At 50.2% G+C, this 140701-nt stretch overlaps 20 protein-coding genes across 20 annotated transcripts in view; 13 read left to right on the top strand and 7 right to left on the bottom strand.

Moving 5' to 3' along the window:
- Positions 1 to 2235, bottom strand: part of ALTATR162_LOCUS5006 (uncharacterized protein) — a gene marked incomplete at both ends in the record, with an annotated part of 2503 nt that extends 268 nt beyond the window's left edge. Inside the window, 3 exons of the mRNA XM_043312622.1 lie at positions 1 to 462; positions 511 to 2062; positions 2112 to 2235. The exon at positions 1 to 462 is cut by the window's left edge and continues 268 nt beyond it. Coding sequence (XP_043168557.1) covers positions 1 to 462; positions 511 to 2062; positions 2112 to 2235 — 2138 coding nt within the window. The remainder of the gene's footprint in view (positions 463 to 510; positions 2063 to 2111) is intronic.
- A 5758-nt stretch (positions 2236 to 7993) lies between these two features.
- On the top strand, positions 7994 to 9505 carry ALTATR162_LOCUS5005 (uncharacterized protein; the record flags this gene model as incomplete). Its single annotated transcript, XM_043312621.1, has 3 exons — positions 7994 to 8636; positions 8807 to 9092; positions 9175 to 9505. The coding sequence occupies 3 exons, from the start codon at positions 7994 to 7996 to the stop codon at positions 9503 to 9505; spliced, it is 1260 nt and encodes a 419-aa protein (XP_043168556.1).
- Positions 9506 to 10331: 826 nt separating this feature from the next.
- ALTATR162_LOCUS5004 (uncharacterized protein) lies at positions 10332 to 11159 on the top strand (the record flags this gene model as incomplete). Its single annotated transcript, XM_043312620.1, has 1 exon — positions 10332 to 11159. One exon carries the CDS (start codon positions 10332 to 10334, stop codon positions 11157 to 11159), a length of 828 nt encoding a protein of 275 aa, XP_043168555.1.
- An 11058-nt stretch (positions 11160 to 22217) lies between these two features.
- ALTATR162_LOCUS5003 (uncharacterized protein) lies at positions 22218 to 23733 on the bottom strand (the record flags this gene model as incomplete). The annotated part of the gene is made up of 2 exons (XM_043312619.1): positions 22218 to 23286; positions 23339 to 23733. The coding sequence occupies 2 exons, from the start codon at positions 23731 to 23733 to the stop codon at positions 22218 to 22220; spliced, it is 1464 nt and encodes a 487-aa protein (XP_043168554.1).
- Positions 23734 to 38657: 14924 nt separating this feature from the next.
- ALTATR162_LOCUS5002 (uncharacterized protein) lies at positions 38658 to 39962 on the bottom strand (the record flags this gene model as incomplete). The annotated part of the gene is made up of 1 exon (XM_043312618.1): positions 38658 to 39962. The coding sequence occupies one exon, from the start codon at positions 39960 to 39962 to the stop codon at positions 38658 to 38660; it is 1305 nt and encodes a 434-aa protein (XP_043168553.1).
- A 13508-nt stretch (positions 39963 to 53470) lies between these two features.
- On the top strand, positions 53471 to 54175 carry ALTATR162_LOCUS5001 (uncharacterized protein; the record flags this gene model as incomplete). The annotated part of the gene is made up of 1 exon (XM_043312617.1): positions 53471 to 54175. One exon carries the CDS (start codon positions 53471 to 53473, stop codon positions 54173 to 54175), a length of 705 nt encoding a protein of 234 aa, XP_043168552.1.
- Positions 54176 to 60269: 6094 nt separating this feature from the next.
- ALTATR162_LOCUS5000 (uncharacterized protein) lies at positions 60270 to 60759 on the top strand (the record flags this gene model as incomplete). The annotated part of the gene is made up of 3 exons (XM_043312616.1): positions 60270 to 60452; positions 60510 to 60611; positions 60667 to 60759. 3 exons carry the CDS (start codon positions 60270 to 60272, stop codon positions 60757 to 60759), a joined length of 378 nt encoding a protein of 125 aa, XP_043168551.1.
- A 1471-nt stretch (positions 60760 to 62230) lies between these two features.
- Positions 62231 to 64589, top strand: ALTATR162_LOCUS4999 (uncharacterized protein; the record flags this gene model as incomplete). Its single annotated transcript, XM_043312615.1, has 3 exons — positions 62231 to 62533; positions 62581 to 62828; positions 62876 to 64589. 3 exons carry the CDS (start codon positions 62231 to 62233, stop codon positions 64587 to 64589), a joined length of 2265 nt encoding a protein of 754 aa, XP_043168550.1.
- A 2040-nt stretch (positions 64590 to 66629) lies between these two features.
- On the top strand, positions 66630 to 68591 carry ALTATR162_LOCUS4998 (uncharacterized protein; the record flags this gene model as incomplete). The annotated part of the gene is made up of 5 exons (XM_043312614.1): positions 66630 to 66749; positions 66835 to 67347; positions 67390 to 67670; positions 67721 to 67976; positions 68031 to 68591. 5 exons carry the CDS (start codon positions 66630 to 66632, stop codon positions 68589 to 68591), a joined length of 1731 nt encoding a protein of 576 aa, XP_043168549.1.
- Positions 68592 to 71295: 2704 nt separating this feature from the next.
- ALTATR162_LOCUS4997 (uncharacterized protein) lies at positions 71296 to 72578 on the top strand (the record flags this gene model as incomplete). The annotated part of the gene is made up of 5 exons (XM_043312613.1): positions 71296 to 71300; positions 71358 to 71374; positions 71459 to 71729; positions 71780 to 72483; positions 72547 to 72578. The coding sequence occupies 5 exons, from the start codon at positions 71296 to 71298 to the stop codon at positions 72576 to 72578; spliced, it is 1029 nt and encodes a 342-aa protein (XP_043168548.1).
- Positions 72579 to 77766: 5188 nt separating this feature from the next.
- On the top strand, positions 77767 to 78777 carry ALTATR162_LOCUS4996 (uncharacterized protein; the record flags this gene model as incomplete). The annotated part of the gene is made up of 1 exon (XM_043312612.1): positions 77767 to 78777. The coding sequence occupies one exon, from the start codon at positions 77767 to 77769 to the stop codon at positions 78775 to 78777; it is 1011 nt and encodes a 336-aa protein (XP_043168547.1).
- A 2678-nt stretch (positions 78778 to 81455) lies between these two features.
- On the top strand, positions 81456 to 81947 carry ALTATR162_LOCUS4995 (uncharacterized protein; the record flags this gene model as incomplete). The annotated part of the gene is made up of 1 exon (XM_043312611.1): positions 81456 to 81947. The coding sequence occupies one exon, from the start codon at positions 81456 to 81458 to the stop codon at positions 81945 to 81947; it is 492 nt and encodes a 163-aa protein (XP_043168546.1).
- A 5696-nt stretch (positions 81948 to 87643) lies between these two features.
- ALTATR162_LOCUS4994 (uncharacterized protein) lies at positions 87644 to 88077 on the top strand (the record flags this gene model as incomplete). The annotated part of the gene is made up of 3 exons (XM_043312610.1): positions 87644 to 87748; positions 87810 to 88013; positions 88069 to 88077. The coding sequence occupies 3 exons, from the start codon at positions 87644 to 87646 to the stop codon at positions 88075 to 88077; spliced, it is 318 nt and encodes a 105-aa protein (XP_043168545.1).
- A 6235-nt stretch (positions 88078 to 94312) lies between these two features.
- ALTATR162_LOCUS4993 (uncharacterized protein) lies at positions 94313 to 97578 on the bottom strand (the record flags this gene model as incomplete). The annotated part of the gene is made up of 4 exons (XM_043312609.1): positions 94313 to 95282; positions 95353 to 96187; positions 96238 to 96893; positions 97166 to 97578. 4 exons carry the CDS (start codon positions 97576 to 97578, stop codon positions 94313 to 94315), a joined length of 2874 nt encoding a protein of 957 aa, XP_043168544.1.
- A 368-nt stretch (positions 97579 to 97946) lies between these two features.
- Positions 97947 to 99230, top strand: ALTATR162_LOCUS4992 (uncharacterized protein; the record flags this gene model as incomplete). The annotated part of the gene is made up of 1 exon (XM_043312608.1): positions 97947 to 99230. One exon carries the CDS (start codon positions 97947 to 97949, stop codon positions 99228 to 99230), a length of 1284 nt encoding a protein of 427 aa, XP_043168543.1.
- A 928-nt stretch (positions 99231 to 100158) lies between these two features.
- ALTATR162_LOCUS4991 (uncharacterized protein) lies at positions 100159 to 100598 on the top strand (the record flags this gene model as incomplete). Its single annotated transcript, XM_043312607.1, has 3 exons — positions 100159 to 100201; positions 100257 to 100332; positions 100388 to 100598. The coding sequence occupies 3 exons, from the start codon at positions 100159 to 100161 to the stop codon at positions 100596 to 100598; spliced, it is 330 nt and encodes a 109-aa protein (XP_043168542.1).
- Positions 100599 to 113866: 13268 nt separating this feature from the next.
- On the bottom strand, positions 113867 to 115348 carry ALTATR162_LOCUS4990 (uncharacterized protein; the record flags this gene model as incomplete). Its single annotated transcript, XM_043312606.1, has 4 exons — positions 113867 to 114255; positions 114302 to 114707; positions 114758 to 114906; positions 115144 to 115348. 4 exons carry the CDS (start codon positions 115346 to 115348, stop codon positions 113867 to 113869), a joined length of 1149 nt encoding a protein of 382 aa, XP_043168541.1.
- A 2111-nt stretch (positions 115349 to 117459) lies between these two features.
- ALTATR162_LOCUS4989 (uncharacterized protein) lies at positions 117460 to 134194 on the bottom strand (the record flags this gene model as incomplete). Its single annotated transcript, XM_043312605.1, has 9 exons — positions 117460 to 118119; positions 118168 to 118310; positions 132318 to 132493; positions 132548 to 132965; positions 133009 to 133177; positions 133234 to 133643; positions 133700 to 133825; positions 133885 to 134016; positions 134074 to 134194. 9 exons carry the CDS (start codon positions 134192 to 134194, stop codon positions 117460 to 117462), a joined length of 2355 nt encoding a protein of 784 aa, XP_043168540.1.
- A 528-nt stretch (positions 134195 to 134722) lies between these two features.
- ALTATR162_LOCUS4988 (uncharacterized protein) lies at positions 134723 to 135522 on the top strand (the record flags this gene model as incomplete). Its single annotated transcript, XM_043312604.1, has 2 exons — positions 134723 to 135177; positions 135231 to 135522. The coding sequence occupies 2 exons, from the start codon at positions 134723 to 134725 to the stop codon at positions 135520 to 135522; spliced, it is 747 nt and encodes a 248-aa protein (XP_043168539.1).
- A 993-nt stretch (positions 135523 to 136515) lies between these two features.
- Positions 136516 to 139395, bottom strand: ALTATR162_LOCUS4987 (uncharacterized protein; the record flags this gene model as incomplete). The annotated part of the gene is made up of 6 exons (XM_043312603.1): positions 136516 to 137610; positions 137663 to 137736; positions 137962 to 138044; positions 138099 to 138421; positions 138585 to 139246; positions 139302 to 139395. 6 exons carry the CDS (start codon positions 139393 to 139395, stop codon positions 136516 to 136518), a joined length of 2331 nt encoding a protein of 776 aa, XP_043168538.1.
- Positions 139396 to 140701: the final 1306 nt, after the last annotated feature.

Raw genomic sequence — 140701 nt, 5'->3', positions numbered from 1 at the left:
CCCAAAGCGCCGTGCTTCTTCGCGTCTTCATAAGGTCGTACAAAAAGATCTGAGAGACCGCCGGATATGCCAAACGCGAAGTTCTTTCCGGCTTTGGAAAAGCCGGTCTTGATGTTTGTTGCGTCACCGTAGTCCTGAACTTCCTCTCCATATAGCTTCGGCACGGCGCGAAACCCTTCAGCTACTGCTAGTGGTAAGTCCACGATGGAGCCTTTCAAGAGAGCCACGTTGAACTTGCCGAACCCTTTTGCGCTTGCTGCCATCATTTTACCTGCAGTTGCGGCATTGTGGACTGCATCGCTTGTGCCCTCCGCCTTGGGCCGATCCAGCTCTTTGAACGGATCGTAAACCATGCCTGTGATGCCTCTGCGCAGGCTATTTACCATAGAAACCCCCGCTGAGCCTGTACCCGTGATCGGGTCCCAGCGATTGTTGGTGATGCGTATCGTCCGCGTCTCGTAACTGGCATTCTCAGTGTCTGTCCGCATCCTGTTGCGAGGAATGGATTACCTGGTTAAGTCGTTTGGTGAGGTGACACCATTGTCGATGAGGATCTGCGCTACGAGTTTCGATAGCCGTATGGGAGTCTTCTTGTAGCTCCATGCAGCTGGCAGGTCATGCATAATGTTGCAGGCCATGGCCTTGTATGGCAAGTTGGCGTGGAAAGAGAGTACAGCTGCTTTGACACCTTGTTCGTGAGCCATCTTTCTAGAGAGATCTCGAGCTGCAGACTTTGCCTCAGGTGTCAGCAGGAACCGGATTGCATGTGCTAGGTTCTCGGCCGAAAGCAGTTTATGCCGAATCGGTCTCGGTCCAGCACCAGCTTGGGCGATCATATCACCCCAGAATGGCTGGTCGCCAAAAAAAGGTACTACCAGAGTAGGACATGCATTCTTCAGCCCACAAGCGGCCGTGCCCGCACCGCCATGATGAATTACTGCCGCGACGTGCTGGAACAGCCACTCGTGATCACAGTCGCCGACGAAGAGAACGTCGCCAACTTGGTCGGGCATCCCTTTTCCTAGATTGCTCCAACCTCTTGAAACAACAGCGCGAACGCCACACAGCTGCACAGCTCCTAAAATCAAGGAGGTCATCTTCACCGGATCTTCAAGGACGATACTGCCGAAGCCTATATAGACGGGAAGCGGACCGGCCTGGAGGAACTTGAGGATCGCTGCTGGGGGCTCGTATGGCGGTGGGTCGCGAAAGAAGAAGCCGCACACATCGATGTGTGAAGGCCAATCCGCAGGCTTGGGAACTAGTGCTGGAGACCAACAGTATGTGAACGGTACTTCCAGTGCCTCCGCCAGCGTGACCCCGACAGTTGTAGGCACAGGTTGCAGTCCTAACGTAGCTCTGAACGCGTTGATCATGTCCCCCAAACCTTGCCACGTAAGGAACTCCACGACACCGTACGATGCGTAGTTTATGAGCGCCGGATCAATCTCTCCGACTTTGAAATTCGCCAAAGGGTGCGGGAATGCCCTCGTGCTCGTCCATGGCATGGTGAACATCAGGTGAAGCGGGACTCCGAGGGTTTGTGCGCAGTGCACGTGGGCAAAACTGGGCGGGTTCGCGATTATGGCATCGGCAACGAATGGCTCTTGTAGATCGCGATCCGCATCAACGCATGATTTCCAGCATCCGTCAAGAATCTCTTCGATCATCTTGCGCTTTTTCCTCACGTCTCCATCTCGTAGACTCTTCATGGACGGGATCAAACCAGGATTCTTCACCATGTAAGCCATGAGCTCGTTTGGGTCCCCTCCTATTGGGTAGAACTCCAATTTTGACTTCTTAACGAATTCCTCGAAAGCATTATGAGTTGCTAGTCGGACGCGGTGACCGTGTTTCTGTAGTTCTTGACCCAGCGCGACGAAGGGCTGTACGTCACCACGACTACCCACAACCTGTATAACAATGTTCATGCGTATGTTCCAGCCTCGGTGTACAGTAAGGCAGCGACTGCGCTGGAAGGAGTTTTCGCTCGTCTCAGGAACAAGCTTTATGAGCGTCTTAGCGAGCTGGGATTTGAGGTCAATGTTGACGCGGCCATCATCTGGGAACATTAGATATCCAGAGACGATCAATCGTGACAGCATACATACTTGTGACGCGAGTATCGCCTGGAGGTAATGAGCTCTCCACGGTATCCAGCTGGGAGTGAGAACGGGATGCGCTCGCACCACCAGGGTTACCACATGAACCTGATGGTTCTTTCGCCGATGGCATGTTCTGGCCGTATTTTTGGATGCGAGTCTGATCTGCTTGGTGTGGTGTATGTATCAAATGGCAACAAGTGCGTTCGGAGAAGGTGCTGTACTCGACTGCGCGCTATCGGAACCTGACGCAATCGGAAAAAAGTGCTTAATAGTTCTTCTGCCGTGAGTTGGATGTGACATGACTCGCCACTTGCCTTTGCACCGCGCTAGTGCGAAAACGGAAGACGCGCTGCGGGAATGCCATGCCGTAGAGAAAACAAAATAGGGACGGAACATCTGGGAACTGCTGCTGGTCCACACTGTAGTGCATCCCCTCGGTTGTTACATCGTGCTGCTGAACAACTTTGATGCTACGTAAGCCGGCGAACGCGCTTGTACTGATTAGGCTCATTGTGCGCGCCTGCTCCGTGGTTCTCTTGGCGCTCGGACGCCCGGCGCGCGCCACTGGCGCTGCGTTCGGCATCGGGCTTGCCAAACTCCTTTCCCGTGGTTGCCGCAAGCTTAGACCAATCCTTTCTTCCTGTAACCCGGATCGCGGGTCGGGCATCCGCAGATCTTCAGGGTCGTCATGGTAACGTCAAGAGCCTACACGCGGCTCACTGGGTCTGATCACGCAGCGCCAAATTACAAGCCCACGGGTTCCTAAAACGGAGGCAGTCACAGCGACATCAAGAAGCACTCAAAACCCATTTGAGATGAACGCTCACGCGGCCGCTTGGTCTCTAGATCAGATAGCAAAGTTCTACTTGACACCAAGCTTGTGAAGTCCGGGACGCCAATGGTCATTACATGCAAATCATCGACAGGCGCTATAACAGTGGAGTCGAGTTTCTTAGTGGAATTAACAAGGCTGCACTTCGGCGAGGAAGGGTTGCTGCTCTTATCGCACTCAGTCTCTCAGAGTACCTCTTGATGTACCTAGTACTCAACTTCTGCGTCACCGATGATCACTAGTAGAGACACCAGGTCTAGCACAGCGAGCGTGGAGGCCTTCATTCAGTAACTATCGTAGCTTTCATGCACGCATTTGCACATCTTGCATACGTTCACTTCCATGATTCTCGGCATGTTGAGGGGATATGCTTTTGCCTCATGCGGTCTGTGGTTGCCTTGTCGGTTGACTGGCGAGTCTATTTACCAGATGTCGGTCCCAATGACAACAATATCCTGACTACATCTTCTGTGACCCCAGTAGCATGATGCTAGAGCTCCTTCCTGCGCGTATGGAAGAGCCCGGATGAATGAGAGATTGTACGCTAGGTTCATCCAAGGTACCAGGCTTCCGCGGTCACGCATCTCGAGCAAAGCTTCCAGGTAGCGTGACGTCCATTGGTAACCTTGACAAGCTCTGTGAGGACTTGATCGTGTTGAGGCAATGCAATGTTTTGAGGCATCTTCAACTTCTCAAACACTGTAAACAAAAGCAGTGTCTTCCCACCGTTCACATCTTCTTGATGCTTCCAAGGAACATCGCCACAGGCACCAAATCCGGTGGCGAACAAAGACCCCACCAACCACATCAGACGAATTTGGCCACCTGAACTTCATCCCGGCGCAGTGCACATGGGCACATTATAGCGACATGACAACCACGCTAAGGATCAGCATATAAAAGCCGCCTGCGGCCTCCGTCAAGACGAACCAGTAGGCAGCGTGGAGTTCATTTCTTACGTCCTCTAAGTCCCCACTCCCAGAGCGTCATCAGTCGTGAGCTGAGAGTGCGAACAGATTGAAATCATCAGAGCGCCTTGACTCACGCTTGTCGGGGTCCGATGTTACGCTGCTAACACTGCCTCCACTTATCTTGCAGCGAAATATATAGTTCGACCCCTCGGCGATGTGTACGATCTCCGCCAGTTACCGCCCTTCTGGTACAATGACCTCGACAGGTGGCACGAAACCCTGAGTTTCATTAGTCCTGAGACTGGCCGGCGCCTATCTGGCCATCAGAACAATGATGACATCAACATCAAGCACATTCACACCCTATTCATCACGACCAAGGCCAAGTCAGACACAGCAGCGCTAGAATGAAAGTTTCTCTATCGCTCCAAGTCCCCTGCTGTCGGACGTGAACATTGCTATTTGCACATGTGTGTTGCGCGTGATCGGATCAACCAAGATATCTCACTCACCATTAATAGCGACTCCAATCGCCTTGCATATGAGCACCGGCTTACAGAGGATTCCCATGACCATGGATACGCCCGCAGTAGAAACGCCCGAGCTCACCAGGCGCGCTGAGGACGACAACACTAACGACGACGTGGCCGACTAGTACCAACCAAAGTTGGTGAGGCTTCTATATCCTGCCCGAACTGTCCGCCAGGACGTCGGTTGGATAGTTGGAATTCCCTCGCTCACTCCTTGAAACCGCGCAGGTGAACAAAGAACCCTTACCTAGCACGTTGTCGTCTGTTGTGGCGGTTAAAAGAACCGACCTTCTTGACCCTGAAGCCAGAAGGCTATGTATACCGATGCGCCTACTGCAAGTCTAGATCTACGCTAGGTATCGTCTACAAGTACAACATCGACGTCCATAAACAAGAGACTCTCGGCCTTAAGTTCTGCGCAGACGCCGAATGCGCGGCCAAGTTGGGTCGTAAGCCGTCCACAAGTTACTTCGTCCATTCACTCGCAGCACCCAGCCACCATCAAGGTTTATCAACAGCAGATCATCAGGTCCTTCTCAACCGAAGCTGAGCTTGTTACCTTCACCCAAGGCCAGAGTCGTTTCACCAACTTCTACAACACGCCTGCTCTCGTGACGTCGACGCCATGTCAACCAACCTAGCCTTTGAAGAATCTCCTCGCCGTACAGCTCGTTGAGAGTCCTAGCCACAATTAGCGAGCAAAGCTCATTGATGTTGTGATCCTGGAGAGGAATGGCAGAATGGTCATCGTTGAGCTGGATCTGTCGAGGCGTCTAGAGAGAGGGTAAGAGCTGTAGGGGAGACTGTCCATTGGATTGAAATAAAATCACGCCCCTACTTCCCAGGCACGACCGAAGAGTAGGCCAACCGATTTTGAGCTCAGATCACACGCATACAAGCAAGCCAGACCTGCAGAACAAAATTTCAGCATGAGACCTCAGATCGGGCAACTTGGCATATACACACTACACAGCCTCCACATATAGAGAGTCCCGACTTTGAAGGTTGGGTACAAAAGTCAATGCTAAGTGATACATGTGCCAGAAGTATAGCTAGACTCCCGCAGCTGCATCCGAACGATCTAAGAAAGTTGTGTCCAAAATTGTTCGAGACGACGCCTAAACCAACCGAGCGCTCGACTAAGCTTGACACCACACACGCACGACATGCAACTTGCAGTCCTCGCTCGCCTGCTCGTACTCTGCAGCACAAAGTGTGCGCACTAGAGAAGTATGTTCGTCCTTCCTCGTATAGTGAGTGTTGTAAATTGACTTGTACAGGCCAAAAGAGCTGTACCCTACCAGGCCCGATATACCTGTCCTGCGGTTAGCGGTACTCGTCCGACGTCGTACGGATACTGACCTGCCGCAGGCTTCACCACCCCGTTACTGAGACCCTTCACGAGCCCCACACCAAAACCTGCAAGACCGCCTCGTTGCGCTCCATCAATCGGCATTGCCACGACATCCCGAAATCCATCGCCGAGCCCATGACCAAAGCTCTGCGACCGGTCAGTACAGATTCGACGGTGCGGGGATTCTGCATACCTTAGCACTAACTCTGAGCCCGCTTCTAAGTCCTGTAACGTCTTCATACTGTCTAGTCTCCTCACCATACAGTTTAGGTAGGTTGTGGAATCCTCTTGTCAACCCCCGCGTGACCCGCATAGGGAGCTTCAAACTTGCTATTACAACACGGCGTAGGCTCGTCCCAGCCTCAATAGCAACTCTCGCTCCTGCGTGCGGCCGGCCTTCTATATGACCTGTGGCCGCTTGCGCCATGTCGCCATTCCAATCTGCCTGCAGACCTGACTTACTACACGTCAGCATTGGAGCGGTGTGCCGACCGAGCTCCGTACGGCCAGCGACGAATCCAAGCATGACTTCTCCAACGTACTCAGACACACCAAGGAGCACACCGGAGATTGGATCCGTAGGGTCGCACCTTGCGCCCGAGTTAGGGTATATGCTAGAACAATGTCAGTGCCAACAAAATTCGAGCGCAATCAGGTCTCTAACAATTGTAAATTTCTGGCTCGGACAAGCCCTTCTTGGATCAGCACGGCAGCCGCTAGCAAAGATAGCGCCATGGTAGTCCCCTTTACCGACCAGACTGCTGGAAGATCATGTAGAATACTACATTTTCGTGCTCCAACGAGGTCGGCAGCTGTGTCCGGTGCTGTAAAGTAGTGACTAAGTAAGCGCGATGCTGCCGTTTTGGCCGCCAGGTGCGTCTTCGAAAACCACCGTTGTGTAAAGTCGTCTTGCTCAGCTTCTTGCAATTGCTTGCTTGTTACGACTAGACTCTCTGTAGCGGCGGGCACGTAACGTTGGAGTGAGTCGTGGGAGGGTGCGTGGCATTGTGGCGATGGAACAGACAGCTCTGGCTTCCCTTCGGCAGCCACATCCGCATACACAGCCGTGTCGCGCTCAGTGATCCGCCGGGTGCCCATTGACGGCGTAGGTACGGAAGAACCTGTGTTGTAAGCGACAGAGTGGCTTTGTGCCTGCAACAGGCTCTCGTCACCTGCAGCGCATCTATCAATACCAGCGAAATAACAATAGAGCTTCTGGTCCTACCTGTATTGCCTCTAGCTTCCATACGCACAGTTCTGTTGTATCTAGTGGCACCCGCCATGGTGTCCAAAAAGACCAGATCCGGCCAGGAGGAGTTGTCGCAAGTCAAAAGGCAACATGGCAACTGAGTATCACTGGGAAACATTACAATGTGCTTTGCCTGTAGCGTGCAATATGGCACTAAACCTGAAAATGGATGTCTTGCGAAGGCGCAGCTAATTGGTAAATCTGGTGTCGCAAATTCGGCTCGATAGAGGTTAGCGTACTAAAGATGGCTTTGGACTGCGCTAGTCCCACACAATACCGACCGTTCAGCGGCGGGGTGCATTGTCAAAGTCAACTCTAGACGCTCCACGCTAATATCGATCAATCTCATCCTGGAGAAAAGCTAATTTCAGTCTACGTACCTTACTGCCTTGTGGGTTCCGTAATAACATTGTTTGACCCGATCCAAGACTGGCAATCAAACACGCGAATCTGCAACAAGAGAAATGCTGTTGCTGCATCGTGAGACCTCGCTGTGCTGGACCTGTACGCGTCATTTACCACAACTGCGTCACTTTTTTCAGACTCTCTGGCTCACTTTGGCACCACTTAAATCAGTACTTGGCTGGGTGACCATATGCCGACGAAATTCCCAATGCACTTCTGGCAACGTAATTTTACAAGCGGGCGAGAACTTACGCAATACGCTACGCAATCTAGGTTTGTGTGTTGCCGGTAAAGTAACTTCTTATAGTCATGCAGTGCCCGCTCTTGATGATTGTCATCCTTTGAACTTTCAATCATTATGGTTCCTTTTTGTGGAACTCGAACGGCGTCTTGCCTTACGCTTTTTTCTTTGTTACTCCAGGCAAGCGCAGGCCTTGGACATCGAAACGTGAAAGATCATGCTGGTCTCTCGTCGATCTTGCAAGCAGCTTACGCCTATCCTCTCAGAGTTGACCCCGTTATATACAACCTTCCTGAGGATGGCACGGCAAACACGACTGGTCTTCGTCCGACGCAGATAAAAGGAGAGGTGTACATGCCTTCGAAGATGCCTCGGGATAACTCGACAGTGGTTGTTGTTCTCTTCCCTGGGAAGCATCCAGATTGCCGACAATACATCGATATACCCGATTTCGGACCGTTTCCTCTGGATACCGGCGTTGTCGATGATCAAGGGAAGTGCCCAGGAAACTCCTCAGTTGTCGAAAGCTACCGCGGATTCGATTACCTTGGTCAGGCCCTGGCTGCGGAGGGCTACATCGCCCTTTCCATCGATCCGCTCATGCTCAACAATGCACAAGCAGTCGCAGATGATCCCAACCTAAACAGAGCCCGCGCTCGGCTGCTGTTGCGCACTCTAGAGAAGCTTGAGCTGTGGAACACAAACCCAGTTGAGAGCCCCAGAGCCCTCGGCCGGGATATTTCTGGATCCATTGACACAACGGCCATAGGACTTATGGGGCACTCTCGAGGCGGCGCTGCAGCACGGATTGCTGCCAACTTGCTGATGACACCTGAGAGACTGGCGTTCAGAGACTGCAATGATTGGTCTTCGCGACTAAAGTCGAGGATTGCGGCGGTGTGGGAAGTCGCTCCCTTCGTTAGTCCCGAGGGCGGCAAAGATGTTGCAGTCGTCGGATCGGCCTGGGGCCTACTCGCAGCTGGTTGCGAGGACGATGAAGTTGATTTTGGTGAGTATCCCGAGGCAGAGTATAGAGTATGAGAGTGGAGTACAGCCGTGCCCTATTACAGTCTGCTGCCCTTGCGTTCATGACACGCTCCTTAATCTTCTCATGCTGATCATTCTTCGCAATTCAAGCATATCTCAGCCTGTACGAACGACAGTCACGTCTCAATCCAGCTCCAAACTACTACATAACTGCCTACGGCGCTGGCCACAACTTCTTCAATTCGGAGTGGAGCACTACCTTTGACCTGTGCTTGGGCAGTCAGTCGGTCACCTACGATCCTTCCACACCTACATTTCCATACTCTCTTGGGAACGGACAGAGCGTTGATGTTCCGCTCGTCGAGCAATCGAGTTTCCAGCAAGGGGTGCTGAAATGGGCACTTACCGCCTTCATCAAAGCACACGTCGGTAGCAAGGCCAATCCCCAGCTTGCGGCTGAGCTGGTGTCAACAACCAGGTAAGCATGTGTCCTCTTCCGAATGGATCGTCACCGTTCTTGCCCAAACCATTAAGATATGATCTTTGCTAACGTTGGGCAGGTCTTCGCCACACGACGTAATCACAAAGGTGGAAATTGGTCGTGCGAATCCGAACCTAGCGTCGTCAAAAGTTCTTCAGTACTTCGAACGGACCGAAGGCATTGTTGTCACGCCCTCCAGTAATCGCTACGTGCGTACTTTCGCCGAACACGCCGAACGTCAGTTTCCTTCATTTAAAGCTGATGTGGAGAAATTTGGTCTTCCACGCAATCTTCTCTTCACGCCAGTGCAAGGGCCGCTTAGGCTTGTAGCTGACGCCAAATACGACAAAGGCGTAGTAATAGGCTTGCCAGCAGCGAACGCTACGTCAATATTCGTTCCCTATCATTAATGGGTGAAGGGATCGTTGGCAATAGCCAACAATCCTCCGAGAAACCCTATCCCAGGGCGCTAATGACATTCAGCCCTAGAGCTACATGGCCATATCAATTCAACCCTCACTCGATTTTCTCGAGAGCTGATTCGCTCGCTTGCTTCACTTGGACCGTGCTTGCGCTAACATCTCGCCTCACCAAAAAGTCTACGCTGCGACCGCAGGCCTACATGGTCCTGCCTTGCGTACATTACAGCACCAGCTACCACTATTGAATTGTGATAATATGAGACGTTGCTACCATTGCAATCAGCCTGGATCTTACCCTTAACGGCAGTTGCAGCTCAAATGGTTGCTCATTGCAATACCTCTCAATATCAGTAGTAATTAGTGAGCTGCTGGACGGGATAGGGGGAAATTACTGCCCAGCCACGTCTTTTGTTTCTAGCATGGAACACTCTATTTATGCCTGCACCGCTCAGGTGCTCTGTGGTTGCCATGTCTTCCATTGGGGTCAGCTATCGAATGCTCACGTACCGCCATGGACCTTTTCTCCTATCTTGCGGATATTCAAACGTGGATATATATCCCATGCGGCATAGGGGTCAAACAAAAACACTACCTGGGCCACCTCACACGCTGGCACGCTGACCATCCAGAGCTAGGCTCTTCAAGGAAATCTCGGATGCTACTAGTTGAAGAGCTCATGCTCAAGTCTCCGGTGGACCCTGACTCACTATGCTTTCAACTCCCGCCCGCAGGGCGACCTGCTCTACCGCACCTTCCCATATACGACGGGCTGTCGTGCCTACAGTGCAAATATACTTGCGCGACAGAAAAAACTATGGAAAGACACTTTCAGACGCAGCACACTGAGCAGAAACGCACCAGAGGACGCCCATCGAAGGCTACTGTAGCAACTGCGCCCCAGTGGAAGAAAGTGTCGTGCCAGCGTCTCTTCATAGGAGGCTCTAAAAGTCAGTACTTTGCAGTTATCTCGCCCGCTGAAGTCAAGGAGGGAGAAGAGGCGCAGAGACGCCAAGAAATGGCAACCAAATTACCCGAGGCAGAATACATACGCGTACAAATCGACGAGGCACTAGAGCAAGGCAACCAGGTGATGAGCGCGCTTGAGAACGTGATTCTGGACAACGCTGCGCCGACTGAAGTCTCACCATGGCTCGAGATGACGCGATGGCCGAAATATCTCCAAGGCCATTCATTCGATGAGGTAGCTTTGTTGGCAAGCCCTGCTGACCAAGCATCAGAGCCACTTCTAGTTGAGTCCTCTGATAGCTTGGATCGCATAGTAGAAGAAGCGCACAGCTCGATACGGAACGACAAAGTCAACGTCTTTGATCAGGCGCGCATTAACAGCTTCATCCAGCGGAGACGAGCTTTTGACCGGCCACTGATGACTAAACTCCGCGATTCGACATATCGGAACTACAAGCAGGTATTCAAAAGACTCATATGTTTTGCATACCGTACCATCCAACCAGAAAATCGCGTCGCGCTCGCCTATCGTTTGACTACTTGCCAGCTTGGACACCTCGATCAGATGATAGGTGTTGGCGAGGAGCTCGCTGAGTTCAAGCAAAGCCAAAGGCAAGGGAACGGCGTCGATCAAGGGCCAAGAACTATTCATAGAACCAACGACTGGACAGCTTAGAAAATCTTGGAAGTCACTTTTTTGGCCTTTTATCTCCCTACTGCCCATATTTTCCAATCGTATTTTTCGCTAGACATACGCTCTACGTAGAAATCATGCAACACGCACTACTTTTTTACGTATTATAATAAATCCATCTTCATCCCGCTATGAAAAAACCGATTGCCTCGAGGACGTGCTTGACGTTTGATATATCTTTTCCACAATCTAGATAAACTGCTCCCACCAGTGCTTCAACCGTTGATGCAGCAGTCTCCTGATGTACCTGACCTTGTTGGCATGGGTTTTGAGTAATACAGTTCAATATTCCGCTTCTCTCAGCTATTTGGTTTAGCTTCGTGTTTCTGCACAACTTCTTTACTCTGTTATGACCCTCCTCTGTAAAGATCAGTCTCTCAACAAACCTTCATCTATGTGCGCACTTACCAGTACTTTCTTCAGAGTTATACCATCGCTCTAGAACAGCTTCTTGTATAATAGAATCTCCTAAGAGAGCGAGGCGCTTATTACCTTGCGGTTTCCCTTGTATATCTTTGCTGGAAACTGACGCCCCTGCAGCGAGCAATGCTTCTTCAAGCAGTTCGCGGTTGGAGAAATGATACTTAAGGATGTTCTCTATGGAACAATCTTTCATTTTCACATTTATAAAAGAGATGAGTTGGATAGCTGTAGGTCCTAGAAGACTTACGCCATAGATAGTTAATACGTATCTAAAGAATAATCTGGTGCAAATACACCCTACTTTATATGCGCCGGTAATAGCGAAGAGTATCAGGAAGTTTCGCCATCTTGTTGTTGCTTTTTCTGAAAATTTTCTCAACTTGCCACTTTCATGTTAGATCTTCAATTGTAGCCAACATTATGACGCACGCGTACCACACTTGTAGAACCCCGTATTATGCTTGTTGACCATAGCAAATAGGACGACTACTCATAGTATGACTAGAAGATGACGTACTAGACGTTGATTAGACCGACTTTGCATCTACGTCATGCCTGCTGTATAGCGTGAGCGTGCATCGCGCAGCGCTGAGCGATCCCTCATCGACGCGGCATCTCACAGCCCCAGGCTGCCTGGCAGAAATCTGCTGAGCAACAACAAACTACACGGCGTTCAACTACATATCTAGCCCCTTTACTCTATCTTACATGCACGTGCGTATCCATATGCGTACGCGTAACACATCATCCTTTCTCCTATATTCTCAGTAGTGCTAAGGGATACGGATTATGGTGCACATGACTGTGGCGTAGTTGGAAGGGTTATGGCGCAGCGTTTCAAGCTACGTCCTTGGTGCTTGCTTACTGCCCATAAGCGCAATCAAAAGCGTAAGCATTCTGTAATCATGACACAGCAGTATAACGCCGCAAAAGGGTAGCGAAGGTGAAGGAGGGGAAACATCCACTTGCTCCATGTGATCCAGCATGTTGGAGAAGCTGCAGACATGCCCAACATGGCTTTGCATCCACATCTTGGGCTAGGACGGTTAGTAGTTATAAGGAAACCTAAATAGGGAGATATGTGACGGTAGTGGCATTAGATCGACGATGAGGGTATCTTGTCATTAAGTTCACGCTATCTTTTATTCGGTCCTAATGCATGTACTTCATTCCATTGAACAGCTTTTGCTAAAGATAACATGTGAATGCAGCCTAACACAAATGCGATCTAAGACAGTGTGCAGCTTTCAAGTCTCTACCATAGTGCTGCGAGCGAGCTTAGTCCACCTTATCAAGACATGGTAGACTAACTTACTCGATGCCGAAAACGGGCGAGGACCAGCGCAGCTACATCACTCGGCTCAGCTGAAGCTTGGACTGGTGGGTGGTCTGTTTCTGTCACAAGATCCTGAGTTGCTAGAAGTCATGGGGCTTACTAACCCGCGCGCAGTGTGGTCAATAAACCGACCGACTCAAACCGTGGCTGGTGAAAACCCCTGTTTTGGGTCTGACGTAAGCAGAACATCAAAACCTTTGTAGCTAACGTGTTTTATAAGCGAGTCGTCCTTACAAGCGAGTCGTCCACCCCACCAACTTTGATCACCTTCAAAGCTACGCAACGCAACAACGTAATAAGGTAGAATAAAGCGATTAATATAGTAGATTAAATAGTATCTACAGCATCCTTTTTGCACGTTCGTGAGTTGTGCCCAGTCTCCCTGCACCTCCTGCAGCGCGCAATAGCCTGGCGGCTAAGGCCTGATCGCTCACCACCTTGACGCTGTTCACGCTCAATCTGCTGGTCAGCCTCCTTTTGAGCTAGTATATCCTCTCCCTCTCCCTTTGTTAAGGTCCCACGCTTCTGTATCCGCTTCTTTTTGCGCTGCCTACGCTTGGTTGCTGCCTCGTTGGCTCTCTCAAGGCAGGTAATCTGGTCGCGCATAAGCTCGGCTGAGAGCATCATCACCTCAGCCCCTTTTTTAAGCTGGTTAATCGCCTCAATAATCGAGGCTGGTGATGAGCTCTTATGCTGCCGCACGCGATCACGTATTAACGTTGATTGAGCCTCAAGCTCACGTACGTTGCTTGGTGTACGAGCCTCCCAGGGAGGCTCTGCGAGAGCAGCTGGTGGAGTAAGCGTACGCAGCTGCACGTTGAGCTTTGATAGAACAGCGTCTGGCTGGAGAGGGGCCAGGCCTGCGCCTCGAAAAGCTGAGCAGATATTGGCTGAGGTGAACGATCGATTAAAGGCTGCCTTAAAGGCTGGCAGGAATTCGAGCTTAGTGATATGGTTGATATTGTAGCGCATCAGAGCCTCAATCTCACGGCTGTACGCGCGCTTCATAGGCGAGAAGCAGCCTACGTCAAGAGGCTGCAGTAGGTGAGATAAGTGAGCTGGCATGCAGAGCGTGTAGATATTGCTCTCCTTGCAGAGCTCCTGAAACTCAAGAGACTGGTGGCTCTCGTGGTCGTCAAGGATAAGCAGGCGGCGTGCTCCAACTACCTTGCCCTCAGTATGCTTAATAAAGTGCTTTAGCCACTCAACTCCTATCTCGTTGGTTGTCCAGCCGTTGTCGCTAACTGCAATAGCCCAGTCGCGAGGGATATCCTCCTCGTACCAGGCTGACAGGTGATACTTGCCAGCAAAGATGAGGAACGGTGGGATTGTCCAGCCAGCAGCGTTGATTGCAGCAATTACCGTCACCCACTCGCGGTTGCCAGGCTGGATAGTCTTTGGCCTGCCTCTCCTCTCTGACCCTGTGATAACTAGCTGAGTCTGGATCTTGCCCATCATAAAGCCAGCCTCGTCAAAGTTGTAGACGTCCTCATCACAGATGCCGTACTTGGCCTTTGTCTCCTCTACTAGCTTGAATCAGCGGCTAATTAGCACAGGATCCTCCCATAGAGCTCTCTGCCTATCGTACGATCGATTAAAACGCGTCATAAGACTGTCTGTACGCCTGACAAAGTTGCGCGGCCAGTGGACGCCAACGCGACCTGCGCCACGCGCAGCAAGCAGCTTATTAGCCATATCGCGCGCAGCTGTATACGTAGGCCCAAATCCTCGCTGATCAAGGTCGAGTATATGTCTAATAATCACCTCCTCCTCTAGCTGGGTAAGCTTCTTTGAGTTGGGCTGGCAATCGCGTCGTGCAGGCCTGCCAGCGCGTCGGTCGCGTAGCGTCATTCGAGGGACGTTAAACGCGCGAGCAGCAGCTCTCTCAGTCTTGATCTGGTGGCTATTAAGAGATGATAAAGTAAGCTGCATATCAGCTTCAGATGAGCCCAATAGAGCTTGTTGGCGTTGAGGCATAACTGATTTGATTTTCAAAGGTGATCAAAGTTGGTGGGGTGGACGACTCGCTTGTAAGGACGACTCGCTTATAAAACACGTTAGGTCTATATTATAGAAGGTAACAAACATGTAAGGGGCTACGCTCAGGGAGCTATCGCACAGGTATACTGGAGTTGTATTCGATAGAGAAGAGAACTACGGGTAGCTAGGGTTCTGAAGGTCGTTCAGGGGGCGGCGGCTCGGGATAACCTTCTGCCGGGCTCGCTTGCACAGAATCCGGGTGCTCAGGGGGGCACCCGGAATCTGTGGACAGTGCGCCTCGCGCACGTGACCGAGATATCATCGAGGACTCACCAACTGGGCTCCAGCCCATCACAAAACACTTAACTACGTTCTACACCCGCTTTAGGTTATATAAGCAGCTTATCTACCGATTTAAACTCTCTATCGCATTTATAATTTTTTGACAGTATATTGTCTACGCTTTATATAGAACTGTCAGATGAAAATGCTGAAAATGAGCTCAGGAGAAGTTTATGATTGCGATGATGGATTATGTCTTGATCATTGTTCTTTTTCGTTGGTCTGTTCTCTCTCCTTTTTGAACATAAACCTGATACGTCGGTGATACCTAGGTGATACATAGGTGATACCGTCCACGATGCAGTATCGCTTACTTCATCTGACAAGAACGCTTAGCATATTTTTCATAGTATACCTTGATAATACTTTAGTTTACATAGATAGCTTTAAAGTAGACTATTTTCTAAAAGTGCGCTGTGTACTTACTCTCCCACGCAACGCTAGCCTAATTCTTGACTTAAACAAATACGTCTTTATAATTAAAACAGTAACGTGAGAGGCAAGCGAGCTGCGCACTAAATGCAGCCATCCACCCCAACACATCAACAACTCACTACTACAACATCGTACTATGGTGTACAGTACGTTAAATTAATCCTCCACTTCTGCTGCATCTCTCTTGCATGTGCGCTTGTTATGACCTGCTTCGCCACAGTTCTTGCAGCGTCGAATACCCCCTGCACTACTACCTGTGCGCACTCTCTCCTGACGCCTCTCCGCCTCTAACTGAGCCTCAACATCCCTTTGCCCAACTATATCCTCTGCCTCTGCCTGCGATAGGGTTCCTCCCTTCTGGATCCGCTTTTTCTTGCGCTTTCTGCGTTCAGACGCTGCCTGGTTTGCCTCCTCAAGGCTAGCTATTCTAGCCTCAAGCAGCGTGTGTGAGTGCACCTTCAAAGTTGATCCCTTTTTGACCTGCAGCACCATCTCAATGATAGAGTCAGGTGATGAGCTCTTGTGGTCTCTTATTCTCTTCATAATAAGCGTTGTTTGAGCTTCTATCTCCCAGGCGTTGCTTGGTGTTGTAGGTTGCCAGTGGGTAGGCCCTAGTGTAGGTGGCGTTGGCGTACGAGGCTTTACTTCAAGCTTAGATAACACCACCTCTGGGTTGTGTGGGACTAAGCCAGTTGCTCTAAAGCTTGATAAGATATTATCCTTCGAAAACGCCTTATCAAACACTGGCCCAAAGGTGGCTAGAAAGGCCTTTTTGTCGATGTGGTGGATGTGGCTGTCTGCCAAGCCCCTGAGTTCCTTCTTGTACGCCTGCTTCAGCGGGGCAAAACAACCCACATCAAGCGACTGTAGGATGTGCGACGAGTGTGGAGGCATATAGAGGGTAATAATCTTGCTTTGCTCGCAGAGATCTTGGAATACAAGTGACTGGTGGCTCTCGTGGCCATCGATAATAAGCAGGCAGTAACTACCTACTATGCGAGCCTTTGTGTGCTAGATAAAGTGCTGTAACTAGGCAAGACTAAGCTCGTTCGTTGTCCAGCCGTTATCGCTAAGGCCTATCCTCTAATCCTTTAGGTTGTTGTGATACTAGGCCTAGTCGTGGTGCTTTGCTTTAAGGATAAGGAAGGGCAGGGCTCGCAACGGATCAAAATCAAATCAAAGCTTGATTGATTTGATTTGAATAGCTTGATTTGTTTTTGATTTGAGATAAACTTGAATAACTTGCTTTGAATTGAATAACTTGATTTGATTTGAGAATTTCATGGTATAGCCTTGTCAGCCACTAAACGTGAAACCTAAAGTGCGGCGGACAGATAACCGGGCAACTCTATTGGCCAAACTAATGATCTGACTTCCATCACTCCTGCTTCATGTCTTATGCCTCATGCCTCACTCATGATACCTCTAGAAATATACTCAATCTACCTCTACTGCACACTGCAGTGGTGCGCACGATCTTCTTTTAAAATATGTTCTATCCCTTAGCATGACATCAATATCTTCTGACTCGCTTGCGAGCTTATCCAACCTGCCTTTGTCTCTAACATGCGAACGTGAGTATGCTATTCCACATAGCTTCGATATCAATACTCGATTTTGCGGCGGCTATCTGCTCCGACGTCAGCTTGCACATAAGCACTCTCGACAACGCCGAAGTTGGATCTACAATCACGGCGCCCTCGTCTATCACCCATCAAACCCAAGCAAAGACCGTTGGATTTGTACCCACTGTAATAGTGCTGGTTATGAGACTACCTTTGATCCAGTGTCCTCAACAGCAGCAGCAGGGCATCTACTCCGAAAGCATAACATCGGCCAAGTAGAGCGAAACAATTCACCCGACACACATGGCCTGTTCGACCTTGACAGCTGTGTTGAAGACAACAGAATAAGCACCTTGAATGCTCAACTCAGGGCTATGGATGAGCGCCTCCGCACGTTCACGAACATCGACTTCCTTGAATTCCAGCGGAGGCTAGTTGATTAGGTAGTTCTTAACAACCAAAACTATGACGGAGCGTCCTCATTACAAGCGAGAGAGCTTTTCAAGGCCCTCAACCCAGAGATTGATAACAGGTTTCTATACTAAAGTGGCAACTCTATTAAGCGACTAATTAAGGCTCACTATAGCTATGGTAAGCGTGCTCTCCTATTCTCTCTTTCTCTTGACTTTATAGACTGACTAGGTCCTGAAGCTATTGGTGTACTTCATTGCTCTATTCAAGCCGCACGATCGAAGATCTCGATTAGCTTTGATATCTGGTCATCGTACAATCACCTCTCCTTCCTTGGCGTTGAAGCCCACTACCTGAATACCGATTACGAGCGGGTCGACGTCCTTGTTGCCTCCGACAGATCCACGGCCGTCACACTGAGAGGCTATCTGCGACCTTATACGCACAATCTGCAATGAGCACGAAATTCATAGCAGTAGCATTGGCTATATTGTTAGTGACAATGCCTACAATAACGACGCTGCCTGCCAGCTCCTTGGAGATGTGTTCTCCTTCGACTGGCGACATCGTCGTTTACGATGCGGAGGCTATATTATCAACCTTGCAGCTCAATCAGCCTTGGCCTACAAGCCTAGCGCGTCTATAAAGAGGAAGTTGAATGAGGATGCCCTTAATGACGAGCGAGTTGAGGATGTTGCCAGGCAGAACGACCGGGACACTCAGTTGCTTGCCACCGCTTTTAACCTAGTTGACCCACAAGACGAAGGGTCTCTTTAGGTACAGCAGGCTGAGTGGAGGAAAAGAAGCAAATGGCAAGGCCCATAACATCGTCAACTACATCTGTGCTTCAGACCAGCGGAGAGAACTTTAGAAAGGCTCAGAAGGAGGTTGAAGGTCAGGCAGAGGTTAAGAAGATCTTCTCGCTAGTCTGTGACGGCGGTGTGCGTTGGAACTCATCATATTGTATGATACACAGGCGTAAGTTTTGTGTTGGAGAAACACTAAGGCTACTGCATTAAGTACTAATTCTGATACAGTACTTAAGCTTCGAAAGTCAGTTGACTTCTACCTCTTTGAACTCGAACAAGCTGGCGACGAGCTTGTAAGCAATGACCGGCTTACGGCCGCTGACTGGGACACGCTTACCGCGATCGAAGCACTGCTTAAGCCACTTTACCTAGCAACAAAAGACTAGAAGGCCAGAAGGTGAATATCTCGACATGGCTTGATGAGATTGAGAAGCTCCTCGAATACTATGAACAGTGGACTGAGCGAAGCAAGAGACAGCCCCAGCCAAGTAAGGAGGTAAAGCAATTTGCAGCTTTAATCTGGGCAAAGCTCGACTTCTACTACAGGGTTTCAGACCAAACACCAGCCTACACTGCGGCCCGGATCCTTAACCCCAACATCAATTGGCGAGGTCTTCAGAAACGATGGGAGGGTCAGTCTAGATGGCTTAGTGGCGCTCAAAAGCGTTTTGAAACGCTGTGCAAGTCCTACGATACTAGATCTATCGGTCCTGACGTTGCTGTAGAGCCGTCAACTGTTACTAGAGCTACTCAAGCTGCTCAATCGCAGGCCAATGTCCTTATCCCAGAGACTCAATTCGATGACGACCTCCTCTTCTCCGACGACTACGTTCCTTCTGAGCCTGACACGGAGACGCTCGCACAAGAGCTTGACCGTTACTACACAACACCAAAGGTACCACGGCGTGATGGCATCGTAATAGATAAAGTCACTGGCAAACGCAAGGTTGTGAAGGAACCAATAGATCTTATCACTTGGTGGCGCAATAACAAGGAGCGCTTTCCTACACTGCATAAGGTAGCGCTTGATATCTTTGCTGCACCAGCAATGAGTTCAGACCTAGAGCGTCGATTCAGTGAGGCTTCAAAAACGTGTACACCGAATAGGAGCTCACTATTAGGGTCTACGTTAGAGAGGAATCAGGTCCTTAGGTCTCTCATACAGGAGGGTGTGGTACGAGAGCGTCGGGTAGCAAACATTGCTGAAACTGAATACTCTGACATTGATTCTGAGGACTCTGATTAACTGCTTCTGTATATAAAATCTCATCGTAATGTATCACTGTAGAGGCTGTGAGTCACTGGCGTACGATTAGTATATCTATTGTTCATAAATGCGTTTTGTTTAATTCAACAAGTATCGTAGCAAGTTCGCTAGCTAGGAGATGACTTACTAGTACAAGAAATCGGGGTCTATCTACCCCGCAGCGGGGTATCAATTCAAATCAAGTTATCCAAATCAAATCAAATCAAAATCAAATCAAATCAAATGCTTATGTAATCAAATCAAATCAATCAAATCAAGTATTGCTTTGATTTGATCCGTTGCGAGCCCTGAGGAAGGGTGGAATCGACCACCCCATCGCGTTGATGCTAGCAATAAGCGTTATCTACTCACGGTCGCCAGGTTGAACTCTAAGCGGCTTAGTACGCCTCTTAGACGCTGTCACCACCTTAACAGACCCTCTAACGCCTATCTAAAAGCTAGTCTCGTTAAAGTTGTAGGTGCAGTGTGTCCAATAACCAAGTAACTTGGCTTGGTTGGTTGACTTTGGTTGATTACGTAACAAGCAACCACGAGTAAACGTCTATCCGAGCAACCACAAGTAAGGGTTTTCGCATTACTCCAGTCAACTCGGAGTTGGTTGACGACCTTACCGCATTAGGCATATTTGTAGAGGAGGTGGGCGACCGGAGTTTTTTTGGGCATCGGGACAGGAAGAACTATTAGCCTGGATGTTCTGATTGGCTGGAAATTGCCGCTCTTGAGATTTGCTGTCGAAAACTCTCACGCCTGCAGCCTCTATGTACGAAACCGCCAGATTCTAGGTTAAACATGCCTACCCACCCATTTTTTCTGCCTCGTAGAGGATCCACGTGTTCCCCCCTACCTAGGACTCCCTTTAAATCCCTTAGCTATAACCTAGAAAACATAGAGACCCCAAGTTCCGTTTCCACCAATACTGCTGCCACCTTCGAAAGAGAGCTGCCGACATCTACTCAATGCCCTTTCCCTATTGACTGGGACAAAATTCGCTATGAAAGGAAGGTGTTGCCGTCGATTCAATATCGTCAGCCTCATAAGCGGGCCCTCAACTCTAAAAACCAGCCCTCGCCAATTTACAAACACGGTGCGCAGCTCACAACCGATGGAGAAAACAAGTTCTGGCTCTGCAAATACTGCCATATTAGTGGCCAGCATGATTCTGCGCTGTACAGTAATGAGAGTACTACTAGTATCATGTATCACCTAAAGAATCAACACAAACTTGAAGAATTCAGTTACAAAATGATGGCATTAAACCCGTTCGATATGGCCAAGGGAGCAACGAACTCCATACCATACCTTGGAGGCCGGCGCTTGATGTTTAACGACTCTCAGTTCAAGACCGAGTTTATTGACTGGGTTATTGATCTTGACTTCACCTTTCGACAAGCGACACATCAACGCACTCGTTGAACGAAATCGGCTCGATTTAGAGACTGTAGCGGCAATTGAGTGTTAAAAGCACCTTCTTCGAACTGGTATGCTCCTGTAGATGAGTATAGATATCAAATCGGGAAATTCTATCGAGTAATGTCAACCAACCAAGCAAAGTAAGGGCTTCTCGTCAACCAACCAAGCAAGGTAAAGGATTCTCGTCAGCCAAGTCAAGTAAGAGGGTCGATTTTTGGTTTACTTGGTTGATGGACACACTGTGTAGGTGTCTTCGTCCTGAATACTATACTTAGCTTTGACATTGCGTACAAGGTTAAACTAGGGACTAATTATCGCTGGATTGCTGCATAGAACTCTCTAGTGATCGCGCTGCCTAGTGATTTGAGATTTAATCTTAGGCTTTCGGCGTACGAGGTTCCTGGCCCATTTCTCTCCAACCTGGCCACCGCCACGAGCAGCTAGCAGCTAGTTAGCCATTTCTCGTACATAGCTAAGCGTAGGGGCAAAGCCTCGTTCATCGAGCTTCCTTATGTACTGTACAATCATCTGCTCTTCGTGCATTTGAAGCTTCGATAAGTTAGGATGAGAATCACGTCGTGAGGTGGTTTTGGCGCGTCGCGTCTGAAGGGTGCTTTTAGACACATTGTAGATGATAGCAGCACGTCGCTGGCTTAATGACGCGTTGGATTTAATAGACTAGATAGCAAGGATGATCCTGTCTTCACGAGGAAGCAGCTCAAGATTAGGTTGTTGAGACATGAGGATAGAAGGTGGATAAGACGTAGTCTTGGCACGGGTGCGCAGCTCGCTTGCCTGCGCAGCTCGATTGCCGCTCACGTTATAACTTATTCCACTGTACCCTCAGTGGAATTCTCAGCCAATAAGCAGCGTCGGAGCACGACATCCCTGGCTAGCGCCCCGCCTCATCAAAACCACTCGGCTACTCCCGCCTTACCTCCCCAAACTATGATCTAGAGCTACAGTAAGCTAGCATTACACGGCAAATATAACAGGCTTGTAGTAAACATCTCGAAAGCCTAAATGCCCAGCACATTGTACATCGATTGCCCACTGGTTCGACTACTCACTACAGCGGATGGTATCATACAAGGGCCGATTAACAGCTCTCAACCGATCCACCAGATCCTTGAATGGAAAAGGCATGTAAGTATCGCCCAACAGACCTTCGAAAAACAGGGCAAGGGAAATGGTCCATCCTTCAAAAGGGAAGTCTATGTGTGATCTCGGTCCCAAATCATGAAGCATAGCTACACGATCTTCAAAGGTCCCTTGGGCCGCTAACTCTTGAAGGGGATCCTCACGAGGCGACGGTGTGACACCAGAGGAAGCCGTGCGCGTTTTGATAAGACTTTCCCAATGGTCCAATGCCCGGTTGAAGTTTCTGAACTCAACCTCCAAGTCACTGTACGGTTTGCGATGGGGACTCATCGCATAAAGCTTCCTTGTAAGCGGTATAACCTTGTGCAGTATGCCAGTGAAATCTGGCTCATTATTCAGGTAACGACTGAGGTCAAGTTGCAGCTTCCGCTTCATTTGATCGGCTCCAGATAGGCCGTCTTCATGGACGTCAACGTTGTTTTCGTTGTTGTCGACCACGTCTGGTGCTGTGGTATCGGTGGTGGTGACGGTCGGCAGATTGATACCCGCGGTTGACATGGATTCGGGACTCTGTTGAGGAGACCGAGTGTGCGATCGACCCTGTGGAATGTCTATCCTTCGGCGTTTGAATCCGTTGCTTGTCGACTGAGGGAAGTCTGCTTCCGAGCCTGTATGTATGTAGCTCGTAAAAGAGAAGGTGTCGACTGAATCGTTTGAGTCGTCTGAGCGTGCTCTACTCCTGGATCGGTTGCTGGCTGCTTTTGTTTCTGCCTCCACCATCGCTGCAGAACGATTTCCTCGGCGTTTTATGCGGGACGGCGCGAGACCGGATGTATCTTGAGAGTCTTTTCGCTGAGCGAGCTCAGACTGGTGCGAGCGTGGTTGTGATGCAGGTACTGCTGTGGACACTGATGATAGCTGTTTTTCTTGCTCCACCGCCACCGAAGGAACGCGTCCTTTCTCTTTACAAGGGGCGTTGATCTTAGTTTGTATAAGAGCAGCCATCCAGTATCGAAGATTCAACCGGATACTGTTGAGATCAGTATTCTATTCGTAGACACCTATGGGCTATCAAGGTTTACCTGTCTTCGTCATTGATCTCATATCCAGAGTCTGTCTTAACGCCCCACTGAGGGCGTGAACCGGGAAGATTGCTCTGTAGTCGTATCTCGGCCCCGTTATCTTTGCTCCATATGCGCCACCCGAAGCCTAGGTAGTCGAGTATATATGAAGCGTCCTCCTCGAGAAAGGCGCCGCCACACACCTTCTCAGCGGGCAGACCCTCGTGCTTGGCGAATTTATTGACCACCTTGTCCATACACTTTTTGAGTTCGATAACATCTTTGTCCAGAAATTTGGGAAATGGTTTGCGATCATCCTCCGCGACCAGCCACAGCCTCCGGATGTACAATTTGGGATCTTCCGCCTCAACACCTGGGAATCCAAGCAAATCATGTTTTTCTGGTTCGGTCGGCATTTTGTCTGTGCTTTGGTTGTATGTGTAGTTCTTCGTCCAAGTATGAAGAATGTAGTTCGAATCGAGCGGCATCCCTCGCAAGGGATTGGAAGTTCCTAGCGTCAGGTTCAGTAGGCGGTCTGACTGCTGCGCTGTTACTACGCGGCGTTCGCGGCAATTTAGTGGCACTACGAGGCAAGGCGCTTGTGAGAGGACATCTTTGTGGAACAAAACCGCTTAGAATGGGGTGTTTGCCGCGATTGCCACGGCCGAGCGCGCTTTATGTGGGACAAACAATCCCAAGCCAGGATGCCCGTTCGGCTTGGCACTCGGTCGAGCTTTGGCCACTGTGTCCGTGCGCATGATGCACAAATCGAAAAACACGACAACAGCGAGAATTTCACTTTTTGGAATTAACGTAGCACAACGCGCGCAAAACGTCCGCTAGAGACGGCTTTCGACTAGCCAGCACTCAGAAGTAGCGCCCACTGCTGCTGAGGCGCCATGGCGACACCGTGGCCCCGAAGGTCGACCTGGCCGATCCCAATAGACGAGCATGCTACCAACCTCAGCGCTTTCCTTCGCGAGGTGCTATCCTTGATCGAGCGCAACGGAGGCCAGCAGCCTCTGCCGGCAGACATCGTTGGCGACATCATTCGCGGCGCATTGACGTTCGTACTGAAGACGCAGCACTCCCCTGACCTCGGTGGTCTCAGCGACGCGCTCAACGTCGCGCGGACCGAGGCAAGAGCGACAGCAGAAAGCACGGCGCGAACCCTCGACCAGATCAAGCAAGAGCTTAAGTCCACCGTAGAACTCGTACAACAGTCCGCAACAAAGATACAACAAAATGGCAACATGGCAGAAGAGGCGAGGGCGGCAGCCAAGGACGCCACAGAGGTGGGTAAAGCGACGCTGGAGATTGCGCGAGAGATCAGGAACAAGAGACCACAAGAGCAGGCGAACGGACCAATGAGCTACGCTGCGGCGGCAGCCAGGGGAGTCCCGTTAGCAGGTACATACAATGCACAAAGTGTCAAACAGCCATCTGCGCAGACGCAGCGTGAGGTCATCATGAATATTAGAGATCCCCTTACCGTACAGAGCCTGAGGACTATGAATCCTAGCAACCTCAAAATGCATGTCCAGCGTGCCATCGAGCAAAGTGGCAATGAAAACATAGTCGACGTGAAGATCGTCTCATCTAACCAGCTGAAGAGCGGAGACCTGAGCATCAAGACAGCAAGCAGCAGGGAAGTCGAGGCGCTACGACAGTTCGCGGACGACTGGGCCCACCGCATAGGCAGTGGGACTACAGTGCAGATCCCGACGTTTGGCGTCCTCGCACACGGCATACGCACGAGCACGATGGACATGAGCAAGCTCGACGAGATCAGAGCGCAGATACTGCAGGACAACCGACCGTTCATACCCCGGGCCGAGATAAGACACATAGGCTGGCTTACTAGAGATGCTACCACCAAGACGGCGACAACTATCACCATCGAGTTCACCAAACCAGAGGACGCCAACAAGATCATCGACGAGGGTCTGATCTGGCAAGGTGAGGTTTTCCAGTGCGAGCGATACGAGCGACAGTGCCGAGTGAAGCAGTGCTTCAAGTGCCAAAGATACGGCCACATAGGAACCCAGTGCAAGGCAGCAACAGCATGTGGCCACTGTGCGCAGGAGCACGACACCCGAGACTGCCCATCGAGGGCCGGACAAGCCGTGACTAGGAAATGTGCCGCCTGCCGCGGCGAGCACGAAGCGTGGAGCCGCCAGTGCCCGACCAGGAAAGACGAGATAGCCAAGGCAAGGACCGCGTACGAGATGCGACCGCGCTACCACCACGTTTCGCAAACAGCCGGACAAAACGTGCAGATTGATATCCCGACGTCTACGATTCAAAGGAGAAGGACTAGTCAACAAGTGGCAGCTACGCAGCCGATGCAGCTTACCAGGAACCGATCGCAAACAGGAAGAGGACAGAAGAGAACCAATGCAGGAACCAATGTCGACTCGATGGGTCAGGAGATCTCATCAACACAGGGCAGCGCAGAGCCAAAGACCGCATCGACAGATCATACCTAGCAGGAGAGCTCTGGAATCGACTGGACTCAACACCCGGGCGATACAGAACAGCAGTCACCACATGGAGATCGACTCCGACGATGATACATGAATAAGCACAACACACTAAGCATACTACAGTACAACGTGCACAAATCAAGAAACATGGTGATGGCGAGCATGCTGCGGGACCCCAGGATCCATGAGTACGACATTCTGGCCATCCAGGAGCCATGGAGAAACCCCTTCGCGGCGACGACACACCATCCAGCGAAACTCGTCTTCCACCTTTGCTGCCCAGCAGGAAACGAGGCAGGACCCGCCCGGGTATGCTTTTTTATCAACAAGAGATTAGACCACAAGAAGTGGCAGTTTAAGGAGCACAGCAGAGACATTTGCTCGCTCACAGTAGAGTTTGGCGACGATCAACAGGAGGAGCAAAACGTAATCATACACAACATCTATAACCCAGCGAGGCGCAGCGAGAGTGACAGTACCGTACTGGTGGACGTCCGCACAATACTGCACAACAACCAATCCAGCGAGCAGATCCTGCTCGGCGACTTTAACCTGCACCACCCCATGTGGGGAGGCACAGACGTGAGGCACATCGACCCTGAGTCTGCAGACCTACTGGCGATCATGGAGGACTTCAACCTGGGTAGCACACTACCACCTGGAACCATCACGTACGAAGAGAGAACCTCAAGCACAACCATTGATCTTTGTCTAGTGACCGTGGGGCTGGTCGACCGGGTGGTTCGAAGCCAGGTCGACCGGGACCTCGATCACGACTCCGACCACCTGCCTATTAGCACTGTGATAGATATGAGGATACAGCAACTCGATGCAACACCAAAGCGAGACTGGAAACGATTAGATGAGGCCGTCTATAACAAAGCGCTAAAACAAGTCCTGCCGCCACTTCGCAGACCCGCAAATAAGACAGCGCTTGATACGTATGTCCAAGAGATCGTTGGGGCAATTCAAGGGGCCATTGACAAAGCAATACCATACTCACGGCCGTCAGACCGCATCAGGGAAGGTTGGTCAGAAGAGTGCAGGGCAGTGCTCGCAGAAGCAAAGAGACTCAAGAGAGTACACAGCCAGCGTCACACAGGCGAGTCGTAGGAGGCCTATCGTGTGGCAAGAAACCACAAAGCAAGAACGATCAAGAAAGCACTAAGAAACGCTCACAGAGAACAGGTAGAGCAGGCCGCGAAGTCGCCAGAAGCACTGTGGAGACTCGTCAAATGGGCGAAGACGAGAGAGAATCCGGCCCCGGTGGTCACACCTGCCATCCAACACCCAGAGACGCAGCAGGAGGTAACAGATCCGGCCAAGAAAGCAGACATCTTCCGAGACACCTTCTTTCCAGTACCACCGGAGGCAGATCTGGAGGACATAAGAAACGCACACTACGACAATCAAGTGGACATGCCGCCAATGACAGAGAAAGAGGTCGGAGATGCCATACGGGCAGCGTCACCACTCAAAGCACCAGGTCCGGATGGCATCATCAACAAAGCCCTGCAGGCGGGATCAGCCCAGCTTGCATCTCACCTGACGAGGATCTTCAACCAGAGCCTACACCTAGGATACTGCCCGGCCCACTTTCGCGAGTCGACTACAGTAGTCTTACGCAAGCCAGACAAAGACGACTACACGGCACCGAAGTCGTACAGGCCCATCGCATTGATGAACACCACAGGCAAAATCATGGACGCAGTCATAGCACGGCGACTCAGCTACCTAGCCGAGACCTATCACGTCCTACCGCCGACACACATGGGCGGCAGGAAGATGCGCTCGACTGAGCACGCTCTTCACGCCGTGACCCATAAGATATACGAAGCATGGAGCCACAACACTGGACGGGTGGCGAGTCTCTTGCTGCTCGATGTCTCCGGAGCCTTCGATAACGTCTCACACACACGCCTGCTTCACGATCTGCGGAAGAGACGAGTAGACGAGAAAACAGTAAAGTGGATCGCAAGCTTCCTCAGCAACAGACACACCAGCATCGCAATCGACGGCTTCCGGTCGATAGCATACCAGATCAACACGGGTATACCCCAGGGCTCGCCGCTATCGCCTATCCTCTACCTCTTCTACAACGCCGATCTGATAGATGAATGCAACCAAGCGCCAGACGCCATGTCCACAGGCTACATTGACGACGTCGGCATCCTTGCGTGGGGCCAGACGACAGAGCAGACGTGTGAGACACTGGGCAAAATCCTTGAGAAAGCACAACGATGGGCACACACACGCATCGGTCTTCGCCCCAAACAAGTTCCAACTCACCCACTTTACAAGATCACGCAAGCGCATTAACACAGAGGCCTTAATTCATACCGCGTGGGGCGAGATACGGCCCGAAGCAACATGCAAATACCTGGGCTTAACGATGGACGCGAAACTGCACTGGAAGCAACACACCGAGGAGATCAGGCGGAAAACGACGAAGACAGTGAATGCGCTCAGCTGTCTGGGAGGATCCAACTGGGGCGCTAGCCTCCACGACCTGCGGCGAATATACGAAGGCACAGTGCTCCCGCAGATGATGTATGCATGCTCAGTGTGGTCAAACGCTAGCATAAAGGAAAACTCTACACTAAGAGGATGCTCAACACACTGCAGAGCATACAAGCAAGAGCAGCCAGGGTCATCAGCGGGGCATACAAAGCTACATCAAGAGCGGCACTAGACGTAGAGACATTTCTCCTCCCCATCGAGCAGCAAATATGGAAGCACAACTCATACACTATCGTCCGCCTACTCTCGAGCAAGAACATCGCAGCCACCTCAGGATTTCAGACAAACACAGCACAGCCGACAGTCCCAGACAAGACTCGCAGAACACCAGCTCCTGGCAGAAGGTCTACAACGACATAACGAGCATGCGAGACCCAAGACTTCGACAGGCAAGAGCAGATTCCGTGCTTCCTCACGCCGCCCTGGAGACAGGGCCCAACCACTTACATTGATGCGACCGCTGAGGAAGCACGGGCGCGACACGACAAAGAACACGTAAAGGAAGACAGCCTTAGCATCTACACAGATGGCAGCGGCATCGAAGGCGAAATAGGCTCTGCGGCACTGTGTCCGCTCACACAACAGGCGCGATCCGTACACATGGGTTCAGACATAGAGTCGACGGTATATGCAGCAGAACTACAAGGCATCAGCTTAGCACTGCAGATCGCTCAAGAGTATGCGAGCCGAAACGGTGCGCGACGAGACGTCGCCATATACACAGACAACCAGGCCGCCGTCTGGTCCATCGCTAAGGCGGAGGGACGATCAGGCGCCTACATCCTCGCGGACATCGCGCGACAGGTCCGGAGCTCAGGACAACGGACGGACAGTGACCGTCCGATGGATACCGGCCCACGTCGGCATACCCGGGAACGAGGCCGTCGATAAAGCGGCCAAGGAAGCCACCGGATGGAGAGAAGACGGCCGCAGAAGCTTGCCGGCAGACGCGCCTCCCCAGCTGTTCACTATAAAGTCGACTGTAAAAAGATGGTGCAGCATACAAGCCGAACGGGCATGGATAGCAAAGTGGCGCAAGGACACCAAGGGCCGAGCAACCTACAGACACACTCCAACGCCCACCAAGAAAGTACTCCGGCTCCACGAGGGCTCACTAAGCGGGAGAGCGCGCTGCTGGTGCAGCTGCGGACAGAGAAGATCGGACTTAACGACTTTCTCTTCGCCCGAAGAGTGCCAGACGTCACCAGCCCGCGCTGCGACTGCGGAGCGAGACGACAGACCGTCGCACATATCCTTCTCCACTGCAGCAAGCACAGTCATCTCCGGGACTGTATCTTCGCCAACCTGTCCGGACGAGACAACATCCGGACCATCCTAGGCACGCCACAGCTAGCCACCAAAGCCATCGAGTATGTAGAGCAGACGCAGATCCTTGGGCAAATGGGGATCGCAGGCGCGAAGACGATAGCTGAGCGCTGGGGGGAGACTGAAGGTATTGCAGACGCAGAACACGAGGCAACCGTGCCTCTACGAGCCTAGAAGTACAGTGTTCAGTTAGTAGAGCCATTATCTAGATGAGCGGACAGGCAAATGTAGATAGTGGTGGGAGGGAAACGGCAGGCCTCTGGGGACAGATGGTTCTTTGGAATGAAGTGGGGCGGCGCGGATCAACGTCCGCACCGCGTCGGCTGTCTGCCAAGCCTGTCAGCCGGGCATAGCTGCTTTTCGCGGCTGCAACCGTGTAGGATCTAATCAAATCAAATCAAATAGGATCTAATCAAATCAAATCAAATCATAGCGTTAGGGATTCTTTTTAGTTAGAGACGAAACATCCTAGCCCCAGCGGATTTCTAGGTACATAGGCTTCATCGTGATACATTCAAGAGTCAGTATTACTGTACTAAGCCATAAATCTGTTCGCGCTACACTAAAAGTGCGCGTGACGAGCCAGGTCGCGTAACGAGCCACCCCACCAAGATCGGACGATCAAAAAGATGAGGTTATTGAGCCACACACAAAAGCTATTATCGTGAGATTTTTTGGTGTATTGATATATAGACGCTACTAAAGCGTTTGCACTACTTGTATCTCGCTGGCGTCTTAATTTGGCGGGTGTGCAGGCCAAATTTGGGTGGGGGAGACGCCTCAGGCGGACCAGCAACCACACCACTTGATAGAGCAACAACACGACGACGCTTTGTCGATTTTTTCGCTAGTTTAGGTGAGGCTTTTCGCTTACGCTTATTTGCTGTATCGCGACTTTTTTGAGCGGTTGCAGCTTGTTGTTGCTGCTTTTTGAGCTCCCGCGCGGCGGCTTTCTCCTCACGCTGCCGTAAATCCTCCGCGTCCTTCTCTATTTTGGCTTGCCGACGAGCCAACTTTGCAGCTTCTTGAGAGCGCTTTTTCTCAGCTGCTTCTGCCGCTTTGATCTCTCTATCGCGAGCTTTTTGGAGTTGTAGTTCCGCGACTTCGTCCAGTTCTGCGGCCTTGCGCGCGCGCTCGCTGGCAAGCTTCCTGGGACTGTAGAATACAGCTCCGCCGTGCCACTCATCACCTTCTCGTGTAGTCAGTTTTGTAGACTTGATCGGGCGCTTTCGAATGAGGTTGAGTTCAGCGCGTAGCTCCTCGTTTTCGGCGTGGAGAATCGCGTTGTTGACCTGCAGCGAGTGCAGGCCTTGGGATAGCCGTTTGGCTTCAATTTTGGCCTTGTCAGCCACCGCAGCGTCAAAAATTTTGCGCAGCTGAGGCCAGCTATCGCCGTCGCCTTGCTCCCCAATTCCTGGGTCGTCATCTTGTTGTTGTGGGTTGTTGTTGAAGCGTTGAAGTACCCGGCTTGCGTCCATCGGCCATACGCCTGTAGCTTCAAAACTCTTTAATATGAGATCGTGAGTCATTGTAGAGCTCCACGCCGGCCAAAAGTGACGATAGAAGTCCTGTTTGGTGATCTTTGAGAGGCCTTGGGTTCGCTGGAGGTGTTGAGTTAGCTCCTCAGTGTAGTGCTTCGAAAGCGGCCCAAAAAGTACCACATCCAATGGCTGTAAGCTGTGGGTTGAATGGGGAGGATACACCATAACTATAATACGTTTGGCTTCACAAAACTCCAAAAATTCGGGCGTAACGTGGCTGCCATGCCCGTCAAGGATGAGAAGGCGCCATTGACGGCGAGCTTTGGCTGCTGTATGACGTTCAAACACCTGTTGAAGCCAGGCAAGACCCAAGTCGTTGTTGGACCATCCCGAAGCTGAGTGGGATATAAATATTTGGTGTTGTTGGGTCTCCAAAGGTCGTGAACCCAGCTTGATTGAACCCCAGAGGTGCCCTGGTAGATGAGAGCGGGCGGCAATGCATCTCCAGAAGCACATACGCAAGCTATCAGCGTAATCCATTCTCTATTACCATCTCTCATCGCCTGGGTACGCTCTCCCGCCTCCCAAACTGCCTTGGAGAAGATCCTCTTCCTGCGGTTGGCGATACCGACAAAGAAGCCCTTCTCATCCATATTGTACGTATTGCGCTCGTCAATCCTGTATTCCACCATCTTGGAGTGCAGCAAGTTGAAGTACAACTCGTACTTATACTTGCTGTCAGCCACGTGACGCTCACGATCGATACCGGTGTCCCATTTGGTGATGAGCTTGTCGGGATGACGACGGCGAAACCGCTTAACCCAGCTATCGGAGACCTCTTGCTGCGCAACAGCGCTTCCGAAATTCTTCAAAATACCACCTGTAGGCGGTAGACCATCTCTTGTAGCTCTCTCTATGTGACTGACAACCTCCTCCTCTTGTTGTGGGTTGAGTCGTTGTTGATTTGCTATTTTGGCTTCACGGGTGCCCTGCGAACCCTTGTGCCGCCGCGACAGCGTTGTTCGATCAACTCCGAATATTTTTGAAACTTGGCGGTACGAGAAACTATCTCCAGCCTCACGCGATTCGATATATTCAATCGCTTCTTGAATCGGGTCCATGGTTGTGGAGTTATGACGCGTTGAAGATGGGACGACGCGCAATGTTGGGATGGTGGGGTGGCTCGTTACGCGACCTGGCTCGTCACGCGCACTTTTAGTGTACCGTGTCCGTGCATCGAACGCCCGGAGTCACTGAACGCCCGGAGCGCAACATCTACACCATATTTTAACGCGTAATAGCTCAACACCATGTCAGGATTAAATGATGCACTAGCAGCAATAGATGCACTAAAGCCAGGAGAGAAACTTGTATGTACTCATATTGCAGAAAATCATGGTGTGTCGCGCACGACGTTGTCGCGCGCGCACCGAGGCGTGCAGGTCCCCCGACACGTCGATGTCTTCAGCAACCGCAAGCTCAACGACCAGCAAGAAGATGATCTAGTTAAATATATAGAAAAACTCACCGCGCGTCACTTGCCACCTACAAGGAGTATGGTGCAGAATTTCGCATCTACAGTTGCGCAGGGACGCGTTTCTGAGAGCTGGGTTACGCGCTTCCTCCACCGTCACCACGATCAACTCACATCTCAATGGACCACGGGCATGGACTCTAATCGCCACAACGCCGAATCAGAGTACAAGTACAAGTTGTACTTCGAGCTTCTGCAGCAGAAAATCACTCAGTATAGTCTTGAGCCTGAGCACACGTACAATATGGATGAGAAGGACTTCGCTATCGGGGTGCTGGGCAGGTCAAAGCGCATCTTTAGCAGGCGTCAGTATGAGAAGAAGGAGGTTAGGCAGGCTCGTCAAGATGGCTCACGTGAGTGGGTGAGCCTGTTGGCAGCGATTTGTGCGGATGGTACTGCTCTTCCCCCTAGCATCATCTTCGCGTCGAAAAACTCTACTATCCAGAGCCACTGGGTGGCGGATATTGAGGCCGGAAAACACACTATCCACGTGGCTTCTTCACCCTCTGGATGGACAAACAACGACATTGGACTGGCCTGGTTAGAGCAGGTGTTTGACCGTTATACCAAGCCTAAGGCGAGGTTGGAGTACCGCCTCTTGATTGTGGATGGCCACGGGAGTCACCTGACGCAGGACTTCCTCGAATACTGTCACCAGAATCGGATTATATTGGCAGTGTTACCCCCTCACAGTACCCAGACTCTGCAGCCGTTGGATGTAGTCTGCTTCAAGCCTCTCTCTTCAAACTACAGCAGCGAACTCGATGACCACCTCCAGCAATCTCAAGGTCTATCCCCACTGTCAAAACGTGACTTCTTCAACCTATTCTGGCCTGTCTGGGTCAACACGTTCGAAGAAAACCTCGTAAAGAAGGCCTTCACAGCCACCGGCATATCCCCGGTAAACGCCGACGTTATCCTCGATAGATTCCGCCACACTACTCCTGAGACTTTAGCATCAGTCTCCTCTGCTTCTACGGCCTATTCTGCAGAGGATTGGCTCAAAGCTTGCAACACATTGCGTGCAGAGGTGAAGGATCCGCGCAGTGCAGGTGCTCGGAAGCTTGGTCAAACTATCCATCACCTATCAACCCAGGTAGAGCTCCTTCACAACGAACTTGATGGCTTGCGCAAGAATCTATACCAAAAGAGGAAGCGTCAGAAAGTACCTAGTAAGCAATTGGACTTGCAGCAGCATCAGGAGTATCATGGTGGAGCGATGATGTGGTCACCCAGAGCCTTCCGAGAGGCGCGCGCTCGCGCAGTGGTTGCAGAGCGTGAGAAGGAGGAGGAGGGGCTAAAAAAAGCTGAGATGAAGGAGTTGGCACATGCTAATAAGTTATATAAGGAGAAGATTGCAGAAGAAAAGCGTGTGGCGCGGGTAAAGGAGAAGGAGGAGCGAGATCAGGTTAAAGCCAAGAAAGCAGAAGAAGTAGCAGAACGCAAGGCTGAAAGAGAGCGTCAAAAGCAAGCTCGCGACGCTGAGAAAGCTGTACAATTATCCCAAAGAGGCAAGCGCAAGGTTCCACAGGTTGCAGCACCTAGAAAGAAGCAGAAGTGTGGTGGTGCGGCTGCTCGTAGTCAACCTGTTGTTCATGAGCGTTCCCCAACTCCCAAGACAAAAACGAGCAGCCGTGGCCGCAAAATTAAACCAAAAAAGGTGTGGCAGGCATCAACATAATCGCATAGGTCCATAGTCTATTACTACAAAGATTCTCGTAATAATAGCTATTGAATGTGGCTCTATAACCTCGTTTCTGTGGTGGGCATGAAGGTGCCGGAGCGGGCGTTCGGTGACTCCGGGCGTTCGGTGCACGGACACGGTACAGTGTCCGTGCACCCAACGCCCGGAGTCACGACGCCCGCTCCGAGCCTTGAAGCCCATCACAGAGATGAGGCTACAGAGCCACGTACAATAGTTATTACTACGAAAGTCTTTGGTGGAGTACTCTATAGACATATGCGATCAAGTTCCTCTATATATATTATTTATATAAGGTGGCGGTGCGGCCGCTACGTGTAGTGTGGGTTCGCACGGGCGGAGGAGGCGTCGCAGGCTTCGGGCGACTACGAGCACCTACAGCACGACGCGCAGGCTTTGGTTTGACTACAGAAGCTTTTGAGGTTGTAGATTTGCCTCTTTGGGACTGTTGTATACCTTTGCAGAGTCGCGAGCCTGTTTAGCAGCGGCTCTGGCAGCCTTCCGCGCGTCTATTGCTCGGCGTTCCTCTGCCTTAACCTTTGCACGCTCTTCCTTCTCCCTCGCCCGCTTTTGACGCTTCTCTTCCTCAATCTTCTCCTTGTATAGCTTATTAGCAGCTGCTAACTCCTTCATCTCTGCCTTTCTTAGCTCTTCTTCCTCCTTCTCTTGCTCAGTAACTGCCATGCGGACGCGCGCCTCTTGAATAGCTCGAGGAGACCACACTATCGCCCCGCCGTGATACTCCTGGTGCTGTTGCAAGTCTAATTGCCTGCTAGGTTGCTTCTGACGCTTCTGTTTTAGGTATAGCTTCTGCCGCAAGCCTTCTAGTTCGTTGTGAAGGAGCTCTACCTGTGTCGATAGGTGGTGGATAGTTTGGCTAAGCTTCCGTGCACCTGCACTGCGAGGATCCTTCACCTCTGCATGCAGTGTAGTGCAAGCTCTAAGCTAATCCTCTGCAGAATAGGCTGTAGAACTAGAAGAAACTGAGCCTGAGTCGCTAGGTGTTGCGTGGCGGAATCTATCCAGTATAACGTCAGGGTTCATCGGGCTTATCCCTGTGGCAGTGAAGGCGTTTTGTATAAGCTCTTCCTTAAATGTGTGCACCTAGGCAGGCCAGAATAGGTGGAAGAAGTCACCTTTCGTCAATGGCGATAGGCCTTGAGACTTCTGGAGGTAGTCATCGAGCTCGGAGGCGTAGGCGGAGGAGAGTGGCTTGAAGCAGACTACATCCAACGGCTGCAGCGTCTGTGTACTATGAGGTGGCAACACAGCGAGTATAATTCGATTTTGATCGCAGTAGTCAATGAAGTCCTGCGTTAGGTGACTCCCGTGGCCATCTACTATCAAAAGCCTGTAACTTCTGCGCGCCTTTGGCTTTGTATAGCGGTTAAATACCTGTTCAAGCCAAGCCAATCCAATATTATTATTTGTCCAGCTAGTAGGCGAAGAAGCCACGTGAATTGGGTGTGTTCCTGCCTCAATATCGGCCACCTAATAGCTCTGGATTGTGGAGTTTTTTAATGCGAATATGATGCTAGGAGGCAGAGCAGTACTATCTGCGCAGATTGTAGCCAATAAGCTCACCCACTCACGTGAGCCATCTTGACGAGCCTGCCTAACCTCCTTCTTCTCATATTAACGCCTACTGAAGATGCGCTTCGACCTTCCAAGTACCCCAATTGCGAAGCCCTTCTCATCCATATTGTACGTATTCTCTGGCTTAACGTCATACTTAGTGATCTTCTGCTGCAGTAGGTCAACGTAAAGCTTATACTTATATCCAGACTTAGCGTTATGGCGATTGGAGTCTATACCCGTCGCCTAGTGGCAGGTGAGTCGGTCGCGGTGACGGTGCAGGAAGCGTGTAACCCAGCTATCAGAGCAAGGATCCTAGGCTACTTTAGACGCGAAATTTTGTACTATAGCTCTCGTAGGTGGCAAGTGACGCGCTAACAGTGTTTCTATATACTGCACAAGGTCTGCTTCTTGTTGTGGGGTGAGCTTTCGTTGGTTTGGGTCAGCGACGCCCTGAGGGACCTGCACACCGCGGTGCGCGCGGGACAACGTTGTGCGCGAAACACCGTGTTTTTGAGCAATATTTGTATAGACAAGTTTATCGCCTGGGTCTAAATTACGAATCTCTGCAAGCGCATCTTGCAGGCCTGGCATGGTTGTTGAGTTGTTACGCGTTGAAATACTGTGTAGATGTTGCGTGCCGGGCGTTCAGTGACTCCGGGCGTTGGGTGCACGGACACTGTAAACGCACGGGCCCAACAACAACATGAGATCACAAGATAGGTATCTTCTGCAACACCACACAACTCCATCAATATGAGGTCATTTAGCGCCAAAATTTCGGGAAATCGAATGCCAGGTGGTGAATTATCAGAACGCCAATGCGATTTTATCTTAGCGCAGGCAGAGGCTGGTGCAGCAACTAAAGAAATCGCCAACGCGCTCCGCTGCACACAACGCGCTGTACAGAAAACGATAGCTCGATGGGAGGCCACCTCTAGCACCACCACGCGCGATCGTACAGGCCGTCCACCTATTTTAACTAGTAGAGACCGTCGTCGGCTGCTTCGAATCGCTAAAAAAAAGCCCCTGGTATAGAGTACCATGAGCTCCTCAAGGAGGCTGGCCTGTGGGATGGCCAGGAGGCCTACCCTAACGTTTCAAAGCGTACAGTGCAACCCGCCCTTGAAGAGGAGGGCTACCGCAAGTTTCGAGCAAAGCGCAGACCAAAAATCAATAGATCTACCGCCAAACAACGTCTTAAGTTTGCTCAGGATTGGCGTAGCTTCGACTGGCACAGGGAGACTCTCAAATTTAGTGACGAGTGTAGCCTCGCCTAAGGCTCTGGCCACAACACTCAATGGGTATGGCGTTACCAGTGGATAAATGGTCACACAAGATGATAGAGGAGGTCTCTACTGCTAGGCAGCCTGCGCGTATGATCTGGGGCGCGATATGGATGACACCAGGAGGTCGAGTTGGCAGTAGTCCTCTAGTAATCATGACCCGCGATACACCATCAACGCGCAACGGATATACGGCCTCTAGCTACGTTAAAGCCCTCGATGAGGGTCTCACCGATCAGTACAGACCTGGCGAGTGGTTTATGCAGGACAACGCACCTATTCACACTGCTGCACTCTCAAGAGGCTGGCTCGAGGAGCATGGTGTTGCAACGATTGATTGGCCCCCTATTCTCCTGACCTCAACCCTATTGAACACTTATGGTGGACACTCGAAAGGAAGGTCCATGAGCTCTATCCTGAGTTTGATACGATAGGAGACTCGCCAGAGGAGTGGGTGAGGTTTGAAGCTGGTTTGAAGGAGGCGTGGGTGGCTATACCTAACACTCTGATCAAAAAGCTTATCACGTCAATGCCGCACCGCCTCCACGCTGTTGAACAAGTAAATGGGTATCAAACAAAGTATTAAGATTAATGCGATTAATTTGCTGCCCTCAATTGAATATTTGAATGTGGTTCTATAGAGTTGCATAGCTTTGAAGTTTGCAATAATAGTGGTGTTGGTGGCCCGAGCGCATAGCGCGAACAGACTTCTGGCACCCGATTGTATCTCTAGGGGGTTGGCTCAAGCGGCGATCGTAATTTCTCGAAAGGGTTTAGTTTTGGAATAGGGGGTATTCCGTGCCACCATACCTGAGTAGGGCTGTCCCGCCGTATCATATCGGTTAGGTCCCTGTCACGGTAACCACCGTGTTTCCCTTGACACCTACACGATATCACAAACGCTGGGCGCGTATTGAGCACCCAACACCTGTTGATTAGCTGAGAGCAGCTGAGGCCCGCGCTTTGCGCACGGGCCCTACCTATATTTCCTCGCCGCCTCTGTATTCTGCTTCTGCTTCCTCACGCAACGTCTTGTATTCCACTAGATATCGTACGTAGCCACAAGTAACGCTCCTAGTAAGCTATCAAACACGTGCTCGTAGCATCTTGTGACACCCCCGCTTGGGTCATCCTCTAGGGCTCCATCTTGCTGATCTTCGACGCCTATCTCAACTACTTGACGGACACTTACCTCAATTACCCTGTGAGAGCTTTGGCAGCAAACACCGTCATCCTTTTTGCAGCTAGGGTTGCCGCCCTTGCTCACTCAGTATGTGTTTGATGCTCTTGGTGTGAGTTGTGGTAGTTTGATTGTCGGCGATAGTGTCTGCCTGCTAGCACCGGCTCCATTCATTTACTTCAAGTTCGGCCGCCTAACCCGCGAAAGATACAGATGTGCACTCACTTAAACCAATACTCTTATATCAAAATTATACGAATACAACTTTCTGTGTCCGTCCACTGAATTCAGTGCCAGTGTGGGAAACTTTCTGTACTTTACGGCGACTAGGGCTGTTCATTTCGAACAAAGTACATATCGCGTCTGTCGCTTCAGCTTCCCAATCTAGCCACTGGCCACTTGCTTTACATAGCATATCAATCCTGACAAGCAACTTCCAGCAATAGCACAAATATTTCTTCAGCTCATCTGTATTTGCGGAATGCAGTGGATCGTCACGAACAAACATTCGCCCTACGGGCGTGTAATCTGCCATGCTCATGATATGCAAAGCGAGCTCGGTAGGTAGCCCCATCGTTTTTATCAGCTCCAACACAATGGGAACATCCGCCTTTGAAGCCATGTATATGCCCTTGAACTGGTCATCAACAAGGTCCGAAATGTGGATCGTCCCGAGATGGCTCCTCGGTTGGCGCTTGTATGGGAAGTTGGTAGACTCGACATGGAGCATGCCGCGCGGTATGCCGAAAAATTCGCGATGTGGATATGTGTGTGCTTCGTAGTGGCCCAGCCCGTAAGAGACACCCGTGCAGCACAACAACATATGCTGATATGCTGCTGTCAGCCGATAATCGTACAAGTCCGGCTGGAATGTTGTTCGGTTTGCCTTGGCTTGTTCCTGAATGAACGCCTTACGACTAACTGGGTTATACAGCTCAGGCTTGAGAAACATCACATTGAGGCAAATGTATGCCTGAATTGCTGAATCTTTGAGCTTGCTTAGGCCGAAGCCCTGCGCATTCGCATACTGATTCTCATCCCAAAACTTGTGAAAGTATACAGAGGGGTGCGCCGCCAGTCGCAATAACGAGTCCATCTCTCCATGTAGTAGCATTGCTTTTGTTTGTTCACAAGCGTCGTGAATGCAGTCGCACATTTCGCTGTCTCCCGGGTATGTATCGGATACAAATCGTCTAGTGGTACACTCGAATGAGGAAAGCACACCGCCGAGAGAGTCGGAAGTGTGTGTGGTATCAAGTTTGCCTTTGTATCGAAGCACTGTCCTGGCCATCTTCTTGATCGCATCTTCTGAAATAACCTTATCGTCCAACTGAGGGGGTACCACGAGCACATCGTATTTTTTGCGTTCAATTGCGGAATATTTTGACAGTGCACGATCAAAGCCGCCGACAAAGTACTGCAGTTCCTTCTCCTGGTGGGGCCTCGTGTTGCGCAGGTACAGATTTGTGATGCCGTGGTTGCGTGGATTGCAGTGCTTGTATTTCAGATTGTCGACCAGTGTCTGCCAGGGAATGATATGTGCCTGGTGTGCCATGAGGATAAACGATCGATAACACAAGACTTTGTAGTAGTAGTATTCTATGTACAAGACTTTATGAAATGTGGGAGAACACAACAAGGGCCGGAAGCACAGAGTCATCGATTAAGGCTGCCAAGCTTTCGTAAGCAGTGCCGCGTGCCATTTTAGACACGCTAGACTGCGTAGTACAGTGTCTGTGCGCGGGTCGAGCCACCCCAACAACACGAGATAGAGAAAAAGATGAGGCTGTACAGCCACTCACAATAGCGATTATCACGAGATTTCTTAGTGTATTAATATACAGATATATGCGAAGCTCTCCGTCTACTCAGAATATTTCTTAGGTGGTCGTACTAAGCGTGTGCAGGTGGTCTTAGTTGGAGGAGGCGGCAGCTCAGGTGCAGCTTCAAGCCCAGTTTGAACACCAACAACACAACAACGCTTTGCTGGAATTTTGTTTAGACTGTGTGGAACTTTTCGCTTAGACTTTCTAGCAGTATCGTGAGATTTTTGTGAGGTTGCAGCTTCGCGTTGCTGTTTCTTGAGCGCCCGAGCTGCAGCTACTTCATCAGCCCGCGCTTTCTTCGCCTTGCGCCTCTCCTCAGCGGCTTCTTGTCGAGCCACTTTTGCAGCCTCAGCTTGCTTCTTCTTGTATAACCTTGCCGCCGCTTTCAGCTCCTTATCCTGAAGTTTTTGGAGTTGTTCAGCTTCAGCTTCGCGTTGCTTCGTCACCTCGCGTGCCTCAGCTTCGTGGAGCTTCCTTGGAGACCAGAAAACTCCAGCGCTATAGTACTCCTCGCGCTGCTGAAGGTCTAGCGTATTGCGCTTCTTCTTGTGCTTCTTCCTAGTGGTAAGAGCGTCTCGTAAACCTGCGTTTTCTTCGCGAAGAAGCTTGTTGTTGACTAGTAGCGCCTCTACTCTCCTCAGCAGCTCTCTGGCTTGCGCTCTAGCTCTATCCTCAACTAGCTCGTCAAGCAAGTTATAAAACTTTCTGCGGGTATCGCTGCCGCTGCTGTGTGAAGTTTCTGAGTCATAATCTTGTTGCAGAGCGTGGTTGTTAAAGCGCTTTAGTACACGCTCTGCGTCCATCGGCCACACGCCTGTAGCTTCAAAACTTTTCCTAATCGTCGCTGACTTCATTGTAGAGCTCCATGCCGCCCAGAAGTTTATAAAGAAAGCTTTCTTTGCGCTTATTGGGTGTCCTTGCGACTGCTGGAGCTGGCCATTGAGCCTTGTAGTGTAGTGCGTCGCGAGCGGCGAGAACAGCACCACATCAAGCGGCTGAAGGCTGTGGGGTGAGTGTGGGGAAAAGACAGCAAGCAGGATTCGATTAGCGTCGCAAAAAGTCAAGAAATCCTTAGTAATGTGGCTGCCGTGGCCGTCGAGGATCAGAAGGCGCCATCGCCGTCGCGCTTTGGCTTTAGTATAGCGGTTAAACACCTGTTCGAGCCAGGCAAGTCCGAGGTCATTATTTGACCAACCTGAAGGCGAGTTGGAGAAGAAAACCTGATGTTTGCCGATCTCTACGTCATTAACCCAGGTCGATTGAATCCCAGAGGATCCCTGGTAGATAAGAGCGGGCGGCAGTGCCTCTCCAGAAGCGCATACGCAAGCAATAAGCGTTACCCATTCTCTATTGCCATCTTTAATTGGTTGAGTATGTCTCTCTTCCTTCCAAACTGCCTTACTAAAGATACGTTTCGAGCGTGAGGCGATGCCGACAAAGAAGCCCTTCTCATCCATACTGTACGTATTGCGCTCATCAAGGTCGTACTCGCGCATCTTAGCGTGCAGTGTATTGAAGTATGCCTCGTATCTTTCTCTACTGTCAGCTTCGTGGCGTTGACGATCGATACCGGTGGTCCATTTGGTGGTGAGCTCGTCAGCGTGGCGCTGAAGAAACCGAGTAATCCAGCTCTCAGAAACCTCCCATTTCGCAACCGCGCTGGCGAAATTTCCTACCATCTCGCGCGTCGGTGGTAAGCCTCGCCTTGTGAGTTCTTCTATATATTGTACAAGCTCCTGCTCTTGTTGTGGGTTGAGTAATAGCTGGTGTTCTGCCTGGGCTTCATAGTCGACCTGTTTGCCTTGGTGCCTCCGCGACAGCGTTGTTCGATCAACACCGAACTTTTTTGCGACTTGGCGATACGAGGGTTTATCTCCAGCTTCGTGCGATTCTAAATAATCAATCGCTTCTTGAATTGGGTCCATATTGGTAAAGTTATGACGCGTTGAAGTTGGGATAATGATATTGGTTTGGTGTTCGGGTGGCTCGACCCGCGACCTGGCTCGACCCGCGCACAGACACTGTAGGTAACTTTGTATTGTTGCGCTACCCGTGGAAGTCGTTTTTTCTATAGTGTTTGATGATCCTCCGCACCTGCTTAGGAATCCCATCCACCTACTGATTAATTGCCTTAATAGGCATACGCTCCTACTCTGTCACCTACTGCTGCTTACACTGCTTTGCTGTACAGCTAAGGGTGAAGTTCTTAGTCACGTGCCGCTGAATCTATAGCTATGCATGCTCTGATGCGTTAATCTCTGGCGAATGACCTGGCTACCACAACCTCTCAACCTTCTCTACAGCGAGGTAGTCACGAGCAATACGTGATTTGTGAGCAGGAGCACCATCCTGAAGTAGTATACACTTCACTCCCTTTGCCTTGAGTGAATTAATCCATGGGGTGACCTTCTTAAGTGCTCCTTTACGGTGCTGGTACCTATCTACACCACCATGCGCTCAGTTGCCACGCTTGTAATCCATAGTTGAAGGTACATACTGCTTCTTTCTAGTGTTGTACTGGTGGTTGACGTTACTCTTACCTATTTGTGAGAGGCTCTGCCGCGCGTAGAGCTAAAGTTTGTTCTCCTGCTTCTAGGTATCCACATTCTCCTGCTTCAATTGCACCTCTGCCTGCTGCTTTTCTGCCTCAGTTTCATGGTGATACACATGGCAGGGACCTTTATAGTTGTAGCAAAAGGAGCCATAGAACTGGAGAGCGCAGTCCTTGCGGTTGCGGTCATGTTTGACTCCTTCATCCCATCTCTCTTGCTCCTTACACCACGTTCTTTGCATGCCACGCTCCTCACCTATCCGCGCTGGCGTCTCGTCAGTATACACCACCTCGCGGAAGTTGAAGCCATTGTTATCATACTCTTCGTGAAGGTCTGGGTTGTGTTGCAGTGCCCATTCATAGCGTTCCTCCTCTTGCTCGTGAGTGAGTTGTTGTAAGCCCAGGGTACCTTGCATGGTCACGTGGACTATCCAGCGACCAATCAGCCCACTACTCTATGTATATAAGCTTAGATCACAGACCTCTCGGTGATCAGAAGAAGAATACACACAATCTACCTACAGTTATGAGCCCGGCCTAATCCGCTCTTTCTATTATTGAACCGTCCTACCTATCTACTCTACTGTCTTACCTTACTACAAGCGTCACTACCAGCATGTCGAAAAACACTGTTACCTCAGACATTGTCCTCCAAGGCCAAAGCAACTGGGAACTCTGGATCTTTGTTGTCAAGCGCACTGCTGAAGCAGGAGACGTATGGGAGTATATTGATCCTGACCAGATCCATCTTCCACTCCATAAGCCTGAGAGGCCTGTTCGACCAGCACCTACTGTCAATGCTGATGGATCTCCACCAACTCAGCCTACTCAACAGGCTCTCATGCAGTACAATCAGGATCTCAGCAACTACTACAAGGACATCAAAGAATACAGACGCTTGAAAGATAAGTTGGGACAAGTTGAAGCACACATTACTAAGACAATTCAGCAGGATCTACTCTATCACATCAAAGACAAGCCAACGATCTATGAGCAGATAAAGACGCTTCAAGAACTCTACTCTCCAACGACTGCTGATCAAGAATATCGCGTTCAAAAGGCGTACGAAGCAGCCAAAGTCCTACACGCTCGACGATCGAATATCGAAGACTGGTGCAGTGAGTTCATCACAGCCTACAACCGTGCGAAGCAACTTGATCTACCTGAAGTACATGGCTTCCGAGCACACAAGGATCTCGTACGAGCTGTGAAGCAAGTTGATGCTGCATACGCTGCAAGTGTCTCATTCAACATCTTCAAAGCTGAAGAGACATGGAATTTAAATCGCAACGTGCCTATACCAAACCAGTCGCAGCTGTCTACCATCCTCGCAAACTTCCTACGCTATCATCGAACGACACACTCAAGGAAGACAAACATTCATGGAGGTGTATTTGGAGCTACTTTGAATGGCCAAGAATCTCCATACAAGAAGAAGAGATCAAGAGGTGATGAGACACCATCAAAGCCCTGTCTATGTGGAGACAATCACTTTTGGGGTCAGTGTCCATACATTGACACAGCTCTCAGAACACGAGGATTTGTTGAAGACCCGGAAAAAGCCAAGAAGATTACGACATTTGAGAAATCAGACACAAGAGGCTTACTGAACAAGATTCGGGAAAAGAATCGGCGCCACAAGAAGCATAAAAGCAAGGAAGCTGATAAGCGAGTCGAACCTGATTCGATCGATATCGACGCCGGCGATCAGCCTACAGACCGATCCATACACAACGCATATGCAGTCTTTTCGTCCGCATTCAACAATCAGCTAACATTCCGACACTATCCGCTCCTCCACTCATGGACGCTGGATCCTGCCACTGATGTCCACATCTGCAACAACCCTGCTGAATTCCAGTGGAAGGCCCCAGCAGCTGACGACGACATTGTCCTAGCAGGGGGTTCAGAAATGTTGATTGAAGCATGGGGAGAAGTCACAATACCTCTGTTAACACCAATTGGCATCAAGACAACAACGCTGAAACGAGTAGCGCTAATCCCATCTTTCTTCACCAGCCTGGTCTCTCTCTCACGTCTCACGTCATCAGATGTCCACTTTGACTCTGGTCGAAACGTTCTGTACCGCGCAGGAACACCCCAGAAAGAAGTCGCAAAGCTTACTCAATTGGGAGGTCACTGGCTAGTCGTGCATCGCTCTCAGCCTACAGCACTACCCACACAGCATTCAGCCTTTGCAACCAATCAGCGCAGGCCTCAGTACTCAGCCTTGCCACTCAAGCCTCGATTGCTCACAAAGCCACAGCTTCATGTCTTGCTAGGACACGCAGGCAGTGATGCTATCGACCAGCTATCAAGCCACGTCAGAGGCATACTGCCACCTACAGGTTCTGCTCCAGCTACGATCAACTGCGAAGAATGCTTGCAGAACAAGGCACACCAGATTATCTCACGTCGTATTGGACACGAGGTTGGCGCATCTCGTCCTTTCGAAACAGTAGCCATCGACCTCATCCAGCTTGACGTCACTGGCTACAACGGACATCGATACGTTTTCCATGGATTTGACCTATGCACAAAGCTCAACTTTGTGTATACAATCGCAAAACGCGACAAGGCAACGCTGCTCAAAGTCCTTACTCGCCTTGATCGATCTATCAAGCGCGAATTCAATACCACGGTCACATTTATCATCGCTGACGATGAGAAAGGCTATGGACTTACAGACAACTCAGCACGAGCATACTGCAATCAAGAAGGAATCAGACTTCAGATCAGAGCACCGCATACTAAGGAGCAGAATGGATCTGCTGAACGTTCAGGCAAGAGCCTGATCATACGAAGCCGATCTATGAGCGTTACATCAAATCTGCCTCTACCGCTCGCTCCTGAGATATACGTTGCTGCAGCCTATCTACTTAATCGCACACCTACACGAACAATTGGTTGGAAGACTCCGTTTGAAATGGCCTACTCGAAACAGCCTTCAATTGCTCACCTGCGAGTATACGGCTGCCGCGCATACGCACTCCGCCCACAGATACCACGAGGTGACAAACTATCTCCACGCGCACTTATTGGATATCTGGTTGGATACGACTCCTCAAACATCTACCGAGTTTGGCTACCAAATGCAAGGAGCAGAGCACATCAAGGAAAGGTCATTCGGATACGAGATGTGACATTCAAGGAAGACCTCTTCTATCAGCACCAGGACGAATCTGATCTAATTCTGCAAGGCGAGGAGCTTGAGACAATCACTCACACACTTCAAATGCCACCTATACAAGATCTGGAAGACTCTTCAGAAGACGAGTATAGTACTGCACCAGAACTCGACCAGGTAGTATTCAGCTCACCTCTGGACGATCACTCAAAACCTCACGATCTGTTCAACAGTGATCCTCTCTTGCCAACACCAGACACTACAGTCTCTCCTAATTTAGGTGCTGATTCACCTAATCAAGCCTCATCAGCTACTCTTAGTCGCAGCCCTACACTAGACCTCCAACCTTCTACTCAAACATCAAGGAAGCGGAAGCGAGACAACGCAGTTGACACGAATGATTCAAACGCTGCACGAAACCGCGAGCTAATCGATAGCAACCTACGCGAAACGCATATCCTTCCTGAAGGATCAACACGAGCTCGAAAGCCTTCTCGCAAAAGCAGCAGCTTCTTCGTCAACAAATATTGGTCTGCCTTTGTGGCGGCATCCACTACAGCTTCTAAAACGCGATTTCATCACACAGATCTTCCCTGAACCTCGATTCTACCAGGATGTGATGAAGCTACCAGCCCAACACAAGCAAGGCTTCATAGCAGCTATGCACCGCGAAATATCTGACGTCAAGCGCAAAGGTACCTACAGGATCATCAACTGGAAGGACTTCAACGCTCAAGACCACGAGGTCCTGCCACTGCTCTGGGTATTCAAATACAAGCTTGACAGTGAAGGATATCTCACCAAGTACAAGGCTCGAATCTGCGTACGAGGCGATCTTCAAACCACGGCTGAGGATACGTACGCTGCCACACTAGCTATCCGGATATTTCGAGCTCTGATGGCCATTGCAGCCTACTTCAACATGGAGGTTCGACAGTACGATGCAGTAAACGCCTTCACGAATGCTCAGCTTGCTGTACCAGTATACTGCCATCCACCAGAAGGCTTCTCTGACCCTGACCATCTCTGGAAACTGCACGTGCGCTGTATGGCTTGAAAACCTCGCCACTCCTATGGTACAAAGAACTCACAAAGACTCTTAAAGAGCTTGGATTGCAAGAAGTCAAAGATGCACCATGCCTATGGAAGAACGACAAACTGATAGTATTCTTCTACGTTGACGACATTGTCATCCTCGCTAGACCAGCTCACACAGCTGCTCTTAACGACTTTGAACGCAAACTGCTGCGACGCTACGAGATTCGGTCGCTTGGGAGCTAGCCACCTTCTGCGGTATACAGACGCATCGCTGCAGGTCAACTGGAACAATGTGGCTATCACAAGCAGCATACCTTGACAAGCTCAGTGCTAAGTATCCATCACCAAAGTCATTCAATCGACCTCCAGCCACTCCGCTTCCACTTGACGAACTGCTTCCTTCTGACGAACCAAAGAGCGATTCCAACAAACTCAGATACGCACAACTAGTTGGATCAATTGGCTATGTTGCCACTGCTACTCGACCTGATGTTTCTAAAGCTCACTCAAAATTGGCAGAATTTCTAGTCAATCCAGGTCAGCTTCACATTAACGCTGCTTACCAGACGCTTGCCTATCTATACGCAACAAAGGATCAAGCGCTCTACTACGATGCTTCCATATCCACCGACATCGCTCACATCGTCCATCACGATGAGCCAGACTTCTTTGGTGCAACCGACGCCTCATACGCAGACCACAAGGCACACGGAAAAGCTCTCAAGGCTATATATTCTTCCTGTTTGGCGGCCCTATTGACTGGAAAGCGACACTTCAACGATGTGTTACCAAGTCTACCACTGAAGCTGAGCTGGTTGCTGCATCATCAGCAGGCACTGAGCTTCTCTGGTGGTGGAGGCTCTTCAAGGACATCGAATTCGATCCAGGCAATGAGCAAATACTGTTCTGTGACAACCAGCAGACAATTCGTTTAGTCACTACGGCTACGCCACGCCTCAAGACCTCACTGCGACACGTCGATATACATCATCACTGGCTTCGCCAGAAGCACAAGCACACAACATCAATCTTTCATACATACAGACCAAAAGCCAGCCAGCAGATGGTCTAACTAAACTGTTGCCTCGTCAGAGACACGAAAATTGGGTATCACTTTTGCATTTCAACACATTTCCTAAATTATGAGCTCTACAATGTACAGTACTCTTCCTGGTTTTTCCTACACGGTTTTTACAGGTTTAATGAGGCTGTACTCCTTACGCTCTTTACTTTCATGTTTGTCAGGGATACCACCAACCTCCATACAGAGCGAGAGGCAATTAGATCTCATATGCTTTTGAGGACGCTCATCAGCGAGATCAACCAACACCGCGACGGCGGACGATCCCCACCTGGAACTGCTCCAATCAAGCGGCTACCCACCGCACTCAAACAAGCAGCTCTACCTGAACAGGGTAGGGGGTGGCCTATGATCACATCAGCTTCTACATACGTTCGAACCTGAGGGAGGTGTGTAAGCCCAGGGTACCTTGCATGGTCGCGTGGACTATTCAGCGGCCAATCAGCCCACTACTCTATGTATATAAGCTTAGATCACAGACCTCTCGGTGATGAATACGCAGAATACACACAATCTACTTACATCGTCCAAACATTCATAACACCCAGGCAGCCACTTAATAGCTTGAATTTTTGCCTCTGCTAACCAATTCTTTAGGTCTCGAAGTAGCTCGCAAAACGGCATAATAACAATAGTGATGCCATGGCTTGGGAGACAGGCAGGCGCCATAAAAAGAAGACTCTTGCCGCCACCTGTAGGGAGGACAACAACTAGTGTTGTCTCCTTAGCAAGAATCGCGTGCAACGCAAGCTCTTGCTCAGGGGATTAAAGGGTAATTGGACCTTCTCTCTGCACTACCCTCTGAATCAACGCTTGGAGTACTGCTTCCAGTTACAGCCTTGAGTTAAGGCGATAGGTTTAGCACAGACCAGCACAGACCAGTACGAAACAGGTGAACCAATGAGAGCCCGAAAAACTGCACTGAGGGCTGGGTGGAGTTGGCCATGTATCTCTAGGGCTGAGTTTCGTTAACGCCCTGGGATAGAGTTAGCTATATTGAGCGCGTTGTGGTGGTAGTGGGCAGTTTCAAAAGTAAAAAAGGGTTGGTGTTGGTGGAGTAGTTGGGGTGGCCACTTCTAGGTCTGGCCACTACTACGTGCCCGAGCTTAAGCCTAGTCAATCATCACATGTATCCGCTCAGTCGGATATCCTCTGCGTTGACAACTCACGCCACCACGTATTACTCTGCGGGGCATGTTTCAGCTGCACCAGCTGATATAGGAGGAATCCAATGATGTATAAGTATGCTATTTCTTCGCACAGACATTATTTCCTTGCATATCCAGGTGTGCTTCTTGAAGCATGTGTCAGCACAGACTGACGAATCTTTCCGCTTCATATCAAGCCCAACTATTTCCAATTTCCACCTTTCGTCACACTCTTGCCTCGTTGAGAATCAATCCACACTCATAGCTTTACACAAAAACCTCAAAGAACGCTGAATCGACACTATGGATAGATTTGGTCAAAACAGGTGGGGAAGAGGATTCTGGGGTGGATTTGGACGAGGCAATCCAGGGCAGGGCGGGAGAGGGAAAAGCGAGACCGGCCCCAGGCTGTGTCACTACTTCAAGAACAGTCATTGCAAGTTTGGCTCAGTATGCAAATACTCCCACGATTTGTCCTCCACAAATGGAAATGGGGGACGGAATCCTGGAGGACGACCTGAGGTCTGATTCGCACTATGAGATCTACCTTGGGATATACTGGGCTCTGGAGCTCATGGGTTGTGGCAGTCTTCAGGGAAGCGGCTCTCTTGTTTAATTGTTTGGTGTGCACTCAAGTGCTAAGTTAACATCAGTCAGCGGGACAAGGAATAAAAAGGGTTGTCACGTTACATCCAGGAAAAGATGCACGCGTATATCATTCAACGTTGTTCCCAGGATTCTCTGCACGGCCACGAATCCACGGTTACAGGTATATCACGTCAGAATGAACAAAAATTCGCATCGGCTTTCCAATTCTCCGATCTGTTGTGCGTTGCATGGGACTTTTACAACCTCGCGTAAGCTTCTCTTGTCTTAATGTCTGTACTAATATCGCGCTTGAACTTCAAACGTCCCATCTCGAGAAATCAAGGGCGTAGCAACCGTCTCTAATGGTAGCTTGAAGTCCTTTGGGAATTAATACACGAAAAATAACATAGGTATTTTGTCGTACCCTCTACGGCGTTGGGGCCAAAAGCACGGCAGCACACGCAGCCTGACAAGTACCAAAGGCAGTATTGCAGGCAATGATGCTAGCGGGTGCGGAAGCGCCGAGAGTAGCTCCCCAAGTGAACCCGGCTGCAGAGTAACATGCCACAACTACTGCAGAACAACCCGCTTGACACAATCCGTAGGCGGCTGGTCCCGTCGAAACTGGAATAGCAAGAGTGAGACCAATCGTACTGATCAGAAGTAATGAAAATGCCATGGTGTGAACGTGAATATTGCGGTTTTTACCGCAATATAAACAAATGTAAGAGGGGAAGGAGGAGTCGGTGGAATCATCAAACCATCACCTTGGGTGAATAAATATCCCACTAGTATGTATTTCGTAATCAAGCAAGCATACATGAGCCCACACGCGGCTTCCCTCATTTTGCATCGACCTCAGTTCATCTACCACTGATATCCTCGGGAATTACATTAGTGCAAACACTAATGCATCATTTTCAACCACTCATGTTTTTCTCCGGAACATCATATCGATCATGACATCAACAAGATGTAAAGCGCAGAAAGCAAGACTGTTCCACTTCGGACATCTCAACACGCTTGAGATGTGGCGACGGAGACGCAATAGCGCTACTGTACTGAGCATTTCGCGACATGCATTGCTAAGTAATGTGCAGTCGTAAGCTCATACCAGTCGTAGCGTGTTTAATGAAGCCAGCTTGTTAAGACAATGCTAGAGTCTGTCATAAATGTGTTGCCAGCATGGATCGGCAGTAACGAGGAACAACATCAAGATCCACGCATAGTAGAGATTTACCGGGCTACTGTGTCTGCGCACTCAACGCGTGGACTTACTGCATCGTGTCCATTGTCTCATCCCCAGTCGCATAGTCTAGCTATGCTCCATGCATTTTTTGACTACCCTAGGGTCTATACGATCTTCGAGCCCCATAGGCGACCATAAGCTCAACTCTACACTACAAGTATAGTTCACGAATGCCCACAGATCGACCAAGTGATTTTGCATCGGCGATCCTCAGACCATGCATTGACATATGCATAGGCTGGCAAATGGGTCCAGTGTGTCTGTCGGTTGGTTGGTTGGTTGGTTGGTTGGTTGATTCCTACACGGTTTCAGCCGCGAAATGCAGCTATGCCCGGATGACAGGCATGGCAGACAGCCGACACGGTGCGGACGTAAATCTGCACCGCCCCACTTCACTCTCGAAAGAGCCATCTGTCCCCAGAGGCCTGCCGTTGTCTGGCTTCTATCTACGACTATGTACATCTCGTCTCTAGAAGTGACGTGTTTGCCTGCGTTTGTGTTCCTCAAACTGTCTTCCTGTGTGTATGCCGTACTCGAAGCCTCATGTGTGTAACGTTGTTTCAAGGCTCGTAGAGGCACGGTTGCCTCATGCTTTGCGACCGCAATACCTTCAGTCTCCCCCTAGCGTTCAGCTGTCGTGTGTGCTAGCTTGCCCTCGTGCCCCAGGGCCTGGAATGTGTTCCCTAATCTCCGATGTTCTTTAAGTGTTATGATGCCGTCCACTAGGTTCCTATGCGGCTGTGTGGTGTGGTGTGACCTGCCATCAGGCGCGGCGGCAGCAGCATTTCGTCGTAACGCGGCTCCACAAGGGCAATGCTCCGCTCGTGCGTGCCGTTAAGCCTACTGAGCAGGAGAGCTCTCGCGCGAATCTCCTCAGACCTTGTCGGGTGTGTCGAAGGGGCACCACTCCCTCAACACGTGGGGCGACAGTGGACGAGGCTGTCTGGTGATCTGTAAGTGTGTTGTGGCATCGGTGGTAGCATGCCAGAATGTCTGTGAAGTGATTCGTGCGAGAGGTGATGCTGTTCGGCCCAACGACTCGTCGATGCGGGACGTTGCAGACTTTGTCGGATGGTGATGGGCTAGCAAGGAAGCCCATCAGTGACTGTTGTGTTTGTTGTGATTATGATCCTCAAGGGATGTCTGGGCTCTGTCATCGCGTCTCGCGTCGCTGTGTTGTGGCTAGATGGCTGCCGCTGCATTTGGTGGGCGTGTCATGTTAAGTAGCTTGCTCGCAGATTTTGTCTGTCTGTGCCTGCCAGGGCCGCAACAGCGACTCTACAGGTGCCAAAACAACGCGGGGGGACGCGTGATGGCCTGTAGAGACCGTTGCGACCTCTGGCAGGTGTTTGTGATGCTTTTTGTGATGATAATTCCAAAAATTGAGTTCTCGCTGTTTGTCGTGTTTTCCAGTGTGTCTGTCAACCAAGTAAGTTACTTGCTTGACACCAGGGCTCCAAGAAAATGTGGACCCTCTGCACCGACCGGTTCAACCGGTTGCTTTGACGTAAGCAGATTGTCTCGAGGTGATTGGCCGGTGTCGCGCGTCGGTGCTTAAGGTTCCAACTAATTTAGCCCGGCCCACTGTGGTGCTCTAGCGCCCTGATGTCAACCAAGGAACTTACTTGGTTGATGGACACGCTGAATGGGTCATTAGCGTACTTTCTTCTTTTCCCAATATCTCAACGAATGCTATCTCAAAGTAGAGAATATTTTGTTTATTAAACAGCAAGAAGCTAGTTCTATAACTTCGCTATACGAAGCCTTTTGATAAATATGATATTACGTAAGTTATTAAGCAACCCACAGTTGGGTGGGGTTGGGTTAGGGTTCTCCCCTCATTTAATTCCTCTTTCCCTTCTCACAAACGTAATATCATACTTACTTAGAAGTCTTGTGTAAGGAAGCTGTAGAACTAGCTTCTAGCTATCTAATGAATCAAAATTTACTTGATTTGGACGAGTATTCGTGGAGATATCTGGCAACCCATCCGCAAATTTCGGACCAACCCATTTGCCAGCGTACTTATAGCCGTTGGTAGTCTGATTCGTAAGCTCGAGTGCTGCACTCTTCGCACTTGCTGCGACAAAAGCATTTTGGTTTTGTAAAATCGGCGCCCGACGTACGGGTTGCTTTTGTACAACGAGCCACGTAGCGTCATGCACGTCCCGTGTTCAGTTCGCAGCCTTCCACGTGCGTCTGACAGTATCCCGCTTTCGCCAAAAACGCTGGTTTCTTCATGTTCTACAAATTCACACCGTTCTGTATCTTAAGTCTTGAAACTATCGTTCCATAGATCTTGGTGCATTAATGACTTTTCTTAGCATCTGAGTAACGATTGCGACTGTCCTCGAGGTCCTCAACATCGAATATTTTGTCCGTGACTTCGCCTCCTTCAAGCGGCAGCTTGAGCCAACCGATAATTGCAGACTTCGTATTGCACATGGCAAACGACATGGAGCAAGACCCGGTGCGATCCGAGTTTCTGTTCTGCGTAACTAACAAGGCTAGGCCGAGCGACACGATTATCAAGTTAAGGGTCACGAAACCAGCCGGTGATACGCAAACCCTCAATATCCATCGCGGTGTCCTTTGCAAGAGCTCGGGCTTTTTCCGAACAGCTATGAAGCCCGAGTGGACCAAGCTGATAGAACAACCAGACATCATCGATCTTCCAGATGACTCTGTGCAAACGGTCAGCGATTACATTAGATGGCTTTACTCTGGCAACATGCCAATCAAGCTATACGACGCGGGCGAAGACTCACGTCAAAAGAAGGCTGAAGAAGCAGAGAAAGTCTTCGTCATGCTTGCAGAAGCATATGTCTTCGGCGAAAAGATCGTAGACGTTAAGTATAAAAACGCAGTGGTGAAGACCATGCTAGCGGCAATACAGAGTGCTGAGTGGAATTTGGGACCCAAGAGTGTCGATATTATCTATAAGGGCACTCCTTCCACATCACCTCTCAGGCGCTTAGTTGTTGATAAGGTCGCACGTTGGGCGCATGATGACTCGGAGGAAGGAGTTGGCTGGATGGAATTTTTCGATGCATATCCAAGGGAAGCTTTGGTAGATGCAGTCAAGGCCCTAGTGAGAGTACGCTCTAGACCTGAACACAATACCGATCGTTGTATCGATTCGTACCTTGTTAAAGAATAAGAGAAAAGAGAAGAAGAGGGAAAGTATAACCACGTAGCCTTGTATAAAAACATGTCCACGGTCGAGTTTGCAGCCTCTTCTACGTACATTTGGCACTGACCTGGACTTGTTGGGTAACGCTGGCAAGCCAACGTTCCTTCTCATCCGCTACCAACAATCTCACACCCGTGGCCCCTATTCTGGACATCATGTTGTAGAGAAACTTTTATTGATTGCGCATTCCTTAAGCTCGTATCTGACTTTGAAGCGGAGCACAACTCTCTTCGGTGTGGTACTGCAGCCCATCACGTCGATGCCGCCTTGCACGTAGGCTGTACAGCACTCTGGCGTGTGGCTGGCCAGGCTCGTGGAGATTACAGGTAGTAGCTAGCATCCGCTAGAATTTCTCTTCATATATAACAGCGATGTGAGGACTGGGAAGTGGGCGCGTTGTGCAAATGATGCTTGCGCGATCAGCGGCGGTGTCGAGGAGCGTCGACGTGCGAGCGCTCAGGGTAAGGAGATCGTCGTCGTCGGTTGCAGTTCTACGACCAGTCAGCGAATTCTACTTAGTAAATGGGCAGGAGAAACCTGCATTGCTATGTTTTGTGGATGTGGTTATGATAATGGTGCTTGGGGACAGTGCTGTATTCGGTATTCAATACTCCATATAAGCTCATATTGAAAAGGTTCAATATTGAAGAAATATGTATTGAATATTGAGTATTAAGTATTGAGTATTGAATATATTAAGTATATTGAGTATATTGAGAAACCTAGCTGGGAACGATAAGGCTTTGTAAGTGAAATCCATCGGCCTCTTGCAACCGGCTGCATTCAGCCCCTACTTCGTCTTCTACTTCTACCTCGCCTTCTTCTGGACCAGACTTGTCAACAATCAAGTCAATCAAGTCTCAGCTTCCGGCTTGACTTGAGGCTTGAACATCTGTTGTTAGGCTTGATTGATTGGCTTGTTTATAGTTTCCAGCTTAAGGCTTGATTAGAAGCTTGATTGGCTTGGTGTTATACAAATCAACTGCCTATACCAAGTACTCGTTCTCGTGATCCCAATCGCACAATCGATATATAGTGTCTATATCGGCGTCAGTTATAGTCACTGCGGCAGCGCTACCGCCCTGATCAAAGCCAGCCCTATGCCACTGCCGTACGCACTGTATGGCGGCTAATAACTGAGGTGAGATCTGCCGTCTCCGAGGCTCAAGGAGATCGTCAAGCTCGCTAAACATGCGCTCACACTCGCAGCTTGAAGCTGGGGTAGAGAGCACGTCAATAGCCATCGGCGCAAGGTTGGGGTAGCGATCACGCAAGCCTACCCAGTATTTAATAGGGTGAACCGCAGCGTAGCTACCCTTACTAGCCTTCGGTTCGCACGCCTTCCACCTCTCGTACTCATCCATATAGCCGTCGGTAGCAGCCATAGCGCCATCTGGGTCTAGGAGAGCATCGATTGCGTCGTCGATCTCGTTAGAGATAACCTTTGGGCGCCTTACAGCACGCGGTAAGGTGTTGTACTCTGCCCAAAGCTCCTGAAACGCGCGGTCATTAGCCTCTAGCCACTCAGGTTTGTCCGCCCAAGCGACCTCGCAGTACATTTTGTAGCGTGGATGGAGTAGAGTTGCAGCGTAGTACGCGGGTGAGAGGTCAAGCTTGTTGTAGTAATCACTAGCCTTCGCCCAGGCAGCGCGGAGGTTAATCGCAAGGTGGTCTTCGGGCGCTTCGTCATGCGCGTTATAGTCAACAGCCTCATAGGCTTCCACGCGTTGCTCGTAGTAAGTAAGTATATACTCAAAGACTGGGATAACCTCAGCGATAGCACCGTAATGACCGCCTCCAACGCGACCCTCAGCGTCTTTGCCACGTCCTTCTAGGCGCTTTGTTGCCGACTTCAGCGGCTTCAAGACGTCGATATACTCGGTAACAACTGCCCAGTCAGTAGCTGTGAGGCCGCTAGATCGCATCCAGACCGCAGCCTCAGGTAGCTTGTTGCCACGGCTAATCGCATATGTATCCTCATCTCGCACGCGACATATATGATGATGGGCATAAGCGTTGACAGCGGGCTGCAGCTTAACAGCGCGCTCAAAGGCGGAATAATACGAGTTCCAGCGCGTGACGACTGGCCTAACAGGCGCAAGTACTTCGCGCTGATCAGGGGGCAGCTCAGCGTTGGCTAGGCGCTGGAACTTTTCAAAAAGCTCGAGCTGCTGCGGCGTTTTGATGTAGTTGATTACGCTAAGAAGTACGCCAAGTGGCCCATCCTCGCGCCAGTTGCGTAACAACTCGCTCTCAACAGCAAGCTCGCTGCTATCGTTGTCATACGCATCATTATTGCTGCCCCAAAGTAAAGCCTGACCAATCAAGTTAAGAGTATGAGCACCGCAGCGGAGGCGACGATGGGCAGCATTTAAGCCCATCTGCTGCGCGATGCTAAGGACAGCAGTGTCGTTATTAGTAGCGTTGTCGAGCATAAAGTAGCCAATAGTACGCGAGTTGATGCCGAACTGCTGCAGAGTTTTGCTAACAACCTCTGCAATCTTCTCGCCAGTATGGGCGCCCGTTAGTTGGGGCAGCGCGATAGGGAGGTCTATAAGGTCACCAGCGCTGTTAACGTAATGCGCAACAACGCCTAGGAAGCCGCGTTTACCGCCTTTTGTTGTCCAACCGTCAAAACTGATGTGAATCTTGCTAAGGGCCTTCGACAGATCAATGACAACCTGGGGTAACATGAGGTCGAAACGACGCATCACGTATCGTGAAACGCTTGCGTGAGACGTCCACAACGCCGTAGCTGCCTCTACGTTTGCAGCTTCAAGCATCTGTCGAAATGCGGGCTTTTGAAACTCAGAGAGCGGGTGGTTGCCGTCGACAAGCCAGGCGACTGCGGCATGTCGAAAGGCCTGACAATCAAAGCCCCCAAGTTCATTAGCAAGGCCCTGCGATACCTTAACGCTAGCGGCTTTTAATAGGGCGCGCAGGCCGCCTTTGCCTGCCTTCATTGTGCTGTGCGTTTTACTAGGAGCTGTAAGGTTATGGCCGCGTCTAACTTGCTCAAGATGGCGGGCTGAGGTTGTTGTTGATAGCCTCGTTTCGTATATACCACCCTGCCCAGCGTCTATCCACTTGCGCTGGTGGCAATAGCGACAGACGAAAAAGAGACGATCGGGGTCCTTGATGAGCGCAACGCGGTATCCATAGCGGTATATCCAGCTTTTGCGCTGCTTCTGGGTGGTTACAGGCTTGCAATATAGCGCCAAACGCGACCAGTCTATGCCGTCAAAGTTGTCGGCAAAGCGCTCATCAAGACCCTTGTCCCTATCCTCATTGCCGTCCTCGTCATCCTCAGTTATAGCAACCGTCGCGGCGCTGCTGCCCTCGGTTAGTGCTACGATAGCGGCTTCAGGCTGGCTCTCGCGCAACTGCGACTCGAAGGTGGGCGGCTCGGTGGCCTGGGACGCGGCAGTCGCCAGGGCTTTGCGCGGTGATAGACGCTGAGCTGGCTGTTGGCTCTTGTCGATGTCGATAGGCTGCGACTCTGTACCACGAGCAGCGACTCTAGCGCGCTTGTTTGGTGCAAACGCGTCTCTGCGCGGACGTTTAGGGGGTTGATTAGGCGGCATAGCGCGATAGAGGCAAGTATAACACGAAATGACGCGTTCATATACGCGAATTAGTAGGCTTTAGCAGCTCTAGAAAGAGTGCGATAACGTAAGGGTCATCGCGGAAGTATAGCTGACTAACATTGCTGGTACTAGTATTAGTAAGCGAGGCTCAACACCATGTGCTCGCATGGCAAACTCAATAGCCTCACTAAAATTAACGCTAAAATATCAAGCCAATCAAGCCAATCAATCAAGCCTTTGCCCCTAAGGCTTGATTGATTGCAAAACTACCAGGCGGAGGCTTGACTTGATTGACTTGCAGTTTTCGTCAAGCCTCAATCAAGTGCTTGTTTGCAGCTTGATTGTTGACAAGTCTGAGCATACTAGCTCAGCTTATGAGACGGCCATCGCACGGCGTTGTTAGTGACAAGGCTCATGGTCCTAACAGCGCTTGACCTGCGACAACGTGCCTGGCGTCCCCCTACTGTTCATGAGCAGCCTCAGCTGCCGCCCACCCGCATCAACACTCGCAGCCGCAAAATGCTAAAACCACGCAAGCCCTGGTAGCCTAGCTCCTGACGAAGAGAGTGGCGTATTCAGGCGCCTAAGGCTGGCATCAATTCTATCAAGGCGCTCACCACAGGCCACACTTTTTACGTGAAGCTTGTCTGTTCATGTCACAGCTTTGGCGCTGGCCGTGACGCCGACGCTAATGCACCAAGTCACTGACTGGAAGCGAGCGCTAGTAGCAAGTGGCGGCTGGGTCCGCACCTCCTACCTCGGATTGGCTCTAGCCAAACGGCGGATGCGGATCGGCTTGCGCGTCCCGTCATGTAACCCCGCAGTCGGCTTCAACTGCGCAGGTGGTAGGGTTTATCACACCAACGCACCGAAGCAACAGTTAAGCTGAAGATGGTCATGGTGCAGTACAACTGCAAAGACAATCTCTTAGAACAAGTTCTGAAAATTGCGATGGTGGATGCTGTGACGTTAATCAACGTGCTAATGAGTGTCCGCAATCGTGTGCCTACCCGCAAACTGCCTGATAATAATACGAAATTTCGCTGACCGGTGTCATGGATTGCGTCGTTGGCACTGCATTGCTGATTAGGCAAGCTGACATAGACTACAAAAAAATTCGAGCGTCGACACATGAGTTGACAGTGAGCGCGTCATCCGGACTATGGACACATTCAAGCCAAGAGCTTGAGGCCATTAGACCTCATGTCGCGTTCACTACAGTACTCGAACGCTTCCATTCTATTGTGGTGTCACAAACATCCTAGCCCGCGCGCTATGATAATGCACGAACGAATGAGTTTTTCTTTCTGTGCTAATATCGGCTGGACACCGATAGACGTTGACAGGAAGCACAGGCTTCACTATAATAGGCGCAGTGGATTGGAATCGCTGCAGCCAAGCACGCTGGCATGCGTATTGCAGCTTACACAGCGCGTATTATGATCCTGTGACTCGCCAGATTGCAGGAGACAGCTACCGGTACGTACGGCCGCTCGCCTCGCAACGCATTGGCTGGTGTACCCGCCCAGCTGCAAGCCGCGACATGTATTTGTCTTCTTCTTTATCAGTTTTGGCTACCAGACTCCTCGAATCCACCAATCCCCTTGTGCAGCTTCCGTCGCGTCGATGCAGGATGTTGCAGACTTTGTCCGTGTACGATGCGCTGGCCAGGAAGCCTATCAGTGGCTGTATTGTGTATGTTGTGACCATTGTGCTCAAGGGATGTCTGGGATTCGTCGTCGCGTCTTGCATTGCTGTGTCGCGGCTTCATGGCTGCGGCTGCGTTTAGTGGGCGTGTCGTATCGAGTAACTTGCTCGCAGATTTTGTTCATCTGTTTCTGCCAGGGCCACAACAGTGATTTCACAGGCGCCAACCGACGTGGGGGGACGCGTGATGGTCTTTAGAAACTGTTGCGACTGCTGGTAGATGTTTTTGAGTCTGTTGTGATGGACAATTCTAAAGGTTGAGTTCTCGCTTTTTGTCGTGTTTGGGATGCGCGACTGGGCGCATGTGGTGATTGCGGAACTAGCCGGAATGATGCGGGCTATATCAAACGGCTCGAGAGATCTGCCGAACGCCAGCGCCTCGCTCAAGTAGAGCCCCGCTGTAAACCATAAGTCAACATCAAGACCATACCTTGGTTTCGCCAAGTGCTCTCACAAAGATGGATCACTACGAAAATATCATCCACGATAGGAAGCTTATCCTCTGTCCTAAAACCAAAGGTTGGTCTGTACCAGAACTTCTCCAAGAATGTCCTGAATGCAGAGACTTTCTGTTATACTGCTGCGCATGTAACAATGAACTTCATGACCTTCCTTGGGACCGTCGGCCAGCTAAACCCTGCCACCACTTTTACATCGTATTCACTGATGGTGCGTGTACGAACAACGGACGACCTGGAGCAAAAGCAGGAGTTGGTGTAGCATACGGCAACGGTAATAGTAGCCAACTGTCGAAACCTATCACGGACATGGTAGACAACTTCCCAGTACGGTCAAACCAGCGAGCGGAATTATGTGCAGCAATATTAGGCTTGGAGTTAGTCGCTAAGACTTACGACAAGAATTCCAACAGCGAAGCTGGAGCTTGGATTGTCGCGACCGACTCCGAGTATGTTGTGAAGGGGATGACCGAATGGTTACCAAAATGGAGGGTATGTCCTGACTGTGTTGACAAGGGCTTCCCTTGACACTTCTGACCGAGTTTATAGCGCAATAACTGGCGTACGTCCAAGGGTACTAAACCAGCAAATCTGGATTTGTTCCTTGCTCTCGATGGCGCACTGGCAACGCACGAAGCGAAGAACGTGACAGTTAGTTGTCACTCACAAACGTATGTTGGCTGTATACGAGACTAAGATTACGTAGATTGCATTCTGGCATGTTCCAAGAGAGCATAACCAACTTGCCGATGGCCTTGCAAAAGCGGCTGCTGCCTACGGTGATGAGGCCAGGATGTAGGTGCAAGGTGCAAGGCATTGATCCAGAGCGCATGTGGAGGAGAACTTCGGGCGATAATGCCACATGCTTTTCATACATCTGTTGTTAGCAAGCTGTCAGCCATAAGCCAGAACAATGCTCAGTGTGATTTACAGTAGGTTACACGTAGTTTATTACGTGAGACGTGCTAACGGCGTTTAAAACTGACCCCACTCAGATCGCTCTGGAGAATACTGACCGAGATGGCAGCATTGTATGAATCATGCTCGTTTCGCCGCTACAAGACTGGGGAAGAGCGCCAAAGGCAAGCTCGCGACCATAAGAAAGCTGTACAAAAGTCCTCTACAGGCAAGTGCAAGGCTTTACAAAAAGCAGTACCAAGGAAGAAGCAGAAACGTAGTGCGAGAGATGATACGGGTAGTGCCTCGCGCACGGCGCGCACCCCAACACCGCCACGCCAAATCAACACTCACGGCCGGAAAAGCCTCCAGCCAAGAGAGTATTGGTGAGAGGCTTTGTCGCATGGGTCTTTAGGGTACTCTACTAAATTGCCCTCTGATCGTTACTTGTGTGTGTGTGTGTGTGTGTGTGTGTGTCTGGCTAGGCGGTGAGTCTCGGTAACCTAATGCGGAGACTTGCGGACTCTGAAAGTTGTAAGTCCCCCGGAGTAGACTAGCGTCAAAGCTGCGTATGTCATGGCAAAGTCATGCAGAAGGTTGTAAGGGAGCCAGTGTAGGTCGCACTTTCCGATTGCAACGGTCTAGATAAAGTGAACGTTTCATGCCTCTTACCCTTGGCATGCCACCACCATGCTTCTGCGTTAATGGCATAGTATGTCGGGTCTTCCTAGCCAATCACCTCTATCTTGGTATCGTGATCGGCATCGAGAGGAGCGTCGAGAACGCTGCGCCGCTCGCGCTACGTGGCACGATTACAACGAAACATCGAACGTCTACTTCTCGATCGTTCGCGCTCAACGCGACGGGTATCCCGTGGGATGGCTACGATCTTTGTATTCGCATGATCCAGTCCCCCACAGGGATGTAAAGCGTTTGAGGCACTGAACTGTGGTCATGCATGTTATGCAAGCCAGCGGACGCCTGGATCCAGAGAAATACGAGATGTGTAAAGCAGATGTGGGGAGAAGAAGGGGGGATGCGCCCTCTAAGATGGCCACGTTTCCAAAATTTTCTGCGAAGTTGTTGGGACAGGGTGCTGCTGACTGCTTTCCTTTATTTTTCTAAGACAACTCGTGGGATAAGCAGTGTAACGCAAGATCTCGATAGTGTCGTCCGGATCCTTGGTACATTGCAAGAAACGAAGGTTTAATCCCGCGACCAACGGCTTGCTATCCATTTCCTTCGCATTCACTGCGGCAGCCTCTTTGGATCCATATCTAAGTCACCCTGTTGCTCATCCAACTATCTCTTCCGTACCACTTCAACTCAACTGTGCTATCTGCTTCGCCTACACAAAGATTCTGTTCACAAGTATGGCAAGTGACACGCCTAGCGACTCCGATTTTGAAGGCGTCGAGATGTCAACCACACCGACGGTGTCTATCGACCCTGACTCTGTCACTACAAGCTCACTGCACGCTTTACAGTCTGCAGATCAGCGCAAGGTTATGGATATCGTAGACAAGCTGCGACGTACAGGTCTCAGTGGCATTGTGGAACTACCCCAGCTTGTAGTCTGCGGCGACCAGTCATCCGGTAAAAGCTCTGTGCTTGAGGCTATCACCGAGATTCCGTTTCCTCGTAAGGAAAATCTATGCACGAGATTTGCGACTGAAGTGAGTAACATCTCAAGTTCACCAGGTATCATGCTAACGAAATCTAGATCATCCTCCGTCGTTCTGCATCGTCCACCAGCACAATCACGATCACTCCAGACAAGCTTCGCCCAAAGTCAGAGCAAGCCAAGCTCAAGTCGTTCAGAAAGTCCATGAACGACTTCAGTCAGCTCCCAGATGTGATTGAAGAGGCGACACAAGCCATGGGCCTGGGGGTCGTAGGTGGGATCAATTCAAGGGCATTCTCTCGTGATGTGCTGTCGGTCGAGATCACTGGTCCAGCCAGGCCTCAGCTGTATGTCCTTCCTGCAATATGCTAAACGTGTACTAAACGATGATTAGAACCCTTGTCGATCTTCCAGGTCTCATCCATGCGACCAACAAAGCACAGACAGAGACCGACAAAGAGCTGATCCTCAATCTGGTCAAGGAATACATGAAGAATCCGCGCACCATCATCTTAGCAGTGGTTAGCGCAAAGAACGATTACGCTAACCAAATCATTCTCGACCATTGCCGCAAGATCGACGAGCAAGGTCGTCGTACCCTTGGTATCATCACCAAGCCCGACTTCCTCCGTGAGGGGACCGACAACGAGCTGACCTGGATTGAGTTGGCTCAGAACAAGGACATTTACTTGGAGCGCGGATGGCACATGCTTAAGAATCGTGATGATAATCAGATGAAGTTCTCCTTTGAGCAACGCAACGCAGACGAGGACTTGTTCTTTAGCAAAGGTCGTTACGCGAATCTGCCCCGTGAGTGCGTTGGCATCGACTCCTTGCGCGAGCGTCTCAGTAAGGTGCTACTCAACCATTTGATCAAGGAGCTTCCTTCTCTGAAGGACGAAATGGTCAGCAAGCTTCAGGGTACTATTACAGAGATTGAGAAGCTAGGCGACAGGCGCAACACCACTCATGAGCAGCGCATGGTTCTGATGAAGATCAGCATGCGCATCAGCGACATCCTGAAATCTGCTACTCAAGGCTATTACGAGTCGCCGTTTTTCGGTTCAATCAACATGGACGCAGCTGTTGATGCATCCGAGAACATTCGCCGCTTTCGAGCCGTGATCCAACACCTCAACATCAACTTCGCCAACGATATGCGCTTGAGGGGTCATAAGTACGTATTCGGAGCCGGACCTGGTGACGAAGAACGAGAAATTGAAGAGGATGTAAAAGCGCAGGAAGAGCTTGACAATCTAGACGAACACCCGGGGCTCATGTTCCTTCCCAGGCCCACGAAGCTTACACGACGAGAAGCCATCGAGTGGGTCAAGAAGACTTTGGAGCGCTCCCGTGGCTACGAGCTTCCAGGCACGTTTCAGCCAATGCTGATATCACAGCTTTTCTGGGAGCAGTCCCAGCCATGGGAGCAGATCGCTTCCCAGCATGTTAGCACAATTGCGAGTGCATGCAAGGAGTTCATCGATACAGTTCTCCAAGATACCGCTCCATCTGAGTTCAAAGACAGGCTTAGAACTTTCTACGTAGATGGTGCTTTAACCCAGGCCCTTGCTGGCGCGAAAGAAGAACTGCACAAGATCCTAAAGGACAAAGCTCGCCATCCCACCACTTACAACCACTACTTCACTACCACCGTACAGAAGATGCGTCAACGCAAGCACCAGAAGATCACGAAGAAGGCTTCAGAAGTGTCAGAAGTCAGGACGTATGATCGCAACAACGACTTACATATTCATGTTGACCCTGGTAAGCTCACAGAGGCCATGAACAAAGCGATCGAGCTGGATATGGACGTCTTCTCAAGCTCAGAAGCTCTTGATACTGAGCGTGCGTTCTACAAAGATGAGATGAAATACTTCGTCAACGCCGTCACTAAGGCTGTCATTGAGCGTCACTTGGTCGAGCCTCTCCCTGAAATCATTCTTTCACCTCTGGTCGTGACGCAGATGACAGAGAAAGAGATCGAGTTCGTCGCTGCGGAGCCTCCTGAGATCACGCAGCAGCGCCTTCATCTGGATTCTAGGAAGAATATGTTGGAGAAAGGTCTAGAGACGTTCAGAGAAGCTATGGGTGGACTGAAGCGCTAGCTTTATCAAACGGACCCATCTGGTCTGGGAGTTTCGTATCGTAGAATATACTACGCTTTGCTTGGGGCAGATACGTGACTGAGAGACCCACCGGCATTACACTAGTATCCTTGATGCACAGCGGCCATCTCTGAGTTTGCACTTACCCCATAGGGCCTCTCATCCAGTGCGATCGACAGCTGCAGCCTATTCTAACACTTTCGATAGGCATCAGCTTATGGGAGAAGAGATCTAACGCGTTGAAAAGTAACGAATTGATATGGTCGCAGAAAGCCACTTCGTCGAGTTGTAATTCCTGTTAAATTTCACAACCTCGCACACCAAATCAAGACAAGAAGCACAACAGACCCAGGTCGTCGCCCCATGGAACGTTCAGTGGAGTGCGTATTTAGGCAACACATACACAAGAACCAGAGCATGGCGTAGTGAGGAAATTGGCGCCAGTTGCCGTAATGTATAGCAACGTGCAAAGTTCGACGAGTGGAGGTGGAACGGAATATTTCTCTGTGCATTTGCCACGCATTGCGAGCGGCACAGCTTCCTCAAAGCTCCTCGTAAAGCCGACCACGGTACCAAGATAGAGGTGGTGGTCTAGGAAGACTCAACGTTTTATGCTCGACATAGAGGCATGGGACGTCCAGGTTATCCAGAGTGGTGCGATCGGAAAGTTGGATCTACACTGGCTCCCTGGTAACGTCTGCAAGGTTTTCCCATAGCAGACACAGCTTTGACGCTAGCCTATTCTGGAAACTTAGAACTTCCAGGATCCACAAGGCTCCGCATTGGATCACCGTCGTCTGAGATAGTGATAGTTTCGAGTTCTGTGGAATCTTCGTACAGACTCTGGTTCAGCTCTGACTTTGAAATTGTGTCTGGAATGTTCACTTTGGACCGGAAAAGATCATTCAAACCTCTCTCATCATGTCTGGGAAAAAGTGGATCATCTTTCTTTCGAGCCTTCTGCAAGCTAGCATCTACAAGACGAATGCCTCTCTAACCAATCTCATAGCCGACCAGTTTTCTGCTCTCATTGATGGGTAGGATGAACCCGTAACGGCCACCCGGATGACAGTGCGAAAGACGTTTGCCGGGAAGTTTGACGCCATGGCAGTGTCACAATATGGGCAAATGACGTAACTTTTCGATGCAGTCCAGTAAAGCACATCGACTTTCGGGTACCGCGGTATGCTGGTAGACATGCTGTGTGTGATAGGAAAGAGAAAGAGTTCAATGCGCTTGTACGGTTTTATCCTGCGCATGTATGAGCCATGACCGTGGAGCACGTGTAGCAAGGTAAATGCCAGAGATGCCCAGAAAGGGAGGTAGTACAAGTGATTCGACGTAGACTGGATGACTGACCACTGGCTTTTATCGTAAGCCTCCAACATACGCTCTAGCATCGTAAACATAAAAAGCAAACTGCAACGTGAAAGCCAACAGGAAAAGCAGTATCCACTCTTCACTCTACTATTATATCCTTCTACCACTACGCAATCTCCTTCCCGCAATTTGATTATCGATGCCAACAATAACGTGCCAGAGTTGGTCATCTCCCCCGCCGATGCTAAGGTATGTCGGATCTGGACCTGTAGAACCAGGGTCAGTATATACGATCTCTATACCCTTGCTACTACATAATTACTTGAAACCTGTATTAAAACACAATTATATACAAAATTGTGCAGTGTCTGGAGAGATGCGGCTATTGCGGCATTATATAGATCGGCGATGTACATCTAGAGGTGCATAATCGTGTCATCAGATGATTGGGCAGTTCCTTGTGTTGGTGGTCAAACCATGGATTCTCTGCAAGCGCACCGGGCTGTCTCTAATTCGGTTACTCTAGATGCACGATTACCTTCATACTCTAGCCACTCCCTCTCACATCGTGTTTTGGTTCCTACAGTCTTCCTCATACATTGTACTGCGCTCACTTCCGCTGTGCCTATTCAACGGATCGTAGTATCTGTATTGCCAAATCGCACCACGCAGCAAGTCATCCCGATCGCGTCACAAATTCTCTCCCACTTGATGAACAAGATGACCGCCGAGATTTCCGGCCTGTCGACCTTAGGCAATCCGCTACTTTGTTCCAATACCAAGCAGAAGCTGTGTCAGGCAAATGCTGCGCTTGTATGTAGTGGCTGCAACATGGTTCAAGTATGTCTGTCCTCTTTCTAGCACATTTTTCGTGATCAAATAACACGTTTTTGTGACCCTGTTTGACCTACTGACGCGAGAACAGTACTGCTCAAAGATATGTCAGACTGCAGATTGGTCTCATCACAAGAAAGGTTGTAAATCCCCCTTCATAAAAGGCACCTGGGAGCCCGAGTGGTATCGCAGCGGCCGTCAGCCTGCTTTTGTCGGCGAGGGCTCCCCACTCGCCATGTTCGGCAACAAGAAGTATCTCTGGGGCAACATGCCTGCTCTCGACATTCTGCAGCTTCAACACAATGAAAGCAAGAGCTGTGAAACGAGTCAAGACTTCAACCTTCTCTTTGCCGCGTCGGGCGATCTTCGAAATGCCCTCAAAACTATCGCTGGGCTGCCAAAAGGATACAAGGGTAAGTGCGTTGCTGTTTTGAACGACATGGATTTCATCATCGTGGCTCGCAACGCCATCATGCTTCTCATTGCGCTTCAATTTGAACCAGACGTTGCAGTACCGATGATCATCCATTTGTGGTATTCAGCGCTACTTCCTTCCTATATGATGCAGGCGATCCAGACCAGTATCCTTCCTATGGTCGAACATGTTTGCCAAAAGATCAAGACCAAGCCCGGTGGTGCACTCTAGGCAAAGACATTTGAGATAGGTGGCCGAAAGCTACGCATTACGCTGAAGAAGGAAGAATGGGCTCGCTTGGCGAGGTTTTGTCAGGTTCCGGAAGGATTGACAGCAGACGCTGCCCAACAGATTCGTCACCGTATCATGCTGGCTCCCGAGAGGGTTGACTATCGTGATCGAGCTCTGCTGAACATGCCTGCTGGTGTCCGCCAAGGCGAAATGTACTTTCGCCACACAGGTGTCTTGCTGCCTTATGGTTGTTCCACCACAGACTTTGACACACCTAACCCGTAAGGATTCTCTGACAGTATGAAACTATCAGGAACTGACATCAACCAAGCACGCTATTTCCTTCAGGTGACTGGCCGATGAAAGACAACGCTAGTCCTCGCGATGGTTGGCTTTTTGATGAGTATATGCAGGATGCTCCAGCTGCGAAAGCAGATGAGTTCGGTGCTATCTTCTTCCACATCCGAGGACTATTTCTTGAGTTCTGCAGCCGGCTACGGAGCTCTAACATCTCGTTTCGGCTGTTTAACATGGATGCCCGAGATTTAGGACACTATCTCGATGACATGAAGTTCGACCGTATCGAGGTGAGACACACGCTTATCGGTCCTCGCCGTATATCACCATTGACATCTGCATAGATTTCCAACATATGCGATCGAGGCTTTGTTGGCCCGCACACTTGTCTCCAGGTCTTCTCGCAACTCCTCAAGTCGGCTTCACAGAACCCAGAAGCCACGCTGCTTATGCTCTTCATCAATGCTGCCATAGAAACTGATCACACAGCAAACCCACAAGGAGACGTACAGTCGATGGTATCAGCGATGAACCGCCTCGAAAAGTACATCCCGATCGACAAATCACGAGTGAGTCTTACTCGAGGTAGAATGAACACGGGTGCACATCCTGAAGTAGTCTTGCGTACTGCCTGCTACGATATGTTCAAACCGTGGGATAAGTACTTCGATATGTTCATGAACGAGGGCAGAATTACCCAGTTCGCTACGCTGTACGGGATGGCTATCAAGAAGAAGCACACCATTGTTCAGCCTTGGCCGTATAAGATTCGAACTCGGACCACCAAAAAGGAGTTCGATGTTCTGCGCGCTGGGAGTACGACGGGGTTCGAGCGGTATATGGAGTTCCAAAAGTTTGAAATCATCGCCGACGACGTGAGTGTTGGGTTTGCTGGCATGCAGTAGTAGGATGGAGCTGTACGCGATATGGCTGATAAGCTACTAGCTGCACGCGGCGCAGGCCAAGTTGGGCAGAAGTGGCCAGCTAACTTTGTTAAGCGTACAGACAGTCTTACGACGCGTTTTAATCGAGCTTACGATAGACAGAGAGCTCTGTGCGAGGATCCTGTATCAATCAAGAGCTAGTTTAAGCTCGTAGAGCAGACAAAAGCTAAGTACCAGTGAATGACATGGATACTTTCTCCAAGTGCTCCATCCAGCTCCATCCAGCTCCATCCAGCTCCATGGATATCCATGGAGCAAATGGATCTTGGCGGATGGAACTCCATTCCATCCATGTCATTTACTGCGCGTGGGTGCATAGCGCGCCGATTGAGTCCTTCGTCTGCACGCGACGCGTGCACAGTCGGCAACAAGCAATCTGGATTGAACGGATTGATTGACTTGATTGGTTTAACCAATCTAATCAATCCAATCCGTCGCTTCTTGAATTTGCTCCAATCCGCAAGCAAATCAATCTTAGACCTTCAGATTGATTGATTAGATTGGTTAGATTGGTCACATCGTTATTCCAGGAATGTAGATTAAGATCGAGTAGTCCGCCTCCATTGACTGTGACATCACGTGATGATAAGAAAGTCACGTGCATATAAGCCGATGAAACAGCTTATCATGAATTCGGCATCTGCCTCGGAGATTCGATAACCCCTATGTATAAACTAACCAATCAAGTCAATCAAGTCAATCTGAGCTACTTCAAAATAGCTTCAATCAATCCACAATCAATCAGCAGCTAGGCTGCTGACAATCAAGTCAATCGACGACTCTGAGATTGATTGGATTGCTTGTTGCGGAGTCTATGTTTATACCACAGCCGACAAGCCGACGAGTCCCTTACTCAAAACCAACAAGGCAGCTCCTTAGTCTCTTCTTTCGCTTCCCTGAAATTGGAGCCCGTGTTGACGCAGGTCGGGCCTTTGCTAGCTAGGTTTGCCTGTATGTGCGGTTGTACATTCACCAGTCAGAAAGCCCTCGAACAAGAGAAGAGACGCTTTGCGTGGCTGGAGAAAGGAGAAAGGAGAAAGGAGAGAGAAGATATTTAAGACGCCTCGACCGAAGTATCAAGAGGATGAGTACTTGCGAGATATCTGCGCAGCCCTCGCACGGCAGAATTGTGATGGAAGATAGTGGAGAAAGAGGTCCGGATAGGCACAGGTCCACAGATGGTATACACCTATAGGGCTGCACAGTCACTCTACTAGAATATTTATGCAGCCGCATACGACTTGTTCTGGAGGCTATGAGCAGGTGACTCAACTGTTGCGCGATAATGGCGCGGTCGTATGCAAACGAGCTTGTTCTTAGTGTCCGTAGCAAGTCGCAATGCAAAGCATCCGCCAGCGAAGCTGAACAAGATGCACATAAGATGCACGAGTACTTGCACCACAAGCGAGTCCAGGTCTAGAGGAAGGTTTCGCCCTGGGCCGCTATTGTTGTGAAAGGGATCTTGGCCTTTGGTTGGTTGTTAATATACGTGCAGGCTGTAGAACATACGTCTCTGAGAGTCGTTTCCAGGTACGCAATTGAGAAGGGGAATCGCGGCATATCGTGGGATGTTGAAGTCGGCCGCATAATTCGGGTCCGGCATGCCACCATGGGTGATAGTGCCGTTGTGAGCAATTGTGGTCAGCGGCCCGTCTTTGACATTCTGTCAGGCTGCTTTTTTTAAAGACACAGCGCTTGCTTCGGGCCAAAGTTCGACACTGCAAGGTAGATGCGTGGCTCAGCAGGGACCCGGAAGGGGAGACGATGCCGAACCAGTCTGTGCGCCTCTACCAACCGTCCCTTCGCCTGCCGCTGGCGGTCTTTGAAGGCGTCCTTCTTTGTTTACCGCTTAGACATGCCAGATTGCGATTGCATGTTGAAAACAATTAGGGCGGCAAGGGCTTGACGGGTGACGGGCGACGAGATGACGAGATGACGAGAGGAGTCTGACGGAGCTCTGATATCGGAGACGAGCGCGGGGTGGGACGAGTGCGGGGTGGACAAGCGCGGGGCGGGACGAGCGAGCGCAGGGCGTTGCAGGCGGAGCGCGGACGCAAGGTGATGATGAGGGCGGAGACGAGAAGGTGAGGGCCGCAGGCAAAGTGCGACAGCGAGGCCGAGACGAAAGTGGATGAGGTTGCGGTAAGCCAGCGGGAGGTTTGAGGGCAAGCTGGGGCCAACCGCATCGCCCAAACAGCCAGGCTTCCCCAAGCTCCACGTAGGAGGTAATGACACCAACGATCGCTTTGTCAGTCGCGAGACCAATGAGCCATCATAGCCAGGCAAGAATGCGCCTTCGGCAGGAATAATTAAGGGGGTGAACGGCAACCATGCCGCGGTTTTACAGGCGAGGGTGCAGAGAAACCTTTGATCATAGTCGGGTTGGACGGAGATACTGTTGGCAAATAGCACCGAGCAGGACCTGGACTGGCTGGGGTAGACCCGAAAAGCACGCCACCGCTCATCGACGCACGGATCGCCAAGTAGCATGTCACTGACGCGAACCTCTCTGCATGTCTACATCTTCACTCACCGTGCTTTGTTACCTCGTCGATTTTATCCTTGGGTCAAACGGCTCGCAGTGTCATATAACACTGTATTTGCAACAGCGTTACCAGCGGTCAACTGCGCAAAACTCTGAACGCAGGGCACATCTGTGTACAGAATGAGGTGCATGCGACTTTTATGATGCATCCTCCATGAGCAATCGCTGACGCGTCCGCATAGTTTCTCGGATCCGCCTGGTATGCGCCCGCTTGAGCCTCACTGGTCTTATCCATTGTGCCGACTGGGTAATCAGAGGACTCTCAGCTAATCACTGCTGGAAGGTTCATCACTGGTAAACAACGGCACGGCCGCAGTGCAACTAGCCCCCTACACAGAGCTTTCATCCCATGATTCCGGAATGGACCAATATCAAGCTATCTCTGCCCAGGAAGAGTGTGCTAAATTCAGCCTTGAAGAACTCAGGTTGGCAGATTACGAACGGGGACATGCGCCATCTGCCAGGCAGAGAGATGGTTTAGCAATGCTCTCCACTCAACCCTTACAAAGATTGCGACGAACCGATGACAAGAAGCATAGCAGCCATCTTGCCCTGTATGTACCCCAACAGCCCTATCTACAGGTCTCAAGATTGATATGCGCAGTCTTACCGGCCCCACGATTGAAATCCACGTCGGCACAGCAACTCCTGTACACGGTTCTGCCGACCTTTCCGTCAACTGGTTCTTACCCAAGCGCTTGATCTCGCACCACTCACCTTTCCTTGCGGCTGCTTCTAATCGGGACTTCAAGGAACGTCGCAATAACCTAATCGAGCTCCCGGACGACAAACCCACTGTCTTTGCGCTTTTCGTTGAATGGCTGTACTACGGAGATTACACCATCGAACCACTGTCGTCATCCTCTCCCACTAGAACCGGTAGCGTTAGTATCGACGCCGAATGCTGGGTCCTTGGCGATAAGCTATTATGCACCGACTTCAAGAACCATGCTATGAGGCGTCTCTATGAACAACATACAACCAAGATCTTCAACAGGTCCATCTCGACGCACGATGTGCAGTTCGCGTGCGACAACAGCGCCAAAGCCTCGAAGCTTCGAGAGCTGTATGTGGGTTTGACTGCTACAAATTTCGGGAGACAAGATCGCGTTAAAGGAACCGTGGAGGAATGGGACGAACTTCTTTTGAACCAATCCGATCTGAGGCGACTGCTCTTGCAGAGTCTGCGTTCGGACGCTGCTGAGCGGAACTTTGTGAAAAGCGAGGAGCACTACCTAGAAGACGGCGATGCTCCTCTCCGATCTCATGATACTTCTTCTTCCCGTTTCCAGTTTGTCCATCAACCAAGTAAGTTACTTGCTTGACACCAGAGCGCTAGAGCACTACAGTGGGCTAGACTAAACTAGTTAGAAACTTCAGCACCGTTGCGCGACACTGGCTAACAGAGTTGGCAACAATCAAATATATTTGCAAATATAGATCGTCGTCGGCGCCAAGACTCAAATCAATCAAGTCAAATACGGCGTTCTTGTAACTGCGAACAAGTCAAGTTTTATAGCCGTATTGATTGACTTGATTGCAGTTTATTTGGAGTTTTGCGTGAGGCCGTTGAGTTAGCTGGGCCAGCGATCTCGTGATAGTTTTTTGGTGTTGTAGTGCAGTTAGTAATCAATCAGAACCTCGTTTCTCGGTCAGTTCGCTTGCCGTCCGATCTCTTCAACTACAACAACACGTTGATAACTCGCAACCTATCTCTTTTATGTATTAGTATCGCTGTTATCGCGCGTCCTAGTGTAAAACGACGCGCTCTTACGCATATTAACGCTAACACGTGCCCGTCAAAACAGCGTGGACTCCTCACGAAGGGCACCATAACCTGATCACGCGATTACGGCTGTATATATACTTAATTAAGCTACTTATCCCTATCACGAAACACCAGCTTGGTGTAGTTGCTCGCTCCTGCTAGACGGTGAGTTGTATATGAGAGTTTCGCCGCTCCTGTACACCCAGCACCTCTGGGTGATCCTTTACTAATACGAAACCGCGTTACGCAACCTCTATAGTATACTAGATGGCGACTAGAGTTTTTTTTTGGGACCACGATTGGTATACAACTCGATATATGGGTATATTAGGACGGCTGCAATTTCGAAACACGCCTACGGACGCTATTATATGCCTCTTTTCTGCTCCAACTCTAATACAATTACCCGTCTAAGATCTCACTATACCCACAGTCCGCAACAATCAATTCAATCTGGACTCTGTCAGAGACCCACTTACCTATCTAGGTAGGAGTTAAACTTGTATAGGAAATGACTAGGCCTCAAGAGGTAATCAATCAAGTCAATCTGAACCTTTTAGGACCCACTTAATTGATTGTTGCGGAGTCTGACTATACCTGCCCAATCGGGTAATTGAAACTGCAAGTATTTGTCAAATAACGAATTAAATATGCCCGTTTCGGCCACCAAGTCAATCAAGTCAAGTACAACACCAAGAAAACTCCAAACAAGCCAAATACGAGCTTCATATTTGATTGACTTGATTGTTGACAACTCTGCTGGCTAATCACCTCAAGACGAGCTGCTTACGTCGAAGCAACCGGTTGAACCGGTCAGTCCAGAGGGTCTACAGTTGATTAGAGCCCTGATGTCAACCAAGTAAGTTACTCGGTTGATAGACACACAGGCTTCCTGTTTCGTAGTTTGGAATTTTGGTGATAGCGAACCGGTTCTTGATAAGGTGCTCAAACAGCAGGCTCGACAACAAGATGTTCCTGACAGAGCTCTAAATGTCTTGCTTGCGTCTCGTGTCATCACTGCAAAAACTGCTGTATAATCTTGCGAGTCAATCGTAGAGTAAAGCAAAGTCTAGCTATATCTAGAGCTTCATATAACCGTTCCGCAGCATTCCTCCGCATCTACAAATCCTGCCGAGTTGCAAGTAATATCTTCGTCAAAAGCGCTGGCGCGGCAAGATGCAATGCCCGTATGACGTGCCGATGGAAGATATGGTATTGGGTCGAAATAGTGGTTCTTGTCATTCGTTGTACGCACAGTCCGCAACAAGCAAGCGATAGACAGATTGATTACCGTATTGGGCATGGCACGAGCCAGACAGTGGTCTTTTTACGCCTAATGCGGTAATCGATCTGTCTATCGCTTGCTTGTTGCGGACTGTGGTTGTACGGTGGGGGCAATGCGTTATGTAGTGGCACCTGTTCCTTGTATTGCAGCAAGGGCGTCTCGATTTTTGTCATAGCGGCCTGTATTTGAAGAGTCTTTATGTACAACTGCAGGATTTTCGTATGGTCAGACCATGATTTGCCCTCGACAGTAACGTCTTTCCATGCTCTTTGTCCGAGAGAGTCTTTAGTCGTCTAAATAGCTTGCGTGAGTTTGTCGCACGCCTGCGGGAATAGTTAGACGTGAGTGATATACTGGCTGAACTACCTCTAAGCATTCAGAAGCTGGCAAACTCGCATGTCGTGACCGAACGAGTGTGGGGCTCTGTAAGCAAGGTGTGATATTAGTATTGGGTCTCTTGTATGAGCGTATCGTTCTGCGTATGTACGAGTATATGTCTAAGCTCAAAAGTAACGTGTTTCACCAGTCCTCGGCTCACCCCACCAAAGTCAAAGCGACGCTCGACACAACAACGACAATGCCACGAAAACGACGTCCTCCGCAGCCCCATCGCGAAGACAGAGTCCTTCTAGCATCTCGTGCGCTTTGAACGAAATGCGTCACAAGCCAACGTCAAGCTGCCTCGCCATACGGTACTCCACGAACAACGCTTCGAAGCCGCTGTCAGCGTGTGCCTACGATTAGAGGCATGTGTAAGGCACGCGCCGAAATGAAATAGTTGTATCAAGAGCTGTATGATTACTAGATGAAGCACGCTCAAAATCCCTCAAGTCAAACCCATCCGCCAAACCGATGACTTCTGCAATGATGTTGTCCACTCTCTCGCTTAGGCTACATGGGTGTGGTTTGGGTAGACATTTGCTATTCGAACTATCATTTCGCAAGTCATACCATACAGGGGATTTAATATCCTGCAGTTTTGCATACGTCTCCAGGAATCCTAGTCCGTAGCACGATGCCGTTGGAGAATCTGTTGGCAGTCCTGCTGACCAGTGGTGTATTCGGTTTTGAAAACCCCTGTCAATATTCTCAATATCTTCAATATTGAGGAAATATTGAGAATATTGACAGGGTTTTCAATACCGAATACACCACTAGACCTGATAGCAGGTGCTTGGTTCATTTATCCGACAATGAGTTGCATCGTTGCAGATGCATACGAACCACGCGGGTTCGCCAAAACCCCTAGGCTCCGGTAGCGCGGGGGGAGATTGATCTTGGGCCAGATACTCTGCCTTCTCAGGATGTGCAGATTGTTATCGAAGCGCAAATGGCTAGCAAAAACTACCAGGATCACAGACCTCTGTGCAGAAGTACTTGGCTGCAACAGGCATCTTTCGGAAGGAAGCACCAACCGCCGTGGAGTGGAACTGAAACACTGGCTTCGTCCAGGATAGCAACCCAAGAGACATTGGTGGTCATAGAGGGTGAATCTGACGACGAAGACAAGAAAGGACGCACGACATACAGGCACACGCCGACGCCCACCAAGAAAGTGCTGCAGCTCCACGAAAGGCTCAGCAAAAGAGAGAGAGCGCGCTGCTGGTGCAGCTGCGGACTGAGATAATCGGCCTCAACGACTTTCTCTTCAAACGACACGTCCCGACCGTCACTACCCTCCGCTGCAGCTGTGGAGAGAGACGACAGACCGTCGCTCACGTCCTCCTCCGCTGCAGCAAGTACAGGGACCTCCGAAACCGCATCTTCGCCAACTTATCCGGACGACACAGCCTCAGGACCATCCTGAGCACGCCACAGCTAGCCACCAAAGCCATCGAGTATATGGAACAGACGCAGATCCTTGGGCAAGTGGGGATCAGAGATACGTAGACGATGCCGAGCGCTGGGGGGAGACTGTAGGTACAGCGGACGCGACAGACGAGGCAAAACGCCTCTAAGAGCCTAGAACCACAGTATACAGTCAGTGGAACCGTTATCTAGATGGCCGGGCAAAGCATATGTAGATAGTGGTTGAGGGTAAACGGCAGGTTTTCGGAGACAGCTGGTCCTCTTCGAGGGATGAAGTGGGGCGGCGCGGATCAACGTCCGCACCGCGTCCGCTGTCTGCCACGCCTGTCAACCGGGCATAGCTGCGGACTTCGCGGCTGAAACCGTGTAGGAATCCACCAACCAACCTGCCAACCAGCAGTACGCGGCTGAAACCTAGTAGGAATGAAACCAAACCAAACCAAACCAGAGGCCTGCCGTATCTGGCTTCTATCTACGACTATGTACATCTCGTCTCTAGAAGTGACGTGTTTGCCTGTGTTTGTGTTCCTCGACCTTTCTTCCTGTGTAAATGCCGTATTCGAAGCCTCATGTGTGTAGCGTTGTTTCAAGGCTCGTAGAGGCACGGTTGCCTCATGCTTTGCGACCGCAATACCTTCAGTCTCCCCCTAGCGTTCAGCTGTCGTGTGTGCTAGCTTGCCCCGATACCCCCAGGGCCTGGAATGTGTTCCCCAATCTCCGATGTTCTTCAAGTGTTGTGATGCCGTCCACTAGGTTCCTATGCGGCTGTGTGTTGTGGTGTAACCTGCCATCGGGCGCAGCGGCAGCAGCATTTCGTCGCGACGCAGCTCCACAGAAGCGATGCTCCGCTCGTGCGAGTCGTCGAGTCTACTGAGCATGAGAGCTCTTGCGCGAACATCTTCAGACCTTGTCGGGTTGTGTCAAAGGGGCACCACTCCCTCAACACGTGGGGCGACAGTGGACGAGGCTGTCTGGTGATCAGTAAGTATGTTTTGGCACCGATGGTAGCATGCCGGGGTGTCTGTGAAGAGATTCGCGTGAGAGGTGATGCTGTTCAGCTCGGGAGCTCGTCGATGCGGGACGTCGCAGACATTGTCGGTTGGTGATGGGCTGACCAGGAAGCCCATCGGTGACTGTTGTGTGTGTATTGCGACCATGATGCTCGGGGGGTGTCTGGGCTCCGTCGTCGCGTCTCGCGTTGCCGTGTCGCGGCTAGATGGCTGCCGCTGCATTTGGTGGACGTGTCATTCTAAGTAGCTTGCTCGCAGAGTTTGTTGATCCGTCCCTGCCAGGGCTGCAACGGCGGCTCTACAGGTACCAGACCTACGCGGGGGGACGCGTGATGCCTGTAGAGACCGTTGCAGCCTCTGGCAGATGTGCTTTGATGCTTTTGTGATGGTAATTCCGAAAATTGAGTTCTCGCTGTCTGTCGTGTTTTCGGCAGGCCTCTGGGGACAGATGGTTCTTGTTCGCACGAATGAAGTGGGGCGGCGCGAATCAGTGTCCGCACAGCGTCGGCTGTCTGCCATGCCTGCCATACCGGGCATAGCTGCGCAGAACGCGGCTGAAACCGAGTAGGAACCAATCAATGAATAAGTATATAGTCAAACCAACCCAACTAAGTATGACTCACTTTCCTTTGTAGAATCTCGTCACGTTGCTAGAGATCCTTTATCAGTCTTCGTCCTCCCATGATCAAGATCAATCTCACAAACACACAAGGGTAAAAATGGGGGATACCAATGTTCTCGTCACTGGCGCAGCCGGCCATCTTGGCTGCGCGCTCATGCTTTCTCTTCCCTCATATGGGTACACTCCGATCGGCATCGATACCCTCGACTCCGCGACGACAACCCACATAGGCTCCATCACAGACCGCACCTTTGTAGAATCACTGTTCGCGACCCATCCTAAGATCCGGTACGTGCTGCACGCGGCGACGCTGCACAAGCCTCACGTCGAGTCGCACTCCCAGTTCGACTTCGTGGCTGTCAATATCACCGGCACGCTAGTTCTGCTTGAGACGGCCGCGGGCTTGGATCCTGGCCGCATTGATGCCTTCATCTTCGTGTCGACTACATCTGCCTTTGGCCAGGCCCTGAGCCCGAAGCCTGGCAAACCGGCAGCTTGGATTGACGAGCGTGTCACGCCGGCGCCCAAGAACATCTACGGCGTCACCAAGGCCGCCGCTGAGGATTTGTGCCGCCTTACGCACCTGCAGACCGGCCTGCCAATCCTGGTGCTGCGGACCAGCCGCTTCTTCCCCGAGGCCGACGACGATGAGGACCGCCGCGCCGCGCTGGGAGACGAAAATTTAAAGTGCCTCGAGCTTGCTTACCGGCGCACCGACATCGCTGACGTTGTGTCGGCCTCCGTCCTTGCTATGAGGCGGGCCAGAGAGATTGGCTGGGGCAAGTATATCATCAGCGCACCGCCGCCGTTTCCGAATGATGCCGAAACGTTGCGGAGGCTGGACTCGGAGGCGGGGAAGGTATATCGCGAGTGTGTTCCAGGGATCGAGGAGGCGTTTGACCAGCAAGGGTGGAAGTTCCTGCCGCGTTTGGATCGTGTGTATGATTCCGGAAGGGCAGTGCGAGAGCTTGGGTGGGAGCCACTGTATACTATTCAGTACGCCGTGGAACAGATTGCCAAGGGAGAGGAGTGGAGGAGCGGGCTTACGTTCGAAGTGGGAAAGAAAGGCTATCACGCCATTTCAACCGGAGTTTATACTGTTCGTTGAAACACGGAGTTTTCCACCGAACTATCGGCTTCTCAAGGCCGATGAGGTGGAGAACGTGTCGGGGCCTACAATTTAATTATTGCAGTAATGGGGTAGTCACCTAGACGATATGCTGGTTCTAACGTCTCAGTGGGAACCATATGTGTCTCACCTGCTTGCGAGCTTGTTCTCATATGAATGCAATCAAGTTTCCGCCCCGGAGGTCTTAGAAGGGGCCTTTTAAAAGTCTGCGGCTGTGGTTTTTCTCTACCTTCATGCACCTTATCCAAAATCTTCGAACGAAATCTTCCGCTGGAAAAGTATTTGCGTAACGACTATATTCAGCAAGTCGATGAGTGAATCGCAAGACAATGATCAGCATTTATTCACTAATGGCGAAACTTTTTCTCATCACGCTTCTTTTTTTGCTTCCTTACGTCTCACCCTCGGCTGTGAATTCGTCCAACGATTCAGAATACACATCCATTCAACCTGGCGACCTGCACCGAACATTCAGGATTCGGATAGCGGCTTTAGTGTGTTCTAGTGTCAGCATGACAGCTTCTCTTACTACCTTCTTTTGGTTCTGTCGTAAGCAAAAAAAAATTCGCCATCGGTCAGCTTCCCAGCCTGCCTTTTTTCCAGCTGCTAACGAAGCAATGCAGGCTGGTAATGCTGCTGATATATGGCGACCTTACACGAGCAACATGGCAATTCGTCTTTTCAGCGACTTCAATAGCTTAAGGGACAGTCAGAACCGAGTCTTCTTTCTGCCAGTCAAGCGGCTTCCTTATGCAGTATGGGGAGAATACAAGTGGTGAGTAGCATCATCTAGACATTTTGCTCCCTACTGACACTCCAGACTATGCTGTCCTCATCATAGCCGTCCACAGTGCTTTTCAAGCCTTTCGTCCTTCTGCCCAAACTACCTCGGGCGGCATCTATCCATTCCGGCTCTACGTCTACATTGGAGTGCTTCTCATTCCTAGCCTGATGGCTGGACTCGCTTTCGCTAATTCAGACTGGGGTTATCTATCTCTTGGCGCATTCTGCACACTTCCCATTCGACCCTTTTGGTATAGACTTGCCCTGTCTTGGATTCCGCGATACATGATAACGCTCGCTATAATTGGACTGGCAATTGCGATCTATGCTTTTGTTGGCTTAGAATTCCGCAGATATCGCGACATAACTCGTAGCGTCCAGGCTTTCTAGGGCACAGGTGTACCGAGCGCGTGACTGGGCAGGAGGCACGCCAGAGCAGCCAGTACATCCGGTCTTGTAGAGTCGGGACTGGAGCACGGATGTACAGCGCTAATTACTGATCATGGTACTGGATCATGCCAGTGCCATCCATCATCAGTATTGTTACTGGATGCGACGCCTAGTTCGAACTGTCCACCGCGAGTTCCGATCACACACTCGCAATTAATCCCAGAAGATCAGATGACTACGTCCCTGGGGCGGAGTGACACGACTCGTCATTCGATATCGATAAAGCCGTCGGGCTACGTAACCAGGTCGGACCGGTCTATGACGGACACTCAAAGGGTCCCTTTCTCCACGTCGCAACACACTTCAAGCAATAGCCTTTCTTACGATCCCGACCTTCGGCGGAGCTCCATATCATGCACCAATTCCATGGAGTTCACTGGCCAGGTAGACCGTCGACGCCTGCTTGTTCGCCGCCAACTGCGACTCATTTTCATATATCCGCTTGTTTATACGCTGATGTGGCTCGTTCCGTTCACAAACCACTGTATGATGTACTACTTCAAATATGTACAGCATCCGGTATGGTTCCTGCGCCTAGGAGCCGCAATCTGCATGAGCAGTATGGGGTTTGTCGACTGCCTTATCTTCTCTCTACGCGAAAAACCTTGGCAGCGAATATCTACTAGTGATGGGACGTTTTGGGGCAGCTTTGCAATCTGGGAATGGAGGACGCCTAAGGGTGCTGGGGTGAACCGTTCGCTGGAAGCGTGTGCTGATAGATGTAAGTTTATGCTCTCATCATGCCTTACGAATCGCAGGCATATCAGGGTAGAGATGAGAGGGAACTCTCCCAGGACTAGTGAGGGTCTTGACGAACATGCGCGGTTTGCTGCGGAACGGGCGCGGTTCAGGCTTGAGCTTGAGAGGGAAGAACGATGTGCTGCACTGAGGATGGGGGCTACTAATTTGCGTAACAAACATGGAGTCGCGGATACAGAGGGCCAGTGACATTGTGTATGGCGGTAGTGTTACGGGCTCGACAGCGCTGTTCGGCCCCTGGTGTCAGGTTGCGGGACCTGAAGCTGTTCGACAACTTGACTTTTTCAGTCGTCGTTCGCCTTCTCGGTGTAGAAATTGACTGAGATCTATTCGAACGTCGAGAGATGGACCGTAGTGGATTATCTGATGCTCAAGCCTGGCCGACCGTACGCACGAAGCCGACACCATTGCTTGTAAGGACTAGCGCGGGATGGCGCCGATTGTCATTCGGAGAGCGTAAGGCCTTGCGCATCGAGGAGGTGTAGCTATCTCTAAAGTGAAAACGAAGCAATATAGCGCCCGGTGAGTGGGCCAGGCCAACATATCAATGATTCTACGAAGAAGCTCGTTTTTTTTGACCGAACACTTTTTGGCCTGTGCGTGCCCCATCATCCCATGTTCAACCACGCATCACCATAGTATTATACCACCCATACATTATAAATATGCCTATTTCGCGTCGCAAAACTTTCAAATACAAGGAGAATAAGGTTGTGAAGCCTCCACGCACTGGCCGCACTGAGTTGACAGCAATTGAGCGCGCTTTTGCAGTAGGTGCGCTCACTGGCATGCGGGGTGACTATAGCTCTCAGCGGGAACTTGCCGACACCATAGGTCGTGGGAAAGCTACTATATCAGAGCTGCTGAAGCGCGTGGAGATGAAGGCAGAGGAGCAAGGTGTCTTCTTGTGGGATGAAATCTTCTATGAAAACAATCTGGGGCGCGGCAGGTCAACGTTGTTGACGCAGGAGCAGAAGGATCGCATTATCCAAGTGTTGGCCTCATCGCGCAACAACCGCGAGAAAGAGAGCTGGCAGGCTATCGCGCATGGTGACTTTGATGAGATTGTACCTAGGATGAGCATTACAACGTTTGAAAACGTAATGTATAAAGCTAGGTACGCACGGCGCAGGCCTGGCTGGAAACCACAACTGTAAGTAGATTGTGTGTATTCTTCTTCTGATCACCGAGAGGTCTGTGATCTAAGCTTATATACATAGAGTAGTGGGCTGATTGGCCGCTGAATAGTCCACGCGACCATGCAAGGTACCCTGGGCTTACACACCTCCCTCAGGTTCGAACGTATGTAGAAGCTGATGTGATCATAGGCCACCCCCTACCCTGTTCAGGTAGAGCTGCTTGTTTGAGTGCGGTGGGTAGCCGCTTGATTGGAGCAGTTCCAGGTGGGGATCGTCCGCCGTCGCGGTGTTGGTTGATCTCGCTGATGAGCGTCCTCAAAAGCATATGAGATCTAATTGCCTCTCGCTCTGTATGGAGGTTGGTGGTATCCCTGACAAACATGAAAGTAAAGAGCGTAAGGAGTACAGCCTCATTAAACCTGTAAAAACCGTGTAGGAAAACCAGGAAGAGTACTGTACATTGTAGAGCTCATAATTTAGGAAATGTGTTGAAATGCAAAAGTGATACCCAATTTTCGTGTCTCTGACGAGGCAACAGTTTAGTTAGACCATCTGCTGGCTGGCTTTTGGTCTGTATGTATGAAAGATTGATGTTGTGTGCTTGTGCTTCCTGGCGAAGCCAGTGATGATGTATATCGACGTGTCGCAGTGAGGTCTTGAGGCGTGGCGTAGCCGTAGTGACTAAACGAATTGTCTGCTGGTTGTCACAGAACAGTATTTGCTCATTGCCTGATCGAATTCGATGTCCTTGAAGAGCCTCCACCACCAGAGAAGCTCAGTGCCTGCTGATGATGCAGCAACCAGCTCAGCTTCAGTGGTAGACTTGGTAACACATCGTTGAAGTGTCGCTTTCCAGTCAATAGGGCCGCCAAACAGGAAGAATATATAGCCTTGAGAGCTTTTCCGTGTGGCCTTGTGGTCTGCGTATGAGGCGTCGGTTGCACCAAAGAAGTCTGGCTCATCGTGATGGACGATGTGAGCGATGTCGGTGGATATGGAAGCATCGTAGTAGAGCGCTTGATCCTTTGTTGCGTATAGATAGGCAAGCGTCTGGTAAGCAGCGTTAATGTGAAGCTGACCTGGATTGACTAGAAATTCTGCCAATTTTGAGTGAGCTTTAGAAACATCAGGTCGAGTAGCAGTGGCAACATAGCCAATTGATCCAACTAGTTGTGCGTATCTGAGTTTGTTGGAATCGCTCTTTGGTTCGTCAGAAGGAAGCAGTTCGTCAAGTGGAAGCGGAGTGGCTGGAGGTCGATTGAATGACTTTGGTGATGGATACTTAGCACTGAGCTTGTCAAGGTATGCTGCTTGTGATAGCCACATTGTTCCAGTTGACCTGCAGCGATGCGTCTGTATACCGCAGAAGGTGGCTAGCTCCCCAAGCGACCGAATCTCGTAGCGTCGCAGCAGTTTGCGTTCAAAGTCGTTAAGAGCAGCTGTGTGAGCTGGTCTAGCGAGGATGACAATGTCGTCAACGTAGAAGAATACTATCAGTTTGTCGTTCTTCCATAGGCATGGTGCATCTTTGACTTCTTGCAATCCAAGCTCTTTAAGAGTCTTTGTGAGTTCTTTGTACCATAGGAGTGGCGAGGTTTTCAAGCCATACAGCGCACGGTGCAGTTTCCAGAGATGGTCAGGGTCAGAGAAGCCTTCTGGTGGATGGCAGTATACTGGTACAGCAAGCTGAGCATTCGTGAAGGCGTTTACTGCATCGTACTGTCGAACCTCCATGTTGAAGTAGGCTGCAATGGCCATCAGAGCTCGAAATATCCGGATAGCTAGTGTGGCAGCGTACGTATCCTCAGCCGTGGTTTGAAGATCGCCTCGTACGCAGATTCGAGCCTTGTACTTGGTGAGATATCCTTCACTGTCAAGCTTGTATTTGAATACCCAGAGCAGTGGCAGGACCTCGTGGTCTTGAGCGTTGAAGTCCTTCCAGTTGATGATCCTGTAGGTACCTTTGCGCTTGACGTCAGATATTTCGCGGTGCATAGCTGCTATGAAGCCTTGCTTGTGTTGGGCTGGTAGCTTCATCACATCCTGGTAGAATCGAGGTTCAGGGGGAAGATCTGTGTGATGAAATCGCGTTTTAGAAGCTGTAGTGGATGCCGCCACAAAGGCAGACCAATATTTGTTGACGAAGAAGCTGCTGCTTTGCGAGAAGGCTTTCGAGCTCGTGTTGATCCTTCAGGAAGGATATGCGTTTCGCGTAGGTTGCTATCGATTAGCTCGCGGTTTCGTGCAGCGTTTGAATCATTCGTGTCAACTGCGTTGTCTCGCTTCCGCTTCCTTGATGTTTGAGTAGAAGGTTGGAGGTCTAGTGTAGGGCTGCGACTAAGAGTAGCTGATGAGGCTTGATTAGGTGAATCAGCACCTAAATTAGGAGAGACTGTAGTGTCTGGTGTTGGCAAGAGAGGATCACTGTTGAACAGATCGTGAGGTTTTGAGTGATCGTCCAGAGGTGAGCTGAATACTACCTGGTCGAGTTCTGGTGCAGTACTATACTCGTCTTCTGAAGAGTCTTCCAGATCTTGTATAGGTGGCATTTGAAGTGTGTGAGTGATTGTCTCAAGCTCCTCGCCTTGCAGAATTAGATCAGATTCGTCCTGGTGCTGATAGAAGAGGTCTTCCTTGAATGTCACATCTCGTATCCGAATGACCTTCCTTGATGTGCTCTGCCCTTGCATTTGGTAGCCAAACTCGGTAGATGTTTGAGGAGTCGTATCCAACCAGATATCCAATAAGTGCGCGTGGAGATAGTTTGTCACCTCGTGGTATCTGTGGGCGGAGTGCGTATGCGCGGCAGCCGTATACTCGCAGGTGAGCAATTGAAGGCTGTTTCGAGTAGGCCATTTCAAACGGAGTCTTCCAACCAATTGTTCGTGTAGGTGTGCGATTAAGTAGATAGGCTGCAGCAACGTATATCTCAGGAGCGAGCGGTAGAGGCAGATTTGATGTAACGCTCATAGATCGGCTTCGTATGATCAGGCTCTTGCCTGAACGTTCAGCAGATCCATTCTGCTCCTTAGTATGCGGTGCTCTGATCTGAAGTCTGATTCCTTCTTGATTGCAGTATGCTCGTGCTGAGTTGTCTGTAAGTCCATAGCCTTTCTCATCGTCAGCGATGATAAATGTGACCGTGGTATTGAATTCGCGCTTGATAGATCGATCAAGGCGAGTAAGGACTTTGAGCAGCGTTGCCTTGTCGCGTTTTGCGATTGTATACACAAAGTTGAGCTTTGTGCATAGGTCAAATCCATGGAAAACGTATCGATGTCCGTTGTAGCCAGTGACGTCAAGCTGGATGAGGTCGATGGCTACTGTTTCGAAAGGACGAGATGCGCCAACCTCGTGTCCAATACGACGTGAGATAATCTGGTGTGCCTTGTTCTGCAAGCATTCTTCGCAGTTGATCGTAGCTGGAGCAGAACCTGTAGGTGGCAGTATGCCTCTGACGTGGCTTGATAGCTGGTCGATAGCATCACTGCCTGCGTGTCCTAGCAAGACATGAAGCTGTGGCTTTGTGAGCAATCGAGGCTTGAGTGGCAAGGCTGAGTACTGAGGCCTGCGCTGATTGGTTGCAAAGGCTGAATGCTGTGTGGGTAGTGCTGTAGGCTGAGAGCGATGCACGACTAGCCAGTGACCTCCCAATTGAGTAAGCTTTGCGACTTCTTTCTGGGGTGTTCCTGCGCGGTACAGAACGTTTCGACCAGAGTCAAAGTGGACATCTGATGACGTGAGACGGAGAGAGAGACCAGGCTGGTGAAGAAAGATGGGATTAGCGCTACTCGTTTCAGCGTTGTTGTCTTGATGCCAATTGGTGTTAACAGAGGTATTGTGACTTCTCCCCATGCTTCAATCAACATTTCTGAACCCCCTGCTAGGACAATGTCGTCGTCAGCTGCTGGGGCCTTCCACTGGAATTCAGCAGGGTTGTTGCAGATGTGGACATCAGTGGCAGGATCCAGCGTCCATGAGTGGAGGAGCGGATAGTGTCGGAATGTTAGCTGATTGTTGAATGCGGACGAAAAGACTGCATATGCGTTGTGTATGGATCGGTCTGTAGGCTGATCGCCGGCGTCGATATCGATCGAATCAGGTTCGACTCGCTTATCAGCTTCCTTGCTTTTATGCTTCTTGTGGCGCCGATTCTTTCCCGAATCTTGTTCAGTAAGCCTCTTGTGTCTGATTTCTCAAATGTCGTAATCTTCTTGGCTTTTTCCGGGTCTTCAACAAATCCTCGTGTTCTGAGAGCTGTGTCAATGTATGGACACTGACCCCAAAAGTGATTGTCTCCACATAGACAGGGCTTTGATGGTGTCTCATCACCTCTTGATCTCTTCTTCTTGTATGGAGATTCTTGGCCATTCAAAGTAGCTCCAAATACACCTCCATGAATGTTTGTCTTCCTTGAGTGTGTCGTTCGATGATAGCGTAGGAAGTTTGCGAGGATGGTAGACAGCTGCGACTGGTTTGGTATAGGCACGTTGCGATTTAAATTCCATGTCTCTTCAGCTTTGAAGATGTTGAATGAGACACTTGCAGCGTATGCAGCATCAACTTGCTTCACAGCTCGTACGAGATCCTTGTGTGCTCGGAAGCCATGTACTTCAGGTAGATCGTTGCTTCGCACGGTTGTAGGCTGTGATGAACTCACTGCACCAGTCTTCGATATTCGATCGTCGAGCGTGTAGGACTTTGGCTGCTTCGTACGCCTTTTGAACGCGATATTCTTGATCAGCAGTCGTTGGAGAGTAGAGTTCTTGAAGCGTCTTTATCTGCTCATAGATCGTTGGCTTGTCTTTGATGTGATAGAGTAGATCCTGCTGAATTGTCTTAGTAATGTGTGCTTCAACTTGTCCCAACTTATCTTTCAAGCGTCTGTATTCTTTGATGTCCTTGTAGTAGTTGCTGAGATCCTGATTGTACTGCATGAGAGCCTGTTGAGTAGGCTGAGTTGGTGGAGATCCATCAGCATTGACAGTAGGTGCTGGTCGAACAGGCCTCTCAGGCTTATGGAGTGGAAGATGGATCTGGTCAGGATCAATATACTCCCATACGTCTCCTGCTTCAGCAGTGCGCTTGACAACAAAGATCCAGAGTTCCCAGTTGCTTTGGCCTTGGAGGACAATGTCTGAGGTAACAGTGTTTTTCGACATGCTGGTAGTGACGCTTGTAGTAAGGTAAGACAGTAGAGTAGATAGGTAGGACGGTTCAATAATAGAAAGAGCGGATTAGGCCGGGCTCATAACTGTAGGTAGATTGTGTGTATTCTGCGTATTCATCACCGAGAGGTCTGTGATCTAAGCTTATATACATAGAGTAGTGGGCTGATTGGCCGCTGAATAGTCCACGCGACCATGCAAGGTACCCTGGGCTTACAGACGATCATAACAACAGGGAAAATCTCGGGCATTAGATGTTGGTACTGGGTGCAACCGGGCATATCGGGGTCGCTGGCGATCGTGTTGAGGTGACCCAAAGCCCGGGTGGCCGAGAAGCGGGGGGGCTGAGCTTACGTTACGCCTACGACTGCTCGTGGTCCCAGCGTGCCAATGCAAGCCGAGATAGCGCTGTCGCAACTTATACGCAACGATAAAATCGGCAACATCCTACCCCGCACCTCCATTTCCTTCTCTAACCCGACCACAAGTTGGCCCATATCAGCGTTTTGCGTATGGTCTATACTTTGTCCTTATCTGCTGCGTACTATGGCGACCCGGTCAAGTGCAGATGAGGCGATTTCCAAACTGATGTCTGATGAGCGAACATCTATCGTATCCAGCGCGAAGATGCATATGCGTATACTTCGAGCAGTAAGCCGTCCTGCACTTATCCAAATTATACGTCTAGTGCCACCCAATAACATCGAAACAGCAACTGCTATTCCTCCGTGAAACAAGCTCTGTACCCGGGGAAATCGAAGACTTGTTATCCGAGTTAATGGTCACATTTCCCGACCGCCCCACCGTGGTCACTCAACCGCAAACGAAACTTGCGACGCCCACCCACGATATCTTGAATCCTCCTCTCGCAATTTCCGTCAGAGATGCATATCTTTGCGGGAATTACAAGCATATCGTGGCGAATTCCGGCGATCGGGTTATTGTGTTCGCATGGACCAATAACCGTACAGAAGCCATAGCGTACAACCCACGAAATAAAACGGCTGGGCGGATTTCAGTCGACCTTCTAGAAAAAGAAGACTCAGAGCCATTCACAGACACCAAATTATGCATGACTACGTCGAATGAAAGCTCTAGTTCTCTGGGTCATGTTAAATGGAAAGCGGGGGACTATATAAGGATGTGGAACAGAGAAGATAAATCGCACGCAGTCTCTGAAGGGTTCTGTTTTAATCTGGCTTCGGGGGCAATAGGAAAATTTCACACGACATGTTTTTCTCCTAGACTCATCAACTGATCTGTAGCAAATGTATCCAAAATTGCCAAACTTTGAGGTCCATGCCAATCGATCTAAATAATAGTGTCCATATCTATATAGATAGGGTACAAGGGGAAATTATCATGCAGAGGAAGCGGAAGAGCATCTTCAACATGTAGTTTCCGAAATGGACGTGACCGAAAAGCGCCAAGTTAATTCTGATTTAGGATCCTAAGCTTAACATAGGCAAGTTTTCCATGATATCAGCCCCCTTGACTGCGTCACTAACCATCAAGAGTCTATCCCATTCACGCAGACGGTCTCGTCAAACTCTGTTCTTTTGGTCACCACGATGAGTCTCTTCGGCGGATCATCATAGTATGGTCCAAACGTCCGCATGAATTCCTCGCAAGAATTGCAGCCCCTTATGTTGTCATTCTCTTTGTGAATCGCGCACGAATTCCGAAACCGCCTCTCCCCTGAGTACGAACCATAGAAGCTCTGAACCTCGATGTCCGCATCGCATCTGCTCTGGTTCCGGCCATCACTCAGTTCGTATTCAGATAATACCTTAACTTCGATGACAGTTTTGACAGCATTGAGATGACGTTTCTTCCTTATCCAGTCACGCAAGTCGTGAAGGAGAAAGTAATCTGCTTCCACTTCAAGTTTGTTGTAAAAAGCGTAATCGAAGCTAATCTCTTTCGTCCAGAACAGGGGAAACTTTGACGGACGTCGCATAAATTGTAAGACATGCTCGAACACGTCTGTATCAGCATCAATGAAGTAGGAGCCATCCTCCTGTCTATCACTGCAGTCATCCCATCTAGACAAAAGGTTCTGGAAATACGCAGAAGTTTGGAGTGTAATTTTCTGTGTTCGATATTTGCGACCAGAGACGTCAAGAATAATGAGGTGAGGAGGAACGACGAGGTCCGATATGGATTGCGAATACGATGGTGTTGTCTCCATTATAGCCATGCTGCTACGGTCTTCTGTTAGCTGTGATCATGGTGGTCTCAGAAGTTCACTCACCTATATCTTGTCTGTCACGTATCCCAAAAGCGTTTCGTCTTGCTAGAGAGTACTCCCTTTCGTAGTCGTATTCTCCAAATGCAAACTTGAATCTTTCAACAGCTCTCGCCCAGACTTGCTATCAGTCAGTTCAGTCAGTCCGGAGGTCTCCGGACTGACTGAACTGATGTTTGAAGGTCATTGAACTGGACTGAACTGACTGCCAAGACTTTCTAGGTAAATTGAAACTGACTGAACTGAACTGACGTTGCTGCTACTGTGGACTGACTGAACTGACTGCCAAGACCTTCTGGGTAAATTAAAACTAACTGAACTAAATTAGCTAATGTCAAACTGAGACAGCTGCTCTTGTATTTTTGAAATTTCTTCCTCTGATAGTACATGTGCTGGCCCATAAGTAGAGGTGGCTGCAGGCTGTATACCAAGACTCTTCCAGCTCTTTAAACTCTGTAAAGCTGCGACAAGCTCTGGCTTCATATGGAGTCTCCGCGTGCCTAACATGTCGCCAAGCTCGCTAAATGTCCGCTCGCAGTCTGCTGCTGCCGCTGGTATTGTGAGTATGTTAATGGCAAATTTAGAGAGTACTGGAAATTGCCCAGAACTGACTCCCAGTAGAGCAGCGGGTTAAGCGACAGCCGATCCTCTTCAGCTAACGCCGGTTGCCGCCTCCAAATCTCGTATTCATCCTCCTTCAGACTTGCTTCTACCTGCCGCAGATTAGTCTCAATCGACGACTGCAGAAAGGCTGATCGCGACGCTGACAACCCTAGCCGGGGCTTCTTTTGCGGCGGCGTTACTGCGTCGGCTACGTCAACCGCAGCGTTGCTCCGCTCCTGCCACATTCGCAAGAACGCCCGATGGTTATTATCAAGCCAGCCATCGCGATAGTGGACGCCGTCGCGGGCGGTGACATGGGTGTTAGGCACCTTCCAGAGCGCCGCAAGGTGGTTCTTGTAGTGCGGGTGGAGGACTGTAGCGGCTTAGTAAACAGGCGCGTTATCGAATTTTTCGTAGTACTCAGCAAGCTTACTATGCGCAAGGTTAACGTGCGTAACAAGATGGTCTTCAGGCGCGTCAGGATCTTCGTAATTAATGTCCTTAAGGCGGTCTTTAAGAGCCTCAAGCTGGTCAAGAAGCCATTCAAACGTTACTAGAACCTCCCATATAGCGCCGTGGCGGCCATGTCGGCCGCGGCCTTCAAGCAGCTGTGTAGCTTCGGCGAATGGCTCGAGGAGTTGGATATACTCTGTAATCGTGGCCCAGTCCTTGCCGCTTAGTCCGCCCTCGCGTACATATAGTCGCGGCTGCGCAGCAGGCAGCTGCTCGCGGTTCTTCCGGCGTCGTGATGGTGCTGTTGCGGCGCTGTGCTCCTTGAGTTTGATCTCAATATAGCTGTCGATAGGACCATGTAGCTCAGCTGCGCGCACAAAAGTGTTGAAATAGCTATTCTAGCGCGTCTTAACAGGCTTGACAAGTTGCCGGATGTTAGCTGTAACGCCTATCGCCTCTGCCTCGTCACGCTGGAGGCGCTCTAATAGCTGTCGAGTTTGCGGCGTGCAGATGGATGCAATTACGTCAAAAAGGACGCCAATAGGGCCGTACTTGCGCCACTCATCCCTGTACTTCTCCTCGTCGTCAAGGTGAGCGGCGTCGTTCTCGTACGCGCTACGATCCTTACCCCAAATTACTAATTGCGCGCCTAGGTTGAGGATGTGGCAGCAGCAGCGCAGCCGCCGCTCGCTCGCAGTAAAGTTGAACTCCTCTGCTAAAGACTCAACCGCAGTATCGTTGTTGCTTGCGTTGTCAAGCACAAAGTATCCAACGCTTGTGTCGTCAACACCAAATAGCCGCAGTATTGTCGCCGCTACTGAGGCGATATTGTTGCCAGTGTGCGCCCCGTGGAGCTCAGGCAACCCGAGCAGGTGGTCAACTAGCTTGCCCTCGCTGTTAAGGTAGTGTACGCAGAGGCCGGTGAAAGCGTACTGTCCGCCAGTTGAGGTCCAGTTGTCAAAGGAAACGTGTATGAGCGACCGGGCTTCGCGAAGGTAGGCGGCAACGGCTGGTACGTACGCGTTGTACTCAGCAATAATATGATCGCGGAGCGTCTGGTGGCTACGCCAAAGGAGGGCTTCTGCCAGGGGACTTGCGGCCGCGATCATATTTCGAAACTGCGGCGTCTCTATTACGCGTAGGCTCTGGTTGTCAGCAATTATCCAGTCCTTTAGCGCGTCTTGAAACCGAGAGGATGAAAAGCTTGCCGCTATCTCATTAGCAACCTCCTGAGAGACCTCTACACCTCTAGACCTCATTATGTGGACTTGTGATTTTGCGAGCGCGCCCATAATGTTGCCCTCCCGGCTAGCAATTAGTATAGGTCCGTTAGGTCCAAGTGAGTGCCCAGGCCTGTTGCTTGAGAGGTGTCGACCGGCGTTCGTAGTGCTATCAGCCTCGTAGTAGGCCTCTTGCTGACGCCGTTGCTTGTGGCAGATCTGGCAAAGCCAGTAGTTCTTCTTGTGCTTGCGGTGCCATACGCCCCAGCCGTGGCGGTAGATCCAGCTCCTTACTGCACCGCGACTGCGCTCTGCTTGGCGTCGCTCGAGGTACGGCACGCGCTTAAAATCAAGCCCAACGTAATAGTTGTCGTCGTCAGGTAAGTCCGCATGTATTGCCACGGGCTCGTCGGGCTGGGACCCGTCGGGCTGAGCCTCGCTCGCAGTATCCCCAATAGTGGGCGTATTCGATAGCGACGGTAGAGAAGAGCTGCATTTATCGCGTTCGACAAGGCGGCGGAGGCTTGAGTTTGAAGGAGTAGACATAAAGCACACTAAACTATTTAGTGGCGACAGTGTTATAGCAACAGGTTGCTGGAGTGGGCGCGACGCGTCAAGGCTGTTATGTGGCCGTAGCGCGATTAGCAGAGTCTGATTGGCTTAGGATTAACTCTAACCTAAGCAAAGCTAGTGTATCTTCCTATCCAAGACTAGCGTCTATTTTAGTTGCAACAACAAGGCGTATTCTAAGCAACACTAGAAGTTGCTATCGTGACTGCAAAACACGGCTTTAAATAGCAAAATTCAGTCCAATTCAGTTCAATTCAGTCAGTCCAGTCAGTCTAGAGACCTCTAGACTGACTGAACTGTTGTCTAGAGGCCTCCGGACTGACTGAACTGATATCCAGACAGAACGAAGACTGACTGAACTGACTGCCAAGACTCAGTCAGTTCAGTCAGTCTGAACTGAATAGACTGACTGGTAGCAAGTCTGGAGAAGGGTCGTAGGAACGTTCACGATGAAAGTGGATATCGTATTACATCAGACCACGGGTTGTGATGCTACAAGACTCGGTGTACTATGACTCGATCAATCATAGATACACTTAAAGACGACATTTCTATTATAATTGAGTGGTGTAAACCTTACACTATGATGTGCGAGGACATTAGTCGCAAGAATGACGAATTCAGCTCCGAGATGTCGAAGTACAAAGCTTTGGAGTGGGCTTGGAACCAAACAAAGGCTGCGCTGCGATCCCATACTGAGCGCGAGTAGCGCAAGGACTGACGGTCCAGTCAGAAGCAATGCAAGGTTAGGTAGACGCGTGAGCATATGTGGGTATGCGTACATGTGACTTGGCGGTCCTAGATTAGCTTGTGATTTGGATAAATGCGCTAGTTAGATCACCCAATTCCAGCCTTCGTACTAGAACCAAGGACCTCAAATATTATGTTGCTCTCTTGTCAAAGGCAAAGAATCATGGATAGCTAAAGCATGCTTCTTCCAAACAACCTAACGCCCGTACTGAGAGGCTAATGATGGGTCGAGAAATAGTCCCACTCGTGATTCTCGTGCAGATACCCAAGGAAAGGCTTGCACATAAAGCAATAGTCCAGATGCAAACACGTGCGACAGTGAAAACGTGGACCATAGATGTTCTGCTTTAACGTGAGATGCTGTTCGAACGCTTATGCTAACGTCAATTCACTTACATGCAAGCATCCATTGCACCAATAGCAGACTTGTCAACAAACAAACCGATCTACAGTTTGAATACTTAGACAGGAAATCCCGGACGGAAACTAGCTTGTTTAGGTATTCAAACTGTAGATCAGTTTGTTTGTTGACAAGTCTGACCAATAGCCACTATGACGTTCACCACGGAGTCGGACAGGGTTAGCTTCTGTACCTAGATGAGTTCTACAGGACGTAGACAGATTTTCAAGCATTTCGTCGTTCCCGTGGAAGAAAGCAATGGTAAGAGGACTCCATTGGCCTTCAGATTCTGGGATAGTTACCGTTCTGCTGCAAAATCCCTCCCTAATCAGCAATTCCACAACTTCAGGCTTCCCCGCCCTACATGCCCAGTGAATAGGGTCCCAATGCGCACTCTCGCAGGGGCGCTTGTGACCTTTCTCCAACATTGTATTAACAATGTCAAAAGATCCACCTGAAGATGCATAGCAAAGTACATCATCTCCTTTTGCGTCCGTAGTGGTAGGGTCAAGGCCTAGGCTGATAAGATACTGAAAAGCGTCCATATGCCCACCACTAGCAGCGAAGTGAAGTGGCATTCGACCATGAGTACGTGAAAGATATAGGTCGTCATGGAACTGCTCATGAGCAAGACGCAGAAGACCCAGATGACCCATAAAAGCAAAAAGGTTCATAATGGTGTCGTAAAGAAGATCAGCGCCATGGGCTACAGTATATGCTCCCCTTTCTAGCAATAGGCGGGCAACGGAAAAATGGCCACTGCTTGACGCTGTGTTGATTGGCGTGCGTCCGTTCTCGTCAGGGAGGGCTATGTCAGCGCCCTTGTCGAGCAGCAACTTGACCACCGCCTCGTGGCCTCCCTCTGAAGCCGCCTGCAGTGCGTGTCAAAACTTGGGGGGTGTAAGAGTTATCGTATTGTCAAGGTGAGATCTAAGACTAAGTACTGACGCTAATTAGTCATGCAACATCAGTCACATGATCACTGTCTTCATCGCCCATCTTGATAGTGCGTTGCCGTACTCTCCACCCTGCGCGTTGACCTCGGCGCCCCTGTCGAGCAGCATCTTGACCACCGCCTCGTGGCCTCTAGTTGAAGCCGCCTGGAGTGCGTTGCCGTAGACTCCACCTTGTGCATTGACGTCGGCACCACTCTTGAGTAACATTTCTACTGCCTTATGCAAGCCTCCAAATGCCATATAGTAAATTGCAGAAGCTGGCGCATCTACAATTTCGTCGAACCTGTGATTCCAATGCTGATCCGGACGATAGAGACTGTAGCATAAGTTGTATGAGCTTTTTTGATGACAGAGAAGTTGCTTGACTAACTCAGTATCTTCTCTATCTCCGTCTTCGGCAACTCGTGCATGGTCCATCCAATACTTCGCTGAGTACAATGCAAACGGGAACGCCTTCCTTACTACCTCAAGCGGAAGATCGTTCTCGAACTGCAGCAAATATGCAATACAAACCCTTGCTATAGATGCACTGGCTACAGCGTCTTCGAAGACGTTCCTAATGTTGCCGTCCGTTCGAGTCGATGCTAAAAACTCCTTAACTGAAAAGTGAGCTAGTTGGAGCTCAAAGTAGTCGTCCTTTTGATATCCAGTCCCGGAATGCTTCGTCACCATAATCACCAAGCTTGAGCAGTACCGCGTGATCTCTTGGGGTGCGGGCATTCGATTTTTGGGGGAAAAGTATGGACTCTGATCAGAGTCTACGGCTATTGCATCAACGGCTTCCTCGACCCTTAAAGGTCCTTCTGAAAACGTTAGGAACTGGAGTATCCTTAGCGCGGTTGGTTTGTAGCTGTCTGGAATCGCATTCAATGTTCTTGTGTAAGTCTCGTCCAGCGTTCTCGGGAGTGAAGCAAGCGCGCTCCTAAGGGTGCGGTAGTCCAAGCAGTCCTCTAGGGCGTCAATTTGACACGCCACCCATCTGAACCTGCGTACCATCAGTAACTTACACCACCCCACATAATGGGGTTACAGGCAGATAAAGTTATTCTACTCACATGCCATTCGCCTTCTCCTTGAGTTCGTCCTCAATCTCTTGCTGGACATCCGCTTGCTGCCGCCATCTCTTTAATCCTTCGCCCTCCCTGACTCTGTTGTGAATGTATACAGATATGTCGCCATTAATCAGGTCGCTCTGGATGCAGATTTTACTGTTCTCACTAACTAAGCCGTATAGTGTTGCTTGGATGTCCTGCTCTGGTCGACTTGTGACGAGGCAATGCACGTTCCTTTGCTCAAAATTCACAAGGTCTTGTATCCATGAGAGCAACCCCTCCGTTCGACCCCCTTTGCGTTCAACACACTCATCAAGCGCATCCAGAACGATCCAGACCTCTTGTATTCGATCGATCATTCGCAGCAGGACGTTACAAAGCGAGTCGATACTTGGCTGCGTGTTTCTGTCCTGAGAAGAGGAAAAGAGCGCATCTAACGGCCCTTGAGTATCCTTACACGTGCAGTATAGTTGATTGATAAGAGAACGGACAACGCCTTCAAGAGTCTGCTTCCTGGTATCGGTGAAGTCGAAGTAGAAGTAGAGCAAGGGTTTGGTAGGAAGGCTCTGAAGATACTCCACGGCAGTAGAGCTGATAATAGTCTTGCCGCATCCTGGTATGCCATAAAGCCACAAGAAAGAATGTCTTTGCGATTGCCACGCCGCAAATTCATCGCTTTGAAAGAGCCAAGAGCCTGTGCCATCCTGGCGCTGTCGCAATGCTTTGTTATAGTTTGCTGACGAATCGGGTGGCGACAGCCAGCGATAGAGGCCGGTCCGCCGATGTGAGCGTGCCAGTCCCTCGACGTCCCGACGTACCTCGCATACATTTTGCTCAACTACCTTTTATTTAGTTAAGCTACTTCTCGATGCTGCTAAGCAAACTAACCAGAAGATAGTATCTCGCTGATTTTCTTCTCAGCCTCGACTTTACTCGGAGGGATCTTACGGAGGAGATCCTTCGCATACGCAGCTGCCACCATCGCTGCATACCCTTGCCACTCCTTGTTTTTATGCGAATCCGAGTAATCGCACACACCACGTATAATCAAACAGGGGAAGTTGTTCATTAAACCGGCCGCCTCCATTTCGAAACACAGAACATTCTTCTCCGCTGCCAACTTATCTCTCACAGACGCATCCTTCATCAGCTGGCTCGCCGAGGCAATTAAGCCATAGTGAATCGCCGGATTGTCCTGCCCTTCAGTCCTTCCAGGTCGCGATACCAAGACTGATGGATCTTCGCCACAGGTTGCAACACAGCTGGCTCCGTAGTTTGGAAGATGAATGATCTCGCTTTGATACAGCCGGTCAGCGCTTGGATCCGGCCGCATGTACTTCTTCCGAAGCCTTGGCCTCCTATTTAGGATGCTGTCAATAGCGCTCTCGAAATGATGTCCCTCTGCCTCGTAATCTGCCTTGAGTGCATTCACCGCTGCTAGCAGGGTTCGTGGGGGCTGATTCAAGAACCCTGTTGTTCGGAAACTCTGGTCTTGTATCGTCTTGCCAAAGTCGTATTGAAACACACCTCCATAGATGGGCAACCTGTATAACATGTTAAGCAGGATAAGGAACCGTCGGCAGGGGTAGGAACACCAAAATCAACAACCCCCCTCTGCGCACAGCAACACTAACCTATTTCGGCGCAAAAAACTGTGCACTATGTCGCAATGATGTGCAGACAATTTCTGCACCTGTTTTTCCCCTATAGAGATAGTATAGCGTTGTGCGCAGAGGTGCGTAGGGCTTGTAAGAGCCACGCGCTTGCGCAGGCTCAGGATGTGTAGACCTGCACTTTGCCCAATCGGAATACTAACCGCATAAGCGATTCCTTATCCTGCTTATCATGTTTACAGGTTGCCCATCTATGCACACCTCCACTCCCGTCGCGAGGAGTGCTCACTACAACGTCGCCGAGACGGACATCATGCTCTCTGCTTGGAGCGCCACCGCCAATGCCGACCATCAGACCAAGCCTGATGTTAGGAAAGCTGTGCAGCATATCTGTCGCGACGCTTGCTGCTGACGCTATGCCATACTCGCCGTCTGGCAAGACAGCAACGACAACCTTATGTAACCCGATCCTGCCCAGCGTGTAGCTGTTGTTATCTCTCTGGGACACATATTCTGGCCCTTCGTGTTTTTCGTCGAGGAAGACTTGTGCAGCAACGAGCTCTGTACTAAGAGCACAGATCCAGCCAATAGCGTAGTCATTATTCTGAGCGGACATACTTGTGCTAGCAGACAACGATGCTACGCGCCTAAATACAAGGACTTTAGGGCGGCAAGTTTGACTTCGTGAGGAAAACTGAGATTGGTTTCACTGTAGGTTGCCTCGATGTCTTTCAAAGAGTAGGGGGCTAGAAGGGAACAGGGTAAGCTGTTAAGAGTGGTAAGAGGGAAAAAGGCATAGACCGGGTGGTTGTCTCGTGCCGATCTCAGCTCGTTGACACTACGGAGGTGCATTTCAAAAGTCTTTTCCCATCCCCTGGTCAACGCACAGATCAAGTACAGGGGTAAATCGGCCCGAATATCATGTGTACGTGTTCTTTCTCTCTAGCTTTCATGACCTTACCACACTATATCTCTTATTCAACTATGCCTGTCTTTGATCTTGCAACTCGTGCTTTAATTGTAGCCTACAAGGCTGATGGGAAAACAAATCACGATATTACCGGGTTGACTGGTGCTGAGAAGCGCACAATCAACTCAATATACGCTCGGGCAATTGAGAGAGGCTTTGATCCTGCTATGAGGCCTATGAAGTTGGAGAACAAGCATATTGAAGATGCACCACGATCTGGGAGGCCTTCAAAACAACAGCAGGCCTTTGAGAAGGTTGTAAGCCTTGTGAGAAGAGATCGTTATGGTAGAGAGAAAACCTGTGCTGATATTGCTGGTGATCTTAGCCAAGAGGGCCTAGATGTCTCAGCCTCTACGGTATGGAGAGTACTCAGAAAAGCAGGATACAAGAAGACAAAGCCAACGAGGAAGCCTGGGTTGACGAAACAGATGAGGAAGGAGAGGCAAGACTGGTGCCTTGAGCATAAAGATTGGACTCTTGAGGATTGGAAGAACGTCATTTGGACTGATGAGACTGCTGTTGTACTTCTTCATCGGCGTGGAGGGTATAGAGTGTGGAGAAAGGTTGATGAGGCTGTTGTAAAGAGTTGTATTCGTGAGAGATGGAAAGGTTACTCTGAGTTTATGTTCTGGGGTTGTTTTACGTACGAGAAGAAAGGACCTTGTCACTGCTGGACGCCTGAGACAAAGCAGGAGAAGGAAGAGGCTGCAAGAAAGATTGATGAGTTGAACAAGGAGTTAGAGCCTTTGATGAGAGAGAAGTGGGAGCTTGAAAGAGGCATGGAGCGACTTAGTCTACGTACAAAACCTGGCAGGAAACCTCAATGGAGATGGAATCAAAAGAATGGTAAGTTGTCACGAGGCAAAGGCTTAGGCATAGACTGGTGGCGTTACCAGTCTATTATCTTGCGGCCAAAGCTAATTCCTTTTGCAAAGGAGTGTATAAAAGAGCGACCTGGTACTCTTGTTCAAGAGGACAAAGCACCTGCTCACAACCACTACGTACAACGCTACGTGTATAGTCAAGAGCACGTAGCACAGTTGCTTTGGTGCGGCAATTCACCAGACTTAAACGCTATTGAGCCTTGCTGGTTCTGGATGAAGAGGCACACAACAAAGAAAGGAGCACCAAAGAGCAGAGCTCAGGCTATCCGTGCCTGGGAACAGTGTTGGGATGAGCTGTCTCAAGAGCAGATACAGAACTGGATTGAACGTATCCCAATCCATATCCAACAGATCATTAGTTTAGAGGGAGGAAATGAGTACAGAGAGGGTAAGAATATACGTAGGACTGATTGAAATGGAGTTATCGGGCCGATTTACCCCTGTACTTGATCTGTGCGTTGATCAGGGGGTGGGAAAAGACTTTTGAAATGCACCTCCGTAGATGCGCCGCAGATGCAGCTCAGCCGCAGCCACAACTGCCACGCTAAGTATACAGTTACAGCTTTGATGGGATCTATAAAAACCTGGAAGAAAAATGGTTGCCTATATAAAAGCTCGCCTGCCTTGATTCAAGCTCAGCCCTTCCACCCGCAATCTAGCCACGGCCACCGCCTCCTCCAAGAGCGCTGTGCTGGGTGTGAATCGATGAAATAGCGAGTTGGCCACTCTGGCAGCTCTGGCAAGAGTGTTGCTGTCGCTGGGCCTTGTTGCGCGCCATGCAATTGGCAGCTGATGGGCTGAGGGATTGCAGAAGCACGGACTGTATGCCGGCGCGGCGCGGGCGAGTCTGCTATTCGCTGAGCTAGCGCCGTCGCTAGCTTTCTCACTCCACACTCTATCGGCTGAGCTGACTGCCATGACTGCATAAACTCGGCCCATAGGAAATGTGGAGGCAGCACGTCGATCTATCGTTGCCGCACTCGTCCACTGGCCGGTATAGCGCATAGGGTTGGTTGATCGATCCGTCTCACGACCTCCTACGTGGGCAGATCCAGTGGCTGGACTTGTCGACTCGTCTGCTACACTGCAGATCCGGTTCGCTGACGCCACATCTCGCGAACGGCTGAAGCTGATCATCCACGCTTCCCGTTGTTGGTGATCGACACGGCACTTTCCGAGTCTGCTTCAGTTCTCAAGCGGGCGTCCGTCTGCTGCCAACTTTGATAGCTTCCAAAGTGTTTCAACTTCTTATTCCCTACTGCGGCCTTGCCCCCTGATCTCAACTGCACGTTTACAATATCCGAATCCATAACGCTGAATGAACTCTAGGCCTAGTGCCATTATGACTGTTATCCACTCCCTCGCAATTGTACTAGAGTACCGCTGTAATCCCAAACTGTCTATTGCACATTTTATCAGAAATCTCTGACATCTTCGCAGCCTCGACGAAAACCTGGGAATCACGCCGCTTGGACCTGTTAGGTCAGAATGTAACCCTACCAGAAGTATGCTTTATGTGAGATGAAGACAACGGCTCGTATACGGACTTCTTAACTAACACTGTGTTTTAGCTTCCTAGAGTCGAGCGAATGGTACCAGAAACACTGCTCGGAGGACGACCGCAAGAAGATATTAGTGCAGTTTCATACGCCGGGTATACTTACCAACGACACTTGCACATACCTCAATGGCTACTGCGGTTCTCAAAGCTCTTTTTCCGAAGATGGTGATAAGAACAAGCTTGACAGTTTCAGTGCGTCTTCTATTGTTCTTCATCATTAATATATCACTCACCACTACATCGCAGGCCTGTGGTTCAAAATCCTCACCAAGAAAGTTCTGGAGCGGGAGGAAAGGCAAGAAGAAGATGGAAAGGACTATAGGTGGTATGAGATGAGTTTCTCGACGCGGTGAAACAGCTCAAACACCAGCAGGGTCTTATGCATCGGCGCACCATCACAAATGAGCGCTACGCTTGAGACCATCCTCACAGCGTCTCAGCAGCCGATTTTTGAGTTGCAAGACCCTCTTGCGATGCTTAGACCCCTGTTAGACGAGGTTATCAAGATGTGTGACGAGAGCACATGGCGTGTGACAAAGTTGGTTCGGGCCATTGAGCTTGTATGATACCTTCTCCAGTACAGTGAACATTCAGCTCGACACTAACACTGTTTCCCATACATGACTATCGTGGTTGAACCACATTAAGAATCGCTCTAGACCATACCATATTAGTATCGTCAAAACCATACCACGTTAATTATGGTGTTGAACCGTGTTAAAAACCGCGTCAAAAAACCGCGTTAAGTACATAAGCATTAATTTGAACGTGTTGGCGTGGTTACTTGCTTTAATACCAATCTATTCCACCCGCTCCCTCATCCACAACACCAAGGAGAGTTTCCTGAAGCTCTGGATCGATCGGTAGACCCACTCCACTGTCCCGAACGGGCTTAATGCGCCTCTGTCGTATCCAGTTGCCGATACACTCGATCATCTCGATAGTTCTTAGCTAGAGGTGAGGAGAAGAAGTAGATGTTGGTTGAGTTGCTAGCTATCTGAATGTAGGGCTTTATATACACAGTGATTTCTAAACAGACTATTCTAGAATGGCCTAGAATGGCTGACACTGATAGCCGTTGAATATATCAAATCTACAGAAGTGATAACTAATCGGTAGTGACTACTGCCTGTAGCATGATAGTCTGCCTGTAATACGATAAAGGGGCGTTTCCCGGTTCGTTGTTGCCTGTCGGCATCAAGAGCTGTATCTCTGCATCCTACATGTAGTACCTGCCAAGCCATTAATGCGTTTTGCGGTTGAAACACATTAAGCTAATGGACTAACCTGGTTTAGACTCAACACCATCAAACCGCGGTTAGATATAAACCAGGTTTAGAACCACGTTAAGGTGGTCATGTATGCGCCTCGCGCACGTGACCGAGATATCATCGAGGACTCACCAACTGGGCTCCAGCCCATCACACCCTCCTTCTGTACTCGCTTTCTGTTATACAATATACGTCGCGTAGCAGCCTTGTTAGATGTTTTAAGCTTAGTAATACGCTTTTGTAATAACACTAAACTATGCGCTATTATCTCTACGCCTTTAGAGAGGCTTTTTACTGCCTTAACTATTAAAGTAGGTGAGCTATCTACATGCCTCTAAACCCTCTCGAGAACTAGCTTCGTTTATGACCCTAGTTTTATAGTATTACTTAGGGGTTACGACTACTAGGGACCGTCCTTAACAGTAGGTAACAGTAGAGTACGTAGGAAGACGTTAAGTGTCACGATGTTCCATCACCACAGGATTCCAGCCACAGACTGGTGAGCCACCGGGAACCCTTCGGGGCACCGTCGGATCACACCAGCCACAATCACGTGACGTAGGTATATATCATCCCTCTGAGAGGCTTGATAGCTCCTCAAGGATTCGTCTCAATACAAGCCTATACCGATATCTCAGTGCCTGCCCAACTACTCCTCACATTAAGTATTAATATAACAGCCTCTAGATTATATAGTTCTAAGCTAGCGCCCTAAAAGCCTCTTAGGATATTGCTCCTTGTATTAGAGACCTTGTAGCCAGTAAGAAAGCACAGTAAGAACTCTATTTTCGCAATATAGGTAATCTTATTACACATTAGCTTCTTAGCTTAACACCTATACGCCTTCTTTAGTAGCGTAAGGTAGCTAACGTTAAGCAGCTGTAGTAGGTGCGAGGAGTGTAAAGGTATATAGAGGGTAATAATCTTCTTCTCCTTGTAGAGCTAGTAGAAATCAATTACGCTGTAGCACTTATAACTGTTAAGAACTAGTAGGTAGTAGCTGCTAATAACCCTCCCCTTAATATGCCTGTTAAAGTGCTCCAGCTACTTAATACTAAGCTTGTTTATTGTCTAGCCGTTCTTGGAGACTACAGTTACCTAGTGTTAAGGTAGGCTCTCTTCCTTATACTAGGCAGAGAGGTAGTACTTACCTTCAAAGATAATAAAGGGTAGAATTGCCTACCCTATCGAGTTTATGCCCTAGATAGCAGTAACCTACTCCTAGTTGCCATGTGTTACAAGTAACAAGGAAGGATCTCTCCTTGACGCAGGTCGCATGGTAAGAGACCATCGGGCGTCCACGTCAGAAGGTAGTGATCATCGCGGGGCAATGATCACGTGACCTGGCCTCCCGCCAAGACAGGGCATCCGGGATGCCAGTGCATATAGGGATGCCAGCGTCCTCCCAAACCTCCCGCCAAGATGGGATGTTAGGGAAGACAGGACTAAAGGCAATGGGTATAAGAATGTGTTGGATTTCATTATTACACTCGTTGTGGTCAACTCAAATAGTTCATCTCTTACACAGATTGTCAACTAGTTATTCTATCGCACATAGAATTGGATTGTCTTTACTTTTGGTTAACTTCGATAACTCTTTTCCACACGAGTCGCCAGACAAACCGCACGGCTTACCGCTTTAGTCTACCTCGCCTTAGTACGGACCGAGCTTAGAGAAGTATAGCCTAACCCCGTGTAACATGTTACTTTAGAGACACTATAGATAGCTCTAGCACGTCGCGTCGTTAGTGTCGCGTCTCTTCAGATAGCCTGTATCGCAAGCTATATATTTACTTCGTTTAAGATTATTTTTACGCTATTACGTTAAGGCATTACAACTTAATTAAAGTTTAGTAAGGTCTTAGCAAAAAATGCGTTACTTTTGCTTGGGGGGCGTTCCTTTTTAAACTACGTTATATGCCCCAGTAAAAACGCCTTTTTTCATTAAAGTGTTTTTGCTAAGGAGCGTAAGGTTGTTGTTAATCTAGCTAGTAGGAGAAACAGTAATAATCTAATTACAAGGTAGATCTGTAAACTAGGAGTAAATAATAAGACGGCAAGCATGCATCAGGAAATGGCTGACCTGCATCAGGAAATGGTTGCACCTTATTCGGGTAATCCGAGCATTGGCTTACAGGGCTTCGTAATACCGCCCAATTAGGGAATCGACCTCGACTCCTACCACAAAAGGCTACCGACCCCCCGTCATCTATTCCCACCCGCCAGCTATCTCCCTCTAGTCCCGCCTCTTTGTACCGGATGCCATCGCCTAATTCAGCTCTGCCTGTCTCCCAACAAATTCCTACGAGGCATTAATGTCGCGCATCAGCATCCGCATCCACATCCACACGCAGACCCAGCGCTCAGCCCAACTAGCCCCCACAACATTTACCCTCTGTAGGTCTTGAGACACGGCTTTCCTTCTAGTATCGACTGTCGCACTCAGTAACAGAGAGGCTGTCCTTGCCCTTTCACGAGCAGTCTGATCTGCCAATCCATAGCAATCTATATACGACATGCTCCTTCGAACTTGTTTCTCTTCCAACCTGAGCCAGATTCGACTCTTGTCACACTGTCAGAGCCAGCAAGTACGGTCAAGCGTCTCACGGTCGCCTAGACTCGAACAGGCTATCAGGTCGGCGCCTTTTGTCCTCATATTGCAGCTTGCCCCTGCTGTCGAATAAACTGGTCCGATAAAGGCTAATCTTCATGCAGCACTCTGAGTGCGGGTAGATGGCCTGAAACCCGGCTTCTGCAGATACTAGACCAGAAGCTGATATTCAACACTGCTTTCGTCTGGCTCCGCTCGAGGAAGCGGGTAGTCCAAAGCACAACAATAATATCGATCGGGCTGTGAGTGGCCAATGTGGATCATACCCTGGGAAAATGATGATATTGAATGCGGCAGACTGAGTTTGGGAGATTAATCGCCAGCCTTATTTCATGCAAGCAGGCATGTTTCGTGCGCCGATAGGTTGGCTATCAAGGGATGTTGTCTCAACCAGCCGCTCCTCCAAGGTTCTCCGTCCTAGCGAAGCCGAGATACGCGTACCCCTTACTACATTGGCTGTCAGAACGCCCAATGGTTGGCTGATTTGTATGGAATGAAGGATCAGCATTATCGTAACCGGGTTCCATGCCCCCCTCTAACGAACGCATTTGCAGCTCATTTCGTGCCATAGTCTAGGCCATGACATTTGTCCCCACTCTGCCCTATCAGCCTAGGGGCGTCCTTCAAGCAAACTTATGCAACTATCAACCGGCCGCCTTGAAGACAGTATATAGACGGAAGAGAAGCTCTTCACGGGAGCATCAGTCTTTTTCGTTCAGCATACGAAAAATCAGGATCCTAAGAATTCTTTAAAATGTCTACTCCATTTAACAATTTTTCTACCGCTCCCCATGGGCTCAATACATTTACGTTCGTTCCGTATAAACCACCATCGGCTAAGTCCAATCCAACTAAAAAGTGGAAGGCGAAGACGGAAGCACTCGAACACAAGTCCAGCGACGGGAAAGCAAACAAACATCGTGTAGGGGTCAAGGATATGGATATCCTTTCAGGGCCAACTCCTGAGTTACCTTATACCTCTCACGTGGAGTCACGCACTCTGTTTGCGACCGCAGAGTCCAACTCTCTTCTCAACAATAAAGGTACCGTGGGCTGATGCATTTCGCAATTCGTTGAATCTGGAATAACTTAAGCTTACAGATATAGTTATTCATGCCGGCGCTGCTGCTCTCAATGAAGACCGAGATCGATGCGAGGTCAGAGATAAGGCCTCCATCATGGAAGAAGAGCACGATCTTGCAGATATCACGAAAGCAAACGAACCAGCGGATTTTTTCACAGTCGACAGCCCTTCAGGTAAGCTCGTTACAACAAGGCTAAATTGTTTTCTTACAACCGATAGGAAATTCGGCGATCCTCGTGGACGACGTTACCATTACTGAGCACTGCCTTTCGACATTCATCAAAGGTGATGTCGGAAGGCCACAATCTCACCAAGACATTGGTTGCCAATTTCCTGGCGATGAAAATTACCTGCGGGTGACACATCGGGAGCCAGGGGACCACGATACATCTAATCCTACTATATACGATACACACAGCCATAGCAAGTACCAGTCAAGAAGTGCAGTCCAACGTCGTCTAATTCAAACCACAGCCGTTGACAACCCAACCCCTGATAGCTGCAATAATGCAGCCGCCAGCACAACATCGGGATTAGAAGAGCGACTGCCCTCCTTTCCTGGCACATCGAACTGCGCGGCAAAAAGCTCAGATTGCAGATTGCAATCAGACCAAGAAGACCGTTCTCTAGAAGACTGTACAGCCCCAGACAGAGCCAAACTGTCACCCATACCGACAGCAGACGCGAACGTATCAGGTTTCCGATCCAATTGCAATAGAGAACTTACCCTTTCCATTGGAACTGCAGCGTTTGACGTAAATGGTTGTGCTGGGAGCGCACCGGAGTCAGGGGCTAGACAGGAGCTGTTTCGAGCAACGGACGGATCAATTCCATTTTCGGAAGCAGCAGACCAGAATGTTACGTCTTTATGGACCGACTCGAGACATGAAGGCAAACAGGGTGAATTTAACTCTACTGATTGTTTCAGGGGAGAATCAGGAGTGCTTGATGGGGACGAAGAAGGTCGATACCAAGTTGAGCAAATCATGGATCATGACGAGCTTGGTGATTGGATACGCTATCACGTCAAATGGATGGGATGGCCTGAAGAAGACATGACATGGGAGCCTGAGGGTAACCTCGATGATTGTGAAGAGCTCCTCAAAGAGTACTGGGCGTCGGTCAGGGCAGCGCCCAGATATAAACCACCCAAAAGAAAGCTATCTCAGGGCGATCAAGGCTTTTCGGATGAAGAAGTAAAGGATTTGGACGGATATTCGGATACTGGGGTACGGAGTAGAGTGACAAGAGGTGAGGGAGGGGGGCAGAGAAGTACAAGTAAGCCGCGTAAGAAGCGCTGCAGAACCCGCAATTGATGAGACATAACGCGCGTAGATGTCTGAATAATGCATTCAGCACTGGCGATTAGACTCGCTTTGTCTGCCGACTTAGGCAGTCGCACTCCGCTGATCCTAGCACTTGGGCGCATTAGTTCCTGTACGGCTCAAGCCTTTCCCAAGCAAGTAGCAAGTCGTTCAGGTTTCAGTTAGTATCGGAAAGGCTAGCGTCAGGATTTGAACATCGAACCGAAGAAATGGTTGTGAATATCTAGCTATCGTGTTAATGTCGATCCAAGCGTGCCGGGACGCATGGTGTAACGGGACGCATTTCCTTCCGGACCCTTGGGTTGCCCGCAGCGCACTTGTATGTAGACAAGCGTAATGCGCATCTACTTTATAGCTCTCGTTCTCCTAGCACATCGGTCTCCGACGCCGAAAAGCGCGTTGTTAACCGTGCTGTCGCTAATTCTATCAACGCTGTCCCCCAACTCTCCTCCGACACTACCCTGTTCGTTCACGACGATACATATCTATAAAGAGCTCGGTGGGCTAGAAAGGAAGCTAAGATAGCAAAGATTAAGACTGCCGTCTTAGAAGGACGATTTAGGGTAAAAAGGATACATCCCAGCAGTTTCTCCGTGCAGACGGCAAGATCGTCGAAACGCGACCCTCAGGACGTGCGCTGTTAGCAGTACTTGGCATGCAGCAGCTTGCAGTAGCGTCCTGAAATATCTGTGCGCCCACCTTGCGCGCTGTGGCTAGGAACTGCAGCTTTGAGCACTCCGCCCCAGGCAGCTCTTATTCCCGATGTGCACACGCGCGCGTTGCAGACAGCCGCGCCTCATGCTCCATCTACTACTTTCTTCGCAAAGCAGCTCATTTATCGTAGAAATTGCTATCAAAGGGCGCTTAGCTTAAGCTCGTACTACTTTTGCTATAAAGCAATCGACTTTTCGTCGAACGTCTGCGGAATGGTGCGCAAAGTGCGTGCAACAAGACAGTATCTTTACGTCTACACGACCTACATCGCTCCGCACCCTTCCTCGTTAACATAAGTCTCGCAAGATGCTACGATAGCAGTCTAGATAGCAATCTCTATCCGCTGGCACCCTACCCATGTGCGCAGTAGTCCAACGTGCGTTCACATTGCGAACGCTAGCCAGCGCAAGTTGTGAGGCGGGGCGGCGCAGGATGCTCGATGTGCCCAGCATCCGCTCAGCCTCGTCGCATGCACTGCCTCGACAGGCAGCCTTCACAGCAGCCCGGCGTAAGCTTCTTCTGCCCGCTTCGCTCTGTCGCGACCATGCCTCTCTACTCTCAACATCATTGAAGTCGTTCGCGCCTCGCCTTTCCTAGGCTACGCTAAGATTGCAAACGCTATGCGGCTTCTCCACTTCGACGCGCTGGGAAGGCCCGTCTTGACAGATTTCCGCGGCAAAACGATCCCGCCCTACGCCGTTCTGTCGCACAGATGGAGCGACTCCGAAATCCTTATCGAAGACATATCGAACGGGACCTACAAGGAGAAGGAAGAAGGCTATCGAAAGCTCCAGTTTTGCGCCAATCAAGCAGCGCAGGACGAGCTGCAGTACTTCTGGATCGACACATGCTGCATCGACAGGTGGAACAACAATGAGCGCTCGAAAGCGATCAACTTGATGTTCCAGTGGTACAAGGATGCGACACGGTGCTACGTCTTCTTGTTAGATGTGTTAGTGTCGACTACGACAGAGCCGGTCCAACGCAGCGACTGGGAGGCATCGTTCCGTGCGAGCGCATGGTTCACTCGGGGATGGACGCTTCAAGAGCTAATTGCGCCAGTGTCAGTCGAGTTCTTCTCGTGTGAAGGACATCGCATAGGCGACAAAGCATCGCTTGATCAGCTACTACACGACATCACCGGCATCCCGCTTGCGGCACTGCGCAACTGTCCTTTATATAAGTTCAGTACATCTGAGCGAAGGCGATGGGTCGAAAACCGCAGAACAAAAGAAGAAGAAGACATTGTATACTGCCTGCTTGGGATTCTTGGCGTCTCTATGCCCACCGCGTATGGCGAAGGACAGGAGAGTGCACGAAGCAGACTACAGGCTGAACTGGAGGGAGCTAGTGACGCACCGTCGATTATTCCGTTCTCGCAAAACCCCCGCTTCGTAGGCCGAGAATCGCAGCTCGCCGAGCTAGAAGCAAAGCTCTTCACCAACGAACAAACCACCACCACGCTAGCGATCGTTGGACCTGGCGGAACAGGCAAGTCGCAGCTTGCGCTCGAGGTTGCACATAGAACGAGGCAGAACAATAAGAATTGCTCGGTCTTTTGGATCGATGCGAGCGACAAGGACAGTCTCTACCAGTCGTATGCAAGTGTTGCGCAGAAGCTCAGTATACCTGGGTGGAACAATGACCAAGTCGACATGAAGCAGCTTGCAAAGCGCTGTATAGTAGAGATGAGTGCGCGACAGTGTTTACTAGTCTTCGACAACGCAGAAAACACCACTCTACGATCTGGCGGCTCACCCACGACAGAAGCGGCGGACTTAGCTGACTATCTGCCGCAGTCTAAGCTATGTTCTGTCATCTTCACAACAACCAACAGCGACACAGCTCAGACGCTCGCTTCACAGAACGTCGTAGAGCTGCGAGAGCTAACACTAGACGCGGCGCTGAGGATGCTGCAAGTCAGCTTGACGAAGCCACTCGCAAACCCTGAGCAGCAGGAAGCCGAGCACCTGCTAAGAGAGCTATCGTATCTTCCTCTAGCAGTCATGCAAGCAGCGGCCTGTATGAAGGCTAGTAGTATGACAGTGCAAGAGTACCGATTACAACTGGACGAGTACAGAGAACTGGCTATCGAGCACAGCGGTGACTCGTCTGAAGGCAGAATACAAGAGTCTGGCGTGGAAGACCCTGTAGCTGCTGCACTGTTTCTCTCCATAGACCAGATTAGCCGTGATCATGCGCTTGCCGCAGACTGTCTGTTTCTTGCTGCATGCGTAGACCAAAAAGACATCTCGCTCGACCTTCTAGAGACAGCCTCGATGCAAATAAGAGAAGATGCTATCAGGGTGCTTAACAAATATGCGCTCGTCACCAGGCGACCTGCTGAGTCTGCGCTAGATCTTCATCGACTAGTCCATCAAGCCCTACGCAAGCGACTGCAAATGCAGGGACAGCTCCAAGAATGGACTCAACGCACTATCACACAGCTGCTCCGGGTGTTTCCTAACGACGATTACAGCAACAGAAGTAAGTGGAGACGACTGCTTCCGCATGCCCAGTATGCTCTGTCGTATAGTCCAGTGGACGATGACGACAAGGGAAGATTGCGGCTTGCATTAAGATGTGCTATGACTCTGTCTAGTGATGGACGGTATGAGGAGGCTGAAGAGCTGTTTGTGCAAGTGGTGCAGACGAGGAAGAGAGTGCTTAGCGACGAGCATCCTGACACGCTGACCAGCATGGCCCACCTAGCAGCGACGTACTGGAATCAAGGGCGGTGGAAGGAGGCTGAAGAGCTGCAGGTGCAAGTGATGCAGACGAGCAAGAGAGTGCTTACCGACGAGCATCCTGACACGCTGACCAGCGTGAATAACCTAGCGGTGACGTACAGGAACCAAGGGCGGTGGAAGGAGGCCGAAGAGCTGCAGGTACAAGTGATGCAGACGAGCAAAAGAGTGCTTACCGACGAGCATCCTGGCACGCTGACCAGTATGGCCCACCTAGCGTTGACGTACTGGAACCAAGGGCGATGGAAGGAGGCCGAAGAACTGGAGGTGCAAGTGCTGCAGACGAGGAAGAGAGTGCTTACCGACGAGCATCCTGACGCGCTGCTTAGTATGCACAATCTCGCGTTCACGCTGCAGTCACAAGCTCGCCACGGGGAGGCTCTTGCACTAATGGAAAGATGCTTTCAGCTACGTAAGCAGGTTCTTGGCGAGCAACACCCTGATACACAGTCTTCGCTCAATAAGCTAAGTGATTGGCGAGCGGAGTGTGAATTGATTCGTAGTGAGACAGCTTCCTAATATTACCGTTATCTGTAGATCGTAAAGTTAGATGCCGCAGGCCACATAATCATAACTCTCAACGGTATGCTATAATGAATGCAGTGGTGGTTTCTATTAATTATGACAGCTTCGATCCGCTCACCTCGGCGGATCTATGCAAAACAATATTGAACCTATGTAAGAAGCGAGCCTGGAGAGAAGCTAACGTTATTTGCAGCGCGCGTGTGCATGTCCGCAAGAACAGCTGTCTGCAAAGTCGGGAATAAGAGCTGCCCTAGGCGGAGTGCTCAAAGCTGCAATTCCCAGCCACAGCGCAAGGTGGACACACAGACATCTCAGCACGCTACTACGAGCTGCAGCATGCTAAGAGCTGCTAAAGACGCACGGCCGGTTAGACGCGGTTTGACGAATTTGCCATCTGCGCGGAGAAACTGCCGGGATCCTCACTCCTTACCCTAAATCAACCTTTTGAGGCTGCAGCCTTAATCTTTACCATCATAGCTTCTTTTCTAGCCCACCGAGCTCTCTACAGATATGCACTGTCGCGAACGAACAGGGAGTGTTATAGAGGGGTCAGCCAACAGCATGAACAGAACGGGCGACACCATAGCCAACAACGTGCTTCTTGTTGTCGGAGACTGATGTGCTAGGAGAACAAGAGCTGCAGAATAGATGCGCACTGCACTTGTTTGTCTTTGAGAACACTAGGGACAATCCGAGGGTCCGGAAGAGAAAGCGTCCCGTTACACCGGGCGTCCCGGCACGGTTGGATTGACATTATTCCTTTGTGATTGAAGACTTAGTGCATTGGATAACGAATTGCCCATCCATCATGGAGTTGCTACTACCTACAAGTACTACAGGTAAGCACACCCGCCATTAATCTGACAATTGTGTGTAGATACTACACATCAACATGCCATGTACAATATGCAATGAAAAATGTCAAGATCTGGGCTTGATCGAGCGCACATATGAGCCAGCGGGAGATCTGTCCTAGGCGAACGAGCTATATCTCTCACTCTCCCACTTCGTAACTGTCTTTGCAGGCAATTTCTCTACTACAGGGACCAGAGCTGTAATAACTCCATCTTTGAAGACGGACTCGGACAACTGTGAGTTTCCACTTGTAGGTTCTGTGTTGGTCTCTTCATGTCTCTCCTGGCTGTGCATCCAAACCGTTCTCACAGTATCCCAATAACGCCTCGACTCGGTTTTTGCATGAGAGACGTGTTCAGAGTCTTCAAAGATAGTCTCTGTCACACATCCATCACGCTTTATCAAATCGCTCGCATGCTCGTATATGTCTTGCCATGCAACTAGGGCGTCGCTTTTTGAGTAGAGATAGCATCTTGGAACCGTAAGAGCAAATAATCTTGGGTCGAGAAGCTGTTTCCTCGAACGCGAAACAGGGTTATTCTCGTACCCCTTGAAGATGTGATACGCAGCCCATGCTAGTCCCAACACAACGATCGCGATTACTGCGGCGAACTGCTTCAGGACAGGCATTGGGGGGAATGATTTCGCCAGGGCGGAGCAGAGCCGCAGGAAGCGTGGGTGGCCAGGTGTGCTGTCTAGGCACATCGCTGAAATAGGACATTGCCTTCCGGTAACGGCATGGTATGCTATTCCAAGTTCGCAGGCTTTGTTGGCACCTCCTTCCGAGAAGACGTGCAGCAATATACCGCCATTGCGTACCTTGGGAATTCCATAGAGGCTTAAAATGTATTCGACTGCTGGTCGAAGGCGCTCTTGCTTGCGGGCAGAACTTCTCCAGACGATGTCTTTTGCTGACGTGGTAATAACGAGGATGCGGGAAGTTGGAAACATGGTAGCATATACCGAAACATATTTGGAAATATGCTGACCATAAGCGCCAGTCCATGTCATGAGTATGATGAAGCACGGTGCTGATTTGTCTTCTGATAGATTCGAGGTAGAAGGATGGATGTGCTCCCAGATCGTTGGGGCGATGGGACGACAGCCTGGTATGAAGTCGTGTGGTTCTCCCACATTTCTTGTGGCGGTGTTAGCTGGAGCTTTGGAGCGTGGGGAGCGTTTGACGAAAGTGAGCATGAAAGCCAGCATCTTTGACTGGAATAACGGCGGTATGCTTCGGTACTGATATACTAACAACTCTAACTCTGAGCAGGCCAACCTTTCTTCGTGTTCCGACCCTGAGTTGGTCAGCTTACACGATCGGAACAAAGGAGGCTATTCTTCCTAAGTGCTTGCATAATCTCAGTGCTGGAGCCTGAAGCGGTACAAAATCTGACTAAGCTTCAATGTAAACTGTCGTCACATGGCATAACCCTGGTGTTACATGCAATCACTCGACTACACATCCATAGTGGTAGCGTCATTAGTGCTTACAGCAAATCCATTAGTTTCGGCAGATGCTGACTCGAGATAGTATGGCTTCAAACGCCAACGCCCATCCCTAATACTTTACGTTGCTCGACTATCGTGCCAATTCACTGCACGTAACTTCAGGACTGACCTGAAAATCATCTTTTGCAGCACCTCTGTACTGTGCAACGATACTGTAGCGGTACAGCTCTAGCCATACTCATCTTTCGCAACAATGACCCAGTCTGTGAGATAGCAATCGTACTTATCGTACCGCGCACACCGAAGTGTGAAGCCATCGAAGGGGATATGTGCGCTGTATTTTCTGTCACTACAAGGTCAACACGCGGTGGAACGCCCCTGCGGAGGCATTTTTTTTCTACATATTGTAGATATGAACTATTCAGGTGTTTCCCAGTCCTTAAAGAGGAGGGTATGTTATCTACTTTTCATAGGCATTGGGCTTGAATCTAGAAGCCTCAACTGCATTGACTGCTTGTGAGTAGTGAGATGCAGGCTGGTATTATAAAGAGATCGAAAGAAAGTGATGAACATCTAAGCTATATACTGGATGTAAGACATCACATTGCTGCAACCATACAAACAGCACCCTAACATAGGACACATGAGAACTCAGACCTAGGTTTTAAGTAAAAGAAAGAAGAACATCTCGATTCCGTCTATCAACCATAGAAGACTATCTAAACAAAAAGACGTTAGCATTAAAATCCATTGATGAACGATTTCATGATACAAGGAAATATGTAATAGATCAGATGGAGAAACGAACCTGTTATCTGCGGCTCGGGTTGCAACAAAGTATTTTGGGAGAGCGTCTGCATGAAGCCTCTGTCTGATGCTCTGTTCCTGTCCCAATGTGGGGAGTTCTATCTGTAACGGAGTCGCGCAATTGGATCTGGTTCAGGTACGATCGGCTGTGTTGAAACTGAGCCTGGCACGACGCTGCTTAGTCCCAGTTTCTTCCAGGTACAGATCTTGTTGCTATAGGATCTGGGGTAAGCTCGGTCAAGTGGTACCCTTGGCGGACAATGTCTCTCCTTAGATCGGTGGTGAACGATGATTGCGTTAGGGGTGCCCTGGCGGTCGTTGACTTTCTGGCCTCTTCCATTGTTTGAATTCGTCCAGTCGTATCCGCCGTCTTCAACTTCGCCGACGCTTTTGAGCGCTTCCGTGAGCAGTCCCCGCAGGTAGTCGTAGTCAGGTGTATCCTCGAAACCCAGGTTACGGACGTAGATGAGGTATCTATTGAACTCGCCTGTTTTGTTAGCAGTGTTGGACGGAAGTTAAGACAAGGGACACACGAGGAAGGCCGTTGCAGATGTATTCGATGGGAATTGTCTGCTTCATCTCGCCGATCTTCGCGTACTTCTGCTCGTTGGTAGAAGCCCTGAGGCCTTGCCATGGAAGACTACCTCGTAGGAAGTATATGAAGACGTGACCCAGAGCTTCCAGGTCGTCTCTACGAGACTGTTCGCGTCTGAGATGTGCATTGGTACTCATGTAACGCGCCGTACCAGTGAGAGACTTACGTTCCCTGTACGAAATGTGTTGCTTCGTCACGGGGTCACGGTACTGCTTAGCCATACCGAAATCCACCATATGAATTGAATTGGCGGTCTCAGAACTCAGCCGGCCAACGAGGAAGTTCTCAGGCTTGATGTCGCGGTGGACGAGGTTCTTCTCGTGGATAGCCTGTATCCTTGACAACTGCAGATACATCAGACTAGGGAGATGGTGAGATCATTATATCTACACACCATTTGCTTGCCAACCATGACTACAGTTTTGACTGTGAACTTCCTGTTGCAGTGGCCGAACAAGTCCTCCAAGCTAGGCCCGAGCGGGTCGATTACCAGAATGTTGTGCATGCCCTCCCGGCCAAAGTAATAGACATTGGGAACCCCCGCTGCGTAATGTTAGTTGAGTCTCTGATGTGCTTGAAGATCAGGTTGATTAGCAAAAGCCATATCCGGTAGGATGGCAGCAATCCTCTAGAGTCGCCAGCAAAGGCATTTAAAGTATTCCGTACAGAACACGTTCCATCTACCTTATGATGTAAGGCAGTTTCCATACACAGACAGTGCCTTCACATGCTCGAACGGGCGATATCAGGGAGAATGATAGGAGTAGAGAGAGAACTTACAACAGCCTACGAGAGCCTTGTACGTGCAATATTCATTGTACAATTGAGGAGCTTTGCTCTTGCGAGGCTCGAATTTTATGGCAACCTGCTGTTGGTTGAGCAGGTTGATGCCCTCGAAAATGATGCCAAAGGAGCCCTCGCCAATCTGCTTGCCGATGTTGTAGTGGATGCCGACGACGTTCGAGGGGGTGCTGTGATTCGCCATAGTGAGCGAGGTGGTATGTTGTGGGTACAGCAGCTGGAGGTAGAGGTGGACGATACAGGAAAGCCGCAGCGCAGTGACCGATGGAGATCTAAAAGCGTCTCCAGCTGTCGGCTAGGGCCGTATAAGCCAGCGAGTTGCCTCCCAGGTCGGCTCGAGGGCGCCTTGCCAACCCACTAGCGAGTGATGGAAGTGTTTCAGCGGGCAGCTGAGCAAAACACGTAAGAACCGCTGTGTTGCGAAGATGACAGGTAGATGTAAGGACTAGAGAGTGGCCAAATTGCGTGGACAAGACCTGGGATCTAGGGTACGAGCGGAACAGAGGTGGCTATGCGACCGACCGTATCAAGCAAAACAAGCAGAAACGGTCCCGCCACCTGTACTCTGCGTCGAACACATCTGGGAGCATCATCCAGCACAGTCATCTCGTCAAGGCGAGTGGTAGTTGATGGCTCTAGGCCCCTCTCGGCTCCGTAGTTCGTAAGCACTAGATCGGGCTCCATGAGGGCGCCTTTGCCGTCGTCCCAAATGCCGCTCTCGTAGACGCTGATGAACACGTTATCGCCGCCCAGCACTCTGACCACGTCCAAAAGATCTGGAATGGAGCGACTTTGCAGAAGGTCTGTATCTTTCACTATCAGAACAAAAATGTGTATCGTCTCAGCTCACCACACTACAGGTTCGTTTGCAGGTCTCGTTCGATAGCGGCGTACCTGCGCAGGTGCACAAGAAAGAAACTCGGTCATTACGCAACTAGCATAGCCTTATTGAGAGGAACGGGGTGCTCTTCACTAGATCTACTGGTATCTGCAGCTCACGTAGGGAGTGGTGCTAATGTGGCACTGCAACGTGGGTCACATGTATGATTAGAGTCGTCGCTGATCGTGCACTTGCGCGACCACAGATTGAAGCAGCTAGAACCGTACTTCCTTACTCATGAGCTTACACGCACAGTGTCGCCTGCTCACAGATAGCGCCGGCCCGCCCTATCGTCACAAGAACACTAGTCGACCCAAGTCAAGGAGGCGAGCAGCGCTCTTTTAGCAGCTATGTCACAGCGCGGCCACGAGCTCGCTGGCGTTGAGCTCGGATACCCGAAACAACGGTCAGCAACAGATGGCCAACGCTCGCGGATATGCAAGGTGTACTTCCAGGCTTTTCCCGGGTAACCAGATGCAGCCAGATAATCATTGTATGCAGCCGCGGTACTGCTGCTGAGGTGTGAAAACACAGTTGCTTTCCTGGACGGCACGCCAGCGTGTCAAGCGCACGTTCACCGATGCATCCCCCACGACAATGTGCTCTAGCTATCCGCCGTTGACAGCGGGCAGTCGCCCCACCGGTCTAGTTGAGGCAAAGACGCACTACGATTCATCAAGGGCGTCCAGTCCAACTGGCGCGTGTACGCCATGCCGTAGTATTGTGTGTTTCTGCGGTGTCACCGCTGAAGCTTGCGTCCGACGGAATGCACTAAAGATACTACTTGTGGTGCAGGGCAATGAATCTGGTCTTACTTACGAGTAGACCCAGCGTCCCAAGTGGTTTTCGGCTGCCAATCCACTCGGCATCCGCACCAAGTTAGTCGTGGTCGAGTAGCTTGACGCCCATCCCAACGTACCGTCGTTATCGACCAGGATACGTGAAAGTTTGCATGAGATGTGGACAAGAACTGGGCCATGAGAAAAACGGGATCGAGTCGTGCAAACCAGGCAAGCGTGACGAACATAGCCCAAGTGATGTACTGTACTGTGCAGTATTTGTAGAGTCACCTTCTGCAAGAATTGAGTCCTCAAATAAGACACCAACAGCTTTGTAATGTATATAGATGTTATCTGCGACAAATATCAGCTTCCTGAGAAAGCTGCTTTGGAGTTCTTAAGATGGCTAAGAAAAGCGCTCGTCTAGAAAAGAACATCGTATAGATTTAACTATATATAGCGTGCGCGATCCAGACGCCCCACCTGGGAAAAGACAATACCATAGCAGTTGTGCAGGGTGTGAGTCACACCGTGTGACCAACCTCCGCACGCAAGGAGAGACTATTACAAAGCTATGGCGGGAGAACAGAGGGTCGCGCAGACGTATTCCACCCGCAAGCCTCTGCTAGCAATTCTCTACGATCCCCCAGCGATCCATGGCGAGTTCGCATCAAGTCGCTCCTCCGCTTTCTCGATATATGTGATTGTGTCGTCCACTCTCCACCTCCCTGTAGGGCCAATGTGGGTGCAGTGAACTCCCGGCCGATACTTGACCATGAGCTCGTGTACACTGCGGGACATGAGTGTGTTCATGCCCAGCTCAAAGCTCTGACCCACGCGTATCTCTTTCGTCAGAAAATTATAGCATCCCTCCAAAATCGTACTGGGCGTTCGTGCCATTTTCAGTATCTTCATCGAGTTGCAGATCGATGTCGCAATCTTGTTTACTGTCTTGCCGCCAGCCTCCTCAGCAGAGCCGCCTAAGCTTAGTATAAGATTTGGAAGGGTTTCAAACCAGAACACAACATCATACTGCGTCATCTGGCGAGCAGAGTTCCACGTCATCCATGTGTTGATCACAACTGGCAGGGAGATGTTGTTGAACGCTGGAAAGGTAAAGTTGACGCGCGTGGTTGCTGATGCGATGTTCTGGACCGCTGCAAACTGGATAACTTCGTACTCGGTGGGATTTCCGATGATAGACAGAGAGTCTGAGGGCATGAAGAGCCCGAAGATGTACTCGGTGTTGAGCTCACGGCCTACGAAGGTGCGCGTGTCGGAAACGCGTCCTTGGATCTGCTGATGGTCAGTACCGGTGACTCAACGCAAGAGTCGTAATCTTACATTGTCAGAGAATATAGTTGAGTTGATCGACTCGGCTTCTTTGACGTTATTGGGCGTTATCCATCGCTCGTAGAACTCGTGCTGGAGGCGCCAGAGTTCTTCATAGCCGAGGTCTGGAGTGGGATCTGTTTGCACACATGAGTCTGGAAGATGTCAGCGCCTCGTAATGCAAGCTGTTGGGGCTCGTTTACCGGCTACGACTCCCAACAGGCCCCTAAAGCTAGCAGATATGCAGAGATCCCATGTTCATAAGCCCTGTAAGGATGTTATATAAAGGAGTGCCTCGGCCGACTTGTAAATGAGCTCACTGTCTCGAAGGTGAAGTCAAACTCTTATAATCCCATGTCATCGCTGGTCTGAGTTCCGTGAAGATGCCAGCTGCTCTCAAGGTGCCTCGGCTTGACCGCATGGGGAACCACTTGGGGAACCACTTGGGGAACCACACGAGCAAACACGTGGGGACCTAATGATGCTTAGGCACGACTGCTAGTCGGATATCTTGCTGACTCCTTCTGCCCGTGTGAACCTGCAGCTGTGGCTCGTGTAATAGGACATCTCGGCCGAAACAAACGCACACAAGACTAGCGCAAACTTGTTACACTGCTGGAGCGAGCGTTTTCATCTCCCTTGTGCATGATCTTGATCTCACAAGTAAGGGTCACTGCCCTCCCAGTGGTTTCATCATCTGTGCCATCTTCTGCTCGGCTACTCCACGTCATTGCAATGGCATACATCATTGATGGCAGAGACTGCATGGTAGGTTGCTTCTTACTGCAAACAAGTTGAACATAGCATTGCTGATGGACCAAACCCTTTCCAGGTCGCAAAATGGATCTTCTTGGTCGTTGCCTGCGCTTTCGTTGCTCTGCGCATCTACGCGCACCTATTTTGCGAAGGCAAGAGACTAAACTGGTCCGAGTTCTTGCTGATGGCCTCTGCCCTTGACGCCTTGGGTTTGATCATCTGCGACACCCAGTGTGTCCAACAAGCAAGTAAAGTAAGAATCTACCCCTCTACTTTACTTGCTTGATGAAAACATTTACTTTACTTGCTTGCTTGACGAGAATCCTTTACTTTACTTGCTTGCTTGACATTGCTTGGTCATGTTTCCTGATTTTGAATCTATGATAGACCTATGAAAGCATACCGGTTCGAAGAAGGTGCCTTTGGCATTCGATCGCTACACAGTGTCTGAAGAGGCGATTTCGTTCATCTGTGATGACCTTCTTTTGTTTGTGAGAATACGCGCTCACACTCAGAGCTTTGCCGGACAACTGAAGAAATCAAACGCCATCTTAGCGAGCCGGGTAATCAGATGCATGGTGAACCCACCACTCCAGAGGTCCTCGACATCTTGATCGGCCTTATAGCCCTAGCCATAAACTCATCAAGCTCAGAGGTGAGTTTTGTACCTTTCCCTTTCCCCGCGTAACAGACGCTGAAGTAGCGGCGAGCCGCTGACGACGCTTACGAGCTTGCTGGAAAAAATCAAGCGCAGTATCGCTATCAGTAGTAACCTCATTATCCTCTTCTTGTGTTGCTTCAGCTATGTCTACCCACAGCTGCTTCCTCGTAGCGTGCGTAAAATCCTGCACTACCCGCTTTGCCTCAGCGATCCATTTCTTCTCATGACTCCCTTCGAGCTCCCAAAAAGGTAAATTTGTTCGCAGGATGCAGGGCAACGGCGCATCGGTACGCTGGCGTAGCATCCGTAAAGGGGTGTAGTATTCTTCAAGCTTGGTCGGGCAGTATCAATGGCGCAGAAAAGTATTCAGAAATCTTCCCGGGTGATCGTCTGCAAACTTTCCAGCCTCCCGGAGTTTCTTAAAGAGGATATCAAGAGACTCCAGTGTCTCGTAGAGTGAGCCATGTGCTCCTTCAAGGCCAGCCCTATTAGCCCGGCCTTCCATGCGTTTGGTCAGGTCTTTAAATGGTTTCAAGATATTGAAGAACTGCTCCAAATTGACCCAATCATGCAGTAATTATATCCCCGTGAGATATCGTATCCCTCACCACTATGACTATAGTGGAGAAAGAGATCAAATTGCGTTACGGAGCTTGAGAGCTCTTCAATCATGGGATACACAGAGTTCCAGCGGACGCCGCCGTCGACCAATAACCTTAGTGTAGAGTTGTTCGGTGCTGCCTTGATTGTACGCCTGCAGGATATACCGTTTCAGAAGCTCCCCCCGCTGGTCACTCCGGTTAATCCACACGCAGAAGTTGTGGAGCTTACCGATAAAGCTCTGCTTCCTCCATATCTCAAATCGTATCGTCGGGTGCGCCACAGAGCTCTTTCTCCAGCTTGCTGACACCCTGCCCAAAAGGAGGCTTTGACAATGAGATTCAGGATATGGCCGACGCATCGAAGCGGCTCTGCTGCGTGACTGTGGGATACTGCTTTGCTAGCTCTTCAATACATGTGTCATTATTGCTAGCGTTGTCCATCATGAAGAATCCACCGGTAGCAGGTATATCGTTCGACTCGATAACCGTCGACAGCACCTTTGCAATGTTCTCGCCAGTGTGAGGGCCCTTTAGAGGCCGGAAGTCGAGAAGAGCTGTTTGCAGCTTATGCTTCTCGTCCCGGAAGTGAGCAACAACTGCCACATAGTTCGTTCCTTCTTCAGACGTCTAGGTATCAGTTGAGATATGGATCTTGCTTTTGGTAAGATGGAGCTTTTCTTTCAGCCAAGTACGCCTCCCACCATCACCGTCCCACATCTCTTCAATCCAGGTGCTAAGAGTTGACGGGCTTTTTGGCAGAACCTTATCTATATCCTCTAGGCAGCTGGCAAAGATGTTACGGGTGCGTTGATGCGTCGCTTGTCGAAAGGTAAGGTCAAGATCAATAGCCCAGTCAATAAACTCTTTCTTGAACTGAGAGTCGTTAAACATCAAGCGCCGGCCTCCAAGGCATGGTATGGAGCTCGTTGTTCCCTTGGCCATATCGAACGGATTTGACGCCACTCGTTTGTAGCCGAATTCTTCGAGTTTGTGCAGATGCTTTAGGTGATAAATGATACTAGTAGTAGCCCCACTGTTGAATAGCGCGGAATCATGCTGGCCACCAATATGGCAGTACTTGCAGAGCCAGAACTTGTTATCTCCATCGGTTGTAAGCTGCGCGCCATGTTTGTAGATTGCCGAGGATTGGGCTTTAGAGTTGAGGGTACGCTTGTGAGGCTGACGATATCGAATTAATGGCAGTGGCTTTCTTTCATAGCGAATTTTGTCCCATTCAATATGGAAAGTGCATTGAGTAGATGTCTGCAGCTCTCTTTCACGGGTGGTTGGTGTAGAGGCCTCATGAGTTGGAGTTGAAACCGAACTTGGGGTTCCTAAGCGGCTCTCTGAGGTAGAGCTAGGAGGCTCGGAGGGGCTTTTAGGCAGAGAAGAACGTGTAGACCTTCCACGAGGCTGAAAGAACAGGTGAGAAGACATATAAGCTTAGAATTTGGTAGCCTTGTAAATAAAGACTGGAGGTGGCAGATTTTTCCCGGCACATCTGACTCCCTGTGCGACTCCAGCCAATCACGATTTTGCCGGGTGCCACCCGGTGAAATCATAATTGGTTCGCTTAGCTAGCGTCACCTAACTCATCTTCGACTTGCCTAGTACAGCAATTCTGTCAAGCAACTTGAAATTACTTCAAGTAATGTGAAAATCCTTACTTGTGCTTGCTTGAATGAGCCTTTACTTTACTTGCTTGTTACGTAATCAAGTAATGTCAAGCAAGCAAGTCAAGTAACTTGGTTGTTGGACACACTGGTCAGGATCGTCCCGATGCGATGGTGTCCTGCTGAATTTCTGAGCGAACAGCTTGGGATATGTCTTCGCAAGCAGTGAGTGAGCAGTGGGTGAGCGTGGATGAGCAGTGGATGAGCAGCGGGTGAGCGAGGGTGAGCGTGGGTGAGCCAAGGGTGAGCGTGGGTGAGCGTGGGTGAGCGTGGGTGAGCGAGGGTAAGCAAGGGTGAGCCGAGGGTGAGCAAGGGTGGGCAGTGTATTGCACGGGGCCACAGTGTAGGGTCTGGCAGCTTTTTGCGTCAAGTTGCTGCTCTTTGTAACCTTAACTGATTTCTTTAAGATTTTGAAATCAGTAATGCCCCTGTTCTTCAGAACGCTTGGACCCCTAGGAAATCCGCAAGACCATTACTGTTCATCCTCTAAATGTCAGGGTATCTTGGCAGGATATTGCAGGAGGATGTAACGGGCTAGAGCCCGGATGCTATAGTGATCCTCGGTGGAACCTTCGGAGCCTCCTCGGCATTCTAGAAGCTTTAAGGTGCTATGCGAACGATAAGCTAAACGTATAACATGGATTATAAGCGAGTTGCGAATCCAAGCGAGTTGCGAGCCCCACCAACCTTCTGCACCTCTCTACACGTAGACATCTATTTCTCAACTACCTATTCCTTCAATGCCTTCAAATGAAGCAGATATCCAGTTTGCTATTGCAGCAATCAGCACATCACAAATACGAGCTGTTAGCCGTGCTGCAGCTACGTATAATGTCGTCGAATCAACACTACGCAACCGACGCGCTGGCAAGCCCGCTCGACGCGATTGCCAGCCCAACTCAAAGAAGCTTACTACGCTAGAAGAGGAAGTGGTTGTGCATAATATACTTCATCTAGATCAGCGTGGATTTGCGCCTACGTACGCAGCTGTACGTGATATAGCTGATACGCTGCTCGCGCAGCGCAGCGCAGGTCGCGTTGGCGTCCACTGGCCACGCAACTTTGTCAAGCGTACAGACAGTCTTACGACGTGTTTTAATCGAGCCTACGATAGGCAGAGAGCTCTGTGTGAAGATCCTGTTCTTATCCAAGGCTGGTTTGAGCTTGTGGAGGAGACAAAGGCCAAGTACGGCATCTGCGATGAGGACGTCTACAACTTTGACGAGGCTGGCTTTATGATGGGCAAGATCACGACTCAGCTCGTCGTGACTGGGTCAGAGAGGAGAGGCCGGCCAAAGGCTGTTCAACCAGGCAATCGCGAGTGGGTGACCGTGATCGCTGCGATCAACGCTGCTGGCTGGACAATCCCACCCTTCCTCATCTTTGCTGGCCAGTATCACCTATCTGCCTGGTACGAGGAGGCAGAGATCCCACGCTACTGGGCGATCGCAGTCAGCGACAACGGCTGGACGAACAACGAGCTAGGAGTTGAGTGGCTAAAGCATTTTAACGCTTACACGTGTAAGCATGGGGTGGCACTAGTATTGGGTCTCATGTATGAGTGTATTGTTCTGTGTATGTACAAGTATGTGATCTGATCTCGAAAGTAGTCGGACTCATTAGTCATGCCTGCAGAGCAGTCATGTGATGTGGTCCTAGGCTTACACACCCCCTTCAGGTTCGAACGCATGTTGGAAGCTGATGTGATCGTGGACCACCCCCTACCGTGTGACGGGCAGAGCTGCATTAGGTGCGGGCTAGTACCGCTGACGGTGCAGTTCCAGATGGGTGATCGTCTGCCGTCGCAGTGTTGGTGGACCTCTGCTCTATGTGATAGGCGTCCCCAGAGCTTGTAAGTTTTTGAGGTCCTTTTTGCTTCGCGCTCATTTTGGTCGGGTAGTGCTTAACCTTTTGGCTGAGCTAGATGCCTTTTGCTGAGCTTAATGCCCTAATGTAGGAAAGGGTTCGAAGTGAAGAAGTGAAACCCAGTGTTCGTGCTTTTGTCGAGGCAAAAGCTTTGTAAGACCGTCTGCTGGTTGACAGTTAGTTTGTGTGTACGAGATGTTGATGTTGTTTGCTTGTGATTCTTGACGTAGCCAGTGATGATGAATGTCAACGTGTCGAAGGCTCGTCTTGAGGCGAGGTGTTGCAGCCTTGAGAAGACGGATTGTTTGCTGATTGTCGCAGTATAGCAGTTGTTCATTGTTCGGATCGAAGCCGATGTCACGGAACACTCTCCACCACCATATGAGCTCTGTGCCGGCAGAGGAAGCGGCGATGAGCTCTGCTTCTGTGGTTGACTTGGTTACAAATCGCTGCAAGGTAGCTTTCCAGTCGATAGGACCAACGAAAAGGAAAAAGATGTAGCCTTGCGAGCTCTTGCGAGTAGCTTTGTGATCGGCATATGAAGCGTCTGTGGCTCCATAGAAGTCTGGTTCGCAGTAATCTGAGATGTAGGCAGCATCAGTAGAGACGGAAGCATTGTAGTAGAGGGCTTGATCCCGGGTATTCTGCAGATATGCAATTGTTTGATACGCCGCGTCGATATGGCGCTGTGAAGGGTTGACGAGAAACTCTGCTAGTTTCGAATGGGCTTTGACGCCATCGGGTCGTGTTGCTCCTGCTGCATATCCGATTGAGCCTACGAGCTGAGCGTATCTGTACGTGTTTGCGTCGTGTTTGGGCTCATCGGATGGAAGTAACTCCTCGAGTGGTAGTGGCGTCGAAGGAGGTCGACTGAACGTCTTTGGAGAGGGGTACTTGCGAGCGATCTTATCAATGTACGATGCTTGCGATAGCCAAATAGCACCATTAACGCGATCTCGATGGACCTGGGTGCCGCAGAAGACCTTGAGCTCTCCGAGAGACCGAATCTCGTATTTTTGTAGAAGTCTTCGCTCAAAGTCATCCAGCGCTGCCGCATGAGCTGGCAGACATAGGACAACAATGTCGTCGACGTAGAAGAACACAAGAAGCTTATCGTTCTTCCACAGACATGGTGCGTCTTTGACTTCGTGAAGTCCCAGTTCAGTAAGGGTTTTGGTGAGCTCTTTGTACCAAAGCAGTGGAGATGTCTTGAGACCGTACAGTGCTCGATTGAGCTTCCATAGGTGCTCGTTGTCGGAGAAACCTTCTGGTAAGTAGCAGTAAACGGGCGTTGTGAGCTGCGCGTTGGTGAAGGCGTTGACAGCGTCATACTGACGGATGTCCATGTTGAAGTAGGCGGCAATTGCCATAAGTGCTCGGAAGATGCGCATAGCCAGTGTGGCAGCGTAAGTGTCTTCGGCCGTGGTTTGGAGATCGCCACGCACGCAGATGCGAGCTTTGTACTTTGTGAGGTATCCTTCACTGTCCAACTTGTACTTGAACACCCAGAGAAGTGGAAGAACTTCGTTATTCTGATCGTCAAAGTCGCTCCAAGTAATCTTTTCGAAGGTGTCTTTTCGCTTGACAACTTCCATTTCTTGTTGCATGGCTCTGATGAATCCCTCTTTGTGTGGATAAGGGAGCTTCATAACGTCTTTGTAGAAGCGTGGTTCAGGTGGAAGAGCGGTGAGGTGAAACCTCGTCTTGGGCGCCTTTGCGGATGCAGCTACAAAACTTGACCAGTATGTGTTTACAAAGAAGCTGCTGCTTTTTCTGGTTGGTCTCCTAGCTCTTCTCGATCCTTCTGAGAGTATGTGGGACGAGCGCAAGTTGCTGTCGATGAGCTCTCTGTTCTGAGCCAAGTTCGAATCGACTGAGGTGTGTCGTTTACGTTTCTTAGACGAACTTGCATGATTTGGTGATGGTTCTCTCTGCTGTTGTATTTGTGGAGCGTCGTAGGAGTCTTGAGTAGGTGACTGTATGCTTCTATGGCTTGGTCATGTTGGAGCTGGAGTTGGAAACATTGTTGGCCGAGTAGCTTTGCCTAGATTTGCTTGGTGTTGTTGAGATTGGAGTTGTTCAGTTGATGTGGGTTGAATGGTTAGCTGTTCGCTATTCTCTGCTTCGTCCTCTGAAGTGTCTTCAGGGTTGTGGAGAGTTGGCATGCGATGTGTTTGGATGAACTCCTCAAGGTCTGAACCTTGCAAGACCGATTCTGCATCATCCTTCTCTGGCTGGTAGAACATGGTTTCCTTGAACGTTACGTCGCGCACTCGTACGACTTTTCCTTGGTGAGCTCTGCTTCTAGCTCTTGGTAGCCATATTCGGTAGACGTTTGATGCATCGTAGCCAACCAAGTATCCAACAAGAGAACGCGGACTGAGCTTGTCGCCTCTTGCTATTTGCTGCCGTAGCGCGTACGCTCGACAACCATAGAACTTCAAGTGAGCCAACGACGGCTTTTTGCCATACGCCATCTCGAACGGAGTTTTCCAACCCAGTGCTTTTGTAGGAGTTCGGTTGAGCAGATAGCCAGCGCACATGTACATCTCAGAGCTGAGGGCTAGAGGTAGGTTGGACGCGACTCGCATAGATCGGCTACGGTCAATGAGAGTTTTGCCTGATCTCTCAGCAGAGCCGTTCTGCTCTTTGACGTGTGGTGCTCGAAGTTGGAACTTGATGCCTTCTTGGTTGCAGTAGGCTCGAGCTGAGTCGTCGGTAATGCCATATCCTCCTTCATCGTCCGCAATGAGGAATGTAACGGTGGCGTTGAACTCGCGTTTGATGCTTCGATCTAGCCGTCTGAGCACATCAAGAAGCGTTGATTTGTCGCGTTTAGGGATTGTAAATACGAAGTGAAACTTCGTAAAGAGGTCAATGCCATGGAAGACATATCGATGGCCGTTATAGGCAGTTACGTCAAGTCCAATAAGATCAATGGCTACCGTCTCGAATGGCCGAGATGCTCCTATCTCGTGGCCAATTCGGCGCGAGACAATTTGATGCCCTTTGTTTTGCGAGCATTCTTCGCAGTTGATCGTCTTTGGTGAGCCTCCTGTGGGTAGCGTAATGCCGATGACGTTGCCAGACAAATGGTCGATAGCATCGCTTCCAGCGTGTCCAAGCAGCACATGTAACTGTGGCTTTGCGAGCGTGCGAGGTCGAACGGGAAGTGCTGAGTACTGTGGTCTTCTGTTGTTAGTTGCATAGAAAGCATGTCGCGGTGTGTGCAGGGCTGCAGAATGTAGAGGTTGAGTTCGATGCACGAGTAGCCAATGGCCTCCTAATCGGGTAAGATCTGCAACATGTTCCCGCGGGGTTCCGGCGCGATATAAGATGCTTTTGCCTGAGTCAAAGTGCACATTGGATGAGGATAGGCGTGCGAGCGAAACGAGGCTTGTGAAGAAGGAAGGGATTAGCGCCACTCGCTTAAGCATGGTGGTCTTGATGCCGCTCACGGTAGTGAGGGGTATGCTGACTTCCCCCCATACATGACCACCTTAACGTGGTTCTAAACCTGGTTCATATCTAACCGCGGTTTGATGGTGTTGAGTCTGAACCAGGTTAGTCCATTAGCTTAATGTGTTTCAACCGCAAAACGCATTAATGGCTTGGCAGGTACTACATGTAGGATGCAGAGATACAGCTCTTGATGCCGACAGGCAACAACGAACCGGGAAACGCCCCTTTATCGTATTACAGGCAGACTATCATGCTACAGGCAGTAGTCACTACCGATTAGTTATCACTTCTGTAGATTTGATATATTCAACGGCTATCAGTGTCAGCCATTCTAGGCCATTCTAGAATAGTCTGTTTAGAAATCACTGTGCATATAAAGCCCTACATTCTGATAGCTAGCAACTCAACCAACATCTACTCCTTCTCCTCACCTCTAGCTATGAACTATCGAGATGATCGAGTGTATCGGCAACTGGATACGACAGAGGCACATTAAGCCGGTCTGGGACAGTGGAATGGGTCTACCGATCGATCCAGAGCTTCAGGAAACTCTCCTCGGTGTTGTGAATGAGGGAGCAGGTGGAATAGATTGGTATTAAAGCAAGTAACCACGCCAACACGTTCAAATTAATGCTTATGTACTTAACGCGGTTTTTAACGCGGTTTTTAACGCGGTTCAACACCATAATTAACGTGGTATGGTTTTGACGATACTAATATGGTATGGTCTAGAGCGATTCTTAATGTGGTTCAACCACGATAGTCATGTATGCTTCCCCCCACGCTTCGATGCGTACTTCTGATCTTCCAGCGAGTACAATGTCGTCTGGAGCAGCCGGCGCTTTCCATTGGAACTCGGCAGCATTGTTGCAGATATGTACGTCGGTGGCCGGGTCCAGCGTCCATGAGTGGAGGAGCGGATAGTGCTGATAAGGTGGTTGGTGATTGAAGGCTGACAGGAATACAGCATAGGCTTGGTGGGAAGTGTGTTCGATGGGGTCGTCACCTGCATCGATCTCTATCGAATCAGATTCTGCTTTATGACCAGGGCTGCCCGTTTTGAGTTTCTTGTATCGCCGATTTTTCTCCCGAATCTTGTTTAATAGGCCCTTCTTGTCTTTTGATTCGTAATTAGAAATCTTCTTGGTTTTTTCAGGGTCTTCGACAAATCCCCTTGGTCTTTGGGATGTGTCGATGTAGGGGCATTGTCCCCAGAAGTGAATGTCGCCGCAGAGGCATGGCTTCATGGGCTTGCCGTCGTTTCTGCCTCTTTTCTCAGAATATGGAGATTCTTTGTTGTTGAACTTCGCCCCAAACGCTGCAGTTTGTATGTTCGCTTTCTTTGAATGTGTGGTGCGATGATATCGTAGGAAGTTTCCGACTAGGGTGGGAAGTTGACTTTCGTGTGGCACAGGCTGATCACGATAGCGGCTCCATGTCTCTTCGGCCTTGAAGACATCAATAGCAATAGTGGCAGAGTAGCCTGAGTCGATCTGTTTAATGGCTCGAATGAAGTCTTTGTGAGGTCGAAAGCCGTGTGCTTCTGGCAAATCGAGTTGTTTCGCACGGATGTATGCAGCGAGGAAGTCGTTACACCAGTCTTCGATGTTTGACTGACGAGCATGCAGCACTTTCGCTGACTCGTATGCTTTCTGGACTCGGTATTCTTGATCAGCGGTAGTAGGTGAGTACAGCTCTTGAAGAGTTTTGAGCTGCTGGTAGACCGTGTCTTTGTCTTTGATGTGGTATAGAAGGTCCTGGCTGATCGTTTTAGTGATGTGCGCTTCAACTTGACCTAACTTATCTCGCAAGCGTCTGTATTCCTTGATCTCCTTGTAGTAGGTGTTGACATCCGCATTGTATTGAGCAAAAGCTTCTTGGCCAGGCTCGGTGGCAGGTGATCCATCATCGTTAATGATGGCTGATGGACGAAGGGGTTTTTCTGGCTTCTGGAGAGGTTGGACAGCTCGATCGGGATCGATGTACTCCTATACGTCCCCTGATTTAGCTATTCTCTTAATAACGAAGATCTAGAGCTCCTAGTTGTTGCAGCCTTAGAGGATAATATCTGAACTAACAGAGTAGGTCGACATAATAGTAGTGATCGGAGGTTGATGTGATAGAAGTGATGGCACGGATTAGGCCGGGCTCATAACTGTAAGCATGGGGTGGCACTAGTATTGGGTCTCATGTATGAGTGTATTGTTCTGTGTATGTACAAGTATGTGATCTGATCTCGAAAGTAGTCGGACTCATTAGTCATGCTTGCAGAGCAGTCATGTGATGTGGTCCTAGGCTTACAACACGAAGACTCGTGTTGTAGGTGCGCGTCGCCTGCTTGTCCTTGATGGCCATGAGAGCCACCACTCGCTTGAGTTTCAAGAGCTCTGCGAGGAGAACAACATCTACACGCTCTGTATGCCACCTCACTTATCCCACCTACTCCAGCCTCTTGACGTTGGCTGCTTCTCGCCGTTAAAGCGCGCGTACAGTCGTGAGGTAGAGAGCCTAATCCGCCGCCACATCAACCACATCACTAAGCTCGAGTTTCTGCCAGCGTTTAAGGCAGCGTTTGATCGAGCGTTCACGCCAGCTAATATCTGCTCAGCCTTTCGGGGCGCAGGCCTTGTCCCTCTCCAGCCAGACGCTGTCCTGTCAAAGCTAGACGTAAAGCTGCGTACGCCTACTCCAGCTGCTCTGCCAGAGGCTGTTTGGGAGGCTCGTACACCAAGCAACGTACGTGAGCTTGAGGCTCAATCAACGTTAATTCGTGAGCGCGTTAGGAAGCATAAGAGCTCGTCACCAGCTTCTATTCTTGAAGCGATCAACCAGCTTGAGAAAGGAGCAGAGATAATGATGCTCTCAGCTGAGCTAATGCGCGATCGGATTGCTAGCCTTGAGAAGGCTGATGAGGCAGCGTCAGAGCGAAAGAAGCGTAAGAAGAAGCGTATACAGAAGCGAGGAGTCTTAACAAAGGGAGCTGGAGAGGATATAGTTGCTCAATGTGAGGCTAATCAGCAGATTGCTCGTGAGGAGCGTCAAGGTGGAGAGCAATCAGGCCTCAGCCGCCAGGCTTTAGCGCGCTGTAGGAGGTGCAGAGAGCCTGGGCACAACGCACGTACGTGTAAAAAGGATACTGTATGTACTGCTTAATCTATTGTATTAATGTCTATATACTATTTTATTACGTGGTTGAATTATATGCTTTAAGAGGTGCAGAAGGTTGGTGGGGCTCGCAACTCGCTTGGATTCGCAACTCGCTTATAATCCATGTTATAGATATCGCAGCACCATAGATAGGTTTTCTTCTTTATCGAATACAATCCTGTTACCAGGCATCGGCATACTTTGCGCAGCCCCTTACAGAGGATATCGAGAAAACTTTGGCAGGGCACGTACCACTTTTTCAACGATATTGCAGCTATATCCTAAGACATAATATATATAGAGCTTAAGGATTTCTGAAGGTACTGTTTGTTGCGAGTGTCGTCGGATGTAGAAGAGACGTACACGGAATCAGCTTGTACCGTCATGTAGATTGATTAAGACGTGTTTACAGCTTTATTTCTCGACGTAAAATCAGCGCTCGTAGCATACTGGGGGTGTGGGCCTGGTTTCGCGCAAAAAGTGGTGTTCCTCTGGTACGAAGGATCGTAGATGTTGGGCGTCGCAAATACTCTCGGTCTGTAATGGACTAGCCGCGAAGCGAAAGTGCAAGGCGATTCTAAGATATGGGATAGCACATTGAGCCTAGTGAAATTCAGAGGAACCACTTACCAACCGCATTATTGGTGTTGGGTGCATATCAGCGCTTAGCAGGGCTACTTGAGGTCGTAAGAATATGATTACCAACGCTACTAAGTACGTCCACCACTTGCCGCTTATTCTACTAGCATAACATAGTAAATATCTTCCTGGAGCGACAGAGCGTACAAGTATGGACACAAGTGTAGAGATTACGGCTGTTTTTCTGGCGCATTGCTGCTTTCTTTGAAGCTATTCATCTATCCTGGATTCTTTTCAAGCACGCCTTAGGTAAGAACTATAAGTAGCGATAAGAAAGGCTTAGGTAAATGCAAAGTATTTTAAGTAAGTCGACTACCACGCCTTGGAGTTGGGCGCTTACGGCAGCTAGGCTCAACTCAGGAACGAATCTTACTCCTCCCATTTGGCACATGGTACAACTCCGGCTCGAAGTCAACGTTGGAAACCGTCAGCGTTCTGTTTTGCGTGTGAGATACTAACTTATATCTTATGCCTTTCTGCTTCACACTACTTAGAACAACGTAGTCTATCGAGCGAGGCCGACCAGACCGCTTCTCCAGATTCCGTGCACGAGCTTCACCCACATAATCAGATGCAGGAAGAGGCATACCTGCCGTGAGCAGAGATTCGTGCGGCTCGGGCCTGGCGATACACCCAAGCAGACTCGCAATGGACGGCCGCCAAGAGATCACGATGAGACGGTGAGCGCATTAAGAAGTAGCAGGTGTAGACTGTTAGTCTACCAAGAGACTGCAGTGATGCGCTGAGTTGCTTTGGTAAAGAAAGACCTCCGAGGTATCCTGATGACAGTCCAAAGCGGTTTGTGCTCTCGTCGGAGGGCACGGTCGGTCGCGGCAGCAGGTTCAACCATTGCTGTATGCCTCTCAGACAGCTATAGGCAGAATCAGCCAAGGTAAGATGCTGACTACCAAGCAGCAGTTGCGGCTGAGACAATTCTCCCAAGCACTGCACAAGCTGACATCAGCCCGGAACTTTTGTTCGGAACGAAGCTTACTGACGAATTCAAGAGGGGACCACAATACTGTACTCCCCAAGTGTAAAGCACAAGGGTGAGCTGATGAATAAATCAGGCCCGAGGGTTAAGATGCTGGTATTGAATTGCTTTGGACATACTGACATTTTCTCGCTTCCGGATTTCCTCTTGAGACTTCAAAATTGACAAGCGACAAGTGGAAAGTAGATCAGCTGCATTTCTATTATGATGCAGAATAGCACATGCATTGCGCGAAAAGCCCTTGATGCCAAAGTACCGTCCTCAAGCCCTTACTCATAGCCTTTAAGACACTCTACCGCTCGCACTCTGCTGCCTTCCCACCAGGAGCGTCTAACGCCTCGCTACCATCCTCAATCCCTTACTCCCCTTCGCCGGTGCAGGAATAATAAACTCGCCATTCGTATCGATATCCCTTTCCTTGAATGTATCAAATACCTGTAACGTTGGTCCCGTCTTCTCCTTTCCTTCCCCATAGACATCGTACTTGACTAGCAACGCTGCAAGTAAGACGGAAATCTCTCTTTTCGCGAGATTGATACTGCAAACATCTGTTAGCTTTCTGTCCAGAGGGTTGGGGCAGGAAGACACGTACCCAATACACCCTCTCGGCCCTCTCGAAAACCCCATAAATGCGCGCGACAACTTGGGGTTCTCAATCCACCTCTCGGGCCTAAACTCCTCCGGATTTTCGAAGACTGAGGGTGTTTTGTGCAGAATTGTGGGCGTCATGCCATACGTGATGCCCGCAGGAACTACATACTCGCCGTACACGACGGGCTCAGGCGAGTAGCGCCACTGCCTGTTTACGACGCCGGGGTGCAGGCGAATGGTCTCCTGGATCACGGCGTTGAAGTAGGGTAGCGCGTCGAGTTGGGCGAAGGAAGGCGGGTTGGGGATAGAAGACAGCTCGGCCTTGACGGTAGCGAGGATAGAGGGGTGCGTGTAGAGCGAGAACATCGCGGCGCTAAGGGTGTGCGCTGGAGATTTGAGGGTCAGCTGGGGTTCCACGTCTTTAAAGGGGGTGAGAAACGGGGAGGGAGTTGATGGTCTTACCCGTAGTCCCTTCGCCGGCGAAAACAACGAGTTGCGTTTCGCTCGCAAGACGGTGATTTGTCTTTTCTGCGTCGGGAAGCGAGCTGTTCAGCACGCCGCCAAAGATTGTGCTCTTGATGCGTTCGGGATCGTTTGAGGTCCTAATCTCTTCGACCTTCTTGAGCCACCACTGAGCAAACACATCAGTTCATTCAGCCCTTTGTTACCATCACGTGTCAAACGTACCATTTTCTTCTCCCACATCTCTCTCAGGCCCTCACCAAAGTTCCTCATCATCCAGCCGGGCGTCTTCGCTACCATCCACCCGACGATGGGCCAATGCCCAAAGAGATGGTTGAGGCTGAAGAACATGTCAACGGCTTTGAAGTACGGCTTCCCGCACTGGACGTCGTCGAGGAAATGGAAGCAGTCGCCAAACGCATACTGCACGACGGTGTCGCTCGCATATGCCTTGAACAGTACATTCATCTCAATGGGCCCGCTAGCCTGTTCGATCCGGTTCAGTACCTTTTCGGTATGTTCCCTGATCACGGGCTCAAGTTTGCGGACGCTGGCAACAGAGAAGAAGGGATTGATGACGCCGCGGCGCTTGCGGTGCATGTCGTGGTCTTCGGTGGCGGTCATGGAGTCTGGAGCTGGGAAGTGTAAGTGGATAGGTCAAACGTACGTGTGATTCCAATCGTAGACTTACTTCCACTTCGCTTGCCCACCATGACGGGTCTGTTGGTTTTGCGCTCGCCGGCGCCGGGGTAGAGGGAGTCGATAAAGTCTGGGTCGTTGAAGTGTACTTCGTTGGGACTGATGCGGACGATTGGGCCTGATGACTGCGTTAGACAAAGTCCAAGTATCTGATTCGTGTACGAGGCTGTGACGAACCGTATTTCTGGTGCATTTTCCTGATCTTGCGGAAATACTGTCCACCTTGCCAGACATCGTAGTAGATTTCGTACCATGAAGTCAATGCTGCTATCCTGGGACCCGGGATTTTGGCAAGGGGGTGAATTGTCACTATGAAAGCGTTGAATTAGTAAAGACGGCTCTGATATTTGACTGGCAAACACGTACGTCGATACAGCCCAAGAGTAATACCATAGCTCAGAACAATAGCTGCAATGTAGTATACAACCTTGCGTCTAGATTCGTCATCCTGATACAGGGCCACCAAATTCTCGCGTACGTGTTCCATGGCGTTTGCTCAAGTTGAAAACATACAATGACATGAAAAACGTTTAGAAAGTGCCATTCCCGCAGCAGAGACTGGATACCTATATCTATCAAAGATTTACTCTGCATTTACAGTGATCACGTTACCAAGAAAACATTGCCAAACGTGAAGTCGTAACCCCATCCTGGAGGATGACGGTAATGCTAATCGTGCATGTCAGCTTGTGCATAGATTTCATGCAAGGTCATCTAGGTATTGCGGGATGTAGCGGCCCACTGTGATAGATATGCACCACACTGCTTTGTGCTTACCTTGCGTCGCTTGGCTAAATCCACCTGCATCTGCGGCCTGGCTTAGCTAAGCAACCATCGAAGGTAACCTCGATTCGGGTTTGTGGCACAGTGATTAGAAATGCAAAACATCGCCGCAGCTAGCGCCTTGGCCTTCACCTTCGTACATAGTCTCTCTTTCAAGAAGCTATCTTAACCGTCACATATTCACCACCAAGGCACCCAAAGAGAACGAAAACCGCAACTTCACCCGAACAACATGGCCCCCACCATAGTCCTCATCACCGGCGCCAACCGAGGCATAGGCCAAGGCCTTACCGAGCGCTTCCTGGCAGAAGCCAATCACACTGTCATTGCCGCAGTGCGCAACCCCGGACACCCAACCGTGCAGAAACTGCAAGAGCTGCCAAAAGGTCCCGACAGCCAGCTCATTGTCGTGAAGCTCGATGCAAGCGTCGAGGAGGACGCGAAAAATGCCGTTACCGAGCTGCAGCAGAAGCATGGAATCGACCACCTTGACATCGTGATTGCGAATGCGGGCATTGGGTACATCTACCCCACCGTCGCAGATGTCAAGATTTCGGATATCAAGGCGCACATGGAGTGCAACGTGTATGGCGTGATAGCGCTGTACCAGGCGACACGGGATCTCTTGAAGAAGTCGTCGCGCGAGCCTATATTCCTGCCTATGGGGTCGTCGGCAGGATTGTTGATGTAAGTTGACTTTGACGTTTCTCTCGCGGATTCTGGTTGACCATGGCCTTTAGCAACCATCTGCCCATTCCCAACGCCGCGTACGCGCCTACCAAGACAGCAATCAATTGGTACACAATCCGCATCAACGCCGAGGATGAGTGGCTTAACTGCTTTACCATCGACCCGGGCCATGTTTCGACGGATCTGGGCGACGGGGCGGCAGTGGCAGTGGGTATGGGCGAGAAGGCGCCCCTTTCGGTTAAGGATTCATGTGAGGGCATGATGAAGTTGTTCGCTAGGGCTACGAAGAAGGAGTTCGGTGGCAAGTTGATGGTCTACACCGGGGAGGTATCGCAGTGGTGAGGGCATTTTAGAGCCCCTCTCTGCAATGCGTGCGCTGGGCACCTGAAATAGATTAACGATGGACCCTACCGGGTTTTACATATAAAGTTCTTACCTCGGGGTAGTTAGCTCGATAGGCTTATCAATGATACCATAAAATCCACCCTGCATTGATCTGGACGCGGGCAGGTGGAGACTCATCGTGAAAGGCCACAACGCGACGTGAACATTGAAGTTCTTCAGGGTCCATGCAATGTCTGCGGGCGCTACCACCGGTAGGTATCCTACTGGCTGTCATCACAGCTTGGGCCGGCATCTCACCGATAGGCTAGACGACGCTGATTGGTGTGCGTGCCTTGTGGGATCGGGCATGTGGGGTTGAGGTACCGGTACTTGTGCGGTGTTCCTTCAACCCACCCGCACCCAGGAAACTTGTTTATGCGCAACCCGCCCGGATGCTTACAAATTATGGAGAGTATGTTCTTACGATCGTCTTTTATTGCGAGCGAGCTGTGAAGCTGGTGATCGCGACATGGAGTTGTACATTGAGTTGGACCTGTATAGGTGTTTGATGACTTGAGATGCTGTCGGCTCTGATGTCTGGTACGGTTCATGGACAGCATGTGGGGTATCTCAAACAACATATTTTAAACAGGCAATGTGCCTCTACCCGACATGCACACAAAAGCTTACAACATCTGGAATGATGATAAACCGGTGATTCACGTGATCGTGCCAAGCCTGCAGGTGCGGGCGGCTCGGTTCGTGCGGGGTCTCGAAACGCTTGCCTTCGGCACAATAAACTGCTTACAAACAAGCTTACAAACAAGCTTACAAACAAACAATCTCTTGGTCTGCACAGCTTCTGTTGGACGCAATGAGGATGAGATTCTACTGAACGCCTCCGGGAATATCTACATCTATGCTTCTAAAAAAGCCTCCGGAAATGTCTATGTCTATATCTTTAAGAAATCCTCCGGAAATGTCTACGTCTATGAGAATCTACGTCTACGTCTATGCAGCAATCAATCGTCCATCCTCGCCCAACTTGAACGCATCACTACCGACAGCCGGCTGATTCCACAAGACGAAGCCCGGATCGTACTTTAGCTTGATCTTCAGCAAGCGATCGTAGTTAGCGCCGTAGTAGTCGGTCTTCCAGTGCTTGTTGTCAAAGGTAGCCTCGCTGGCGTAGGAGCCGCCACCGGGCGTGAGCTTGCGCAAGCGGTCTTGCCAAGTGTTTATCAGGGCGAGGTCGGAAGACAGCGTGTCCCAAGCGGCACGCTCGCTGCTCATCAGGACCAGGTTGATGGCGAAGAGCGAGTCGCGCCAGGCAGGCAGGACCGAGTTGTCGCTGGGCTTGTTGCCGGCAGTGGCGTGAGTAACATTACTGCTCAGCAGGACGAGGATAGGGTCGCTCGTCGAGTTGTCGACCTCAACCATGGTGCGGAAAGCATCCATTAGGTGCGTCAGCGAAGTAGGATTGTTGACAAGGGAGCGCGGTATCAGTCGATTGCCGATGGTCATGTTCCTTGTGTCGTTATTGTTAGTGTTGTACGTCTTGAAGTGGGTCACGAAGTTGGACTGCTGGGAGACCTCGTTGGTCGTAAGAGAGACGTTGAGCTTCGCAAGAGAGCGGTAGAAGGGGTTCAAGACCGTGGTCAATTCCTCGGCGGTGGCACCAGGAAGAGTGGCCATGTCCAGCGAGAAACCACTGCGGGTAAGGCGCGACATGGAGCGGAAGCCGCGCAACCCTTGTGCGTCGAGTTTAGCCACATGCTTGAACCAGGCATCGACAGCGGCCCAGTAAGTTTTCTGCGGCAGGTTTGCGCGCGCGAAGCCCAAGCGCGCGCCAGCGACAGGACCATCACGATGCGCCCTCACCGTCACCGACAAAACCACGGCCCAGTTACCGGCACCACCACCAGCCAGCGCCCAGTACAGGTCCCCGTTCTGCGTGGGAGAGACGGTCCGGTGCTTGCCGTCCGTGGTCACGACCTCAAATTCGAGCACCTGGTCAGAGCCCAACCCGTACGACGCGTCTAATGGACCATGGCCTCCGCCTTGCGTGTATCCGCCCATGGCACCAACACTGACGCAAGTGCCGCCCTGCAGAGGTCAGTATATGTCTTGCATGCAATCTGTACATTTTTCAACTTACCACAGTACGAAATCCACGGGCCGCTGCGGCCTCGTAAATCTCGAGCACTTGCATCCCCGCGCCCAGACGCATCGCTGGTCCCGTGTAGCGCGAGCTGGTGTAGTTGAGGACCTCAATCCCCTTCAGATGGTGCGTCCATAACGCCAACGCCCCCTTTCCTGCCGAGCGCCCAAGGAAGTCGTGGCCCGTGTTCTTCACCACGAGTCGCACGTTGTGCTCGCGTGCGAAGTTGACGCCCGCGGCTACCGTGGCAGCATCCGTGACGTTGATGGCATACGATGACATGGCACCCAACGTACAGCTCCCACCGCTGGCTGCGAGGAATGGACTGCACGTGTTGTTCTGCGAGTACGGCGACATGATGTTGACGGGATCCGCGAGGCTATCCAATATTAGTTTCAACAACCTTCGAACAATCACAATCAATGTTGCTTACAATGGACCCAGGGTTGCCCAATCCGTTTGGAGCGACTTGCAAGCGTCACTCGCCGCGCTGGTCGCCACCGCATAGCATGCGGCCTCAGCGACTGGAGCTCCTCGGATCAGCCTGCCCCCGACAGTGCTGTTGAGCATCTTCCATTCTGCCTCACTGGGCCAGTTGTAATCGCCTGGAAGGAGTCGGTATGATACGGTTGCGTTTCCGGACGGGTATGTACGCGCTGGTGCTCCGAAAACCACGTGTGGTAGAGTAACGACAGCAACAACGGCCGCCAAAGAATGAGTGTTGAACAACATAGCTGCTTTCTGCTTATGCTGAATCTACTCTACGCAGAAATGTATCAGTCTTTATATGCCATCTAGCCCCGTAACGCCCCGAAGTCTACGCGTTCACTAGTCAGCAGTGACTCGCAAAATCTGAAATCCTTCACAGCTTCCGTGCCTTGCACCGGACATCCGCTCCAGACCCCAGTAGCAACCTTACGCCGGCCTCAAATTCCATGTCGATCGCCATGTGTAGTGGCGTGCGCCCGGCGTTGTCGTACCCATTGATGACAGTCAGATCAGCCTTGCAATGCTCTAGCAGAATCCTCAATACCGCCTCCCGTCGGTTAGTTACGCCCCAGTGTAGAGCTGACCTCTGGTGGTTGTCCACCTCGGCGATGCGAGCGCCATGCCGCAGCAGCGTATCCGTCACGTCTTCGTATCCTCCCGCAACGGCTAGCATGAGTGGCGTCGTGCCGTCGCTGTCCTTCCCGTTGCAATCCGGGTCCTTATCTAGCAAGAGTCGCAAGATCCTATCATGTCCTTTCTTTGCAGCCATGTGGATAGGGCACATCCAACCAAGGGATGGCCTAAATGCGTGTATCGCATCCTGAGCCGACTGAGCCGGGTAAAAATCGAAGCCATCGTCAGCATCTAGTCTGTGGCTGCCGCGGGATTCGTGAGGCAAACTGCCATCTGCCACTGTTGTGGTTGTATCGCTCAAGCTTGGAGCCTCTAGTACGCCGTGCTCGTTCAGCCCCGGCATGCCGATACCTGAGAGAAAGCCACCAGTCTCGAACATGCACAGGCTTGTGGACGGGCTGAAGATGTCAAGCAGAGCCTCCCTGTCGTCCACGGCGCGGCCGGCTGACTTTTGCTTATCTACGTCTGACTGTTAGTTGTCTCGGACTCTCATGGAAAGTCGGGGCATCTATACTCCGGAAGCGGCGCTGGGCCAATCGATTCTGAGTCCGACGTCGTTCGCCATCGTTCTCACAATTCAGCTCTAGCTCAACTCCAGTGGGTTCCATTGTGTTCTTGCCACAAGGCAACGGGTTTTCCGGAGAAGAACGCAGCGCAAAAAGAAAATCCTTTCGCAGTCTCAGGGCGGGTGAAGTAGTTACTCTAATCACAAGCGGGATGCATGCTTATACAAGGTCATCGCACAATCGCACAACACTGCATGTAAGTCAGGATAAGAAGGATCTGACCTAGGTAACCAGCAGCTATACCACCTAGGCAATGATCAAGAAAGCGACCAGTGTACCTTCCTGTGGTAGACTTCTCAAGCACATCGGTAGCGCAGCGAGGTGGGGCCTATGATCTCGAAGATCGAGTTCACGGATTGCGTGCTAGTATCTCTTATTAAGCATAGTCTGGACGTGGGGGCCTATCGTCGACATGAAGTCGAGAGGGACGGCCCACTTAAGGTGAACTGCACCAAGACACTACGACTTAGTAATCCCCGCTGCCAGGACGGGTAAATTGCCGCTGCTCAAAGGAGCGTTATCCAGCGACTCGGGCTTCAGGCATATTCCCTTTCTGTTCGCGCATGCAGCATCGCATAGTTTCTTGGGTTACATTCTACCTTGTTGCGAGATACGGGTACACGGACCGGAGTGAACCAGCCTAGTGCTTACTTTCAAGTGCCACTGTGGGGGGTGGCCTAACACGCGCCCGCGGCCAAACATCCGTTCGGGCGACCGTAGTTGTTCCCTCCCATGCATACATGGGCAAATCGATTTTTGGAAAACAGGTTGAGCAGCCGTTAGCGTACCAAGCTCTGTCATTACCAATCGGAGAAAACCTTGTTACTGACATCCTCTGTTTGATTGGCTAAAAACGGCTCTGGTACGCTAACGGCTGCTTAACCTGTTTTCCAAAAATCGATTTGCCCATGTATGCCCCCATGTGCAAGGAATGGGCCGCTCAAGCCACACGGGGCAATCCGGAAAAGGGCCGTGCCGCCGGGAAAGAGGCTGTGCCGCGCAGAGATGCCAACAATCAAGTCAATCAATCAATTTGCTTGATCACGAGCCCACGTATGGGGCGTGCACGGTGTCACGAACCACAAAATGGTCTGGGATCAAGCAAATTGATTGATTGACTTGATTGTTGGCATCTCTGGTGCCGCGCTGGTAACCTACTTAGTCTGTAGCTTTCTGTAAGGCCAGCCCTCGCTTATCCATGCACGCCCTTCTTGTGGTTGTATCCATGCACGCAGTGTGTCCATCAACCAAGTAAGTTACTTGCTTGACACCAGGGCGCTAGAGCACTACAGTGGGCCGGACTAAATTAGTTGGAAACTTAAGCACAGACGCGCGACACTGGCCAATC

This window comes from Alternaria atra (genome assembly GCF_907166805.1).
Source record: "Alternaria atra isolate CS162 genome assembly, contig: 24, whole genome shotgun sequence".
Classification (NCBI taxonomy): domain Eukaryota; kingdom Fungi; phylum Ascomycota; class Dothideomycetes; order Pleosporales; family Pleosporaceae; genus Alternaria; species Alternaria atra.
The sequence above is the reverse complement of the archived record's forward strand: the minus strand, read 5'-3'. Positions and strand labels throughout refer to the sequence as shown.